This window comes from Labeo rohita, chromosome 18 (genome assembly GCF_022985175.1).
Source record: "Labeo rohita strain BAU-BD-2019 chromosome 18, IGBB_LRoh.1.0, whole genome shotgun sequence".
In the NCBI taxonomy this organism is placed as follows: Eukaryota; Metazoa; Chordata; class Actinopteri; order Cypriniformes; family Cyprinidae; genus Labeo; species Labeo rohita.
In genome coordinates, this window is record NC_066886.1 from 22,880,205 (window position 1) to 23,023,792 (window position 143,588).

Sequence of the window (143,588 nt, forward strand, 5' to 3'; positions counted from 1 at the left end):
CATTGTGTATATAATTTGTTTTTTTTGATAATATTTAACTTGAGTATTCAACGAGAAATGAAGCTTTACTTGTGAATGTCTTTGGAATAATATTTTTGAAACATGTAACTTAATCTATCTTTATTCTTTCTTTATTGTAGACCACACACACACACCCAAACAAATACCTATTTGATCACCTGCAATGCCCGTGTACAGCTGTGTTGTGTGCATATTGTTTGCAAATTACTGTTATGCTAAGAAAAATTAAACTTTTTGGACGAAGTTGATCAGACCCTGTGTTTTGGCTGACACCCCTTGAGAAAAGCTAGATATCACACCTCACCTAATGCTGTCCTCTCAGTCTGACTCCAAAACAGCGACAGTGGAAAAATGGCAATAGTGTATATCAGGTTGTTGTTCCCATGGGTTACTGTTCCCAAATATTAAATCTTGTTCATTACCATGTCCTTTCTGGCCATTTGGGAATTCAGAAAACATATGATCGTGTGCTGTGATTTTTTTTTTTTTGGCCTGGTCTGAAGTCTGATGTTGTTGCTCACTGCTGGTCGTGCCATGTTTGTCAGCCGGCCGGTAAGCCAAATCAAAACATTCCTCTCACTCCTCTACATCCGAATCCCGAAATAGGTGAACCTTTTGAGCACATCATCATTGATTGTGTGGGACCACTGCCAAAGTCTAAATCAGGTTATCAATACATACTCACTTTGATGTGTGCCGCCACACATTTCCCAGGGGCCATCCCAATGCGTAGTATAAAGGCTAAAGCAGTGGTAAAAGAAATAATTAAACTCTACTCTACATTTGGTCTTCCAAAAATTATTCAAACCGACCAAGGTTCTAATTTTACCTTCACACTGTTCTCCCAGGTTCTCTGTGAACTGGCAGTTAAGCATCAACTTTCGAATGCCTATCACCCCCGAGTCTCAGGACGCACTTGAAAGATTCCACCAGACTCTTAAGTCCATGCTGCATGCTGGAAAGGACTGGGATGAAGGTCTGCCGATGTTGATGTTTGCTGTCTGTGAGACAGTGCCCGCTGAATTAGTTTTCAGGCATACCGTGTGTAACACCTCAATAACGGGGCAGTTCTCCCTCTGATGGACCAGGCAGTTAACCTCAGAAGAACTAGGCACTTCACGGGAGGCGGCGGGGGGTGCTGAGTAAATATCAGAGGCAATAGGTGAGTTAATCACAACTTCGGTTTTTACTGTGAATTGTTTGTGATTTTGTTTCTGTTTTTCCTTCAACAGGTACTCTTTTTCTTCAAAACATACAACAACAATAACAATAAAACAGGGAAAACAATAACTATACCCTTGGGTGCACCCACTAATTAACTATACAGTACACAATAAATCACTCTCACAATCAATCAAATTAAATGACCACAGTGAGTGGTAATAAACAGATAACTGGAGTATGCAAATTAATCTTTCAGAGTCAATTGTCAATCTGTTTGTGCAGTTTGTGCAGTGGAAATGATGATCCTCAGATTCTCGGTTCCCAAAGAGAAAAAATAGTTTCAGTCACTGGAAACAACACTCTCTTACTTGGTTGAAGAAAACTATAGTGAAAACTGTCTTTTGTTCCAGGTCGTGATCCTTTCAATCAAGGTGGGAGGCTCGCCATCAATTACAGGAATCTCCAATGAAGTTTATCTTCACAAGGAAAAAAAAAAAACCGGCCTGTACGTTCACAGACCAGTACACACTTAATTTTGTGCATCAAGAATGAGTTTCAATGAAATACATAACACATGAATGAAATAATACATACATGCATATTATTTATGCAGCTTATGTCATAATAACGAATTACCTTGTCCATTCTCGTCTGTTTTCACAGGCACACGAAATCAAAATGGCGTCAGCGAACCGCAGTGATGCACTGAATATGCAGCCTGACACAATCACACAACAAACGAACAATCACTCTATATAACATCACAGTTTAACACAATTTAGTCTTATATGTATAAAACAAATAAAACTATTATATACGATCTGTTGTTATTCATTTTTAACATTGATCTTATCAGTTTTACAACTCACCAACTGCACACTCAAGTTTTGTGGTGCAGGAGTAACACAACACGCTGAATCATCCAATGTCTTATGCTTACGAGCTGTTTTGCTCAATTAATTCGAAGCTTGAAAGAAATGAAGATCTTTTTTTTTCTGTTTTTGTAACTCGCTCATCCGATCAGGTTTCTCTGACCCTCTGTATCAATCTAGCTTGTACAACGCTAGCTGCACGCAAGTGGGCGGACCCAACAACCGAATGCTCCGATTGGCTGCTTTTAATTTCTTAGTTCAATCTAAAACACTTATATAGACACGTGCGTGGCCCTCTGAAACTGTTAATAGAACAGTTGTTATTGGAAAAATAATTGCCTGTGACCGTATGTGACTATCAGTTAATTCTCAGCACATAGAGACCCTTACACCTAGATATCATGCTATAGAGACTGTGTCTGTTCCCCGAGCTAGACAATACAAAAGACGTCCAAACCAATTTAAGAGTAACAATCTAATCAACGTTCAACAAATAAAAAACTTACATAATACAGAGAAACAAATGATAAAACTTGGCCTTTTGAATATCAGGTCCCTCTCTACAAAAGCGCTTTTTGTAAATGATATGATCATTGATCATAATCTAGATGTGCTATGTTTGACAGAAACCTGGCTAAAATCAGATGATTACATTATCTTAAACGAGTCTACTCCTCATGATTACTGTTATAAACATGAGCCACGTCTAAAAGGTAAAGGGGGAGGTGTTTCTACAATTTATAGCAATATTTTTAGTGTTTCACAGAGAGCGGATTTCAAGTATAACTCATTTGAAGTAATGGTGCTTCATATAACATTATCCAGAGAAACAATTGTTAATGATAAATCCCCTATGACGTTTGTACTTGCTACTGTATACAGGCCACCAGGGCACCATACAGATTTTCTTCAAGAATTTGCTGATTTTATATCTGAGCTGGTGTTGGCTACAGATAAGGTCTTAATAGTAGGTGACTTTAACATCCATGTTGATATTGAAAATGATGCGCTGGCAGCTGCATTTACAGACATTCTAAATTCTATTGGAGTTAGACAACACGTGTCAGGTCCCACTCATTGTCGAAATCATACTCTAGACTTAATACTGTCACATGGAATTGATGTCAATGCCGTTGAGATTCTGCAGCAAAGTGATGATATCTCTGATCATTATCTAGTCTCGTGTATACTTCAGATAACTAAAACTGTAAATTCAACTCCTTATTACAAGTATGGTAGAACCATCACTTCTACTACAAAAGATTGCTTTCTAAGTAATCTTCCTGACTTATCTGAATTCTTCAGCATGTCCAATAGCTCAGAAAAACTTGATGAAGTAACAGAAACTATTGACTCTCTCTTTTCCAGGACTCTAGATACGGTCGCTCCTCTGCGCCTAAGGAAGATTAAGGAAAATAGTCCGACCCCGTGGTATAACGAGCACACTCGCGCCCTAAAGAGAGCAGCCCGGAAAATGGAGCGCAGCTGGAGGAAAACAAAATTAGAGGTTTTTCGTACTGCTTGGCGGGAATGTACCCTATCGTACAGAAAAGCGTTAAAATCGGCCAGATCTGACTACTTTTCAACTCTTTTAGAAGAAAACAAACATAACCCTAGGTATTTATTCAATACAGTGGCTAAGTTAACAAAAAATAAAGAACCAACAGGCACTGACTATGCCCATCAGCATAGCAGTAATGACTTTATGAACTACTTTACTTCTAAGATCAATACAATTAGAGACAAAATTGTCACTATGCAGCCGTCAATTACAGTGTTGCATCAGATAGTTCAACAATTCAACTCATTCTCTACTATAGGTCAGGAAGAATTGTATAAACTTGTTAAATCATCTAAACCAACAACTTGTATGCTAGACCCTATTCCATCTAGGCTACTAAAAGAGATGCTTCCAGATCTCATAGATCCTCTGCTAAATATTATTAATTCATCACTGTCATTAGGATATGTCCCCAAAACCTTCAAACTGGCTGCTATTAAGCCTCTAATTAAAAAACCACAACTTGACCCCAACGAATTAACTAATTACAGACCTATCTCGAATCTCCCATTTCTGTCAAAGATATTAGAAAAGGTTGTATCCTCACAGTTATCTTCCTTCCTACAGAAATATGATATCTGTGAGGATTTTCAGTCAGGTTTTAGACCGTACTATAGTACTGAGACTGCTCTTATTAGAGTTACAAATGATCTACTCTTATCATCCGATCGTGGTTGTATCTCTCTGTTAGTGCTACTGGATCTTAGTGCTGCGTTTGATACTGTTGACCACAACATTCTCTTGAATAGACTTGAGAATTATGTTGGCATTAGTGGTAGTGCATTGGCATGGTTCAAATCGTATCTATCTGACCGCCATCAATTCGTGGCAGTAAATGATGAGGTATCATATCGATCTCAAGTGCAGTATGGAGTACCACAAGGCTCAGTACTAGGGCTGTTACTCTTTACGCTTTACATGTTACCCTTGGGTGATATCATCAGGAAATATGGTGTTAGCTTTCACTGCTATGCTGATGATAACTAGCTCTATATTTCTTCGCGGCCTGGCGAAACGTACCAATTTGAAAAACTAATGGATTGTGTAGTTGAGTTAAAAAATTGGATGACAAGTAATTTCTTACTGCTAAATTCTGAAAAAACAGAGGTGTTAGTTATTGGGCCTAAAACCTCAGCGTGTAATAACCTAAAACACTGTCTAATACTTGATGGCTGTTCTGTCAATTCTTCGTCATCAGTTAGGAACCTAGGTGTGCTATTTGATGGTAATCTTTCCTTTGAAAACCACATCTCTAGTATTTGCAAAACTGCATTTTTCCATCTCAAAAATATATCTAAACTACGACCTATGCTATCAATGTCAAATGCTGAAACATTAATTCATGCGTTTATGACCTCACGGTTAGATTATTGTAATGCTTTATTGGGTGGTTGTTCTGCTCGCTTAATAAACAAACTCCAGCTGGTCCAAAATGCAGCAGCTAGAGTTCTTACTAGAACCAAAAAGTATGATCATATTAGCCCGGTTCTGTCTACACTGCACTGGCTCCCTATTAAACATCGTATAGATTTTAAAATCTTGCTAATTACTTATAAAGCCCTGAATGGTTTAGCTCCCCAGTACCTGAGTGAGCTCTTATCGCATTATAGTCCCTCACGTCCGCTGCGTTCTCAAAACTCTGGCAATTTGATAATATCGAGAATATCAAAATCAACCGCGGGCGGCAGATCTTTTTCTTATTTAGCACCCAAACTCTGGAACAATCTACCCTACAATGTTCGGGACGCAGACACACTCTGTCAGTTTAAATCTAGATTAAAGACCCATCTCTTTAACCTTGCTTACACATAACAAATCCACATTCTTATAATTCAAATCCGTTAAAGGATTGTTAGGCTGCACTAATTAGGTCAACCGGAACCGGGAACACTTCCCATAACACCCGATGTACTCGGTGCATCGTCAGAAGAATGGCATCTACGCTAATATTAGTCTGTTTCTCTCTTATTCCGAGGTCACATTAACCACCAGATCCAGTCCGTATCCAGATCAGATGGTCACTGCAGTCCCCCGGATCCAGTCCGAACCCAGCCCAGACGGTGGATCAGCACCTAGAGACGACCTCTACAGCCCTGAATGTCAGCGGAGTCCACATCAACTAGATGAGCCCCAGAGACGGATCCACATTAAAGACCACATCACCTAGACGGCTGTCGGCACAAGACCACGGGAACTTTGGCCAGAGGAGAACTGGCCCCCCGACTGAGCCTGGTTTCTCCCAAGGTTTTTTTCTCCATTTGTCACCGATGGAGTTTTGGTTCCTTGCCGCTGTCGCCTCTGGCTTGCTTAGTTGGGGACACTTTCTCTTAACACAATATTGCATTTTATTTTATTGTTTTTGATTAACTACCTTTACCTATAATGTGAGTGTTTAATGTTGCCTTTGGTTTGCCTTGATGTACTGTTTCCTATTTAATACTGTACAGCCGCCTTGTCACAATTCTGTATTGTTAAAGGCGGTATATAAATAAAGGTGACTTGACTTGACTTGACTATGTGGCTCAAATGCGTCAGCGCTTACATCAGGTATGGGAAATCACAAAATCAAATTTGGCTTTAAAACAAGTTCACATGAAAGAATGTTTTGACAAGAACTATGTTGCACGAACATTTCAGCCAGGTTCTGCACTGCAGGCAAGGTTTTCAGGGCCCTATGTGGTGGAAAAGAAATTGAGTAAGACAGATTATCTGATTCATACTCCTGAGCACAGGAAAAAAAATCATGTCTTACGTCATTGTCATGTCTTACGTAAATAGAACGTCTGTTAAACCTGTGAATGTAGCACCTGTAATCACAGTTACTCCTCTGTCCTCTGCTGTCGAGTGGACTGATGGACTGGTTGTGTGGCAAACTGCGAAGCACATCTTGATGATGTGGTAATTTATTCTAGTTCATGGAGTGACCACATGAAATCTCTGCATTAAGTGTTTGACAATATGTGTAGGACATAACATCTGAGGTGAAGGGTATTCTGGCACTACAAAACCCAAACCTGGTGATCAGCACAGCCTTCAAAATGTGTATTACACAGAGTGACTAGAAATGTACTATAACTGTAATTACTATTATTCATACAGTTTTTTTTATATAATGCATTAGATATAAGGGCTTTAAATAAAGTGTTACCCAAAACATCAATAGGTGTGTACTACTTAAAGGATTAGTTCACCGCCTTGTCATCCAAGATGTTCATGTATTTCTTTCTTCAGTCGTAAAGAAATTGTTTTTTGAAGAAAACATTTCAGGAATTTTCCCTGTATAGTTTGAACTTCCAAAATGCAATTTAAATGCAGCTTCAAATGCAGGCTCTAAATGATCCCAGTCGAGGAAGAAGGGTCTTATCTAGCGAAACAATCGGTTATTTTCAAAACACATGTACAGTTTATACACTAATTAACCACAAATTCTCGTCTCGTCTAGCTCTGCAATACATATGCATATTCTGTGCACTCTGGTTCAATGAATGTTGAAAAACTCCCATCTCATTTTCTCCTCCAACTTCAAAGTCATCCTACAACGCTGTTTAACCTTTTTTTTGTAAAAGGCGTTTGATCTTTTTTGCATGTTCACTTTGTAAACACTGGGTCGGTACTTCTGCAGTGACATAGGATGATTTTGAAGTTGGAGGAGAAAATGAGATGGGATGGCACTAATGCTGGCTGTCACCAATGTCTCATGCATTCCCAGTAATGAGTATTTTTTTTCCTCTTCTCTTTTAGAAATTATCAACTTCTATTTGTCCTTGCTGATAAAGAGAAACAGTGATCAGGTGGGAAGCCTTAAAGTCATCTCTTTCAGCATTTTCTTTTACCCAAAGCTTCAGAGTGGTGAGGGCCATGCCGCAGTGAAGAACTGGACAAAAGCTGCGGATCTCTTCCTCTTTGATTTGTTTTTGTTCCTTTGCGCCTAGGCATGCACTGGGCACAGAAAGTTTAAAAACTGCATTCACAGCCATAACAGAGGCATCAGAAGACACAGAAAGCTCAGAAACAAAGTCCACAGCCGCTGCAGAAGCAACAAGGAACACAGAGTTCAGAGGAGGGAGCTGCCACTGTCTCAAGAGAAACTTCCATCAGCATAACATCATCCGATGGGGCAAAATGGCAATAAGCCAAAAACTCCTCCACACAGACCTCTATGGGTCAGCCACCTTGATAAATGGAGCAGAGAACAGTCACAGGGTCACGGAAATTTCCTGCTGCTGTAACCATTGTTGGTCAGTCGTTCTGTAACATAGTGAGGCACGCAAGGCAGAGGATCCATGTGCAGCAGGTATATTAAAGCAGATAATCTGACACAGGACAAAAACACAAGTAGCAGAAACCAAGGAACGCAAACATAGGATAATCCAAACACGCTTAACGACTGACAAACAAAGACTGAAACACTGGAGTATTTATACACTGTGTGAAGCCAAAGAACTAATGAGTAACTATGGAAACTAACAAGGGAATGGGTGTGGTTAAATTAGTATCCATGGTAGTAAACAAGGGTGCAGAGCAACAGGGAACATGAGGGGAACAAGGCAACAACAAAGACACAATACTACATAATAAAAGTCCTCAAACACAGATTGACATTGTAACATATATAATATAAAGGTATCTGACATGAAACCCCAGCGATCGCAGACAGGTATCTGAAGTTCCTGTACATAAAATAAAAAATATTTGACGCGAAACTCCTGCAATCGTAAACACAGATTTGAAGTTACTGTAATATAAAAGGTATTTGACACGAAACCCCTGCGATTGCGGACATTATATGTAGTTCCAAACGTAGGTTTGGGAGGAGCCTAAACATTCAGTCCTGTCATTCCCGCCCCCCACTCTTCTCGGGTAAGCCTTGCAGCCGCGGCCCCAAGCCCTCCGGTCTGTCAAGACAGTTCAGCTCATCAAATGCACAATTCCCAAGCATCCACGTCTGCCTGTGCTCACACTGTTGTTCCTCCTGTCCAGCCTCACCTTTTACCCACCTCAGGCTTGCTCAGTCTCGCTCTTCCCGCTCCAATCTCCGTTCCTTTTCATCTCCCTTCTGCCTCTTTTCCAGTTATCCCCGGAGTGCCCCCCAGCGTGAGGCTGCCTCCGCAAACGGGTCCCGCTCCGGCACTTTCTCTTAATCCTCCCCTCTCCCCCTCATCTGCTCCCCTTTTTCCTTCCACGAGCACAGATCCCAGTGTGAGGCTGCCTCCGCAAACGCTCCCTGCCTCGTCTTACATTCCTGTAAGCTATGCTTCCTCTACATCAGCTCGTCCACCATTCTATACCCTTCTCACGTCTATCCCAGCTTCGTGATAGCTTTCGGAAAATACCGATCGCTCCGTCCCTGTGAATGAAAAAGGACGATCTTCATCTTTTTCAAGTCGCCAAATCTGTAACAATTTTAACGATTTTCATTGTCTCAGGCTAAGGTGTTGTTTTTTGCATGTCTGTAATTTTTGCGGCGGCGCTCATGCCCGCCCCGTTTGCCCTGTGTACAAATCCTCAGCAAAAAACAATAAAGATCTTAAAAAATACCTTTCTTCTCCTGTCAATGTCTCGCTCCTAACTGCCAAACTTGAAAATCACCCTGATAAGCGCTTCACACACTATCTGCTCTCCAGCTTAAAACAAGGCTTTGATCCTGGCTTAGAAAGCCTTCCGGATCCAACTTTTGTTTGTAATAACTTACAGTCTGCCTTGTCTGAACCGGACATAGTAGATTCTCTACTCGCAAAAGAAGTGGATTCAAAATTTCTGATCGACCCATTCGATTCCCCCCGTTCGACTTGTATCGCATTAACCCCATTGGCATAGCCACCAGAAAATTCACAGGAAAAAAGCGCATCATTATCGACCTCTCTGCTCCCCCACAAGTGCTTCGTCCCTAGCATTAACAGCCTAATTCCACTCTCAGAATTCTCCCTGAACTATCACGATGTAGATCAAGCAATTCAACTAATTAAATCCACTAATAGCGGAGCATGGCTAGCCAAAATCAACATTACGTCAGCCTTTAAAGTCATGCCAATAAACCCTGATTTCTGGCATCTTTTCGGGGTTCACTGGCGCGACAACTACTATTTTGCCATCCGCTTGACTTTCGGATACAAAAGCAGTCCAAAAATTTTTGACACACTTTCCGAAGCCCTTTGCTGGATCCTAGCCAATAATTACAGCATCCCTTACCTTATCCACTTGCTCAATGATTTCCTCATTGTATCTCCAAGCCTTTCTCTCCCAGCCGCCCACCTTAGCACTGTCCAAAAAGTTTTCTCCGAACTAGGTATTCCTATTGCTTCTGAGAAAACCGAGGGCCCTGCCACCTCTCTTGAATTTCTCGGAATTTGCCTCGACTCAGTCAAGTTTCAGGCTTCGCTCCCTAAAGAAAAAAATTGACAGAATCATCAGCGTAATCAATAATCATATCTCGGCCTCGCAAATTTCCAAACGCAACCTTCTTTCCCTGCTCGGGCACCTTAATTTCATGATGAGAATCGTACCCCAAGGTCGCCCCTTTATTTCCCACCTCCTCTCTCTAGCATCCTCGGTCCCTGGCTTAAACGACTTAGTCTCTCTTAACAACTCATGCTTAGCAGATCTCAACCTCTGGCTCTCATTTCTTAGTCAATGGAACGATCTTACCTTTTTCTACGACACTGACGTCTCCCCTGCTGCGGACATGCACCTGTTGACTGACGCAGCCCCCTCAGTTGGTTTCGGGGGGTATTTCCAAGGTCGCTGGTTCGCTTCCACCTGGCCCCCCCGAACTCGTAAATCTCAAACCGTCCGTCTCGTCTGCACTTTTCGAGCTCTACCCAATTGTCGTCGCCTCCTCCTTGTGGGGGAAAGAATGGGCCTCCAAAAGCATCCTCTTCCATTGCAACAACACTGCAACTGTGCACTGCATTAATAAAGGCAGATCTAATTCCACCAAAATAATGCCTTTTCTCAGACGTCTCATTTGGTCTTCCTCTTGCAATCTGTTTATAATTAAAGCAGCTCATATACCAGGTTTCAACAATCAAATCGCTGACTCTCTCTCCCTTTTGCCTTTCAGAAATTCAGAACATTAGCCCCCCCATGCGGACCCGCTACCCACTCCAGTGCCTTCTTATTCAGATTTGACATTCCAGTAAACCACCCTCTTCACCATCTTCACAAACTATCAGTTCATTTCATCATCCAAGCTGTATCCCAAAGAACGCTCAGCTCTTACTGGATGGCTTGGAATTGTTTCAAAGCCTTCCACTTTCATCATAAACTTCAATTTCCCGACTTTTCTCTCACCACCCTTTCTTCTTTCGCAACCTTTCTCCACTACTTTAAACAGATCCAACCTGGTTCCATTAAAGCTTATCTTAGCAGCGTTCATTTTTTCTACAAACTTATTTACGGTCATCAGTGCCCGGCCATCATTAACCCTCAAATCTCCCTCCTTATCAAAGGCATCAAAAAATCTCAACCCCGCCATTTAGATTCTCGCCTGCCCATCACCCGCGAAATATTAAGCAAATGCTTACTCACCCTTTGTTCAGGTTACCACTCAGAAAACACAGCCAGATTACTCGATGCTCTATTCATCCCGGCCTTCTTCGGATTCCTTAGATGCCCCGAGTTTACTTGCAAATCCAAATTTGATGCCAAAATCCATCCTGCATTTTCAGACCACCAAATTCTGGACAGCGACACCATTCGCTTCAATATCAAACGTAGCAAAACAGATCAATTAATGCATGGCCACACAACGTTCATATTTAATCTACCCACTCCCCTCCAGCCTTATCAGTCCGTTTTCTTAGCTCACAGAAGCTCTCAGTTTCCTTCTCCCACCGACCCTCTTTTTTTAGATGATAATAATAGTCCAATCTCCAGACACTGGTTTCAAAGACACCTCAAGTCTGTCCTGACCAAATCAGGCATTCCAGCAAACCATTACTCCAGTCATTCCTTTCGCATAGGTGCCGCAACTTCAGCTGCTCAAAACGGTCTCCCAGAAATCCAAATCAAAACTTTAGGCCATTGGTCCTCAAATACCTTCCACTCATACATCAGATCAAACCATTGTCATATTCGGCAAACGCACCAGTCCCTCATCTAATAATCTAGCCACCACGCACCTGTTCTATGCTAGTCAATAAGCTCCTCCCTCTCTCCATTTGCGGAAATAGCAGGGATTCCCCCTCCCCACCCTCTAGCTCTCAGCGCCACATAGCTCAGTTTTTCCGAGCAAGGATTTCCTCTACTCTTCCGCCAGTCACTCAGCCTATTCAGCCACTAAACCCAGAGCCGCCGCAGCAGCGAACTCTTTTCCTTCAAGTCTTAATCGCCTTACTGCCGCAGCAGTAAATTCTTCCTCCTCGGTTTAACGTAATATTTCCACTGCTGCAGCAGTGACTTTTGTTTTTTTTCACCCAAAAGTCTTCTATTCGCAGCTCACTGCCGCAGCAGTGATTCGTCCTACCACCCTCACAAGCAAGCCGTAAAACCTTTGTCACTGCCACAGCAGTGACAAATCTTTTTAGCTATTCACCTCAGCAATAGCTATTTCGCTCCTTGGTTAAACATTTATTCTTTTCACCTCCGCAGCAGTGATTTTTCCATTTCACCCCCACTGTTATCCTTCTTTTAAATTCTCCCCTTTTTCTCTTCTGCCGCAGCAGACCCCCTTTTATTCAGCTCCCGCAGGAGCAGTTCACCGTGCTGGACAAAGTCTTTTGGGGGGAGGAATCCTTCTCCTTTTCTCCCGAATTATTCGCAATCAGCCAGCTCGTTGTCCTTTACGCCTTTTTGGGGGGTTTCTTACTCAGAGCTCGAGCCGAGCTTCGGGTTCGAGCCTCTTCCGAGGACAACAAGCCAAGTTTGTTTACCATTTTCTAGCAGGACTGATTGGGCACGCGGACTCGTGAAATGTAGTTCCAAATGTAGGTTCGGGAGGAGCCTAAACATTCAGTCCTGTCAATCACCGCTACGAGCGTATATAAGCAGCAGTCGCTGCTCCATCCCAGCGACAGTTCTTCCAGCATCCCACCGCCCCCCCTTCTGCTCCTTCCCTTTCCTTTCTCGTCTCCTGTCCTTTTTTTTTTTTTAGCGTTCAACCATAGGGGGTTTCTGACTCAGAGCTCGAGCCGAGCTTCGGGTTCGAGCCTCTTCCGAGGACAACAAGCCAAGTTCGTTTACCATTTTCTAGCAGGAATGATTGGGCAGGCGACAAAGACAAAGAGCTGTTCAGAACGTCTGAAAGCCTGAGTATGTTCAACATAAATGCAGGGCATGGACTGGGCATAACAAGGACAGACAGGTATCTGAAGTTATATTATTTAAAAGGTATTTGACACAAAACCCCTGCAATCACAGACAGGTATTTGAAGTTACTGTAATATAAAAGTTGTTCGACATGAAACCCCTGTGGTTATGGACAGGTATCTAAAGTTATGTTATTTAAAAGATATTTGACATGAAACCCCTGCATTTGCAGTCAGGTATCTGGAGTTATTGTAATATAAAATGTATTTGATATGAAAGCCCTGCAATTGCGGACAGGCATTTGAATTTACTGTAATATAAAAGTTATTTGACATGAAACCTCTGCGATCGCAGTGTAGTGGACAGCACATTCCAGGGCCCAGTTTATTGCAATGGGCCCTCCCTGACCACAATAATGGACAGAGGTTTGCTACATTTTGATTGGATCTTGGTGAACTAACATAAACAACTGTCAAACACCATCAGATAGAGATGCCAGGACAACAGCCAGACATCTCTTAGAGGGCAAGAAGAAGACCTTTGGTACAAAGCCCGGAAGGACAGAACTTCCTATTGGTCAAAACGCAGTTTGTGCCCTCCACCCACCTTGAGACTGATTCCTAAGCTTTTGGCCTGTGACCGACCATAAAAATTCCTTAGGACCTCCAGATGCAGCAGCAGTGGGTGAAACAAAGAGAGATCATGGAGATCCATCCAAATCCATTCATAACTAGGTTTTCAAACCTTAAGACTGATGCACACTAACTACAACACATACATCTTATACTTATTCAGAGAAATAGGTATTCTTAGTGACAGCAATGTGTGGTGCAACATCTTACACAAACTCAGCTGTAAATGGACAAATGAATGCATGCATGACAGTTCAATCTTTCCCCATCATGTTTGGTCTTCATGTGTTCGTAACAGTGCCTAATGTATTCTGGTTAAAGTTTGGACAGTGAGAAATGCACCAGTAAAACTTTAGTGACACTTTTCTAACTGTGTGTTTGGACTATGCAAATAAATTCCACGGGAGGAAAGAAGGGTGGGAAACCACATGTCCCCCCACTCTGATGGAACCAGCCAATCACAGCACGGAAATGGTGAAGCGCCAAATTGCAATCTCCTCCTCATCGGAAAAGGATGAAGGTACCCTTCCAAAAGACACTCCTTGTTCTGAGTCTCCAGCATGTCTAAGAGACACAAACAGAGCACCAGGGTCTCTGGCCTGCAAAGGTGAGACAATAGCAGAAACCCCAGTTCTGAGTCTGAGTTCCGAAAGGGAAGGGACTGCAACAGATCACCCCCATTCTGAGTCTGCTACTCATCATGGAAAAGACACAAACAGAGCAACAAAGTTCTGAGTCTCCCATCCGGTGAGACGATAGCAGATCAACCTCAGTTCTGAGTCTGAATCCCTGTGAGGGGAGGGACAATAACAGATACCAAGTCCGAGTCTCCAGCTTTTGAGGCAGCAACAGATACGACCACGTTCTGAGCCTCCAGCCTGCGAGGAAAGGGATAATCTATATTCAGAGTCTTCGTCCAGTGAGACAACAACAGCGTCCTGAGTCTCCATCCTAGGGAGACAAAGCGGATTGACCAAGTTCTGAGTCTCCAGCCCAGAGAGGCAGAAGACAGACAGACATTTGCAACAAGGTTAAGCTCCAACGAGCAAACCTTCACTTCAAGGTACTTTTGCTTGCGTGTTCCAAGCTAAGGACCTTCAGTACCTACTCCAGGGCCACATCTGTGTGCCCCAGATCTTAGGACCCTTGGTGCTCCAGGAGATCAGCATCCTACAGCGCTTCATCGAAACAGATTCCTGCTCCTTTCCCCACTGTACTGCCACCAGTGCAACCAGTGGAAGAAGACTGCTCACTCAACCACAGTGAATGTAAATATCATTTCCAAACCTCTTCCAGAGACCTTGGCATTGTTGTGTATTATCAGTATATATTCTAATTTACATTAGATACAATTGCTGATTGCAGTTGATAACAAATCTTACACATATTTGTTTGATGCATAATAAGGTTCTTCACCTTATTTGTTTCAGGGTAGCAACAGTTTACCTTTCCAGATAACGTAGCTCTGACATAGCAACACCCAACATAATCACTTGCCCTTTATGCATCTTATGCACTTTATTCCTTTTCCATTAATGGTATTCATTTAGTAGTTGTTGATTACTCGTGTCTATCTTTTGTTAATAAAATGTATTTTATTACAAATTGTGTCTTGGGTTGATAATACAGTAAGAGGTTCTACAAGTTAGAGATCCCACCCATCTTTCTTATGTGATCTACTCATAATCACACATTAACTGACATGTGATCCAAGAATCATAAAGTCAGCTGTGACATGAGTACCCATCACTACCCTCTTTCACCTCCCTAGGTTGGCGAAAGTGAAATTCACTACATTAATTGGCGTCCCTGGATGGGCTAATTTTGAGTGAAATTTACTACAACAGACAATTATTTGAAGTTACTGTAATATAAAAGGTTTTGACACAAAAGCCCTGCGATCGCAGACAGCTATGTGAAGTTCCTGTAATATAAAAGTTATTTGACACAAAATACCTGCGGTTGTGGATAGGTATCTGAAGTTATATTATTTAAAAGGCATTTGACATGAAACCCCTGCATTCGCAGTCAGGTATCTGGAGTTGTTGTAATATAAAATCTATTTGATACGCAAGCCCTGCAATTGCAGAAAGACATTTGAAGTTACTGTAATATAATATAAAAGGTATTTGACAAGAAACCCCTGCGATCACAGACAGGTATTTAAATTTACTGTAATATAAAAGGTATTTGACACGAAACCCCCTGCGGTTGCAGATAGGTATCTGAAGTTATATTATTTAAAAGGCATTTGACATAAAACCTCTACTTCCCTATCTGTCGTACACTCCGCGTTGTGTCGAGTGTACGACACTAGGGGTCGCTCTTGGGAGCCCAAACACCTCTGACAGTTTTGACAAAAGGATCCATGGTGCAAGCAGTGGTCTCTCCCTTCTCAAACACAGATAAGTGTTGTGAGAGTTCCCCTGGGTGCTTCGACGGCGATCTTGAAGAGCAATCTTCCTCCTAAAAAAATAATTTCTCTAAAAGAGCTGGTGCGGTTAGGATTGTGTGTTGGTAAACATGCCTTTCCCTCCTTGTCCTTCTGGTTGCGGCTTACCTCCCCAAACGATCAACACAACCGTTGTGTTCAGTGTTGAGATATTCTCACGCTGATGCAGCGCTTGTTGTTGATTCATGTTTTGCTTGCGAAAACATGATCATGGACGCGCTTTGTTCATGAGCCGTGTGCTTTTACGTGAAGCCGTGGCTCACCTTGACTGCTTCCTGTTCCGGTCCTTCCACTTCCGGGTATGAGGCCGTCGATGGGGAGCATTAGGAAGCGAAGAAGATTCCGCCGGGTGAAAACCCTGCAAACCTCTCGCTCCTCGCGTCCCTCGATCGAGCTTCCAGATGAGTTTGTTAGTCTGTCTCAGTACGGCTGACTTTTTTATTCGGAGCTCCTAAACTGGCGAAAATGATCAGCGGAAGTATCGCTAGGAGGGCGTAAGCTGTTTGAAGCTGAAGCTTCAGTTGAGCAAGCCTCTGCGGGGGGCTGATTCTCAGTTTGAGACGGATGCTAAAATGGCGGCCGTGCCTAAAACGGGCAGCCAAGGAGGGACTGATTAATAGACATCTGGGTAACGACCTGTATGCCCGTTTCCAGTGCCTGTTTCCCGGAAGTGCACGAGAAGTTGATGAAATCGCGGAAAGCCCGTTTTTAAAAAATCGGTCAGAACGCGATATACCAAGTCCTCTTCTTTCACTACCCTCGATGGGGGTACAGCGAGGGGGTTTCAGAGGTTCCCCAGGCAGAAAGGGCGACTGCGGTGTACTCCCCGCAAAAAGCCGCCGGTTGACGGGTTCCTCCCATGGCTCCCGTCCAGGGACTGTAAGTTCTCTCTGGGCAAGGCTTACACGGCTTCTGGACAAGCTGCATCTACCATGCACGCCACGGCCATCCTGTGGGCGTTCAGGCCAAGGCGTTATGAGATCTGTACGAGGGTGGTTCCAACCTAGAGCTACAGGAACTGCGTGTAATGACAGATTACGCTCTCTGAGCTATGAAAGTTGCGGCGCAGGCCTTGGGAAGGGCGATGTCCACATTGTTGGTCCAGGAGCGCCACCTGTGGCTTAACCTGTCAGAAATGCGGGAAATTAGAAGTTTCTTGAACCCCCATTTCCCAGTTCAATCCTTCCGGCGACACCGTAATAGAATTTACATGCCAGTTCTTCACGGTAGTAAAAAAAAAAAAAAAAAAAGCAGACAGAGACCATCATATATCCGGACTCAGCCGTGGGTCAGGTTCCGGCCCTGTAACCCCGACTACCCCTGCCTGCTCGTCGCCACGGACGGCCCCCTGCAGAACTCCTGGGCCCCGCAAACATCCGCCAAGATCTATGGAATTCTCTTACAAATCGGCTCAGGGCGAGAATGCTGTGGTTCTTCAAGCGGAAATCACAGCCCTCCTGGGAGAGGGTGCGATAGAACCTATCCCCTCAGCCAAAATGAAGAAAGGGGTTTGTCAGCCCCTACTTCATTGTACCCAGGAAGAGTGGAGGACATCTTAAAACTGAGATTTTTTGAATCTGGCCCTTTTCAAGCTCCCATTCAAATGTTAACCCTTGAACACACATTCCTTTGTGTGTCAGGGTTCAAGATTGGTTTGCGGCGTTCGACCTGAAGGACACGTACTGTCATGTCTTGATCCTTCCAAGACTTCGAGATCGGGCTCATCAGTACAAGGTTCCCCCTGCGGCCTATCCCTGTCGCCCCGCACCTTCACAAAGGTCACAGAGGCTGCCCTTTCCCCCTCGGGGAAGTGGGCATATGCATTCTCAGTTATCTTGGTGACTGGCTGGTCCTAGCACACTCACGAGATTCGGTTTGCACTCTCAGGGATGTGGTTCTCAACCACCTGGCTCGATTGGGACTTCAGGTCATCTGGGAAAAGAGTAAACGCTTCTCAGTACAGGGTTTCTCTTTTCTATGTGTGGACTCGGTCACTGTTCTTCACGTCTTGTCCAAGACTGTGCATAGTCAGTGCTGTAGTGCGTGAGAGCACTCAGATTCAGTACAGCGGCCCCCTTTTCATGTACCAGGGCTTCTGGGACATATGGCATCCTCAGCCACGGTCACGCTGCTGGACCCGATGCATATGGAACCACTGTAGCACTGACTTCATACCGAGTCCCGAGATGGGCGTGGCGCCCAGGCACACATCGTGTGTACATCACACTTTGTGTTGCAAACCTTCAGCCCTTGGGGACACATTGGTTCTGTGGGCAAGGGTGCCCCTGGGAAAAGTGTCTAGACGCACTGTGTCTCAACAGTTGTACAAGTACAGACTCAAGCTTCTGTGTGCCACTCACTTTCCGGGCGACAGGTTCACGAGGTGAGTGGAGGCTCCACCCTCTGATGGTGTGGCTGTTTTGGAGTCGATTCGGCCAGGCACAGGTAGATCTGTTGCCTCACCAGAATCCACTCATTGCCAGTGGTGGTACGGCCTGACCGAGGATTCCCTCGAGATCCACTGGCACTCAGCTGACCGAGCGGCTTATTCCCCAGTGAGCCTTATTGCACAGACGTGTCGGGAAGGACTCAGAACAGATTCTCCTGGTAGCCCTATTCGGCCCAATGGAACTTGGTTCTCAGAGCTTGTGCTCCTACCATCGTTTCCTTCCTGATACATCCCCCTGAGAAAGAACCTCCTTCCTCAGGAGAAGGGCACAATCTGGCACCCACGCCCAGGTCTCTGGAACTTCCTTCTATGGTCCCTGGACACGACCAGGAAGCCTCCAGAAACCTTCCACCCACAGTGGTAAGCACCTTATACAGGACTGAGCCCCCTCCACCAGGCGGTTGCATGTCCTGGAAATGGCGCAGGTGTTCTTCCTAAGGGTAGAACCCACGGAGTTGCGGCATCAAGTCTGTGCTATCCCTCCTTCAAGGAGGCCTGGATAGGCACCTTTCTGCTTCTACACCAAGGTCCATGTACAGCTACCGTGACTTGGTAGAAGGCAGATCGGTGGGGCATGATTTGTTATCAGATTCCTTAGAGGTGCCCGGAAGCTGAACCCTCCCTGGTTGCACCACATCCCCTCTTGATCTGTCTGTGGTCCTTCTGGCCTACAGTAAGATCCGTTGAGCCCCTTCAGTCGGTTGGTTCTTTGCCCTCTCCATGGAGACAGCTTCCCTGACTGTGCTCACCTCTGTTAAGAGCGGGAAATCTTCAAGCCCTCTCCGTCAACATTCGTGCCTTGAATTCGGGCCGGTAAACTCTCATGTTGTTCTGAGAACCCGGCCTGAATACGTGCCCACAGTAATCACCACTCCCTTCAGAGATCAGGTCGTGACCCTGCAAGCTATTCCTTCCCAGGAAGATGACCCCAACCTGACCTTATTATGCCCGGTCCGTGTCCTACGCATTTACTTGGAACGTTCTCAGCACTTCAGATGTTCCAGTCAGCTCTTTGTCTGTTATGGAGGACAGCAGAAGGGGAAGGCTGTCTCCAAACAAAGGATCTCCCACTGGCTTGTGGATGCGATCCGTACGGCCTACCAGGCCAGAGGCTTACCCTGCCCGCTGGGAGTGAGAGCCCACTCGACCAGGGGCGTCGCTGCCTCGACAGCTCTTGCGAATGGGGCCTCGTTACCAGACATCTACAGAGCTGCAGGTTGGGCTACACCTAATACACTCGCCAGATTTTACAACGTGCACATTGAACCAGTATCTGCTAAGAGTCTTGAATGCAAGCTCTTTGACTCAGCACTCTGGTTTGGTGTAGTGCTTGCTTAGGTGCTTCCCCTCACGGTGATTACGCTTCTCTAGTTTCAGTAGGTTTCCTGGCGTGAACCCTGAACATCCTCTCCATCACTTGCCACTTCTGGACGTAGCTGGGTTTAGCGGAGGAACTCGCTACAAGAATCCTACAAGAATCCTTGCTAACTCTTCTTTCAATGATATTCACTTTTTTACCCCCCCTCTGGGCAGGTTGTGATCTCCGTAGTGCCTTTTTCCTACGGGAAACAGTCACTTTCCCAACGTTCTCAAGACACCCAGCCGCTCCACTGAGGAAAGGCCCGGCTGCAGGACACTGCCTGTGACAGGTCAGTTCTTGGACGTTGGAAGGTTACGAAGAGGTGAGCTGCACTTATGTTAACACTTTGGCTTGTTACTGTCTGCGCCCGAGCACTCCTCGTGACGTGGTCTGAGTTGTGGCGTGCTTATATAGGGACCCCTAGTGTCCTCCATGCCACAACTCCGGACTGCCTCTGAGTGAGTTGAGACGCTTCGACTCCTCAGAACAGAACTAGTGAGCAGAGCATGCACTGCCCTATTTATACCCGGATGTCCGGGGTGTGGCCAGCTATGCAAATCTGCACACCCAATTTTGGCCTTTTCTCAAAACTGTCAGAAGTGTTTGGGCTCCCAAGAGTGACCCCTAGTGTTGTAAACTTGACACAATGTCTCCGTTCCCTCCATCAGGTAACAAGGGTTACCATACGTAACCGAGACGATTTGCAGTCAGGTATCTGGAGTTATTGTAATATAAAATGTATTTGATACGAAAGCCCTGCAATTGCGGAAAGACATTTGAAGTTACTGTAATATAAAAGATATTTGATACGAAGCCCTTGCAATTCCGGAGAGACATTTGAAGTTACTGTATATAATATAAAAGTTATTTGACATGAAACCCCTGCGATCGCGGAGAGGTATCTGGAGTTATATTATATAAAAGTTATTTGACATGAAACACCTGCGTTCGCAGTCAGGTATCTGGAGTTATTGTAATATAAAAGGTATCTGATACGAAAACCCTGCAGTTGTGGACAGGCATTTGAAGTTACTGTAATATAAAAGAAGTTTACTGTAATATAAAAGTTATTTGACACGAAACCCCTGAGATCGCAGACAGATATTTGACGTTCCTGTAACATAAAAGTTATTTGACACAAAACCCCTTTGGTTGCGGACAGGTATCTGAAGTTATATTATTTAAAAGGTATTTGACACAAAATCCCTGCGATTGTGGACGGGTATCTGGAGTTATTGTAATATAAGAGGTATTTGACACGAAACCCCTGCGATCACAGACAGGTATTTAAAAAATTAATGTGGCAATGCTGAGGGAGGGGGGGACAACGTTGGAAGTACGTTTGAACACACCCAAATACAATCCGACTACGCCACCCCGTAAGGAAACGGGGAAATAACCAAAATAAAGGACACAGGTTCGTAGGCTGAAGTGATCCGAGAGAGACGTGTGAACAATGTACAAAAGACTTTATTCAAATCACCATAAATAGTTAAAATGTTCAATGATAATCAATGTCAAATGTCAGGTCACAATCAAACACTGTCACAATCAAAAGCTCTGTGTACTGGACAAACTAAAGATGTCAATTTGAAAATACTCACAACAAAAAAATAAAAAAAAAAAAAAAAAAGAAATAATAAAAGACACAGGCTTTCCAGCGGCAGGGGCAGGCTAGATGGAGTGAAGACCCTATCTGTGAATTCGTGTAACACACACACACACACACACACCGTGAGAGGTGAATCCAAGCGGCACTGCACTCCACACAATTGCACCACCACCCGTACTCCAAGCTAGCTAGCTAGCCTCCCAGCCTCAGGCCGGCAGTGCCTAAAATACACCAAAACAAACAAAACAAATTAAATTCAACAATACAGTGGAAATATTTCCATCAAAGTAAACAAAAACATTTATAAAGAAACACTATTACAATATCAAACTTAAACTATTGAAAATATACAAAACAAAATACTAGTAAACAATGATATAAACAACACAACACAAAATGAAATGAATGCAACAGTCCGAATGCTCACTGTAGCAGGTCCTAGAGTCAGAGTTCCCCTACAATAGCGTGGAAACACTTATCAGGGCACAAGCGATGACATTAATGATGCCCCAGATGTAAACCAGCCCTTTAATAGTAGTAGAGCAACTCGGAGCCGTTAGTGTATTTGGCAATTAAGCAGCAAACAGAAGCACAACTGAAGTTCGACTGGACACCAGTTGACATTCAACTACAAAAACAAAAAGAAAACGAAACACAGTACAAAAAAACAGCAGGAAAAACAGCAGCGCGTCCTCCTTTAACGACGGGTATAAACACTTCCGCCTTCAAGAAACGCGACGAGAGAGACAGCTCAGCGCACTAAGAAAGAAGAATTATTAATTAAATACTTGTCTTGTGAAAAAGAGGAAGCAGATTGATTACGCTTACCCAAAGCAATTCCTCGTGCCACACGAAGTGTATAGTTGCTCACAGCTCATAACGAATTAACATGCAGGAAGACTTTTCACTGATTTCACGGCTAAGAGTTAAACAGATAATTAATCACCCGACGCCGAAACAACAGTAGGTAAAACGACTCGCACACATACCTGACATGCAGTGGACAGTCTGTGACCCAACCAAGCATAAAACGCACTGAGAAAAGAGAAAGTCTACATTTAAAATCCACATGCTCACATCTATTAGCCAAACAGCTACAGACCAAAAGAAACCACGCACCGTCTACACCAGCGCACTCAGTATGGGCGGTCCTAGTCGTGACGCACACCAGGTGATCTAACTCCAGCCTTAAAATACCATCAGAGCCACTTCCAATAGGCTATGGTGGGTGACAATCATACACCAATGAGCCAATGAAACTGAATTACGTCATCCACCTTGCCACATTAATGTAATTTTACAGGTAAATGTCTGTATTATTTTTTTTATTTATTTTATTTTTTTTTTTTACATAATTGTACCTTTTTTTCATTATAAAATGAAACACCTGTTGTTTTACAAATATTTTTTTGTATTTTAAAGTCCCACCATTAAATTTACAGATAATTGCTTGTATTTTGGTATTACATACATTTTCTGTTTTTACATTCGCCATTTCATGCTGGCCCTGGGCCATCGGGCACTCCTTATTGTCGAGCCCTGTTTATTATATATTATTTGTATATTTTCTATAATTAATAAGTGTATTTTAATGTATAATTTAAAGGTTTATGAAATATGTTCCAATTGTATTAAAAGTGGTAACAAAATACATTTTTAAAATATTGCTAAGAGAGTATGTTAAAAGCACATTTTAGTTCATCTTCATGGTGTCTCAAAATAGCACAGTTGAGTACACTTAGATGATTTTAAGTTTATCTTAAGTACTAAAGAACAACGTTTACTATATCAAGTACAAAATTAGTGCGTGAAAATAGAGCACTTTAAGTACATTAGGGAAGTGCACTAAGTGTACTTAAATAAAATATATTTTAGTGCACTTTTTTTCACCTGGGTGTTCATGCTAAGTCTGTTTCATGTTAAGTTTGGTCAAGTCAAGTCAAGTCAAGTCAAGTCATTGTTTGGATTAAACGTTTGTTTCAATAAACTGCACTTGGGTTTACATCACAACTCTCCTCCGGTGGATCAAATCGTTACAGCTGCATCATCATAAAGTATCACGCATTTGCTGGCTCTGAGACACTTGCATGGTATTTCACCTGCTCTTTTTCTAGCAAAAATTCACTCATCACTAAATGGAACGCCTTGTCACAAGTCCATTGTTTTTGAATGTCGGTGTTACTTCTGCTATATTTCCACACTTAAATGACCATTTGTATTCCTGTCCTCTTTTATGCTAAGAAATAAATCACTTGGCAGTTCTCTCCCAAGTGGTTCCATTGTTGATAGCATTAAGTCTGAGTATGATTCAGTTTTAACTGTCAGGAAATTACTTGTCTTTAAAAGTTTTGATTCAATATACTTTAGTTTTATTTAGTAACTTTCAGGAGAGTGTACTCATTTTTGCAACACAATATTTTATCACTTTGATAAGAAAATCTTATTTTCCTGAATATATTTTTTTGTTGTTGTTGAAACATTGTCTTCAAAGTAAAGAGTAATTGCTGAGTTTAAGTTTTAGAGAGGGTGTACTCATTTGTGCTATTGTTACGGAGTGAACAGAGGAAGCATGCAGATCCATATGCAAGCTTTTATTCACAGACATAGTCATACACAGGCAGGGTCAAATCAATAGCAAACAGGTATATTGAGAGAAAGACACACAAGCAGTCCAGTAAATAGGTGAGGGTCGATCAATTGCGAGCGTAATCCAGGGGGAAAGGCAAACAGTAATCCACAAAACAGGCAGTAATCCAGACAAGAAGCAGACGGAGTCCAAACAACAAGATGAGAGATAAATCCAAGACAGGCAGGAGATCAGCAAACAGGCAATCAGGCAACACGACATGACTAGACAGGAATAGAGCTAGGAACTAGGCAAAACTACGACACGGATATAGGCTCCGGAAAGTGCTATCGCTAGGAGAGAAATAAACGCAACAAAACTCAGTGATCTGAGTGGGTGTTAAATAGTGTGTGTGACTGACTACACACTCTAAATTTACTTGAATTTACTTAAATTTGAGGAAACTGGTTGCCCTAAAAAAAAAAAAAAAAAAAAAAAAAAAAAAAAAAGTGTATGTAATGTAATGTAAACTTAAAAAGTTTAACTTTAAATGTTTTGTAATATTTCATTTGCAATTATTATATCTATTATATTTAAGCTAAATATACTAATTTCCAAGTTTAATCTATATCAGTTGTTTTATTTGTCCTATTTGTTAACCTAGAAAATTAAGAAAAAAAAAGCAAACAAATAAAGGAACAATCATGCATTTTAATTCAATTCATTTCCAGATGTTAATTTGAAAATACAACAAAACATACATTTTTCATATCCTCAAAACATTTCCCCATAAAACATTTAAAAAAAAAAAAAAAATAAATAAATAAATAATAATAATAAATATAATAATAATAATAAAAATAGTTCAACAAATTAGCTTATTGTTAAGCACACAAACAAGTCTCTCTCAGAATCGCAACAAACAGCATCAAAACTGTATGTTTTTCCCACCCTCTGAGCTCACAATATTGGCAATACTGAATTTTAGGTGTCAGCTCACTTTTTCCTGAATAAAATATAAAATGCTTTTCATACACTTTAGGATAGTCCAGGTGCAGGCAGGGAAATCAGTCTGAAAACAATGGATATAGAAGGCCTGAGATTGGTCAGTTCATCCATTACCAAGCTTTCTTCCAAGATGATTCCCACTCTAGATGAGGTGAGCTGTGGACTGTCTTGATCAATGCTGAGGATTCTTACTGGAGTCTGTCTTGTCAGCTGCATCCTAACGGAGGAAGAAACAGAATGACAAATTATCAAGTCAGTTAGACAATGCTGTTGTTAAATACTCAAAGTTGTAGCGGTGGCGGGCGCTAAGAAAATTATCAATATATTAACAAAATGACTTGACTATATATACAAAAATTAGGCAAATTAACAATAGTTCGGGCACCAGACAAGGTAAATCTTGTCAAATGTGATTTTTTTTTTCTTTCTTACCCAGGATAGCTCTTTAAGCCACCGGTACAAAAAAAAAAAATAATTGGAATGAAATTCCCACACAAAAATACGTGCAGTTTCAAAGATGTATATATATATATAAAAAAAAAAAAAAAAAAAAAAAAAAAAAAAAAAAAGAACAACAAGAGAAAACTTTACATTCTGTGTCTTTAGGTTTAAATGCAACTTCTCGCAACTTCTCACAATTTCACAGTGATATTTTCAACAATTAGTATGGAGTTAAACAAAAAACGTTCTTTTGTTCACATTCACATTTTCAACAAAGTTCAAAAAACAAATAAACAAAAATAGTCTTTTTTTTGTAGTCCAGAAAACAATGAAACTTGAAAAATGAAAGACGGTGTCTCTGAGGTGGTAGAATCACGGGTGCGTGAAAAACCTCAGCCGATTCAACACTCCCTTACGATCAACAACAGTGGTAGAAAGTAGTAACAAAAGAAACAAAGAAAACACACATTAAATAGAGGATTCTTAATACATTTTTTATCCAATCACTTCAAATTGTATTCGTAGAAAATACAAATAAACAAAAAGAATTACGTGCTTCGTGAAAGTATGGGGTTCCATTTGTGCCAAAAAAGAGGCGACTGCTTTGTGCTTTGTACTACACATTTGTCTTTGTCTACAGTTATTGCCTAATTATTCAGGTAAATCAGTATATGTTGACGTGCATGTTGTCTGTTGACGTCGTCTTAATCTGTCGTCCTGTCGTCTTTTTCTCTGTTTTTTTACTGTTGTCCTAACTGTCATTTTGTTCTGTCGACCTGTTCTGTCATCCTTACTGTCGTCTTATTCTGTCATCCTAACTGTCGTCTTGTTCTGTCATCCTTACTGTCGTCTTGTTCTGTCGTCCTTACTGTCTTATTCTGTCATTCTTACTGTCATCCTGTTCACGGCGGTCAAGTGAGCCGCCATCTGGATTTGCTGCACGTCTATTAGTGGAATTACGGTAAGGAGACAAGAAGCGGCCAAAAAGCTGAGGAACATCTATATTTCAGCGGTTAAAATTTAAATGTGCTAGAAAACAGGGAAAAAGTATTTACAAAACGTATATTATATATATAAATGTATCTTCTATAATGAACTATATATATATATATATATATATATATATATATATATATATATATATATATATATATATATATATATATATAGTTCATTATAGAAGATACAATTATATTACTTTTGAATACATTATACTGTAAAGTTTTCTAAGACAGTAATAAGAAACTTTTAATAAGAAATTTTAATAATGCATGTAGAAAAAAAGGAGCAAACATTCAGTGTTAGAATGTATTTTAACAAACTTTATTTTTTCAGAAAACTTTACAGTATAATGTATTCGAAAGTATATCTCGAAAGTATTCGAAATATTGTATCTTCTATAATGAACAATATATATATACGTTTTGTAAATGCCTTTTCCCTAGCTGTGTCCGAAACCGCTCCCTATCCACTATATAGTGCACTATATCGGGTGTCAGCCATTTTGTAGTGCTGTCCGAATTCTGAGTGAACGACTTCATTCCCTACATTCGTTCACTACTTTTTACCCACAATACATTCTGATTTCGAGTGTACAACCGATGTACACTCGTTCAAGCGCTATTTCCCAAAATTCAACGTGAGACGGCGATAGAGCGTTGAAGAAAAAGAAATATGGCGGACGGCAACATTGGAGGTGGCAACTTTTACAAATGTAAGTAACTTTTTATTGTTTAAAGTAGTCTTTATAAAGATGTTGTGATGCGAAATGATAGGGGGCAATTTGTTGGCACAGTAATTACTTTCTAGTGTGGGAACTTTTACATTTACAACATTGTCGGATGATAATTTGGTCTATTGTTCAGTTATGTTAGTGAACACATGTAACGTTACAGTATTCATCTATGTCTTACAAAATTATTAACAAATATTAACGAATTTGTATTTGCTTTATTTAAAAACTGACTGTTTACTGTTGCCCTTTTTCATTGTTGATACGCTATTTTCCTATTTAATACTGTAAAGATACTGTAAAGACGCAATCTGTATTGTTATAAGCGCTAACGGTATATAAATACTTTGACTTGATTTGACTTTAGGGACGGATGAGGATGTTAGGCGTCTTATCTTAAAAAGAACAGCCTATGGTCATCTCTTTTCTGGCCGGAGAAACGCTGCTCAGCATGGATGGGAGTGAGTTTCAAAGATTTTTTTTTTCTTGTAAATAATACAGTTGAGGTTTAATTCATGTGTGTTTGTTAATGTGTATATCATTACGTTATTTGTACTACAGAACAGTGTTGAAGGACATCGGCTTGGAGGGGGTGGTATCCCCTGCCAGAGCGGCCAAAAAATGGGAAAATTTAAAAAAAACATACAAGGTAATATAATAATTATATACAGATTTACTTTTGACTATACACCCTTTGCAGAATCTGATAGTTTTTATTGTTTGTTTATTTTTTTAAATAATTTTTAAATTAGTAAAATTGTACATTTAGGTTGCAGATTATTTTATGTAGTGCTAGCTATTTGACATATTCCTCTAGTTAAGATAACTGAATTTATCAATTTCATAATTTTATATGGCCTTGGTTCTATCATGTACTTGACCATTTTAAGCCCTTTGCCGTGGTTGTGCATGAGTCTCTATTTTGCTGAAAATCCTTCAGGTCTTTTGAGTTCTTTTTCTTTTGAGTTCCTTGGTTTTGTTTCATGCTTTGTGCATTTGAATTCTTAAGTACGGTGGCTGATGTTGAGATCATGCTTAGCCACCCAGGACAGTTGAGGGACTTGTACACTGCTATCAAAAAAAGGCAACAGTCTTTAATATTCAATATTAATTACCAGGAGTGTGTGAACTGTAAGGTCATTTTTTGTATTAGCGAGACTAATGTATGGATTTTCGGTCTATAATTATAATAAAACTCTTAATTAATAAAAATTATTCTTAGGAGCTGAGGAAGCCACCGACTGGTATTGGGACTGAATCGGGAGAATCCACTGCAGGAACATGGAAATGGTACAACCTGATGGATGAGGCAATAGGTGGGAGGCCATCCATCCAGCCCCCCATCCTAATTGCCTCATCAGAGGAAGAATCCATTGTTCCTGCAGTGAGTTCTCCTGATTCAGTCCCTGAAGAGGCAGAGCAGGAGGACAGGAGAGAAAGTGGAGAGCCAGGGCCAGCAAAGAGGCAGAGAAAGGATAAGGATCCAGTGCTGGAATTTTTAGAGAGGGAAGCTGAAAGAGCAGAAGAGAGAATAAGAAGAGAAGAGAGGAGAGACTTCTGTCAATTCTTGAAAACATAGTTGAAAAAAATGTGAAGATTTTATTTAAAATAAATAATTTGAATTGACACATTTGCTCTTCTTTTTTTCAACAGGATTACTTATACTAAGAGAATATACAGTGTTTTAACAATTAACAATATCATGTACATCCAAATATACTAACAAATTATATTACAGTAAAATGACGTGGTACTTATTCCGAACTACAATACATGTTTTATGTTAACTGTAACTTAACTTAGATTTGTCGGCATTATTTACCTTCATGTCATTCAAATATGTATGACTTTTTCTGCAGAACACAAAAGCTAGAGTTTTGAGGACTGACAGCTTTAGTCACCATTCACTTTTGATGTATGGGAAATAGTCATACAGGTTTGAATGAGATGAAGGTGAGTAACTGAGGACAAAATGTCATGTACAACCTAAAATAATTACACTATTTAATTTTAGTTTAATTACATACTAACCATATATTGGTAAAATATATCAAACTATAGCATATAATGTAAGTGGTTGTGTTTTTGTAACAGATTTTATAAATAATCATGGTGTCTTAGGGCTGGAGGAAGATTGTCATCATTTGGAGCAGAAAGGGCAGCAGCCAAGCGTTCTCTGGTGTGCTCTCCACTCTGCGGATCTCTCACTTGCAGGTCATCAAAATCGTCACCATCCAGTTGTCCTTCTTCTGGCTCAATGATGTCACCGTTTGTGATGCAGATGTTATGCAGTATAGTACAACAAGTGATGACCTCTGGAGCAAATTCTGGCTTCACTTCAAGGGCCTTGAAGAAAAGTGACCGCCGTTGTGTTTTCAAACAGCCGAAAGATCTCTCAATGATGGACCGAGCTTTTGCATGGTGGAAGTTGAAACGCCGTTGACTTGCATTTTGTAGCGGCTCTCTATATGGAGTGATGAGAGAGATTGGGTGGCTAAGACAGGGGAAACCTCCATCTCCTAAAATGTGGTATCCTTCTGGTGGGTACAGTGCCTTCAGGTATATTGGGCTGTTCCTGAGCACTCTGGAGTCATGGACTGATCCGGGATAACCCACAAAAATGTCCAGGTATTTTCCTCGGTGGTCACAGAGTGCTTGAAGCTGGATAGAATAAAATAACTTCCTGTTCAGGTAGCACATGGAATCAGCAGATGGAGGCTTGATTCTGATGTGACAGCCATCAATGCTACCAGCAACTGAACCAAAGACAGGACTACCAGCCAGGTTTGCAAAGCCTGTGCTGATTTCCTCAAGCTCTTCAAAAGATGGGAAGTGGATCACTTTGTGTTTGATGTGGAGGAGCATTTTGGACACTTTGTGCACAATCATATGTACTGTTGAACGGGGCATGTCAAATGCTCTGCACACAACCCGGTAGGAGGTTGCACTTGCCAGCCAGAAGATGAAGACAAGAATTTCAAGATCCTGACCCCAACCATGGTCACGATCTTCACGGAGGGTGTTAATGAGGTAGGTCAGTGTTTGCCTGTTAAGCCGAAAGTCTGGCCTCAGGTCACTTCTCCCATCCAGGTACAACCTGAGGACAGGCACTTGTTGGTTCAGCAGGCAGTATGGAGCTCGATTGCCGAACTGAAAAAAATAAATATACTATAAAGTAAAATGTGTCATATTGTGTAATAAATAAACACATTGTGCAAATTATATGTACAGTCAAACCAAAATTTATTTAGACACCTTCATCATTTCCCACATTATCACTGTAGTTTAGAAAATGGTAATAAAATATGAAGAGTTAAACTATGCCAGAACAAATTCATCTTGATAATGTCAGGTAACTTTGATAGAAAGATCTGGTGTCTGAACATTTTTTTGGTTTTGACTGTATGTCAACATAAGTTAATGTGTAAAAAAAAAAAAAGCTATATAAATTATTAATATATATATATATATATATATATATATATATATATATATATATATATATATAAAACATACGTCATATATTGACAAAATAGCTAACAATTAAAAAAAAAAAAAAAAAAGATTTGTTCTCCCAATTCAATGGTAACTGGATTGGTAAAAACAAAACAAAACAAAACAAAAAGAAGTTTCTTACAGGAATTGGAAGCTTATCATAAGTTATTTAAAGAGGTTAGTAGCTGAATGTGTGTTGTGTAACATCTTACCGATAGGTGGCATCTTCGAGCTAACAAAGCACGCCTTAAAGTTGTTGCTCTTCTTGAAAAATGCCGTTTTCTTCTCCTCAGGAAAAGAAGGTTCACCAGGACGAAAATTAACAAGACAGAGTACATTTTGGTTTACCTCAGGAGTCAACTCGAGGATACTGACTAGAAACCCGCCAAAAAATGTTTTAAAATAACGTATGTTTATACACTTGTGTAGGTTCGAATTGTTCGTTATTTTATGCTTAATTTATTTATTTTTCTAATTCTATTAGTATTACTGTTATATGTACATAATTCTGAGATAAATAAATGACAAATAAATCTGAGAGACATTTGTTTTTATTCTCTTTTATTTTTCAATATAATAATAGAAAAAATAATAAACATGAGTGGGTTTTTTTTTTCCCCTTTTTAATATCAAATAATACAATAAACATGACAAGTGAACAGTTACACACAATCCATGAACACAAACAACCCAATATTACCGATGGGTAGGCGTATGTTAATAACGAAATTGTCCGCGGACTCTGGCGCATGCTATTTACGTCAGCGTCCGAATTCGCTCACTTGTTTTCGTTCACTCTTTGCTAATATAGTGCACTCAACGGCCATTTACTATATAGGGATTAGTGAATGAGTGAACGAGTGAACGAGTGAGCGGTTTCGGACACAGCTCCTGTTTTCTAGCACATTTAAATTTTAACCGCTGAAATATAGATGTTCGTCAGCTTTTTGGCCGCTTCTTGTCTCCGTACCGTAATTCCACTAATAGACGTGCAGCAAATCAAGATGGCGGCTCACTTGACCGCGGTGAACAGGACGACAGTAAGAATGACAGAACAAGACGACAGAACAAGACGACAGTAAGGATGACAGAACAAGACGACAAAACAAGACGACAGTAAGGATGACAGAACAGGTCGACAGAACAAAATGACAGTTAGGACCAACAGTAAAAAAAAAAACAGAGAAAAAGACGACAGGACGACAGATTAAGAGGACGTCAACAGACAACATGCACGTCAACATATACTGATTTACCTGAATAATTAGGCAATAACTGTAGACAAAGACAAACGTGTAGTACAAAGCACAAAGCAGTCGCCTCTTTTTTGGCACAAATGGAACCCCATATGAAAGTGCGTGCGTCAATGTTTGTGTATGTTTGCGATGTTTGTGTGAGGCAGAAAGTGTGTGTGTATGTTTGTAGTACGTGCGGATTGCTGGCCGCTAATGGCAGGGGAGGAAATTTTTCTTAACATATAACTTTTAAGTGATGTGGAACAGGAATTCACCTTACGATCCCGCTTTCCTTCGTCAGTATCAGAGACTCGTTTCGCTCTGCAGCCGGTGTTCAGGGGTGCAGCACGCACACCAAAATGATCGCTCAGCAACCCGGGATTAAAACGATCCACTCGACCCAAACACAGCGAGGTCTCCACCATGCGGCAATGGCGTTTGTTGTCGATTCAGGTGACCTGCATCGCTTTGCTCAATCCTGCCGCTCTCTCATGCAGCTCCACCTTAAATACACCTATCCACTTCCGGATAATTTACTACTCCTTCCGCTCGGCCGTAATGCATAAAAAAAATCCTTGTTTTTTTCCAATCACACACATTTATTTATTTATTTATTTATTTATTATTATTATTATTATTATTATTATTTTCATTCTGCCACAAAGTCATATGCTGCATTCACACCATGTCATAATTACTTTAATTCTGAGAGGACAAAATTGGACTGGGAGTTGTGCTTTTCTATGGCAACACTATCAATGCCTAAATTAATCTGGAGCAGTCAGATACAGTGGTCAAGTTGTACAGCTCTCAGAAAATTTCCAGTTTACAGATGGTAATTTTATTTATTTATTTATTTATTGTTTTACCTTTATTTATATAGTGCTTTTAACAATACAGATTGTGACAAAGCAGCTTTACAGTATTAAATAGGAAATAAGTGTGTCAATAATGCAAAAGGACAATAGTAAACACTCAATTTTCAGTTAAAGGCAGTTCATCATTGAATTCAGTGATGTCATCATCCAGCTCAGTTCGAAGAAAATGGCACTGACATATTTTAAAATATGTCATTACAAGGTATTTTCAGTTAAGACTGCTTGTCATGTTATTAAACATGTTATTTTATTCTGAGACTGGCCTTAAGCCTTTTCTATGAAACTTACGCTTTCAAACAATAGCCATGTCTAAATTAAACGTGGTAAATTAATGTATTGCACTCACCATATTAGCTCCACCATCGTCTCTCCTCCGCTGGAGTCGCGGTTACTATATGAGTAAAACTAAATTTACACTCCTCACAAACAACAGCTCCTCGAGTGAAAAAGAAATCATCGAAAGAAAAAGGCAAAAAATGTTAGTCGAACTCGTATGGCGTTATTTTAATGACAAATGTCGAGTGCGCATTATTGTAGCGGGAAAGTAGATTAATACAATGCGCGAGCGCGAATCTCTCAGCTCGCACGCGGTTTTCCTTTGCTCTGGCACAAAACCGGACGCGCGCTCTCAGATTCACGCTGCTCTCGCCCAGAGAAATTGCGCGCACTTAAAACGTGTCTCTCCTCTCTCTGAAAGTGTGCGTGTGCGCGTTCAAACTGTGTCCTGTGCACTCGCAAATCTCTTCGTGCTCATCTGCTAGAAAATAATTATTTTAAACATTGTCAAAAGTTATCAACCAATCAGATTTTTCTACGACTGAGAGATTCAAATTCTATATGAAATCTTATTGGCTATAAGGAAATGAACCTGGAATTCCAAAGATGGATCTGTAATTTCTTCACAGTTTAATAATATATAGTCATGTTAATCAAATATATATAAGAAATAACTAAGAATCGGGTGCTAGCATGATTTGTAAATAAACGCATTTGTTTGGTCAAACCCCTCTGAACGATTTATCGAAACAAACAAAAAAGTATGATTCTTGAAGTTCATGCGGTACTTCGGTTTATATATAACATCACTACATTATATTTTATAGCTTTGATGCATTTGCAGACAAAGCAATTACCTTTAACTGTCATATAACTGTATATTCACTGTTTTAGAGAAGAGTTTAGTGGGTTTTCATGAAACAAATAAATCAGAACACTGGATTAAAAAAAAAAATTCAATAAATGTCCAAAGAGTGATTCTATCAGAGCATTTATTGTGCTATGATGATATTTTTCATCATTTACATCTTATTTTTGCATTTGATGTTGATTTGATATAAATTGTTACTTATTATTGCCAACATACCAACTGAGAATTTATTGCAATTATTTTCATAAATCTGACATATGACATAACAGTGATCTTTTATATTAAGTCTTTAGAGCCACAGGCTATGATATGTTGCTTTTAGATAAATCGCTCAGAGGGTTTTGACCAACCAGTTGGACAGAGGTTATTTATATATAAACATCAAAGCACCCAATTTCTAATGGTCATTCGATTAACATTGCTAAATATTATTAAACTAGAAATGAATTAAAGATCCATCTTTGATTGTACATACATAAAAGAGTAAAACGAAGTACAATAACCAGTGTATGTTAAAACAAAAATACAACAATAAAAGAATAAAGGAAAGGCACTAAAATCTGGTTTGAGATGTGTTTTTTTTTTTTTTTTTTTTTTTTTTTTTTTTTTAAGTGCATAATGATAACTATTGGAAAAACGTTTAATCCAGGTGCGAAAAGAATTATTTTCTAGCGAATGAGCACGGAGAGATTTGCAAGTGCATAGGACACAGTTTGAGCGCGCATACGCACACTTTCAGAGAGAGGAGAGACACGTTTTAAGTGCGCGCAATCTCTCTGGGCGAGAGCAGCGTGAATCTGAGAGCGCGCGTCCGGTTTTGTGCAAGAGCAAAGGAAATCCGCGTGCGAGCGGAGAGATTCGCGCTCACGACATTTGTCATTCGCCGGTCAGGGGTTCAAGCGTAGGCGAGTGAGAACATTAGCTAGCAACGGAGAGAAATGCCCCGTCGTTTAGACAAACAACAATTTTTGCCGATCACAAACAGTTTCTCGAGGGACGTGATAAAAGAAAAATGGCGGAACACAACGTCAATATAACTATCTAAATCCAAATTTCCACCTTCATCCACAGCTTGAATTCATACACAATTACACTAGCAAAATAGCGTTGTTACTCGTTGTTACCCGGTGTGGAGGAGGCGTGGTCAGGAGATAAATTTCATAATACGAGTTAATTAAACTTAAGTTTATTCACAGGTTCAAATATGTCTATAAATTATATCTACTTATATTTTATAAGCAATGCAGTCAAACTTAAATATTGTATTAAATTGTAATTAAATTGTTTAATTAGATACAAAATCCGGGTTTAAAATGCAGGTGAATCCCTAATTAGTGAAATGGAACATGGGAAATGTACTCCGGGGTGGAATGTAACAGTCCGTGTAGTGCAGTGGTTCCCAAACTTTTTCTGCCGGCCCCCCTTTTGCAGAATAAAAAAAAAAAAAAAAAAAATCAGGCCCCACCCCACATTTACACATAAGCATAAACACAACTTCAGAAGGATTTATTTGAAAGGTAATAATTAAAATTCAGTGTGTGATATCAATTGCACCATCTAGTGGTCTGTTATTTTACGACAAAAACCGCTACAACTGATAACAGACAGCTGCCCCTGGTGAAAAAACCAGCATATGCTGGTAGGTATGTTTTGATGCTGGAATGCTGGTTAGGTAGGTTTTGATGCTGGTTTATGCTGGTCCTTTGCTGGTTCATGCTGGTCCTTGACCAGCAACATGACCAGCATAAACCAGCAAAGGACCAGCTTAAACCAGCTAAAGACCAGCATAAACCAGCAAAGGACCATCTTAAACCAGCATCAAAACCTATCTAACCAGCATTCCAGCATCAAAACATACCAGCATATGCTGGTTTTTTCACCAGGGGCAGTGGGTACTGTGAGTCGTCTTGAGGTAATAAAATATGATGAAATTTATATTTTGTGTTTAATTATTTACATGTGGCAAGTAGCCGTATAATAAGCATGTATGTATAGTCCTACAAAGCTATTATTATCAGAGCATGTGAGCAGAGCATACTGTCACAAGAGGGTAGCGCCATTTTACCAGCGTTGTCCAGTACAGCAGTACTATAGCATGGTACAGCACAGTATGCGATGCTATTGCAAACAGGTATACATAGAAATTTTCTGTCGGTGCGTTATTTGAGCGGTCTTTGTATTTCCATTGAGCGTAAGCGGTACACGAGTGGAGCATTCATATGGGCAGTGACCAACTCAACGAAACGCACATTCATAGAGCGGAATATTGAGCGGAGCGTCACACATTGAGTGGTGCGTGCTAAATATTCTGCCGGACTGCGCGGCAGATATTTTCGGCCGTTTATCTCTTTCGAATTTCTATAAAAATCAGCTGTACACTAGCCTTGCCATGCCCCTCTTATCGTAACTCCGTGCTCCCCAGTTTGGGAACCACTGGTGTAGTGTGAGAATCAATGTAATGCAAAGGCGACCCCTGGTGGCGAGCAGACGAAAGACCACGGAAAGGATTCTCCATTTGAGTTTTCTTCAAAAATGGACACATCCCTTTGCATCTATGCAAGTCTACCTTCATTCCATCATTCATGATCTCATCTTTAGAAATGTGTATGGCTAAATATTTAACACTTGACTTGTATGGTAATAATTTCACATTTGCCAATATTAAATTTTAAACATGAAAATTTGGAAAAAGAACTATTCCAACTATACCGACATCTCTGTAGCCAGAATAAACAGTGAAGGCTAGATGGGACAGCCATGTTTAAAGGGTTTAAGAGTGTCCCACAAATTTTGTACATTTTAAAGTTCTTCTATAATGTATATATATATATATATACATATATGTTGTGACAAGTGTCTCCGGGCTCATCAGCGTCGCCCTGGCAACCAACAAGCTACAGCTGCACGCCGTCATCACAGCTGATCGGTCACGGCTGCTTCCTCATCAGCACACGGCTTTAAAAGCCGCCAACCCGCTCTGCCAGACAGACCTCTGTCTTACGCTGAATGTGCTGGACGCTAACCTCTGTTCTCTCTTTTGGCAGAAAGCAGCGAGTGACCGACAGCCCACGAAGGAGCACGCCTGGACACCCACTTTCACCTACACGAGAGCAACACCGAGCACCAGCCACGCCAGCACAACCTTATTTCTGCACTTTATTCAAAAGTATTGTCAATAAAATCCACCCTCCGGGGTTGTTCACTCAGCTCACCTTGTCGTGTGATTCTTCACCCGTGACACTGGTGGAGAATGCAGGCGTGATTGCATGAGGAATCACCGACAAGCGTTTGCCCAACACCCCACTAAAATATTTTTTTTTTCTGTTCACCTGTTACAGCGGAAATCGGCGCGCTCTCTCCCCGAAGATGGAAGACCTTCTGCAGCGCCTTACTGAAGTAAGCATCCGCCAGCAACAAATTGTGGAACATCTGGCCACTCGGCAGGGCAGAGCCGAAGAAGAACTCGCCGCCATCCGCGCCCAGCCTGCCCAGCCTGTTCCACCACCGGATCCCCGAGGGCAGGCTACCCATCTCCTGCCCAAAATGACAGCTTATGATGACGTTGAAGCATTTCTACGAGTCTTTGAAACTACGGCCAACCGCGAGGGCTGGGCGGAGGAAGACTGGGCGTCGGCGCTGGCACCCCTCCTCACCGGAGAAGCGCAGCATGCTTATTTCTCGCTTCCAACTGCGGCAGTGGAGGATTACACCGAAGTAAAGCGAGAAATCCTAGCGAGGCTTGGTCTCTCCTCAATCTGTGCCGCTCAACAGTTCCACGAGTGGGAGTATAAAACCCGCGTGCCAGCCCGTGCCCAGGCAGCCGAATTATCCCGCATCGCCCAGCATTGGTTACTCGAGGGAGGACCCACTGCAGCGCAGGTGGTGGAACGAGTGGTCATCGATCGCCTCCTCCGTGTTCTTCCGCGGTCCCATCGTCAGGCGGTAGGAATGAAGAACCCCACCACCATCCTCGAGCTTGTGGAGGCGATCGAGCTGGTGGATGCTATGCACCATCGGGAGGCTGGGGAAAGAGCGCCGCCATTTCCCTGGAGGGTGGTCCAGGAGCGACACATGCTGGAGGGCACCTCGCTCACAGTCGGCAGACCGCCGGTTCCCTCACCCCAGGACGAGTCCATGCCCACTGTCGAGTCCACCACACCACCGCGGACCTGGCTGGTGGGCTGCATCGTGCATTAAAGCCTACCACCTGCAGCCCCAGAAGCGGATATCATGGTTAACGGGAAACCTATGCGGGCGCTTCTGGACTCCGGCAGTGCGGTCACCCTCATCCAGTCTCGGCTGTGTCCGCCCCAACCCGGCCAGAAGAGCTTCTTACCCATCACATGTGTACACGGGGACACCCAACAAGTTCCGGCTCGCCGAGTGACCATCTCCGCCGCCCATGGCGCCTGGTCCGTCGAGGCTGGATTACTGAAAGATCTTCCAGTGGCGTACTGCTGGGGAGGGATTGGCCCGGCTTTGACCGCTTACTCGCCGCCACCACTTAGCCCGCCAGCCCGAGAGGGAACCGTCGTCGTAGCAGGCGGCCACAAGGACCCCGCCGCCGGCCGGCCCTGCTAGCTTCGGACAGCGGGAGAGATGGTGAGTCCCCCTCCCAAAATACTAACCTTTTCTATGATGTGTTCCAGCAGGTCACCGGAGGGGGCTCATTTGCCAAGGAACAACGGGAGGACGACCGTCTTAAGCACTGCTGGGCTCAAGTGCAAGCCATCGACAACAAGGACATCCTCCCTCGGCCCCATCCTCTCCTGCACTTCATAGTCCGCAAAGGTCTGCTGTACTGTGTCGCCCAGCGGAGGGGGGAGGAGAAGGAGCTTCTAGTCGTTCCAAGGACGAAGACGGAAGCCATCCTGGAGTTGGCTTATTCCCATCCCATGGCAGGTCACTTGGGAGCAGCGAACACTATCCAGCGAATCCGTGACCGTTTCCACTGGCCTGGCATGGAGGCCGATGTCAAGGGATTCTGCCGAGCCTGCCCGACCTGCCAGATCACAGCACCCAAGACTCCTCCCCCCAGCCCGCTCATTCCTTTGCCCGTCATCGAGGTGCCCTTCGAGCGCATCGGATTGGATCTGGTAGGGCCGTTGCCTAAGTCTGCCCGAGGACATGAACACATCCTAGTCATCGTGGATTACGCCACCCGGTATCCGGAAGCGGTTCCCCTGAGGAAAGCCACAGCGAAAGCCATCGCCCAGGAACTGTTTCTGTTGGCTAGCCGGGTTGGCATCCCTGCCGAAATCCTGACCGACCAGGGTACACCATCCATGTCCCGGCTAATGGCTGATCTCTGCAGGCTGCTGCGGGTGAAACAGTTGAGGACGACAGTCTACCACCCGCAAACCGACGGCCTCATGGAACGCTTTAATCAGACCCTCAAGCAGATGCTTAGGCGAGTCGCACCCGAAGACAAACGGGATTGGGACCTTATGATCCCCTATGTCCTTTTTGGCATCTGCGAGGTCCCCCAGGCCTCAACTGGTTTCACCCCCTTTGAGCTCCTGTTTGGCCGTCAACCTCGGGGGCTCCTGGACGCCGCCCGGGAAGCTTGGGAGCAGCAGCCTGCCCCCCACCGCACGGTCGTGGAGCATGTCAAGCAGATGAGGGAGCGGATCGACCGGATCATGCCATTAGTCTGGGAGCACCTCAGTAAAGCTCGGCAGGCCCAACAACGCCACTACAGTCGGGGAGCCCAACCACGGGAGTTTCAACCGGGAGACCGCGTCATGGTCCTGGTCCCCACCTTCGCCTGTAAGTTTCTGGTGTCATGGCAGGGCCCCTACACAGTAATCGAAAAGGTTGTCACATACCGTATAAGGCAACCTGGTGGACGACAAGCCGAACAATTGTACCACATCAACCTGCTGAAGAAGTGGACCGGGACCCGGGACCAGCTCGCCGCCCTCCACCGACCCCACGGTTGTCGACGTCAACCCCCACCTGTCGGCTGCCCAGAAAGTTGAGCTGCAACACCTGGTCGGTCAGTTCTCGGATGTGTTCTCCTCCCGGCCTGGGCAGACCAACGTCATCCAACGTCATCCAACATGACATCAGGACGCCCCCTGGAGTGATCGTCAGGCAACGGCCCTACCGAGTCCCGGGAAGCTCGGCGGCAGGCTATAGAGGAGGAAGTTCAAGAAATGCTGAAGTTGGGAATAATCAAACCATCTCGCAGCCCTTGGTCCAGCCCCATCGTGATGGTACCAAAGCCGGATGGCACCCTCCGCTTCTGCAACGACTTCCGACGGCTAAATGAAGTCTCAGAGTTCGACAGCTACCCCATGCCTCGAGTCGACGAGCTGTTGGACCGCCTGGGGAGGGCCCGGTATATCTCCACCTTAGACCTCACAAAAGGATATTGGCAGGTACCTCTGACTCCTTCTGCTAAATTAAAAACCGCCTTCTCCACCCCTAGTGGCCACTGGCAGTACCGGACCCTCCATTTCGGCCTCCACGGAGCCCCCGCGACGTTCCAGCGTATCATGGACATCATTTTGCGGCCCCACCAAGCCTACGCTGCTGCCTACCTGGACGACATGGTGGTCCATTCCGAGGCATGGGAGGACCACCTGGACCGTCTGCGGAGGGTGCTCTCGGAGCTCCGGCGGGCTGGACTAACCGCCAACCCCCGCAAATGCCACCTAGCGCTCTCTGAGGCCAAGTACCTGGGCTTCCAAGTCGGACGGGGCCTCATCCGGCCGCAAGAGAAGAAGGTGGAAGCTGTCCTCAACGCTCCCAAGCCCCAGACAAAGACCCAGGTACGAGCCTTTTTGGGGTTGGCGGGATATTATCGCTGTTTTATTCCCAACTTCTCCTCCTTAGCCGCCCCTCTGACAGACCTGACCAGGAAGGGGCAGCCCGAGAAGTTACGTTGGACCGCAGCCGCTGAGGTAGCCTTCACCCAGATCAAGACGGCACTTACCTCTTTTCCCGTCTTTCAGCTGCCCCTTCCTGCTGCAGACGGATGCCTCCGACACGGGACTGGGAGCCGTCCTGTCCCAAATCCAAGAAGGTGAGGAGCATCCTGTCATTTACATCAGCAGGAAGCTGTCCCCCGCCGAGAGAAATTACGCCACTGTCGAGAGGGAGGCCCTGGCCATCAAGTGGGCAGTCTTGGAGTTGCGGTTCTACCTCCTGGGCCGCAAGTTCACCCTGGTGACCGATCACACTCCCCTTCAGTGGATGGCCCGGGCCAAGGATACCAACGCCAGGGTGACTCGCTGGTTCCTCGCGCTCCAAGACTTCCACTTCGAAGTTCGCCATCGTGCCAGGACCACCAACGCGGACGGACTCTCTCGGATCTGGACAGCTTATGCAGGTCTGTCAGGGGTCATTCCCCACCCACCCCTCATTTCACCCCTACTATCTCCGTTCGTTTCCAGGGCCAGAACGACGCTTGGGGAGGGGGGCGGGAATGTGACGAGTGTCTCCGGGCTCATCAGCGTCGCCCTGGCAACCAACAAGCTACAGCTGCACGCCGTCGTCACAGCTGATCGGTCACGGCTGCTTCCTCATCAGCACACGGCTTTAAAAGCCGCCAACCCGCTCTGCCAGACAGACCTCTGTCTCACGCTGAATGTGCTGGACGCTAACCTCTGTTCTCTCTTTTGGCAGAAAGCAGCGAGTGACCGACAGCCCACGAAGGAGCACGCCTGGACACCCACTTTCACCTACAGGAGAGCAACACCGAGCACCAGCCACGCCAGCACCACCTTATTTCTGCACTTTCAAAAGTATTCAAAAGTATTGTCAATAAAATCCACCCTCCGGGGTTGTTCACTCAGCTCACCTTGTCGTGTGATTCTTCACCCATGACAATATATATGTATATATATATATATATATATATATATATGTAACGATATAAAAACTACAGTGCTATGGTTCTTTAAATAAATCCTGCGTTAATGGGATTGTGCTTCCTATTGGTTGCGCAGGTGGCGCTTTTGTCATAAGTTTAAGAAGAAAGGAAAAAAACAGAAGGAAAAGAATATTGAATTGTTGAAGTCTGTTTAATTGTCATAGAGAAATTACCATATTTCAGATTCCTGTTTTGTTTTTGTTTTGTTTATAATACCATAGTGTTTACTGTTAGCAGCAGAGCTATGGAGAACTGCTGTGGGTGGAACTACAAAATCGCTGAACTGCCATTTTGTCTCCTACTGCTCTGTGTGCAGGCATCAAATAAATTCTAACGTCATCCAAGTCCAGAGTCCGTGTGTTGATGAAGGGTGGGACCAACCGGGTCCGATAAAGACAAGAAAAGTCACATATATATATGAAGAGTTCATATGCAAAACCAGCTAAAAGCCGTCTCGGTCAAAAATGAGATAATGATACTGAGTGAATGCTCCTGACACATACTATACGTTCGTCAAATACTTTTACTTCAAATTTGCTAAATTCCAGCCTCAGCCCAATCAGAAGCACCAGTACTTACATAGAAACCTATACAAAGTAGCCAGAAAGAAATGCTCATTTTACAGAAATACGTCAGGATTTAGGGGCTTTTGCATCTGAACTTTTCATATAGTTGTGGTATACTGTTTCTAAAGTACATTCACACTTGTGTTTTAGGAAGCCAAACAAATTACAATATAATAAACAATAACAGCACTCAAAGTTCATTGCAAAGAGAGAAATTGTCTACAGCTGGTAGTGACTACAACAAGCTTCTTCCTAGTACTTCCTACTGACATCACAAACCCTGAAATTTACATAAACCTTCCCCCTTGGAACATGCGGCTACCCATAATGGTAAGAGGCGTGATGTTTCTGGACAACGTGCATTAGGTGGTTAGTGAATCACAACACAATGGGCAAACAAACAATTCTGATTCCACTGCGAATTTCTGAGGGAGGAACCAGGAAGTCAACAGGCCGTTTTTTTAAGAGAACAGAAAAGCAGTGTAGAATTAAAGCTGCAAGCAGCAATGAAAGGGCCCTTGCACCCGGGCTCACCGCTGACCGGTGGCTTTAGGAAAACAGAGAACGGTGGGCAGTATGCTTTTAATATAGTAAATATAGGAAGAATGTGTCAGTCATTAATGTAAATGTATAACATGTAAACAAGTTAAATGTAGAACAAGTTACATCCTTTTGCCAGCAGTTGGCACTATGATTGAAACTGAATATAAGCCTTAAGACATGTTTAGGCCAGTACTCTTATCAAACATGAAGTTTGGGGCAGACCGGACATTGCATGTTTAAGTTAGTGTAAAACAAGTCATTTCCTGTTGCCAGCAGGTGGCACTATGATTGTAACAGAACATTGACCTTTATGTGTGTTCAGGTCAGGACTCTTATCGAACAAGTGAAGTTTGGGGCAGATTGGACACTGCATGCATGAGTTACAACAAATTCCTCTTTCATGGCATTAATAGCATGCATTAGCACTTAGTAATTTCTTCTAGCATGTTTAGCACAAAATGGCATATTTTGCTGTGCTTTAATAGTCCATCACAGTGTTAAACATGTCACTTCCAGTTGCCAGCAGGTGGTGCTATGACTATAACCGAATATGGGCATGTAGATATCTTCAGGCCAGGACTTTTATCAAACATATGAAGTTTGGGCCAGATTGGACATTGTTTGCATGAATTACAACAACTTGCTTAGTTCCTTAGGACTTAGTTAAGTGATGCTAACATGTTTAGCATGTTTCTAGCATGTTGCTACTCTATTTAACACATGTTTGATACTTTTTAATATGTTGCTAGGCATCCATAACATTATTAAATATGCCACTTCCTGTTGCCAGCAGGAGGAGCTATGACTATAACTGAATATGGGCATGTGTTCAGGCCAGGACTCTTATCAAACATGTTAAGTTTGGGGCAGATTGGACATTGCATGCCTGAGTTACAGTAATTTTCTGTTTCATAGTATTATTAACATGCTTTAGCAAATTAGCTAAGCATTGCTAGCATGCTTTACTATGTTTGTAGCATGTTGAATATTAAGTTTGGGGCAGATTGGACACTGTATGCATGAGTTACAGCAATTTCCTTTTTCTTTTTATTAATAGCATGCTTTAGCTCTTAGCTAAGTGTTGCTAGCATGTTTTAGCATTTAAAACTTGCTAACGCTTTTTAATGTGTTGCTAGGTGTCCATAACAGTATTAAACATGTCACTTCCTGTTGTCAGCAGGTGGCGCTATGACTGTAACTGAATATGGGCACTGACATGTGTTCAGGACCGGACTCTTATCAAACGTGTGAAGTTTGAGGCAGATCGGACATTGTTTGCCTGAGTTATAGCAACTTCCTTTTTCATGGCGAAACATCAAAGTTTGTCGGGCCACTAGGGACACGCCCCTCGACAAAAACAAGATCTTCACAATTTAGCATCGCAAAGGCCTTTTAATAACATTTAATAAAAATTTAATAAATATTTGAGATGCTAAAGAGATCTCAGTTTTTGATTTCTTTCCTTCTTTCCTCCCACCATGGTTTCTGCCAGAGCCTATATCATTAAAAATGAAATTGGGCAGATTATGTACAGATATATACTGATGCTATGTCAAAAGTAATACCCAGTCAAAAGAAAAGTGGCAAAACGAATAAGTATTCCACAATTATATATATATATATATATATATATATATATATATATATATGGAAAAAGCGTATCAGATAACATGCTAGTCTTTACAACAGAGCTTGTGGCAGTTTTGTGGGCTCTTGGTTGGGTGGAGAAAAAAAGACCTAGGAAAAGAGTGAGGACAGGAAAAGAGACAGTAAGAGTAAGGCAAGGTCAAATTTAATAGTAGAAAAGGCATTAAATCGAGTTAATTAAAATGGGATTTCCAGCACATATAGAGATACAAGAGAATGAAGAGGCTCATATTGAAAAAAAAAACAAATAAAAATGTATGCAAAATTTTGTATGCAAAAATGAAGCTGAATTGGTGCCAAGTAATTGAGCAAGTAACAGCAAATTTATGGTACAATTATGTTAGAACACACATCAAATAAATTATTGGGAAGGAGTGACAGTATGGTAATAACTAGACATATTAAATTAGGGGCTGAGAATGGTTGGAAAGCATCCGGATGGCAGATGCATGTGTGGGGATGCAGAAACTGTGTATGTTTATGTGTCTTTATGGAATGCATCAACTATTGTACAGTGAGAAATCTCATGTATTCAGAGCTGTTGAAATCTGGAGAAATCGATTCTAAGTACTATGGACTATAAAACAACAAAAGCTGTAGTAACTTTCTACACCAGGGGTGCTCAATCCTGGTCCTGGAGATCGACTTTCCTGCAGAGTTCAGCTCCAACCCTGACCAAACACACCTGAACTAGCTAATTAGGATCTCAAGGAGCGCTTGATAATTACAGACAGGTGGGTTTGATTAGGGTCGGAACTAAACTCTGCAGGAAAGTCGATCTCCAGGAAAAGAGTTGGGCACCCCTGTTCTATGGCAAGCCGTTCAGGAAATAATTCATGTGTATTGTGTGAATATGGATTGGTTCATTGGTTGAATGAATGGTTTAATGACAAACACATTTGTTTATAATACATCGGTATAATCAGACATATATTAATTTAGATGCATCGGTCTGATCACATACACATGGGTTTGCTCCTGTATACGTTGGTTTGTTCAAGTAAACATTGGGCTCCTCAAATATGCAATGGTTTCCTCAAATATGTTTTGGTCTGTATATATTGGTTTCTTCAAGAATATATTGGCTTGTGTATATATATTGGTTTATTCAAGTATATATTGGTTTAGATATATCGGTTTCTTGAACTATGTATTGGTTAGTGTATATTTTGGTTTGTTCAAGTATATATTGGTTTAGATATATCGGTTTCCTCAACTATCTATTGGTTAGTATATATTGGTTTATTCAAGTATATATATTGGTTTCGATACATTGGTTTCCTCAACTATGTATTGGTTAGTATGTATTGGTTTATTCTAGTATATATTGGTTTAGATACATTGGTTTCTTCAACTATGCATTGGTTAGTATATATTGGTTTATTCAAGTATATATTGGTATAGATATATATCGATTTGCACGAATATGTATTGGTCCCCACGCCTGGATGTTACTGCACGTCTGTTAGCGGGATTACGGTACAGGTACCTGGAGCGGCCAAAAAGCTCACAAAGATGTCTATTTAGGCAGTTACTATTTATGTTACTAAAAAAAAAAAAAATATTTTAAAAATATTAATTTTGCACAATATAAAAGGTATAGTTATATTACAGTGAAATATATTTTACTGTTGATTTTTTTTTTTAATCTAGCACTCTCTATTCTTATTCTATTGTATCTTATTCTATTTGTTTTATTTTTTTTATTTAATAAGAAAAGAACCTCCAACAACACTAGCATTCTCTATTCTTTTGCTCTTCTATGAACTTATTTTATTTTAATTTATTAGAAACAACGACCCTTTTATGCATTGTAACACATTAATCATTTTCTGCTTTTTCTACAGGCACTATTAAAATTCCTTCATAGGTGAAATGAAGTTTGCAATAAAATCTTATTCAGGGTGACCGTGACTCTGTCTGTGTCAGGTTTAAAAGTAATTGGCAGAGAGATGTTAAAAATTTCACAGTAAACAAGAAAGCAAGATTGAAACCAAACTTTTTTTGTTACTGTAAACATTTGTGGTTGTGAATACAGTATTTTACAGTATGAAAGAAAGGAAATACATGACTCCAAGCTTTTGAAGAGTATAGTGTATAATGTTACAAAAGCTTTTTATTTCAGATAAGTGCTGATCTTTATATCTTTTGATTCATCAAAGAATCCTGAAACATTTACTCAACTATTTTAGATATTTATAATAATAATAAATGTTTCTTGAACAGCATATTATGTAGAATGATTTCTGAAGGTTCATGTGACACTAAAGACTGGAGTAATGATGATGTAAATTTAGCATTTCGTATATGTTACAATATATTGCATTTTAAAATATATTCAACTAGAAAGCAGTTATTTTAAATAGTAAAAATATTTCACAGTATTACTGCTTTTGCTGTATTTTGGATCACATAAATGCAGGCTTGGTGAGCAGAAGATTATTTAATTAAAAAAACAAAAATTAAAAAAAATTCTGTTCAAAAACTTTTGACTGGTAGTGTATATTGATCATGTGTAGTTGGACAGAAACCAAAGAAAATTTAGAAAAAGGTGATTATTCCAAAGCATATTTCAAGGCCTATTCTAAAGCCATGATTGGTTGGTGTTAAGTAAAGCAATGAGCGTTTGCACAAGTGAGGTGTTAGTGTGAGGCACTGATGAATTAGTGTGCCATTTTGATTGGCTGTGTTTGAAAAAAGAAATCAAGATACTTCCTGTTAGATTTTTGTGTGTTATATAGAGAATTGGGTATATGTCGAACATAACCTGACCAAACCTGGAAAACAGGTCTCATCGCTTCTACTTAAAAGCAGTATTAAATAATGGCGATATCAATGGACTTTTAAGGTAATCAGTTAAATTAGCTGGCTGTTTTTATTGTTGACGTTTTATTCGACTTTTATATATAAATGTTAGTGAAAAGAATTGAAAAAAAAAAAACTTTTATATATCAATCCACATATGTGATGGACATTGGTTATGATTATCTTTAGTGTCTATTTTGAAGGCATCTTGAGTAAAACAGCTTCATATTTAACAAGGTGAATGTAAAAAACCTGTGAACCAGAAGAAACAAGACCTTAGCAGAATACGGAAGTCTGTTGCGCATAACCCCTAGAGTGTGTTGTGTTTTAAATTTATTTATTTATTTATTTTATTTATTTTAATTCATTATTTGACAGGGACCGTAGACAGTAAAAAAAAACTGCCCCAGAATTAGCTACATAACTAAATTTCATCTGCTGTCCCTGGGCAGGAGAGTACCAAAACAAATTATAAAGTAAAAACACTGATATAATACCATGTACAGTAAAACAGCTCTTACAGAAAGAGCTGAGTGACCGAAATCAGTAACTCTAAAATTCGCTGCACAATCACCTCTTGATGAGGCTTTAGTATGCTGTATATTTTCAGCACAGGAGAAAACAATTTTTTCAAGGGTGAAGGTGCAAGATTATTAACATTTTTGTACATTAAACAACAATTAGTATATAGTTTTGCAGATTTGGTGTATGGTTCTGGTGTTTGAGTGTCAGGTTTCAGAAAATGCGTGACAAGTAAAGACTTTGTGTGTAAGCAGTTGAAAAAAAACCTGTAATAACTTGATTAAAAACTTTGATTAATAATTATTCAAGAAGAAGCAAATATATATTTTATGAAGGTCGTGATGGCAAAAAATTAAAAATAATTTCTTACTCCAAACACTGAGTTTTGATTTTAAAGTGAACAAATGATGTAAAACTGTTTTCACACATGATCACTTTGTGTGTAGGTCATCTGTAAATGTGTGGCATTTAAATGGCAATGTTTCCCCAATTAAACAAAAGAGCTGTCAATTTTGAATGATGTGTGTAACATAGACAATTTCGCAATAGCAAAAAACTTTGCAATAGCACATTTTTTTTTCATTTTAAGACAGTTTTATTTTATTTTTCCCCCTTTGTTTTGGTTTGTATTTGTTATATTTCTGTTGTGATAATTCTGGAATCCACTTCCACTTCAATATATATCTTTATATAAGTGGTTTATTAAGTTGTTATTTAATATTATTGTATGAAACATTACATGATTTAAATGAGGCCCACATGTGAAACTTGAATAGAATAGAATGACATGTCTTCTTACTGAAATGTGCTCTCTCCTTGTTTTGAGAAAAGCAACCAAGACATTAAAACACACAATTACTTTTCTGACTTGCTATGACAGCTTAGGTCACAAAGGTCATTTATAGGGCCTTTTATCTACATGACCAATTTACAGTTAAATCATTTACTTTGTTTTTCATATATAAACATAGAAAATAATGAAGAATATTGTCTGAAACCTTTAGCTGAGAATAAGTTCTGTTTGGGGAAGTTCCTAATAATGTAACAGAATCTGTTTTTCATTTTCTCCCAAACTGTAAAATAAAACTCAATAAAACCTGACACAGACAGAGTCACGGTCTCCCTGAATAAGATTTTTTTTTTTTTTTTTTTAAATGTATTTGACCTCTGAAGGAATTGTAATAATGCCTGGTTAAAAATCAAGAAATGGTCAGTGTTATAATACAGTGGTTCCCAACCACATTCCTGGAGACCCCCCAACATTGCATGTTTTCATGTCTCCTTAATTAAACACACCGATTCAGATCATCAGCTCATTAATAGAGACTCCAAGACCTGAAATGGGTGTGTCAGACAAAGGAGAGATACAAAATGTGCAGTGTAGAGGGGTCTCCAGGAACGTGGTTAGGAACCACTGTTATATAATGTATTTTGACAGAATTTGCCCTTAATTTTCTCCCAAACTGTAAAAGAAAACATAATAAAACCTGACACAGACAGAGCCACTGTCACCCTGAATAAGATTTTATTGCAAACTTCAATTCACCTCTGGAGGAATTTTAATAGTGCCTGTAGAAAAAGCAGGAAATTATTAATGTGTTACAATGCATAAAAGGGTCATTATTTATAATAAATAAAAACAAAATAAATACATAGAATAGACAAAGAATAGAGAATGCTGCAATTCAACAATGTGTTGTTGGAGGCTCTTTTTCTTTTTTAAGTAAAACAATAAAACAAATAGATAAAATAGAATAAGAATATAGAGTGCTAGATAGAAACTCCACAGTAAAATATATTCAATTGAAATATAACTGTACCTTTTATATTGTGTAATATTAATATTTTTGTGATAGTTTTTTCTTGGTTTTGGGCACATTTAATTAATAACCACGGAAATATACATCTTATAAATATAAATATAAGTGAGTGTTTTGGCCACTCCAAGTATCCGTCCCGTAATTCCGCTAACAGATGTGCAGTAAAATCTAGGTGGCGGCTGACTTGACCGTGGGGACCAATACATAGTTGAGCAAACCGATATATATCTAAACCAATATATACTTGAACAAACCAATATATACTAACCAATGCATAGTTGAAGAAACCAATGTATCTAAACCAATATATACTAGAATAAACCAATATATACCAACCAATATATAGTTGAGGAAACCAATGTATCTAAACCAATATATACTTGAATAAACCAATATACACTAACCAATATATAGTTGAGGAAACCGATGTATCTAAACCAATATATACTTGAATAAACCAATATATACCAACCAATATATAGTTGAGGAAACCGATGTATCTAAACCAATATATACTTGAATAAACCAATATATACTAACCAATACATAGTTGAGGAAACCGATATATATTCGAGGAAATCATTGCATATTTGAGGAGCCCAATGTTTACTTGAACAAACCAACGTATACAGGAGCAAACCCATGGTCATGTGATCAGACCCGATGTATCTAAACTAATATATGTCTGATTATACCGATGTATTATAAACAAATGCGTCTGTCATTAAACCATTCATTCAACCAATGAACCAATCCATATTCACACAATACACATGAATTATTTCCTGAACGGCTTGCCATACTGTTCTACACAGATTTAGAATTTATATAAGGATATCATTAAGGAATCCATTAGTTGGAGTTCATCAGATTAACTGAGGAGGGCAGCAATACTCCTTGTATGCATCTGCAGCCTGTCGTAAATGTCGAAAGAAGAAGAACCTTACAAGTAGAAGATTTTGTTTCGTCATTTATTAAATGTGATTCGTGGAAGCAGGAACTTTGAACTATTCCGCATAATGGAGTCAGTCATAAAAATTAATCAAGGTTTTTCTTTTCTTTTTTTTTTTAAATTTTTTTTGGCTGTGTTATTTACTTAAGGTTTGTTTTTAACTGGTGATTTGTTATGTTTTAACATTTAGGGGATACTAAATGGGACATACGCCATAAAGTATGGAACTACATCGAAGCAAAAAACCTAGCCAGTTTCCCACGACCTGTGCACAACAGAATTCCCAATTTCAAGGTATTCTTAATGTCAACAAAGGCTCCCTATAAAGCAGACCGGGGCTAGTTGTCTTTTTTTTTTTCTTTACAACCAAAAGTCATTATTTATCAGCGAGCGAAAAGGTGCTATTTGTATTTGTTGTTTTAGAAACAAGCTTGGCTATTGAAAAGTATTACCCTTATTACCGTTATTACTTGAAAGTTAGCAATGCAACCAGTGTTGTCAACTTAGCCATGTTGTTGCTAAATTTAGCAACTTTTCAGACTATAGCAACTTTTACTTACAAAATCACTTAGTAACAAATTTAGCTATTTTTAAAATTTATTTGGCAATGTTTAGCAACTTGATAAGTGACTCAAACGATAATAAACATACATTTTTCATCTAAATTAAGTGTTTACACTTATATTGCGTTTTTGTATTTACATAGCTATACTTAATAATTTTAAAACTGCCTATCTGCTTTACAACTGTGCTTTCAATTTTTCATCTATGCTAGATAATTTTTATTCACTATTTTCCCTCTGCTGTCTGTTCATTTTTCTTGGTGCTGTAGATAACAGGTTTTGTCTTTGTGTGTGTTTCATGACTGTGTTTCAGTTTCATCACTATTGGGAATAAATATACTGCCAGACAGGGAGTGAGCAGAAGATTAGGATGGTAGTGTAGAGTGATGGTTTTAATTCTGATGGTTACGAACTACAGCTTAGGAAAATTACAAGTTCAATATCTCAAAAAATTAGAATATTCGCTTTTGAGACCAAAACAACTTCAAAAACAATAAAGGACAAAATACAATAAATAAATAAATAAATAAATAAATAAATAAATAAATAAATAAATAAATAAAATAACACAAGATAGAAAGTAATATAAACAAACAAACAAACAAATAGATAGATAACATAACATAACATATAACATAACATAAACCAGAGGGGGGAAATTATACAAGGTTAAACACTGAAAGCAATTTTTGACTTATGAATTATTATTTTTTATGCCCATCAAAGGCAAAATGCATGAATTATAGTCAGCCAGAAAAAAAATTACCCCACAATTTACACTTGTGAATAAAAAATTTGCCAAGTATAATAAAAAAGATTAACAATATATTGAATGCAGGAGTTAGAGTTAAAATAAAAGAAAATAATATCAAAAGTGTTAGTACACATTTTTTTGTTTGTTTTGTTTTTTTTCTGAGAGATAGGTATTTAACTCATTCCAGAAAAAAAATGACAAAAACACATTCACAAAAATATGTACAATGGCTATATCACAGAAATATTTTCCAATATTTTGCATATACTTCTTGAGTACACTATTACAAGGGTAGCATCTATGTAATATTTTAAATGTGACTTCTTTTATTTTGTTTGTTAATAAATATTTGTATGGAAGAGACCAAACAACATTTGAATTAACATTGTACAATGCCATCAATTTAACAGAAGATCCTGGAACAGACTTTCTGTTGATTATTATTTCGAACAAAGCGGTTATTGAATTTGTCCTCAACAATCAAAATCCCTTCTATTGAGATGGAATTGTTAAATGTAGAAACAGGATTAAAGGTTTGCTCTCCTTTCAATAGAGTTTTTATACCACTAGGAATGGCATTAAATACAGTGTTATATTCTTTTAATGAAGCCCTGAAAATTCTGAAAAGGAATATAGCTGGCCATTGTCATCTGTCAACTGGTTAACAAAGTATATGTTATTTAAGTACTATCTCTGTAAACAACATTCTGATTATTCCAAATAAAACAATGATGAGGTGAAAAATTATGTTTGTAAACTAGTAACCACAATAATAAAGTCTCTTGGTGAAATTTTGCTAATTTAATGGGTAATTTATGAAGTGAGAAGGGGCACTGTAACACAAATTCAACAACTCCAATTTTTCTAAAAATAAAATTGCACCAATTATTAACTAAAAGAGTATATTTTATAACACCCTCTCTCATTGATGATGGAAGGCATCCACTGACAAATGATTCTTCATAAACTGCCAATAAAAAGTGGTCACGAAAGGTTTTATATAGTTCTGAACTCAACCCATCACTCCCCGGTGATTTATTATTTTTTAAGTTAATAATGGCCTCTTTAACTTCCTCCAATAATATTTTTAGAACATAGAACATAGTCATTACTAACAGTTCTCTTTAAAGTAATAGAATTTAGTATAGGAAAAGGGTCTATAACATAGGAGTCACTTTTATATAATTTACTAAAAAAGTCTGTAGTTTGGAATGAGATAAGGTTTTTATCCTCACAAACAGCACCCTCAATTTTAATTTTCCTAATTGCATTGACCCACTTTTTTTTTTTTTTTTTTTTTTTTTTTTTTAAAGATTTTTCAAGAAGTATTTACTATTTTTTTCCTCCCATTTCTAACCACTGTTACCCTTGAGTTGTACTTTACGACGTTACATCATAACTGACGTATTTGGGGTCCTACTTGGAAGCCCAGTCACCTCTCAGCTTAAGAAGAAAAGGGCCAATGAACATTGGTGAGTGAAATTTGAATGCCAAGCCACTCCCCCGTACGATGCGTCTCGTTTAGTGCTCATGAGGAAGTTAAGATGTCTATCGCACTCTGTCATCTTCTGACACCGGAGATTCTGCTGAGCGGCTGCCCTTTGTGGGAGGAGTGTGGGATCGCAAGACGCCACCAACTGGTGGGGCTGTCCGTGTTTCCCTCCTAAGCTTATAAGCGTTGCCAGCCCGCTACTGGCAGCTGTGCTCTTAGGCCAGGTGGCAAGGCATCAGGCAGTCATCTCGGAAGCCTCCAACACAAGCTGGGGTGCCGTTTTCAACGGCAGGCAGCCTCGGGCCCCTGGAAAGGACCTCGACTGCAGCGATATTAGTTGCTTCGAGTTGCTAGCAGTGCTTTTGCCTCCACCGGTTCCTACCGATGCTGCAGGACAAGTACACACTATCCACGGTAGCGTACGGCTACCCCTGTGGTGGTCTACGCTCCTGTTACAACTCGCCCGCCATCTCCTCCTCTGGAGTTTTGTGGCTCAAATTTCTACATGCTATTAACTTTTTTTGGAGAGTTGAGTTGCGACCAAAAAAAAAACAACAACAACAAAAAAGCACTCTTCTGAGAATGGCGACTCCAACCCCGATGTCCAGCTTGTCTGGAGTCAACTCGGCAAAGCTCAGTTACCCCTGTTTTGCTTCTCTGAGTCCTCCCACTGCCAGCTTCTTCCTGACCGATGGCTTGGCAGGCGTGTGCTGGCACACAGCTGGATCTGGGGTCTACAAATACTCCTTACTGCACAGACCCTGTGCTAGATCGAGGGGAACGAGGAGCAGGTTTTGCTGGTGCGTCTTGTGGCCCACCCGAACCTGGGTTGCTCATGCACCTCACGACAGCCCCTCCCTGGAAGATTCCCCTGAAGAAGAACTTTCTTCTCAGGAATGGGCACAGTCTGGCACCCGATCTGTGGACCTGTGCGTCTGACTTCTGGATGGGATGCGGCAGACCTCACTGGCCTTTCCCAGGCCGTGGTAGACATTATCACTCAGGCTAGAGCCCCCTCTATGAGTGTGCTGTGTCCCATTCGTGCCATGCACGTTTACCATGGACAACACCCAGAACTTAGACGCTCCAAGCAGGTCTTGTTTGCTTATGGGTCAGCAGATGGGTATTGTTGTCCTTGAGCAGAGGTGGGCCCGTTGGGTGGTAGGTGCCTCACCTTAGCTTCTTGGTGCCAAGGTGAGCTGTGTCCACTCTACAAAGAGTTACTCCTGGTACATGGTACACAGCACCTCACTAGCAGACATGCGTAGGAGCTGTGGGCCGGGTAACACCCATCACTGCGCAAGATTCAATTCTTCCGCTGAGCTGTGTACTCCCATGTGTTGCGGGTAACTTCAGGTAATTGGCAGGAGGACGGCTCGGTGTCGGCTTGCTGCACCATTGCTTACGGCTCCGTGCACTTTCTCCCAGTTGTTCCCCACAGTGAACTCTGGGTCCTCCATTGCCCCGCAGTCCGGATTACGGTGGAGCAGTCCATGACTGTGCTCCAACAGGGGGTCTCCTTCACCCCCTGAAGGTTGTGGCATAATGTCTCAGCATTTTCTCCACTGTTTATTCCACTGTGTTTGCCCTAGTATCTTATCAGATTTTTTATTTTACCAGTTCCCACGCTTAAATTTTGTCATTGTGCTCCGCCCCCCAATGGCTGCTTCAGATACCTGGCACCCCTGGTGGGCCCGTTATCTGGCTTACAGGGCGTTGGGAAGGTTAAGTGTTGAGCTTCATTTGCCTGTCAGCATCTGTTCCTCAACTACGTAACGCGGTTCAGAATTGTGGCGTTTTCCAGAGGAGACTCCAAATGCGTCAGTTATGACGTAACGTCGTAGAGTACAACTGAAGGGGAAAGTCTCGGGTAATATCTGTAACCCTCATTCCCTGAAGGAGGGAACGGAGAAGTTACGTCCTCCTGCCACAATCCTGAACTGCGCTGAATGTCGGGATGCATCTCGGCTCCTCAGCATAAACTTGAATGAGTGGATGCATGCCACCATCTTATATACCCGTATGTACAGAGGAGTGGCTTGGCATGCAAATTTCACTTGCCCAATGTTCATTGGCCTTTTCTTCTTAAGCTCAGACATGCTTGGGCCCACAAGTAGGACCCCAAATATGTCAGTTATGACATAACGTCTCCGTTCTCTTCTCAGGGAACGAGGGTTACAGATGTAACCGAGACGTTTTATTGATCTAATAAAAGCTCCCTTGGCTTTTTCTTCATATATTTTAAGTTTGTTTTGGAATTTATTCAAAGAGACCTGATCTTCAAGCGAAAGTGCCTTTATCTACTAAATTATTCATTTCAGCTGAAATTTCAAGTAAATCTGCCTTCCTTTTGATAGCTAATCTTTTACCATAGGTCCTAACAGCACATCCTATTTCAAATTTTACCAAAAGTTACCATTGTTTACCAAACATACCACTATTAATTGCAGAGTTCCAATGCTTGTGAATAAGTTTTCTATAAGTAACGAGAAGAAGAAACCAACCAAAGGTCAATGTGGGATTGTAATGAGAAATTTTTGTTGTTCCAAGTAAACTGCTTAGTTGAAGGGTGTTTTACCCCCCAAATATCAATTAAGTCAAGACTGTAACTTAAATGTAAGAGGTCTCTATACTCACTGTTTGCTCTAGGAGTGAATCTATCCATGGAACCATTCATGACCAAATTAAAGTCACCACCAATAATTAATTTTGCATTAGGGTTGCTTCTCATGGTAGAGTTAATTTTTTAAGACATAATTTTCAGTTTCACCTAATAACAAAGTGTTTGCATCTTTTGAAGAGTCAAATTTGCAGTCATCCATATCATTCAGTAATATTATCCAGTGACCTTTAGAGTCCCCTTTGCTCCACACACATTTTCCATGGAAAGTATGAGCCAAAATTGCCATTCCACCTGAGTAATTGGAACCATGAGTTAACCACATCTCACCTCCCCATTGTTTTTTTTTTTTTTTTCTTTTCTTTTTTTTTTCAAAAAATAAAATTCTCAGGGTAAGAATTAGTCTCTTGAATGAAAATTAAATCCTGTTTGAATTCTTTGCAAAAATGGGAACAAGCTTTTCTTTTGACCAAGTTCCTTAAACCTCTGCCACTAATAGAACATAACTTTAAAAACTGCAAAATTGTACAAATAAAAAAGTACCAATTAAGAGAAAGTAAAAAAGTTAAAGTATGAACTCTTTAAGTAGAGTCCCGGGGTCATGCTCACTCAGAAGGTTTATTTATTTGTTTGTTTGCTTATATATTTATTTAATCAGTTCATCAGGCTCTTAATGATTTAATCTAGGGCTGCACAATAAATTGCATGCAATTATCATGCGCGTTTAGTCAGTAGTAAATCTCCATCACGTGTGCTCAGCTGGAGTGGCAATTAATACACAGAGCTATAAATCACTGACAAGCTACGCAAAATCGTGTTCATAATTGCAGATGAATCGCATTCGATTATGAGTGCGATTTGCGTAGCTTGTCAGGAGCCCTAATTTAATCTATGCCATCTTTTGCGATATTTAAAAGCCATGTACCATATTTCTTAACTGTAACATTTGTTATAATAAGACTAGCCTATTAATCATTACCACATATATACATATATATGTATATATATATATATATATATATATATATATATATATATATATATATATATATATATATATATATATATATATATATATATATTATTTTTTTTTTTTTTTTTTTTTTTTAAATGAATCATCATAGCATTTGTTATGAAAAAAGAATTGGCTGCACATTTAGAACCAATAGCTACAACATGCCACAATTTTAATATACATCTATAGGCAAAAATCTAATCCCATAACAGAAAATTTAATATAAATTCTACAACACGTTAGACTACATTTTAGAATAAAATACAATAAATAAGCCTACAATAAAACATGATAAATTCTTGTAAAGGAATTCATGAGTAGGCTAGTTTAAAAAAGATTTTAATATATATTAATGCTGGTCCAAGATTCAGTTTGCCATGTTTTAGATACTGTTTTAACTTTCTCCAAAGCATTTTAAAGTGTCTGTTTCTCTGAATAATTCAAACAGATCACATAGGCTTTTTGACCATCAGCTCCGCGATAGGAATGGCTTGTGTAAATCTTATCACACTTCTCAAGCGCACTAACGAACCCGTACAGAGTATACGGTGACTTGCGCAACGCTCAAGAACAGCGCTTCAGACATATTGTGCTGATAACTTCCTTGTTCGGTTTCTACATTAAGTTAGCACCTATAAAAGCATCGAAGGTGTGGTTTAATAGTTAATTACTAGCCTGATTCAAGGTTTCCATTAACCATAAATATTGGGGGGTAAAAGGAATGATAATGATAATGGCCCTCACTCGATCCGACACAGGCCTGCCCAATCTGTGGGCTACATCCACCGCCTCACTCATCTTTGCTGCGAGCTCAGGTGCCACTCTTGCATATCTCCGTCACCTTGACCTTGACATTTTCTTTTTCCACTTCTGGAACTCTGTATCGTTGTAGACACCACCTCCATTTGTGGGCTCCCGCACCTCCTGTTCCGCCCTGGGGGCTCCCGCGCCGCCTCCTGCGCCTGTCCTGTCTGCTTTGCCCCGGTGGGCTCCTGGTCCGCCTGCACCGCCCTGGAGGGCTCCTGGTCCATCTGTCCTGTTGCGGTGGTACTCAGCCCTGTCTCTCCCGCCAGCTCTGCCTGGGTTCTCTGCTCCGCCGGTCCTGCCTGAGTCCCCTGGACCACCACATGGTCCTGGTCCTCCTTCTCTCGCCTTGTCCCGCCCCCGCTCCACCGCCCACTTGGATGGTTTTGTGTTTGGAGCGTCTGGAAGCCGCTCCTTGTGGGGGGGCTCTGTCACGAACCCACTCCTGTACATCTGTCTGCTTGCCACCAGAGGTCGCTTTGACACTCACATTTCACTGACTGTTTACTACACCCCGGACTACGTTTCCCATCTGCCATTGTCGCTGTCACCTGTATCCAATCAGAGACACTACTTAAACCCCGGACTTCCTGTCAGTTGTTGCCGAGTATTGGTTTGCATTTAACACTTGTAGTGTGTGTTAGCAACGGTACGGAGCCAGTTAGTTCAATCGTGTTTTCTAGTTTAGTCTTGTCTTGTTCCTTGTCATCCAAGCCTTGAACCTTCGCATTGTTATATCGTCTTGTCTGTCTCGCTGCCTGCCTATCGGAACTCTCGCCTGTTTGGATTATTCTATTGTCTCGCCCTTCGGATAACGTTTGCCATGGATTGACCCTCGCCTGTGTTACGGATTACTCTTTGTCTTGTTGTCTAAATACCTGTTTGCCACTGTTTGACCCTGCCTGCCTTGACCATGTCTTTGTCTCGTCCTTTAAATAAAAGTATGCAATTGGATCCGCCCGCTTCACGCTTCATGTCTGCGCACTCCGTAACACAGTTGCAACCCATGTTATTAAAATCTAACTCCAGTCAGATGTGGGGTACATTGTCATAATGGCGACATATTGTTTATTGATATTTATTTCAGAAGAGTTAAAAAAAAAGTAATTAAAACCATATACATGTGCATCTCAAAAATTCAATATCATAGAAAAAGCAAAGAGCCAGCAAAGGACCAGCATAAACCAGCTAAGGACTAGCTAAAATCAGCATCCCAGCATCAAAACCTACCTAACCAGCATATGCTGTTTGTTTGTTTTTGTTTTTTTTCCAACAGGGATTGCACACAAACTGAAATATTTCAAGTGTTTCTTTGTTTTAATGCTGATGGTTATGACTTACAGTTTAGGAAAATTGCAGTATGTCAAAAAATTAGAATATTTTCTCAAAGATCAATACAAAACAGAAATGTTCAAGATCTCCAAAGTAGGTTTAATTATGAACTCAATACATGGTTAGGGCTCCTTTAGCACAAATTATTGCTTCAATGTGGCGTGGCATGGAGAAGATCAGCCTGTGGCACTGCTGGGGCATTATTGAAGCCCAGGTTGCTTTGATAGTGGCCTTAAGCTCATCTGCATTGTTTGGTTGGATGTTACTTGTCTTCCTTTAGACAATAACCAAATGGTTGCAGCACGGACCGTTTATCAGCTTATCACCCCAACACAAACAAGCTTGTCCGAGCTCAGAACAGCTTTAACAGACAACGTTCCTTCACTTCTTTTAATTGTGATGATTTTGGCTCACATTTAACAAAAACCCACCAATTCACTCTCAACAAATTAGAATATGGTGACCTGCCAGTCAACTAATCAACTCAAAACACCTGCAAAGGTTTCCTGAGCCTTCAAAATGGTCTCTCAGTTTGGTTCACTAGGCTACACAATCATGGGGAAGACCGCTGATCTGACAGTTGTCCAGAAGACAATCATTGACACCCTTCACAAGGAGGGTAAGCCACAAACATTCATTGCCAGAGAAGCTGGCTGTTCACAGAGTGCTGTATCCAAGCATGTTAACAGAAAGTTGAGTGAAAGGAAAAAGTGTGGAAGAAAAAGATGCACAACCAACCGAGAGAACCGCAGCCTTGAGAGGCTTGTCAAGCAAAATCGTTTCAAGAATTTGGGTGAACTTCACAAGGAATGAACTGAGGTTGGGGTCAAGGCATCAAGAGCCACTACACACAGATGTCTCAAGGAATTTGACAACAGACAACGTCAGAGGCGTCTTACCTGGGCTAAGGAGAAGAAGAAATGGACTGTTGCCCAGTGGTCCAAAGTCCTCTTTTCAGATGAGAGCAAGTTTTGCATTTCATTTGGAAACCAAGGTCCTTGGTCCTTGAGTCTGGAGGAAGGGTGGAGAAGCTCATAGCCCAAGTTGCTTGAAGTCCAGTGTGAAGTTTCCACAGTCTGTGATGATTTGGGGTGCAATGTCATCTGCTGGTGTTGGTCCACTCTGTTTTTTTGAAAACCAAAGTCACTGCAGCCATTTACCAAGCAATTTTAGAACACGTCATGCTTCCTTCTGTTGACCAGCTTTTTAAAGATGCTGATTTCATTTTCCAGCAGGATTTGGCACCTGCCCACACTGCCAAAAGCACCAAAAATTGGTTAAATGACCATAGTGTTGGTGTGCTTGACTGGCCAACAAACTCACCAGACCTGAACCCAATAGAGAATCTATGGGGTATTGACCAAAAAATGCAGATGAGCTGAAGGCCACTGTCAAAGAAACCTGGGCTTCCATACCACCTCAGCAGTGCCACAGACTGATCACTTGCATGCCACGCTGAAATGAGACAGTAATTGAGTACATATACAGTAAATGAACATTCTGGCATAAAATTCTGAGAATACTTGAAGAGTGGTTGGACTTTAATTTATTTGTAGAACCACAATTATGCCTTCTTGGAGATAAATCAGTTGTACCTAATGTAGCAAAAAATGCATTTACCCTTATTAAGATGGGTTGTATCACAGCTGCCAGGATGAGTTTACGCATTTTTGAAAATGCCCCAAAACCTCTGATTTGTAAGACTGGATTGATGGGATGATTAAAATTGCATCATATGAGTGCATGTTGCAAAAGCTACTAAGGTTTCTTAAAACACTAATATGTTGCATGGGTATCAACACCTAATTTACACCATCTTTTAGATCATCAAAATACGAATTCAAAGAGACCAAACATGGCATAGGTGGGTTATACGACTAGTCATCTATCATAACGCATGCATAAAACAGTAGAAATACAAATACAACAGACAAAATTAAAATACAATGCAGTAATACTGTACACAATGACCTGGGCTATGTGTGATAGAAAGGTCAAAGAAAGGTTTGTCTGTGAATGAATAGGAAAGAGTCTATTTCTATAGGCATTGTGTCTTTCCTATGGGCAAATGTAGCATGGGCAAATGTGCATTCCTCTGGGCAATATAACCTCTTATCAGATCGTCATCCTGGCAACTGAGCCCTTTTGGGGTGTTAGTTGCTTTGGGGGGTTGTCTCCAGAGCTCCAGCCTATAGCTGGCTTGTTGGGTTTAAAGACTATTTGTTAAATGTAACAATTAATGTATGTCTGATTGGTCCAGATGCTACAACCATGTTTAAGTAAGCGACTGTGTCCAGTATTAACCGTGACTGTGAAGCAAACTGCAGCGACTACAGCTTTGAGGGAGTTAGATTACAACGTTCATGGCTAAACTAACTTGCGGTTTCATTTCACACTAAAAACCATGTACGATATATAATAAAAACATGATAATCAAATGAACTTACCAAACTTGCAGAAGTTTGCCGTTCTGCTTCTCTCTCCAGTCAGCAGCATTTGTGTTCTGTCTGTGTGATGTGACGATATTACAGTCAGGCTACAGCGAGGTTACAGCAACACTAAAAAATACTGTAAAATATTCCCGCCAAATCAAAATGACCCAGAATGCAATAAAAGTTACAGTATTTTACTGTGATGTATAAATGTGGTATTGTACTGTAGGTTTTTACAGTACTGTGCTGCTAAATCTACAGCGATTTCTAACCATGTACGTAATAAAACAACTTGAATGTTATATTATATTACACAAATCTGTAATATAAGGATTATGTCGACTGTTGGTTTAGGTAGCAGCTCATGCTTGTAAAAGACTCCCAGATCTGCAGAAGTTCAGATCCAGCAGAGTGATCAAAGTGAATCCGGACAGACCTCAGGAACATGCACGCTTCATTATTTTAGAAGTAAGTTCCACTTAAGTAATATCTAATCCAGTGCTATCCCCAATTTCAGGGTGCACTGGAGGCATGTGCTAAGGTGTCACTCTTTGAGATCTTCATCAAAGCTGCTGTGGTCAAGGTAGATCCTGATAAACCGCTAGAAGGGGTTCGACTAGCTTCTCTGCAGGTATATTGTTTGGAATGCTATCAACTGCAGGCCACATTTTTAAATGTACATCGTCAACCTGTGTGGTATTCTGTATTGTATGTATAACAAAATGAATTTAATACCATTACATAATTCATATCCCGTTTTATGTTTGAATACAGGCAAGAAAAACATTGCTTGTTCCAACTCCTCGGCTAAAAACTGGATTATTTAACAGGATAATTCCACCAAAAGGTGCAACCAAAGAAGAACTGCGTGTTTGTTCTACGTCTCAGGTAAAGTCATGTATATTCATGTGTTATGTGTTACGTTTTGTAGGGATGCACCGAATTTTCGGCCACTGAGAATTATTATCGGGCGAAAGTGGTATTTTTCGGTTTTCGGCCGAAAAATATATAATAATATATGTATGGTGCAGTGCGCTGTGTTGCACCACCCAGCAGTGTTTAGCTTCACTATCCTAGCTGCTGTCCGTGCGGTGTGAGATATATATATATATATATATATATATATATATCTTATCGGGGTGCATAGAACAAAATAATTATATATATATATATATATATATATATATAAAAATAAATAAAATTGTCTGTCCAATTTTATTGTGTTATATTCAGTAAAAGTGTGGTTATTTTATTAGATGGTGTTTTTTAAACTTAGTGTCATTAAACTTGAGTTAAATAATAATAATAAAAAAGTAATAAAATAGTAAATAATTACAAAGCAGTTTCGGTTTCGGTTTTCGCCCAAGTGCATCCAGAATTTTTGGTTTCGGTTTCAGCCCAGAATTTCCATTTCGGTCCATCCCTAATGTTTTGTGTGTCTGCAGTCTCTTACATATGTTACAATTAACAAACTCTTTGTGCTTAAGGGTATTAAAGAGTTCAGTGTTCCAGTTGGTTTGGATGACAAAGTTTATGTGGATCTTGTCGTAGTTGGATCAGTGGCTGTATCTGAAAAAGGTAACTCTGCATCTTAGGACTAGAGGTCTGCTGCCTGACCCGAGCCCAGCGGGTCCCAAAATACTCTCGGGTTTTGGGTCGGGTTCGGGTTTGGGTTAATGTTTAATGAATAGCTTCGGGTTCGGTTTGTTCTCGGTTTGTAGCTATAATAAAACTATATGCAGTAGGCTACGCTTTCACTGACGCACACACACACACACACACACATATATTACTTGAGCACAGATATCAGAGAATGGGCAGCGCAAACAAAGAAACACTGGCACAGAGAAAGTTTTATTAATAGCATCGATACAGACTCGCTACGTTATATTTCTCAGCAACGAGTGGGTAAATCGCTGTAGCTAAACTCGGCTTTATTGTTTGTAGCAAGAGAGATGCACAGAAGCAGGTAATCACACACGCAACTTTCATTTCCCTCTCTCTGGCTAATTAATTCAAATAAATGTTATAATTAATTCATTCAAATAAGTGTGATCTTACTGCACTTCATCTCTGTGTCTGATTTAAAGCAGATACAATGCTAGAATGAGCAATAGCTGACGAAAATGACCATAATTTTTACCCTTTTCCTCCAAGTCGTGCATTAAAATCTTTTAAGGCTTATGCTAACTGGATTATTTCTTATGTATAAGGTGTGCATCGCCTTTGTTGTATAGGCTATGTTTAAAAGGAAATATGTTTTATTCTTGTGCCTGATCTAGCGGTCTCTCTGTCACAACACGGCAAATGGCATACGCACAATTTCGGGTTCGGGTGGGGTTCGAGCTCTACATTTAACAGTGCCGCTCTGGTCGGGTCAGACGATCTCAGGTACAGGCCGGGTTCGGGCTTCAGTTTAAAGCCCATGCAGACCTCTACTTAGGACAACTTGAGAATTGTATCTTCTTATAATGCAGTGATGCTATCTAATGTCAATAGGCTACAGAATTGGAAAAGGTGAAGGCTTTGCAGACATGGAATATGCTATGATGGCATGCATGGGAGCCATGTGTGAATCCACTGTGGTCATCACCATTGTTCATGATTGCCAGGTTAGTAATATGTTATGTAGTAACTCCCTGGTTTTACTCATTGTGGTGAATGCAGTGAAAAATGCCTAAAATTAAAGACTGAAATAGAAGCTGAAAGAATTTGTATAACTCCCTTTCACACTGGTTACAAATGATGGACTCATACACAGCTATTACAAATGGTGAAATCATTCACTGGCATTCAAAATCAGGGGCTGTAAACATTTGCACATGTAACACGGGGCAACAAAATAAGTATTCTGGGTATTACACTTCATAAATTTTAAAATAAGCCTAGGTACGACTCTAAGAGGATTTAATAATGACTCATTGGGCCAATTATAGTAACGGAATTAACAGCCGGCACTTTTTAATACAACACAAGAAAAAAAAGATATTTTGAACAATTTTCACAATGTGAAGGAATATCAATATTCTGGTTTCCACTCAACCTCAGAAAAATGAAGTGAAAAGATGGTTTGCAATTTAGTCCAATGTTCAGGAAGTGCAAGAATCCAAAAGAAATAAAAGAAAGTCTCACTGGTCCTTCAATTCCTTTGTATGTACATAAAATCCTCAAATGTCAGTGTGTGTGTAAAGGCCTTTTTATGATATTTACTACCTGGGTAGTGTGTATGCGTGTAATGATGTCTCAGCTTAGCTGTAAACTTCAACGGATCTGTGCAGAATCACAATGAATCAAAGATAAGGGCTCTGTCTCGCCGTTTGAACAATCTCACAAGCAGAATCAGCGTTCAAAAAAACCAATCTGCACAAAACAGTGCATTAAACATCTCTGAATTTCATCAGCTTCAACAACGATATTTTCTATACGTTGCACAAAATGTCCTTGAGTACGTTAATCATGCTCGTAACATTTGTCAACGTAAACAAGCTTAAACTGACATAGAAATGCGACATTACTCTGTGTAGTGTATTGCTTTTCTCTCATTGGCATTTACATATTTGTGAATGATGAGATCATTTAACCGAAACTGATTAACAAGCGTCGTACACCAATTAATTAACTCAGTATGAGTACAAACCCTCTTTAAACATACAAAAATAGATTCTTAACTTCATATATGACTCTGATTGTTTTTTTTTTTTTTATAACATAGATAAAGAAAGATGAATGTCTATAAATTCAAAGTAATGCATAAACAAGCAAAACTCACCAGAGTTCTCACTAAAGAAAAGTCGTAAACAAAACGGTTTTTATCCCTCAGTGACAGGATGAGATTGAACCTTGTGCAATTGTTAACAATCTTAAAGGAAGAGGATACACATTAAAATTGAGAAATACAACAAAATTGCTTAATCTTCTAGGACCGCATGCTAACCTCATGCGTTTTCAGCAGGCTTCTTCATCTGAACTAAACAAAATTTATTCAACATGCATACTAAAGCGTTACTCCACGGAATTCCCGCGTGGGTGTTAAGGAGTGTTCCTAGTCTTCTTTATACCCAGGAGTAGACAAAGGTCTTTGATTACAGCAGACTCAAAGTCTTGCCCCTGATCACTGTGCAGGCATTCTGGTATGCCATAGTGAATGAAGAAGTTATCCCAAAGTGCCTTAGCAACTGTCCTTGCCTTCTGATCAGATGTGGGAATTGCTACAGCGTACTTTGTAAAATGATCAGTGATGACTAAAATGTTCTTAGTACCTCTGCCATCTGGCTCGAGAGAGGTAATCCATGCAGACTAATTCTAAAGGTCGGCTGGTCTCAATGTTAACAAGGGAAAATGCTTTTTCTGCTTTTGCCTTCCTTCTGATACACCTCTCACAGGTACTAATCTTGTTTTTGAAATGCAAGGACATCCTGGGCCAGTAGAAATGTGTACGAACTAAATCCAAAGTCTGTTTCACTCCCATGTGGCCTACTGAGTCATGCAAAGCTTCTAGGGCAACTTCTCTAAATTTACGAGGTAGGACTAGCTGACAGAGGGGCTCTCCTGTATTCATACGCTTCCGGTACAGGACCCCATCCATAACTACAAGTTTGTCCATCAGACGAATCTTGATTTGGACTTCTCGGGGTTCTTACTGCGTTAATTTTCCAGCATTCAAGAGGTGATTCACTCTACTAATGACAGAATCATTTGCTTGCTCTGCAGCCCAGTCCTGCTGCGACATCCTGGGAAGTGTGCTTGAACTCAGCTTGGGAGAATTCAATGGGGATAGCACTGGCATCGATGGCTAGAGGTATATCGGAATCTTTGCTTTCTACTGTGGGTCCATGCAGTTGATGCTTTTGACAAAACGCTTTTACTACTTCCTGAGGAAAGGAGGTCCCTGGAATCAGTGTCTACCTGATCATGAGGTCGTCTCGAGAGACCGTCAGCATCTTGGTTTTTCTTTCCAGCTCTATATTGAATGCTGAAGTTAAGAGTATGTCCTGCAGCGTCAGGCTTGGCGGATGTAAATATATATGTGAGAGGGTTATTATCAGCCACGATGGTAAACTCGGCCCCGTACAGATAATCGTAAAACTTGTCTGTCACAGCCCATTTTAAGGCTAAGAATTCTAGCTTATGGGTGGGATAACGCTTCTCACAGTTTAACAACCCTCTGCTGGCAAAGGAAATCACCCTCATTTGCCCATCTTGTTCCTGGTACAAGGTGGGTCCCAGACCCTGGAGACTAGCATCCGTATGTAAGCTATACGGCAGTTTTGGATTTGCAAACCCCAACACTGGGGCTGTGGTCAACTTCTCTATTATTGTCTTGAATGCATCGTCACATTCAGGGGTCCATCTACAGGGTACCATCTACCATCCGAAACGTTTCTTAAAATCAGGATTTGAGATGGGCCTAACCCCTTTTGCATTTTTTTTTGTGGTGGACCATAACCTGCGGTCAGTGCATTCAACGGTTGGACAATTTTGGAGTAAACTCTCACGAACCTTTGATAATATCCAGTGAAGCCTAAAAAGGATTTTAGCTCACTGATGTTTGTTGGTTTCGGCCAGCTGAAACAATATGCCCAAGATATTTGACAGATTTCATAAAAAAGTGGCATTTGATTGGAGAGAGTTTTAGACCAAACTCTTTCAGTCGGTTCAGAACTTTCATGAGGTGTTCTTCATGTTCCTCCAGGCTTTTTGAGAAGACAATGAGATCATCGAGGAAGACAAGGACTTCTTTGGGGTGTAAGGTGCCCATACACTTTTCCATGACACGCTGGAATGTACTAGGTGCATTTGTAACCCCCTGTGGCATCCTATTAAATTCCTATTATATTTCTTGGATTTATCTTCCTCCTCAGCCTCCACCTGATAGTAACCTGACTTTGAATCCATGACAGAAAACCATCTGGATCCTGTCAATGCAGAAAATGTCTCCTCAATATTAGGCAGTGCATAGGCATCTTTGATCGTCTGATTATTTAGTTTCCTGTAGTCTATGCACAGTCGGATAGAACCGTTCTTCTTTTTCACTACGACTATTGGTGAAGCGTAGGGGCTATCCGACTCACAAATGATGTTTGCATCTTTAAGCTACTGGAGATGAAGCCTGACAGCTTCAAAATCTGCGGGATGAATGGGCCTCACCCTTTGCTTAAAAGGTGTCAGATCTGAGAGACGAATTCTGTGTTTGACAGCTGTAGTGTGCCCATAGTCAAGGTTACCGGTGGCAAATACTTCTGGAATGGAGTTGAGCTTTGCTGTGATTCTGTCTTTCCATTCTTCTGAGAGAGGTGAGTCAGAGAAGTCAAAAGTGATCTTATTTTTATGATTGGTGGCACATACCTCATTACGGCCAACTTTAGTAGCGGAGGACGTAACATTTGGCTCTCTCTCTTTAGCTGACTTCCTCTCTAGTGAAGATAGAGCTGATGAAACAAAAAGCTAAGCAGCAGTTAGCTGGAAGAGTGATTGCATGTGCTGCGTGTGTTTTTCTGCTGTAAAGTTGGGCATTTTAACATGGGGAGTCTATGGGATTGACTCCCTTTTGCAGCTAGTATCTAGCGGCCAGTCGATGAATTGCAGTTTTAGTCACTTCCGTGTTGGCTTCAACTTCAGAATTGGAACTTCAGTCATTCAGTCTTTGCTTTGGATTCCAGCTGAAGAGTAAGTATTAATGATTGATCCCAGCAGCCAAGCTGAAATAGTTTCAGCAACTGACGATCTGCAGATGACTGCTTTACACCGTTTCTCCTAACAGCAGTGCTAAGCAGTGCTTGTAATCTTTGTAAGTAATCAGATGCTTTCTCACCAGGATCTTGGTTAGTGTTCAGGAAACGGGCAAAGATTTCATCACCGTCTTTGACTAAGCCATGTGCAGAGTCTAAGAGCTTCACATAGTCCCTAGGAGGAGCTGTGGATCCAAGCTGCTTAACCACATCAGAAGCTGGCTGTAGGAGGCTTTCTAGGTTTTTTCTTCGCTGGACATCTACAGGAAGAGAATCCTGCAACAGAAGGTTGACATGAAGACACCAGGTATCAAAGTCAGCTTCACCTGGGAAAACATCATTCTTGATGACATGCTCAACCACTATATGCTGTATCTCAGGTGGGTTTAGGTCATCATTTGTAAGTGTGTTAGCTACAGGCTTTGGCACTTTTTGCCTCACAGTAGGATTAGGCTTGTTGTCTGAGCCCGGGGTATGTGACTTTGATTTTGGCTTCTTAAAGGGTTGTCTTTTTTTTATACCTCTTTGGAATAAAGGCACTCTTGTCAGAAGAGACTTCTTCGGGCTCAGCATCATAACTGTCATCACTTGACTCAATAGATGAACTTGGTACTGGGCATGGGGCTGTGCTAGCACTTTGATGCTATCTGCATGCCATGTAACTGCTGGGTTTCGCACATTCTTAACTTCTAGGGTGAGTTTAGGCTCAAGAAGACTGACAGGAGTGTGTGCATCAAACTCAACTATAATGGTGGACTGTCCTGACTGCCCAGTAGAAGGAGGTACTCGGATGCTAAGTTCACTTTTACATGTTGTTTGAACATTAATGTGTGTTGGCAGTGTATGTACAAATCTACCCTATAATGATAAAAAAATCCATGCAGTGGTTTTTAATTAATCTGTAAAAATAATATCCCCTTTTTCAAATCGAGCCATTCTCAGATGCCTGTCATTGTGGTGTCACACCGACAGAGGCTGCTCCCATGATAGCTGATTGACATGAGCGTTTTACCTCAGATCAGCTGTCACAGTCCACCCTCTTTGTTTCGATGACGGAGCAGGGATGTAAGTTACACAAGAATATCTCCGACTGAGCGATTGAGGTGTTGTGTTGCTGGATGTAATAATGAATGTAGTGGGCGTCATTTACTCCCGACATGCTGAAGATGCAGTAGATTACATTTGTTTGTGAAGGGAATGCGTCTCCCAATCTACATAAATGTGTCTATGTTCGTGCAAATCATTCATGATCCAGCTTCACTTACAGCAGGAGTATAAGGGTTTTTTATAAATCTTTGTGATCGCCTTTCCTAATAATGTGCTAGTTAGCAATTTTAGCGGCTAAATGCGGCTAAAGTAAACGGGCTCATCTCTCCACAGAGAGAAGAGAGGGGCGGGGCGAGCAGAGCTCATTTGCATTTAAAGCAGCCTCGACCAGAATGAGATGATTTTTGCAGAGCTCATATTGACAAGGTAAAAAGGGTGTTGTTTTGCACAACCATTGAAAATTTTTAACCAAAGTATATTATAGACTTTTCATAAGACCCCAAAGAATCATATCAACTTGTGGAAAATGGGCATCCAATGACCCCTTTAACACCTGTTTCTCTGGATAATGTTACATGAAGCACCATTACTTCAAACAAATTATACTTGAAATCCGACCTCTGAGAAATACTAAAATTATTGCTATAAACTGCAGCAACACCACCCCCTTTACCTTTTGATCTCTATGATTTACAGTTAGTTTATTATTATGTCTCTCTCTATGATTTACTATTATGTGGGTTGTTTCTTGCACATTTTAGCATGTCACTAATATGTTTTACACTAACCACATTGATAGTAACAACCAAAAATAATGCCAAGTGTAAGATTTTCAGTCATCTTTTAATAAGGGCCTGGGTAGCAATAATTGATGGAAACATGAATTATCCTGTCTGCAAGAACATCTTGAACAAGAATTCCCTGTCTTCAGTCTTTAAGCTAAAGCTGAAGTTTTTCACATTCAACCTGATTTATGTGTTTAGGTTGTGGACATTCCAGAGGAACTCATTGAAAGTCATGACCTCACAGTTGACTTTATTCTAACTCCAACAAGAATCATCAGAACTGAATGCTTATACCCCAAACCACAAGGCATCATTTGGTCAAAGGTATGTGTATCTGCATTGCCTTAAAACAATGTGACCATTTAACTTTTTTATATTTTTCGCTTAAAGTCCTCAGTGTGTATGTATGTTAATTGATTAGGACTCATCACTAACACAACGCCAATGCGATTATATGTTTGAAATGGTATCATGAAAATGTAAAGTCAGTGTCCCTGCAACTTTGTGCAAGTTGTGCAAGTTTACTGCAACAATTGCATGAGTCTGTGCCATAAACTTCATGTACTTTTGAAAATCCAGCATTTAGTTATCATGATACTGATACATGGTGACCATTATAGAATGAGACACATCTTCCTAAATTCCTTGAAAAGTCAGATGATGACTATGAAACTCCCAAAGTGTTTCCCATTTTGTGTGCCTTATGCATCAGATGTTCTACAAGCGGTCCGTGGGTGTTAGTGAAGAATTGACTACACTGTAAAAAACAATTTGTTGGGTCAACTTAAAATAATTTGTAACCTGGCTGCCTTAAAATTTTAAGTTCAGTCAACTCAAAAAAAGTTTATTCAACTTGAAGTGTTAAATTATACTAAGTGACAACTTAGATATTTGAGTTGAATCAACTTAAAATTTTAAGGCAGCTGGGTTACTTACCCATCTGTTAAGTTTAACAGACACAAATATTTGTGAAACTTGAAATGTTACTTAGTACAACTTAACATTTCAAGTTGACTAAACTTATTTTAGTTGACCAAACTTTAAATTTTAAGGCAGCAGGGTAACAAATTATTTTAAGCTGACTCAACAAATTGTGTTTTTTATTTTTTACAGTGTAGTTGAAAAATGGCAGACTGGGAGCAGAAAAGGTGTTTGGGGAATGTCTTTGGATAGAGTTATTTTTTCAATTCTCTTTTGACCTTGTGTTCCCATGACCCCCTAGCCTTGTGCTGTTCCCTGTGTTGCCTTTTGGGGTAGTTTTATATTTTGGTGACATGCTCTGCATTTTTCATTTATGTAGTGTAAAATCAGATTCAGGAATCAGAATTGATGTCTTCCCTTTTATTGATTCACTTGATGCTGCGTTGCTATCTAACTCTTTGGGGACACCGCCCTGGTATAACGAATATCTGAAGCCCATTTAGAAACGCACCAAATTGTTCACTGTTGCCGCTGATGCCACCCTCCCTGAGACACACCATAACCAGAAAGGTTGTCACGATTCCATAAAAATATCTTATAATACTATACCAGCTTAAGTATCACAATACCAAGTAGTGTCCAGACACAATGCAGTATTGAGTTAATTCATAGTTCAAATATACAAAATGAACCAACTGCAAGTGTTTCATTTTCACGAATGCACAGTGACTGTCAAATGTTTAAATGGAAAAGCAAAGTCTATTTGCAACTGTATTTCTTCTTCTGTCTTATGAGTTATGAGCCTGTCATATTTAAATAGCAAAATTACTTACCACGTCTGCTTTTTCAGTCTCTTTGCGTTGTGCATGTAACCTGTCAAAACTCAACTGAAAATGCAATTTATTTAATATTTGAATTTCTGATGTCTCTGTCAGTCAGTCTCAGGGATGTGACTATACTATGTGGCTTGTTTGTATTTGGAAGTGATGTCACTCACAGACAACTGCATTAAAACCAATCGCACTCCATTCTGTTTAGCTTATGAATGCAGTGACCAGTCAGAAGGGTTCAGATGAGTTATCACTGAAATGCCATTGTTTTGTTCAGTGTGCACACTCGCTGACTGAATTCTGCTCTCTGGCGAATTCTCTCATCATAAACAACAAAGTGCAGATGTGCGTACCATGTAAGGAAGATATTAATTTCACAGTGTAAATAGCTTCAGTGATTTTAATGAAGTTTTTGAGAGTGCTTGAACTCTACACTGAAGTCAGTAAAAATGTTCTTTGATAATGTAAATGTTCTTTGTATTTGAACATTTACATTATTTAATAAGTTGGTCCCCACTGACATTCAGGGATGTAGAGGTTGTCTCAAGATACTGATCCACCATCTGGGCCGGGTACGGACTAGATCTGGGGGACTGCAGTGACCAGTGTTGGGGGTAATGCATTACAAGTAACGTGAGTTACGTAATAATATTACTTTGTTCCAGTAACTAGTAAAGTAACGCATTACTTTTTAATTTCTAAGGAAATGTCTGAGTTATTTTTTCAAATAAGTAATGCCAGTTACTTTTTCCCCATTTATTGATTGACATTCTCCTGTTGGGAAATTGGAAATAAACGTGATGTTACTGTATTCTAGACTAAATGCGAACATGCATTAATTCATCTCACTCACAAAAAACTGATTCATTATTCCTCAAAATGAATAAAAACAGTGAAATGCAAACTCAGAATATGATGCAACCCTGCAATAATTAAATATGTTAAATAAAACAAATATCCTTTATGTATTTAATCCCATTTTATTAACCAGTGTCTTTGCCGCTGACCTTTGATGATGCAATTCAACCATATTAATAAGCAAAAATTACTTTAGATAAACTAACATTTGTGCCTCATTTTTTTTATAGCTGAAGAGTGATCTCTTGCATAAATGTACTTTTCTTTCAGCCTGAGGTGAATTCATTTCACTTTTGGTATAAAAGGGCTTTTACGTTTGAATTGTTTTATATTAAAAACAAAGAAGCAAGCTCTGTCCAGATTTAAAAAGTAACGCAAAAGTAACGTAACACATTACTTTCTATGAAAAGTAACTAAGTAACGTAATTAGTTACTTTTCCAGGGAGTAACACAAAATTGTAATGCATTACTTTTAAAAGTAACTTTCCACAACACTGGCAGTGACCATCTGATCTGGATACAGACTGGATCTGGTGACTACGGTGACCTCGGAATAAGAAAGAAACAGACTAATAATAATTAGCGTAGATGCTATTCTTTTTTTACAATACAACGAGTACATCAGTTGTTATGGGAAGTGTTCCCGGTTCTGGTTGACCTAATTACTGCAGCCTAACAATCCTTACAGATTTGGATTATAGAAATTAGTTACGTGTAGGCCAAGTTAAAGAGATGGGTCTTTAATCTAGATTTAAACTGACAGAATGTGTAGCCTTCCAAACAGTTTTAGGTAGAATGTTCCAGAGTTTGGGTGCTAAATAAGAAAATAGCTGGTGCTTAAGTAAAAAGGTGTTTTTTGTTTTTTGTTTTGTTTTGTTTTGTTTGTTTGTTTGTTTTTCCATAGTTAATAGAATACACTATTAGGCTACTTTGCCCATCACCCATTATAGATCAACTAACATAATCTCTAAAAGTGCAAAATGCATTTACTTACACATATTTGAGAATCGAGATATTTCATGATATAGTTAACATGTTATGGGAATATTTGGAATAAAAAGGTACAAATAAATAAAATAAGCCTATATCAATTATACAGTGCTATTGTGACTACTTTTTGTCACATGACAAACATAAAATTCATAAATGCTGCCGCATGTGTCAATCTGACTAGAAACAACAGAGTTGGGTAAGGTAAAGCATCGTTCCGGTATGAGTTGAATGAAACATCCATGTTCAGGAGAAGGTGGATAAACTTACCATTACACCTGTTTCAGGTAAACAAATGAGCAATGGACAAACTGAGAAAATACAATCTTATATAAAAAATATTATGATATTAATGTTTGAGCTGTTAATTTTTCAAAATCTTTTCAGTGCCTTTCTGCAGCACAGACAACAAGGTCCAACTCACTGTAAAATGAAGTGAAGTGTCGAGAAACACTCAATACTATATATGGCATAAATTCCACACAGCATTTACTACACAAAGTGTAGCACAAAGACTTCTGCAATCAAAGACTCTTTGTAATGTTATTGCAGACATGCATGTTAAAATGAACACTTTAAATTGTGTACAACGTTATGTAGTACGGTTTTGACCATACTACTGTTTAATAAACAGTGGCATCACCAGCATTTTGAAGCTTTAGCATTAAAGGGTTACTCCACCCCAAAATGAAAATTTTGTCATTAATCACTTACCCCCATGTTGTTCCAAACTCATAAAAGCTTTGTTCGTCTTCGGAACACAATTTAAGATATTTTGGATGAAAACAGGAGGATTTTGACCATCCCATTGACTGCCAGGTAAATACCACTGTCAAGACCCAAAAAAGTAAAAAAGGCATTGTCATCAGTGGTTCAATCTGAATTTTATGAAGCGACGAGAATACTTTTTGTATGCAAGGAAAATAAAAATAACGACTTTTTTTCAACCATTAGTCTCATCTGCATCACCGTAGTGCCATTTTGGATAACATCATCTGTACGCAAACAGCTTACCCTCTTCTCTGTCAGCTGCGTCATGCGGGTACGCTGTTTTCGTTCGAATCAAAATGTAAATAAACGGAGAAAACGTTTTTGTGGTGGAGACGGCTTTGGGGTGGAGTAACCCTTTAAGATACTTCCATACCGTGCAACCAAGTGCTCACAACAGAGCACCTGCACCATCTTTCCACAGGTTTTTATTTAATTAATCATTTTTTTCATCAGGAAGTGATTTGTCTTAGCCTGTAGACAGCCTGTAGTGAGACAGCTCTATGTCGACTGTGGTTCACCCTATTGCCTCCAGTTTTTAGACTGGATGCTCTATAGTTCATACATGGCTGTGGACATGCTTGTATTACTTTTCCACAAGTCAAACTGATTCCATCAGTCCTGGCTAGAGTATGAGAAGACTAAATAAGTCTGTTCAGTGATGGAGTTTTTGTGAGAGTGTTTTTCTGGAGATACAGCCCTCTACATGCTTACAAGTGTTTGTGGCATTGTTTTCTGTTAAGCACATATTGGTTGGAGTTTCTTTGAGATAACATTCACTTGTCTCCCATTTTTTTTTTTTTTTTTTTTTTTGCGTGGGATGAGGCAGCTCAAGGTATTTTCATCCTATTTCCATTTTTGCTAGGGATGTTTGTGGCATGTCACAGTTCGATAAGGTTCCCAACGCATCAGCTACCAACGCAGCATTAAGTGAACCTATCAAGAGGAAAAACTTCCATACATATCTTTGGTTACCTGAATAGGGAATAAGACTTTCCCTTATGAGGAACAGCTACTGACACAGCATTTTATTCCCTATTCAGGGAACCAAAGTTACATACTTAAGGGACATTTTGTGTTTGGTTTAACAATGTGGTCTGAGATAATTAAATTCCAAAGTAATGCCTTAACCTTAACAGGAAAAATAAATCTCTATTCAGATGATCTCTTCAGATTAACTTAATCATAGTAACTTACTAATGCTTTCAGTTACACACAGAAATACTGAAGAAAATACCCATTCTGAAGAAACTAAGAACACTGGAGCAGGCTGCTGGGGAAGATGTTACTTTAAAGACAATGCCTGCTGAAGAGGATGAAACTAAGATATCCAGCAAGCTAAAATGGCAGCCTAATTGTCATCATAAAGCTGAGCTGCAATGTGAAGATTTATCTTCTGAAGATAACAAGTGTGCTGGATTTGACCACAAATTTCCTAAAAGTTCTGTCACCACTATATGCCTGAGTAACGTTCCAGCTGGTTTACGTGTGAGTGAGTTGAAAAGCTTGCTCAGAGAACAAGAAGCTGTTCCTCTGAGAATCAGCTGGCAGGGGACAAAGCACAGAGCATTCCTGCTGTACCCTGATTACACTAGTGCAGAGCACGCTCTCACTGCTTTTGAAAAGCTCTCCATTAATGGCCGCACCCTACATGCTGAATGTGCCAGGAGTCAGAGGCCAAAGACCCAGAGAGGATACCAGATGGGGTGGTAAAAGGTTCCATGCTTCTATAGAGGATAGTGTATTTAATCCAGCATTCTGATCTGTATACCTTTCTAAACAAGAATTTACATTTCTATTTTTTTTTATCTATAACTCTCTTGTATGCTTGCAAATGGTTAACTCTCACACAATAAATATAAGAATCTTTAAAAAGCATGTCATGAAAACGTCATGAAAGTTCTGCTAAAAGTGTCTGAAAGTGTTTATTATGCTGCTGCTTTTTTTTTTTAAGTGTCTATTCTTATACATTTCTTGTTAAAAATAAACAGTGTTTATAAATGGGCATATTTTATGATACCAGCTCTTCTATAAGGGTATTTCTTAAGTGTATACTTAATTGTATTGATAGAGTTCATAAAGTAACATGAAACTCTTTTCTTTTCTTTGCTAGAAGGTTTAAAACTTTTGTAAAAAAAATAAAAAATAAAATAAAAAAAAAACTACCAGTGCCGACCAGTTCTACAGAATATTATTATTATTATTAATATTATTATTATTGTTGTTGTTGTTGTTATTTATTAATATCATACTCATGGTAAATGTAATGTTTTTCCCCTATAATTCATAAACGCTGCAGCATGTTTTATGTGTTTTAGTAATTTGTATAAACTTTAAGAATCCATTAAGTAAGCAAAGCCGCGTTTTCCGATAACCACGGGTCACTTAATAAATAAATAAATAAATAAATAAATACACACACGCATATATATATAATTTTTAGTTATTTAATATTTTGTAATTTCATCTGAATATCAACATTAGTGAGATTTAGCCAGCTGAAACAGTTTTGATCTGATTAATCTAATTTTGTCACTGGTTAGGCTATTCATTCAGGTGAACTTCAACTAAAAATACTATTTTAAATAGATTGGTTGATTAGTATTTTGCATTAATGACACTTAAATATTTAAATCTCTCTCTCTCTCTTTCTCTCTCTAGTAGTTTGTAATTTATTCACGCTTTCACGGCTTGTCTATGGAATAATGTTGGTAAATATAGTAAATAATTAGTCAACCTGATATTGTTGTTAATTTTTTTGGATCACACAAAAAAAAAAAGAAAGAAAGAAAGAAAGAAAAAAATTGTGTTTGCACTTGTCCGTTTAATGGCAGTGAATTGTATCCTTCGATCTATAAAAAGAATACCTTTTCCTTCAAACATTTCCCATGCAACTACAGTTCTGTATTCCAAGTGTTCAAAAATGTAAATTCTTGCAAATGCACAGCAGTTCGCTCCGGCTCGCCCAGGAAAAGCACACAATATTATAATTTTGAGAAATCAAGACGAATAAAACTATGACACGAAACACAAGGCTAATAAACCTCAAAAGTATATGTATACTTTCTTCTTCTAGCTGAATATCTCTGGTGTGAAACATTCAGACAGTTATCACGTATACGAATAATGCATGATAAGGTATACCTAGTTATGACCGTTCTTTTTTGGGGAATTATTTAATTTACAGCCAATTAAGTTATTTAAACTTCTAAATGTAATCATTTTGTTAATTATATTGAATTCTTTGGCATATAGCAGGCCTGATTCAAGAATCAAAACACTGAGGGTGCTTCAGAGACTAAGTGAGTGGGCCTTAGTACAACACGCATGTAGTTTGACATCGTATTTTTGTTGCAATTTCGAGTGACTCCCGCATTTACACGGATGTCATTCCTGACACCCTGCAGTCTGTATGTGGCCGCTGGTTCTCTTAGCAGCATGAAAAACAAGCTTTTTATTCCAATTCTGAATGCATTATATAATCTATAAAACGCACAAACAGTGCTTCTTTTATAACTATTAAAAGGTTGTCATTCACTTAAGTTCATAGTGATCTCAAGAAGTTCCGTTATAATCAATGTGTCTCTCTGCCCAATTAATCTCTTACATGAGAGGATTGGCCAGCGCACAGAACTCTGCAATAAACAAAAACTCCTGGGACTATGATACCAGCCATTGCGTTCAAGAAATCATCAGATTTGTCTGTGATTGTCTACATTGCTCTACGCTGCAAAACACGATGTAAATAGAAACCTTTGCAAACACAAACACACTGAAGCCTTTGACAAATATGATTCGCCAATATCAGATGGGGCCACCTGATTCCCCAGACCCCTGTTTGTAGACTTAAAATGCTAAATGAACAAACCTGTAAGAATAAGTAATAACAACATTATATTTTTGTAGTAATTAGTTTGATTTGTATATTATATAAAATACAAATAACAAACCCTTTCTCTAAGTAAATTAATATTATAATTAATTTGCTGTATTATAATTAATATTATACAGGTAACGTTGTAGACCAATATGGACTTTAAGCAGCAACTGCTGAAAGAATGGCAACGGCTGCAGGAAATAAAGTGTTGACTGCAGTAGCCAAATCACTAAGCAACAAATAAAGATGATAATGGATCATTTAATGATTTGACAAGTACAAAAAAATGTCATTTAAAAAAGCAAGAGAAGGGTTGATTTTGGCATTAAATGATATACAGATACAATTACAATGCCAAATACCATTAAACTTAACATTTACTTACTACGGCACATCAGCTATTCTGTAGAATACGCTTACATTACAACATCATGAAGTTACAGTTGAAGTCGCGCACGCGCAGTAGAATGCCAGAACGCCGTTGCCGTTCCATAGCAGCTATTGCTTCAAGTCCCTATTTTTTACATTTTAGCAGAAAGCTCGTGCTCGCACGTTCATGTTAAGTGCATTTTGGGGAATCTTAAAAATAATAATAATGATAATAATAATAATAATAATAATAATAATAATAATAATAATAAGGGAATTTTGCAAGTAGAGAACTAGATCCGACTTAGACCAATCGTTACGGCAAAATACAGCCTACAGCGCAAGAAAATTATGGAGTTTCCCAAAACCACGCATGATTTCGATACATGATTTGTATGGTTGCACTACAAAAATGGTAATAATTAAATTAATTGTTTTTACAGATAATAAACAATGTGTTATCTATATCGCTGGATCAACCAAAATACAATAATTTATACCAACAAAGCATTTTATTTGTCAAATCAGATAGCATAGCGCTTTAAGGTAATTACCAGTTTTTACAGTGTTTATACGATTTACTTAGGCTTACAATGATATGGCGAAACTTAACTCAGACTGTTTGATGGTAGGTTCTGTCCAGCGTGACAACATACAGGAAAGGAAGTGTGTTATACAGATATTTAATAGTCAATAACCAATTAATTAATAAGAGAATTGGTAATTTGTTAATGTTTTTTGTAGTCATTAATTTAAATTGTGTGTCAGTGATACACTTGCCCTGAGAAACATTGACTGAGTAAGAGTGTGATAACTTTGCTCTGCTCATGTGTAGCCCCTGAGATCATGTAAACATCCACGGGAATCTTTGCGAGTTCAGCTCATGGTCACGGCCACGCACTAATAGCAGAGTGTGTGCGCTCGTGCAGGGGTCAACACTGTGTCCGCTTGAGGGCCCCTGTAAGATTTCCAGACGCTCTGCCAATATTGATTTGTTTTAACCGTTTGTTTCCTCATTTTAGCCGGATATAACTCATAAAAATAAAACCTCAAACCATATATATATATATATATATATATATATATATATATATATATATATATATATATATATATATATACACATATGCACACACACACACACACACACACAGAGACTTTGAGACGTTTTAAAGTCTGATGTCCTGGGGCAACCTTTTTCAAAAATATTTTTTATTCTCTAGTTCTCATAGAACCCAGAAACAAAATGTTCTGATATATTTATGGCAAGAAAATTGTTTTTGCTTAACCTAAATAAAAAGAGTTACTATGTGTTATCCATATATTATTAGCTATTCAAACAATTTCATGATGATTTTAATATTGATTGTTTAAATATTTAGTATTATACTGAACGGATCGACTGTCCCAGCGAGATCTGTTGTATTTTCACCAAAATCTTCTATAACAAAAGATTCATATAGCAAATTTAAAAATAATTGTTTCGTTACTAATTCAGTAAAATTGTTGCTTAATTGTAAATTTATTACACTGGCTTCGAGGTCATATTTCTGGAAATCTAATTTCATATTTAAAGTTGAGTAAAGCAAACATTATTTTATTGCTTGTGACTGTTATCATATCAATATTTCCTTATAAATGGTTATTATTCTGTATTTATTCTGTATTTTAAAAAAAAAGAAAAAAAAAGAGTAATTGTAGTTATTTATTTATTTATTTTTTCAAACTAGTTTTCCCTGTAGAATAGGAATGTTACTTATAGAATATCTTCAGCCTTTTCAGTTCCACCAAGACAACATTTATTAGTAAATCCGCGTCTTGGCTTTTTGTATTAGATAATTATATTAAACTGGATATACTGAAATAAATTTGTTCACAGTATTCCGTTTTATGATATACTAGTGAACGCCCTCGAATTATAAAATAGCTTGGTTTTGTAGGTATAATTTAATTTAATTTTTTTTTTTTTAGTCAGCTTCTCTCCTGGATTAAAATCAGTCATGAAGAATATGCTAAAACTTAATATTATTGAAGTTCGCACTATCTTCATTCGGCATTATGGGTCATGGATTATGGCCTATGTCTTTAAATTCTACAATCATAAGCCTAATATCATAAGAATACTGCAGAGATTTAATTCACAAATCTATAGGATTCTATAAAAAATAAATCCACAAAACATAAACAATATATATTGTTTAGAAAAGTCATAATTTGAACAGGTATTGCAAACTTCAATCTTTTTTTTTTTTTTTTTTTTTTTTTTTTTTTTAATTTTCAGTAGAACTGAAGTATTACATCAACTAATGTTTAAAGTAATTGAAACAGGGAAAAATCATACTAATAGATATTTCCTACATCATGTACAGTTTATACAGTGCTTGAGGAATAAGACGTGTCAATATATATATGTACAACTAAATAAAAAAAAATCGAAATAACTAACAGTGCTTATATTTAACCTTCATGATACATTGGGCAAATATTGCCAATAAAGCGGTCAATACTGTGGCTGTAACTGTAGCCTAACATTAAACATTTGACAAGAATAAATAAATTGCGCTTTAGGGTTTAAAAGTGCCTTCATTTCGCGTTCTTACGTTTTCACCATTTAAAGCGAAATGAAAATTATTGTGGAAAAACGTTCATACAAACTCGACTTTAAGAACAATATATCAACATTTGAGCGTTTCACTCATCTTTGCATCTCCGAGTGTGGTAGTCATCCGCCAGCAGAGTTAGTACCGAGCTGTTGGAAAGGAGATGCTCTTGCTTTTTATTTTGTCCCCGGCCTTATTTGCAGAGACCATTTCCATTTTGAAATCTCTAGAAAGAGCGAATCGGCCTTTATGAAGTGCTCCTCAGCTGAGTTTGTAATTTTCTAACAATGTTTTTCCATTGCCAAGTTCTGATTAGTAATAAACGACAATTCTTAATTCCGTTTTCCATGTCCCTTTCCAAAAGAGCCATTTACAGACTTCTCCATTGTTCATATGGGTCTATTTACGCTGTTGCTCGTCGTTGCATAGAGTAGTTGCATGTAACAGTGCTGTCACATCACACAGGGTTTGATGTCCTGATAGGAGACCTGCTGATGGTGGTAGTACGAGCTACTCCCTGGCGAATGCATCGATGAAGAGGTCATGGCGTTAAAAGAGAAGACAAACTCTTTCCTGTCACACATGCTGGGAGATTGGGAATGATAGCGCGGTATACCTGCGGACACAGAAAATAAAGCACTGCGTTGTTACAAACCTGCATAGAATTCACCTTTAGTTTAACATGTTGGGTTAGTTTGTTGATCATTTAAGCTCTTTATGAATACATTTAATGTTTGGATTAACCTGCTAAACGTTGAATAATGTTATTTTAGTGGTTATATAGGGTTCATCATAATCGTCATTATTATTATTATTATTATTATTATTATTATTACTATTATTATTGTTGTTGTTGTTGTTGTTAAAGTAATGATAAATAAATTGTTTCGGAGATAAACATTGTGATATTCAGTCGTGCATTCAGCGGAAAATATTTCTGCATCTCCTAAAATGTTCTGATGGTAAAGTATTGTCTATCAAACTAAAATCCACAGTTTTGTTTGCAGATTCAGTGACTATTGAATGAAAACAAATGCGGGGTATAATTTTTTGACCTTCGCTTTTCTAGAGGATCGAGCGGTGATAAATATTTTCTTAAGTTTTGTTAATAACTTAAAACAAATGAATAGGCATACTATATCGCAACTTAATACACCGTAAATATATATATATATATATAACATGAAGTTGGAATTATATATATATATATATATATATATATATATATATATATATATATATATATATATAGTCTGGTAATATATGGAAGTCTGGTTGGAATCATTTTAATGAAAGTTCTGGCACGCATTGCTCACTCCAGTGGTTGTTAATGAAAATCACTTCGGAATTTGTGTGTATTATTACAGAATGGTATTATTATGTGAACTAACTTGTACATGCTTACTATGCTGTAAAAGCTCCCGTGAAATCCATAGTTGAAGTATTTATTTTATTTTATTTTATTTCATTTTATTTTGTCTTTTATCTATCTTTTATCACACTTCGCATTATTGTGCCAGTGTTAGGTGTATTAAGTGCAGTGATTCTGTATTCACCAGTTTCTCTACAAAATAATAAACATTGGTGAAAATGTGGTACATACTAACTTAAGAGGAAGATATAATTGCACACGTTATGTCGTTATGCAGCATAATTTTAGCTCGTCTGTTGTTAGCTTCAGATGTGTTATTAAAAATATAATCCATGAATGCCTTATAAAGCAAATAAAGAGATAAAATATTTCTGTTACACATGTCTGTCGGGGTCAAATTATCTTTAAAACATTTACCTTGAAGGTCGGTGGTTCCGTGGCCATTCTGGTGCAGATAGGACTGTTCCAGAGAATGTGTGGGTAAACTTGGCTGCAACGGATTGGCTCCAGGGTTGCACGGAGAGAGCGGCTGCTGTTTGATGTAAGACGCCCCGTTGTTTAGAGAGGCCGGGGGCGCTGGAGGCCAGGCCGAGGCTGTGCTAGAATACACGGCATGCGGCTCCATCACTCCCCCGCTGGCAAGAAGCGGCGATGCAGAGTTGTCGTGGTGGGGGTACTCACTCCCCGAGGATCCCGTGCAACTGCCCATGTAGGAATGTCCACTATTCGTTGATAGATGAGACATGGAGTGTCCTGCCAAGCCCATTCCTTCCATATTGCTGGCCAAATGTCCATTCATCATCCCAATCCCACTCTCCAAAGGTAAACTGTTTGGAGGACAAGACAGGCCCCCGCCGCCCCCCTGAAAGTTATAGGATTCGGGTATGTGATTGAATCCCAGCCCGTTCATCATGCTGTACATGGAAGGTTTGAGCGCCTGACATTTGCGCCTGAATCCCCGCGGCCTCCTGCGGAAAGATCCCTCCTCGAACATGAACTCACTGGCCGGGTCTATTGTCCAGTAGTGACCCTTCCCAGGTCTACCCAAACCCTTGGGCAGCTTAATAAAGCATTCGTTTAGAGACAGATTGTGACGCACTGAGTTTTTCCAGCCCTGATACGAGCCTCTAAAAAACGGGAAGCGGCTCTGGAGGAACTGGTAAATTTCACTCAGAGTCAGTCGTTTGGTCGGAGAGCTCTGGATGGCCATGACAATGAGAGCGATATAAGAGTACGGAGGCTTTTCAGGACGACGGATTCCAGCGTTCGTCTTTTTTGTTTTGGTGCTGGATGAGGAAGAGGAGGTCTCCATCACAGGCGTCTGTCCGTGCGGTTTCTCCGACATGGGGCTACTGTGAGCAGGGGTCTGCACAGAGGGCTGCTGGACTTCAGCAGTCATTCTTCAAGCACCCGCGCAAGTCAAAATCCACGATCAAAAATACTGCGATTTTACGCTGCTTATATTAATAACCAATGTAATGACCCCTCTCTCTCTGGTTATGCGTAATTGCGCACTACCCTGTGATAGTAATACGCACCATAAAACTGAATACTGCAGGGAAAAAGAGATTCTTTCGGCTTCAGATCCTGTCCTCTTGTTCTTCCTTTAAGAGTTGAGCTTTTACTTATCTGTTTCCATCAGCTCCTCTCAGGCTCTTGAGCATGAGCACGTCAGAGTACTCATGGACCGCCCAGTGTCCCTCCCACTGTCAGCTCCGCTGAGGTGGGTTTCACCGACATCCGCACAACTACATCACTATTAAATAAGGCGCGTTTATAATCTTATTTATTGTTAATTAAATAGCATATTCTGTGCACATTGGCACCGAGACTTAAAATACAATACAAAATGATTTTAAACTAACAAAAAATCAACTTTTAGTATCGCAACACCGCTGGATGATCACGGCGTTTCGTTTCGTTTTTTTTTTTTTTTTAATAATATTAACGCAATATAAATGATTCATTTATTAATGTAATGTGTAATTTAAATTCTTTGTACTTTAAAGCATTCTCATATTGACAAAATTAGTTGGTCTGGGGGAAGTTTAGAAGCTGCAAAATCGCGTTATGTATTGTAAGAATTTATTTATTATTTTTTTAAGAAATAACACCATTTAGAAAAAGCCCATAATCGGTTGAAAATTGTTTCTCCCCCCACCTAAAGTAGACAGGAACATAGACAGGATGTTTATACTGCAGCCTGTAAACACTTTCTCTAAGCTTTTCAAATCAAAAAATCAAGTTGAAAAGCCTCGGTAGTGCAGCTAATTCACATAGAAAGTCACGTCCGCATTCTGAGTTTTACATGTAAATTGTAAGATTCCTAAACTGTGTAGGAGTGGAAGAATTGAAGTTTTGGGTGACATCGCGTTAATGGAAGGTCGTTTGAAGACTGCAACATTCAGCTGTATCGCTTCATCAAGGCAAGTTTACACGACACCTCTCTAACATCTGCACCTAAATTTTTGCTTTGCTGAAGTCAAATCAAATGACTGACACTGATTTGCCTAATTGTGAACGTTAAGGACAAGACAGCAAAATATATGCGTCATGGGCTAGGTAAATGTGGATCAGCATGCTGCAGAAATTTTCCTTTGGTTTTTTCTTTCTTTCTTTCTTTCTTTCTTTCTTTCTTTCTTTCTTTCTTTCTTTCTTTCTTTCTTTTTCTTAAATCTTCATTATTTGCTGTCTATCGGATGTAATATCTGTATCGAAGTTTCAGTCTAATTTAGTCACTGGGGACGTATAGTCTATATGTTTTTATCTCTATGCAGCACTAATGCTTTGAGAGTGTTTTTTTTTTTTTTTTTTAAGATACGATATACATTAATAACGAACTCACGTATGCAGCCTACACAGAAGTTTAAGTTGTTATTGGCAAACTGAAAAAGACTAATCTAGAATAAAGTCTTTACTGACTTTCATATAATTTCATTATTGGCATAAATCTTGGCGTCGTGGCACAAGAAATGTCCACATTCAGGAGTAAATCTCCGTTATCAGTTAGTACCCTGAAGGTTTGGATCATGGTTCTGCTAAGTGCAGGAATGCATATTGATAGAGGTATTGTTTTTAATGCTTGCAAAGCGCCCCGTACATTTATCAGCACTATGGACCACCCAGTATGCGCTCGCCCTCTGCCTTTAATTAAGGTTGATGAGTTCATTTGTTAAGGCCTTTAGTTTTAACACTCCTTTACTGCTGTCTCCTGATCACTCTCACATTAACTCCACAGATAATGCATCCTCAAATGTATACGGAATACGACTCTAGTTGTTTAATCGATTTGCGACCTAAAGCATGGCAACATTCTTCACCTGGGGATGTGCACACAAACAACACGATTTTCTGCTTGCTAAGTTCAAACAACCGAGTGGATTAAAAACATTGCTAAAACCTGGTTTAAGAAAATAATAATAATAATAATAATAATAATAATAATAATAATAATAATAATAATAATAATAATGATGATAATAATAATAGACTGATTCGTCCTCCTGTCCCAGTCAATGTTCACATTTTCCATGACGTCTTGCAATAAAATATATGACACATTGCGCCCCCGGCCACTTAGAAAGAGGAAAGCCACATTGTTCGACTACGCTAGCATGACATAACTCAGTTTTGCTAAATTCATTATTAGAACACCGGCGTCACTAGCTGTTTGTGTACTGTTAGTGTTAGATAATAGCCTACTACGTGTACAATTAAAAGTAACAAAAGCACATATAATAAACGAATGAATTCGTCACTGATTTGCTTCTTTAAGATTTTAGTAGTCACGTTATTGTAACTTAATTTCATTAATGGCTAAAATGTCCCAATTGTGATATACAATATGAATTATCAATATGAATTATGTCCACAGAAAAGTTAATGGATTCAACCGCCGTTACGCATCTGTAAACACTGAAATGTGGTATTATTTATTCAGCTTATATTAATGAGGAAACTACTTAAGGGGCTAAATGGCGGGGGCTAAATGGCGAACATAAATTATTTCTGATAGTATGGCACATGCTTAGGTTGTTATAGATCAGTACAGACCCAAAACATCTCTTGAACTGACTGCCAGTATATGACGGCTATATTTTTGGTGTGGAAACAGAGAGCTAATTCTGGAGCATGGTGAACTCCGAAGGTTCACTTAAAGGCTGGACGTGAATTGTTTGAAAAGAAGCGTGACAGACGGATCAGTCAAGGGTTGACCGCTTCTAGGTCCACAAGTTCACTGCCGCGTGACACCTCCCTAATTGCACTTATGCCGCTATAGTTATTGAAAGTGAAATTGTAGTAATCACTGTAGCTGTATATTGCAGTGATATTGTAGTGCACTTGTTTTTGCAGTTTAAAAAAAAAGAAAGAAAGAAAGAAAGAAAGAAACAGACAGACAGACAGACAAACAGTCGGCTTGCTGAGATTTCTGACAAAATACCTGTCTGAAAGTCTTTAATTACAATTTTAATGTTAAATGAGTCCAGTCAAATCTCGAATAAAATGACATGTTTGTATAGTTTGCGATTCTTCTTCTTTTTCTTCTTCTTCGTTTGCCAGAGCAGTAAATAAACATCGTCGAGCTTTTGTATATATATATATATATATATATATATATATATATATATATATATATATATATATATATATATATGTATATGTATGTATATACATACATATATATATATATATATATATATATATATATATATATATATATACACACACAAAAAAATATATATATAGCTATTGCATGCACTTTAGATGAGTCTAAGAGTTTGTTTCACGCGTGGCTTCGGTCATACAGCATGTCATGCAATAAAAACCGTCTAGATTTGGAGAGGGTGCCCAGTCCCCATCACTTTCACTCTCTCTGTAGGTGGGCGCGTATATTTTTGTTGAAGTGCTGTTTATGTGAATAAGAAACGATGGGATTACACACACAACTTACTTCGATTGTGTTCATTGATTTGAGGCACAGATTTGCGGCTGTAATCAACACAGTCATTGCGGATGGCTTTTTAATTTACTTGGCGAGAATTTGTCAGTGGCCTTCTAGAACAGAACAAGAGAAGCTGATTGGAACTTTAGAGGCAAAGATAGCATTCTACCGAAGCGTGTTTTAAGTGTTTTCTTTGGTTTGCTGGAATAATTGAATAGTAATGGAACTATTCTGATATGTAAAAAAGATACCAAGGCAAATAGCTGAAGTAGGAAAAACTGTTTGATGCTGTGATATCTCATGGTCCGCTTGTATCAGGCCTAATTATAGCAATTCAAGATGGTAGTAATCATTGATTTGGACTCTTGGACTTTTTTTTTTTTTTTTTTTCCCAATCTACCGGAAATTTAGTTTGATATAAAAATAGGATGTAGAGTCGGACATTCTTTTTTAACGGTGACAAGTGTGTAACGGGGCTTAAAATGTTAAAAATGTTTAAAAGATTGGGAGATTGAGAAGAAGAAATAACCGGCTTTCACACACGCGCGAATGTCTTTTTTTTCCCTTATATTTTTTCATATATATATATATATATATATATATATATATATATATATATATATATATATATAGAGAGAGAGAGAGAGAGAGAGAGAGAGAGAGAGAGAGATAGATAGATAGATAGATAGATAGATATAAAAAAAATAATATCATTTTAATGAGCCACATAAATTAGTCGGTAGTTTGTCCTGTTTGGGGTTTGACAGACGTGATTGACAGCTATGATTATGTGACAACTGCACATAAAAACCTCAAATAAAATACAAATAAACATTTATATATATAAACAGTGGCATATTGCCTTGCTATGTATTTGTCAGAATAAGCATACAAAAGCACCAAAAAAAAAAAAAAAAACCTTTATTGGCAGTAAATTTAAATTAATAAATAATATGAATGTAAAGTTTGATAATACAATTTGAATTTGTGCAATAATGACAACTCTAAGTTACCTTTATTTACTGTTGCAACCTTTAAGTCTTTAATGAATGTGTTTACATTTTTTTTCCTCACATATATTAAAAACAGAAGAATAAAACCAGTTTCTCTGTCTCTGAGAGTCATGAGGGACAATGCTTTTATGATGGCATTACCTTCAGCAGGACTCTCTGTGACTGGTTGTTGTCAAACTTTTTTTTTATACACTAAAAATTATTGAGTGGCATGGAGTAATAAAAGAAGTATCGCTGCAATTTATCCCCTGGCTAGAATACTAGAGAAGTCACTATAAAACTGGCATTTTATATCGCACGCACTGCTGAGGGCCAGTGGTGGGCAGAGCTAGGCTGCTGTGGACCAGGCATCTGTGGAGCTGCACACATGGCAGCCGGCATAGTCTCGCGACTTACTTTGGCGTTTGTTCTCTCAAAGGCTCCTGGAATAAAACACAGCCCTATCCTTGGCTGCACAATGCACATCATTTAGGAAACATCACAGACATGTGTCTGACCAGACAGAAAAAACTTTAAAGTGAGGAGAGAGAGAGGCCCACCCAGCATTCTGGTGCAGGTTGGACTTGTTTGTACTGGACTGATTTGAGTTTGATGAGAGCATATGGTGAAACCAGTTCGCATGCGTTCTGTATTTGTAAAATGTGGTGGCTTTACTCTCTTCCTCTTTGTCTCTGTTGAGGGGGATTTTCTTGTGTTAGAGTGTGTGTGTGAGGACCAGTTCCAAATGAGCAATTAAAAATTCCTAAACAACAAAGGAAACTGTTGTTATGCAAGCCAGTTGTGAACTGTTCTTTGACAAACTTTAATGCAGCTATTTAGAGAACCAAAACATTAAAGTCCAACCAACAAACTGAACATGATGCTGTTATTAGAGAGGCTGGAAAATGTTTAGTTTTGGTTGTGCTGTAATTTTCTATTATTCTATCATTTCTGTTGTGTTGTGGATTTTCCTTTCTTATTTCTTTCTTTTTTTTCATTTTTTATTTCTTTCATTTTTGCTACTAGTACATTTGGCATCTCACAACATGATAGCCAAGTAGACTCCACGCAAGTAATTTTTAGCCCGAGGGCACATCATCATGCTCTGTGGGAAATAAGGTTCGGAATGAGGAGTTGTGGAATTATTTGGAAGGGTAACGCAACCCAGCCTGTAACTCAGCCATGCTCTGGGGTGAAAGACCACAGTGGGAAAAATAACTTATAGCATTTCCTGCTTAGAGGGGGTCCCAGCGATGCATCTTTGAAAATAGGTATCATGTGACACATTGCTTGCCAAGAGTGAGACATTGAGGACAAAGCCCGGCACATGTATGATTGGCCTGGTTAATGCAGTATACCTTAAATGCAGTGTATGTCACTTTGGATAAAAGAGCCTGCCAAATGCATAAATATAAACGTAAATATAAGAACTGCCATGGCCTTCAAATTTTATAAGACTTTTAGAATGCAGCCTCGACGTGTATGTCAGATTAAATCAGAATATGAACGTAAGCGCAAAACTGTACGTTAAACATATTTTCCATAAAGAAGACACCTAACGTGGTTTATAGCCTCAAGCAGTGTTCGAATTTGTCAGTCCCCCCCAACACACACACATAAAAAAAACAACAACCCTAAATATGAAATATGATAAATAAAATCATTACTAACAAAATGTATCTTTTCAATATAGAGAAACAAATGCTGCATTTGAAATGGCATTTAGATGTATTTACCCACTGTTTAATGCAGGACATGAATGCATTTAACCTGCAGTTACAAATGCATGAAAAATGTTTGCATATTTTAATCCTAAAAGGTTAAAGGTTACTTTAAATGTGAAATTACAACTGCCAGTAGGTGTCAGTAAGTCACAGTTAATAAGTGAGTCATTGCGATTGAACCGAATCATTTAAACGGTTGATTTATTCAGGAACGAACACCTTCATGTTGTTAAGAGACGCAAGACAGTGTAGTGGCTGTGTTTGTAATGAAAAAATAGGCAATATGGTGTTTATAACGTAAGCCTCTTAATAATGTCTTCTGGTTTATTAAACGGTTGTATAAAATCAATATTTGAGAACATTTGTGATTTTTGCAAAAAAACAAAAACAAACAAAAAAGGCACTCTTCGTGTGATATTGATTTACTATATGAAATGATATAAATATACATTTTCTGCCCCCATATCCTGAATTTTGGGAAAATGCATTTTAATAGACTGAATTGCGCAGTGAAAGAACGCACTCTAAATGAGCACAGTTAGTCTAGCGAGTTTTAAAGCACTCTTAACTCCTCTTATAATCAATGAAGCTGTCCATACACTGTATGATAAATAAATATCTTACTTACATAGTTCGTATATCTGCACTTTGTTGCTTATGATGAGGGAATTCGCGACTTTAATCTGAATAAAACTCCGGGTTTCATCAATGATCATTCTGAACGCCTCTGATTGGCCACTGCATTCTAAACTCAACAGAGTCGTGTGTGATTGGTTGTAATGCGCAACACTGTAAAACCGCATAGAAATAAAATATGATTTAACGTGAGCAGGTCTAAATTTAATACAGCAATCGAATCTTTCCAAATTTCAAATGCAAATTTCATTTCCATTTTCACTAGTTTTATGTTTTAAGTATTATATTTTTATTGAAAAACCAGGGGACCCCCCAGGTATATTTTTTTGGGTGCTATGGGGGGTCCCTTAATGCCTCAATTCGAACACTGGCCTCAAGACAGTCATAACAAATGATCAAATTCACCATAAAATGAATAAAATATACTATTTGCAGTTTAGCAGATGAGCCTACAACCCACATTTTACTACAGAAAACCAAGCGCTTTAAAGTTAGTTTTAGGTTTGATTTTGGCTGCATATTTGCAGATGCTGCTTTAAGGGACATCTGCTAATTTACAGTTCGCCAAAATTAGTTTTTTCGTGTAGTATGTTCCCAGTGGCCAGACTGATTTACTACAGTTGAAATTTTGCTAATATCTTTCTTACTGTACATACAGTATGTAGATATTCTTTAGTAATTACTGTAATTCACCTAAAGCAGGGGTGCTCAGCCCTGTTCCTGGAGATCTACTTTCCTGCAGAGTTCAGCTCCAACCCTGATCAAAGACACCTGAACCAACTAATTAGGATCTGAGAGAACACTTGGTAATTACAGACAGGTGTGTTTGATCAGGGTTGGAACTAAACTCTGCAGGAAGGTAGATCTCCAGGAACAGGGTTGGGCACCCCTGACCTAAAGATTTTTTTTTTATTAATGTTCCAAAGGTTGTAGTACATAGTGACTCGACTGACTTACTAGGTGAAAGATTGCTAATATCTTTCTTACTTTTTTTTTTTTTTTTTTTTGTAAATGGTACATACAGTAAGGAAGATATTGGCAAAAGTTCACATGTAGTAAGTCAGTCTTGTGACTAGCAACATACTACCACCTTTGGAACATGAAGAAAAAATAAATAAAAATAAAAGATATTTGTGTAATGTGCACACCGTAAGGAGGATATTGGCAAAATCGAACCTGTAGTAAGTCCTGGATCATGGAAAAAAAAATCTTTTAATGGATCTTTTTTTAAAGTGCCCCTATTATGCCATTTTAAAGGTTGCTAATATTGTTTCATGAGACTCCTAAAACAGGTTTACATGTATGCAAGGTCAAAAAACACTTCAGTTTTCTTCAAAAATAGATTTAATTTTACCCCATTTCTAAATGATTCCTAAAGGACTCGTACGAAGCAGTTCAAAGAATCAGTCTCTCTAAACCCCTCCTTTCCGTGAGCTCTCACTGCTGTGATTGGTCAGATGGCGCAGTCCTTTATGATTGGTTTACCGAGTACAGCGTGTCGGAGAACAAAACGCCCATTGCCATAACTGACTGACAGCCCTGCATACTTGTCAATACATAGAAAAGATGGCATCGATTTTACCATAACAATTCCAGCCAGAGTCTGACGATGAAACGGCTGAAGTGGCTGATCGACAAGTTAGCACGGGCTACCGTGGAAAGTGCTCGCAATTTGCTTTTGTAACCGAACCAGGCACACCTCTATGTTGTAAACTTCAACATTGTATAATGCATTAAGCGGCTTTCACACCGAACGCGCAGCCGCAAAAGGTCATTTGAACAACCCATTTGAACTTTGTCGGCGGCGTGCGTGCTCCACTGCGCGTCGGCTTTGGTCGAGACGTCCTCGCAGGGCGGAAGCAATTGACTCTATGCACGATCACTTCCGCGTTTGGTCTCAGCCCGCTCAGTTACATCCGGTGCAGCACCGGAAGCCGTTTTCGCTATTGGCGATAACTGTGTGAAAATGCCGCAGGAGAGGATGACGTACTTCACTCGCTGTTTACAAGAGATTCCCTGGATAACTGTGAATGACGTTAATCGTATCGTGAGGCAATCAGCTCAACACTAAGAAAGAGAAGGGCTTCAAATTATATATTTAGAATTACATCGACAATTTTGAGAGTGAGTATTCTCATGCTAAAATGCATTATTTGTATTTATCTATCTATCTATCTATCTATCTATCTATCTATCTATCTATCTATCTATCTGTCTATCTGTCTAGTTACATTTTATGTACATTGTTTGCATCTTATATGTGATTTTTTTTCTTTTTTTATTAATACACATTTTTGATTTTACTTTATGAACGTTACTAACTATAAGTAATATCTCAGTTTCTAGTAAGGATCGGGTGACAGGAGAGATCTGCGTGAGGGCGACATGTTTCAGGTCGATGACGAAGTCAGAGAAGCCGCATAGTTTGGGAGTAGGAGGATTTCAGTCAAGACAATCAAGACTTTGGCCACATTTACACATAGCCGGGTATTTAGAGAAACGAATATTTCCTCCCCTCCGTTTTCAATAATAACATTGTGCACACAACATCGTTTTCAAAAAACTTGTCATTTATGGCCCCGTTTACACGAAGGGAAGAAGCAGATATTTCCCTGCGGTTTGGCCTCTCATTTACACGAAAACCCCGTTTTTATCACAGAAAACAGGGGCGTCGCTAGGGCTAATCATTCGGGGCTGGAGCCCCGAAAGTTTTTTTGTATGCCCCTATGATTTGCACGGAATTTGACAAAGTTTGAATGATTTAATCAAAAGTTGGTCATTAAACTTAAATCAAGTCGCGATATGGACTAGTATCTGTGAATATAATGCCGCAAAAGACTATTTAAACATGAATCCTGCATGATCTGCGTGTCTTTTTATGAATGAATGGCGCGGATGCGCGGTTTAGTTTTCTATACTGACGCGCAGTGATTTCAGCGTCTGCCATTTCACTAAATGAGGACATAAATACATTAACAACAGCATCTCCAGAACTGCTCTGAGAGTTACTGCATGAGCATTTCACTGTTTCATTTGAGTAAAACAAGCGTCAACAATATACACAGAAATTTAAAGGTATTCACGGCAAGTCGGCAACCCGTCAAAGTAAAAGTTCGGTTTAACTTTATTAATCATTCAGTATAATGTACGTGCCTACTACTACGGCGACTACTACTATTAATTAATAAAAATGTATACATTTTTTTTTCACACAGTATTTCTTCCATGTTTTTACATTTTAATAGTAAATCCCCCTTATTTGCCAAAAATAAAATATAATTTTCATTAAAAGATCAATAAAATCAATATTGTATACCTTCATCTGATAACCAGAAAAATGCACAACACAGAAGCTATTGTAAAAAATAAATAAAAATTGTTTTTATGCATTCAATAAACAGAGATGCTAAAACATATTTGGTAACAATAAAACGTAAAGTGAGAAGAAAAAAAATAAAATTCATAGCGTCCTAAACATGTAATTTTTCTTAACTTTTGATAAATTGACAGTAAATTGTATAAGATTCATGGTTTTAATTAATTACACATGATTAAATACATTTTGATTAATAAAATTAAATTTAACCATTAAAAAGAAGACCAGAAAAATGAAAACAGAAAACAGAATTTGAAAATAATAATAATAATAATAATAAAATAAAATAAAACGGAATTTGGGGGGAAAAAAAATAGGGCCCTATTTTTGCATGCAACTATATATTTGTTACAGTTATAAATACATTTTCAAATGTATTATTTTATTTGTCTAACATATTTTTGTAATGTTATAATTTTGTTATAATACTTTGATATGTTTGCTATTTGCAGTGATTACTATTTACTATTGTTAATAGTGTGACAAGGTCTTTAACACCCAGTTTAATGCCCCCGGACCCACCTAGTGTTATGAAGCGGACGGGACACAGATGGTAAGTAAACGCAATAACAGTTTATTGTAATGAGTTCAACAGACAGGGTGAGAAGAAGAGGTAAGTAGACAATCTTGATAGAGTTTGAGAGCGCAGAATGAGATTGTAACCAGTCTTATTTCCGTTGTACACACAGATGATCGGATGGAGACGAAGCCAATGACGAACACCACAACCACACACCACAACTCACAGGACGCCACGAGGAAGACGATCGATGGGAATCTGGAGGAGAACGAGGATCTGACAAGGAGAGCACAGGTAAGTTCACAACAGGTAAGTATAACAGGTAATATGCTGAGAATAGCGAGTCCACTTCGAATAGTCGAGCTTGGACAGTGAATGCAGAGTGGTGTGTGCTTTTATGTGGTGCTTGATTGATGAGATGATAGCTGTCAGGTGCTGGTGATCAGAACTCGGGTGATTGTGAGCGTTGTGTTGTAGTGAGGGTGGAGCCTGGTGCGGATGTAACATTACCCCCTCCTCCAGGGCCCCCTCCCGGGCCCTCTCCCGAGGCCAGGCCCCTTCGACGTCGTGGTGGTCTACCTCTGTTCCGAGGTGCTGGACGATCTGGGTGATTCTGATGAAAATCTGTCAACAGCGTTGGGTCTAAGATATCCTCACGAGACACCCAGGACCTCTCTTCTGGACCGTAACCCTCCCAGTCCACGAAATATTGTAGCCTACCACCTCGACGCCGGGAATTCAGGATTTCTTTGACCGTGTATATGGTTCCTTCTTCAGTGATCATTGGAGGAGGGGGTTCTTCACGGCCAGGCTCTGTGGGAAGAAGAGAGTCATAGTGAGGTTTCAACAGTGACACATGGAAGGTAGGGTGGATTCTGTAGTGTGCAGGTAGTTGTAAACGGTACGTGACTGGGTTGATCTGCTCCGTGATGGTGAAGGGACCAACAAACCTAGGACTCAACTTCTTACAGGGCAGGCGTAGACGAATGTCTCTTGTAGATAACCATACCTTTTGTCCGACTTGAAAGGTAGGAGCATCGGAACGGCGACGATCAGCTGTCGCTACCTGCCTACGCACTGCCCTTTGGAGATGTTGGTGTGCCTCGTCCCAGACCCTCTCACTCTCCCGGAACCAGTGATCTACTGACGGAACATCCGAGGGTTCTCCTGTCCAAGGGAAGAGTGGGGGCTGGAATCCGAGTATGCACTGGAATGGAGTGAGTCCGGTGGTGGCTTGACGAAGAGAGTTCTGTGCATACTCGGCCCAGCCCAGGAACTGGTTCCAGGTGACTTGGTGGCTTGTGCAGAAGGTACGGAGGAACCGCCCCACCTCTTGGATCTTTCGTTCCGTTTGTCCATTGGTCTGTGGGTGGTAGCCTGAGGAGAGGCTGACGGTCACACCTAGGAGACGGAAGAAAGCTTTCCACACTCTGGAGATAAATTGCGGTCCTCTATCTGAAACAATATCTTCAGGTAAACCATATGAACGGAATACCTGATCAAACAGAAGTTTTGCTGTGTTCCATGCTGTAGGTAAACCTTGGAGTGGAATTAATCGACAGAACTTAGAAAATCTATCCACTATGACCAGGATGCAGGTATTACCTTCTGATGGAGGGAGATCCGTTATGAAATCGACCCCTAGGTGTGACCAGGGGCGGTTAGGCACGGGAAGTGGTACCAATTTTCCTGAGGGAAGATGACGAGGAGACTTTGACATTGCACATTCCCGACACCCTCTCACGTACCTCTGCACGTCCTGTTCCATCCTAGGCCACCAAAACCGATCTTGCAGGAGTGAGAGGGTTCTGTTGGTCCCAGGATGCCCTGTGCCCAGTGAGGTATGAGAGGAGTGGATTAATGGTATGCGTTCATCAGGTGGAACAAACCTTCGGTGTGGAGGACAGTCCGGCGGAGCTTCAGGGGCTGGATCTGAGGCGACTGGAGGGGTCTTCCATTGGATGGGATTCACAAAGATTTTCTCCGACAGAATGGGTTCAATGGGTTCTTGTGTCTCTTCCGTGGAATGAATGCGTGACAGTGCATCGGCTCTGACATTCTTGGCTCCGGGTCTGTAGGAAATGGAAAACTGGAATCTAGTGAAGAACAGTGCCCAACGGGCTTGTCGAGGGGTTAGACGTTTGGCATCACGTAAATACTGTAGGTTTTTATGATCTGTTAATACCTGAAATGGATGTATGGACCCCTCCAGCCAGTGGCGCCATTCCTCCAGTGCCAGCTTGATGGCCAACAGTTCTCTGTTCCCGATGTCATAGTTACGCTCCGCCGGACTGAGCTTCTTAGAATAGCAGGCACATGGATGGAGTTCGGTTGACTTCCCCTGCTGCTGCTGTTGTGAAAGTACGGCTCCTACCCCCGTGGTAGAAGCATCTACTTCGACAATGAAAGGGAGTTGTGGATCCGGATGAGCGAGAATGGGGGCTGATATAAAGGAGTGTTTGAGCTGTTGAAAAGCTTGAGTTGCTTCGGGTGTCCAGGTCAGAGTTTTGGGCTTACCTTTCAGCATAGAGGTTAATGGACTGGCTATGGTACTGTAATTATCAATGAAACGTCGATAGAAATTTGAAAACCCCAGGAATTTCTGGAGTGTCTTAACTGTAGTGGGAGTTGGCCAGTTGACGATGGCTTCGACCTTGCTCTCATCCATCTTGACGCCAGTGTGATCAATGTGGTATCCCAGAAACTGTACAGAGGATTGATGAAAAGTGCATTTCTCGGCTTTTAGGTACAGATGATGCTCTCGGAGACGTTGGAGTACTTTAGTGACCTGTTGGTGATGCTCAGATAGGTTAGTGGAGTAAATCAGGAGGTCATCTATGTAGATGATCATGAACTGGTGAAGGTAATCTCGGAAAATCTCATGCATAAAGTTCTGGAACACAGATGGTGCGTTGACGAGTCCATACGGCATCACCCTGTACTCATAATGACCAGTAGGGGTGATAAAAGCAGTTTTCCACTCGTCCCCTTTGCGTATACGAATCAAATTATATGCACTTCTTAGATCAAATTTGGTGAATACTTTGGCTCCTCTGAGTTTTTCAATAGCAGTGGGGACGAGTGGAAGTGGATATTTGAATTTGACTGTACCTTCATTGAGAGCTCGGTAATCTATACAAGGATGTAGGCCACCATCCTTTTTGCGATGAAGAAGAAGCTGGATGCAGCAGGGGAAGTTGAAGGATGGATATATCCTTGTTGTAAGGCTTCCTGAATGTACTCCTCCATAGCCTTTGTTTCGGGAATAGAGAGTGGAAAGATTCGTCCTTGGGGCACAGGGGCATCCGGGAGCAGATCTATGGCGCAGTCCCATGGTCGATGTGGTGGCAGGCTGGCAGCTCTCTTGGGGCAAAACACATCCTGGAATGAAGAATAACAAGGAGGAATATTAACAGATTGTTTTTCAACAGGGCTTTCGATGGTCGTGGAACACATGGTGATAGAAACAGTGGAACGAAGTGGAAGTTTTGGGAAACATTCAGGCCAACAGGTATCGCCCCACTTCAATATTTCTCCTTAGCCCCAAGATAGGATGGGATTGTGCCTCGCCAGCCACGGACGCCCTAGGACCACGTCGATGGTGGAACCCTCCAGAACCAACAGCCAGATCTCTTCCTCATGACATTGCCCTATTTGTAGATGAATCGGTCCAGCGCGATGTTTAACATCCTTCTTGGAGAGTGACTGTCCAGTTACGGATTGAACATGGTATCTTACTTCAGTAGGCGTGGTTTGAAGACCAAGGCGTTGCGCAAGGGCACCGGAGATGAAGTTCCCCGCGGACCCGGAATCGATGAGGGCTGCCACAGTGAAGGAGACATCATTTGCAGTAAGAATGACATTGGAAGTGAATGGATTCAACTTCTCGTACATAGGGAGGATGGTACTCATCAATGGACGTTCAGGACGTGTGGGGCAGTCCCGAATCTGATGACTAGATTGCCCACAATACAGACATAGACCCATTGATAAGCGTCGTTGACGTTCTTGAGGGGTTAAGCGGCGAGAATCCACTTGCATGGGTTCGAAGGGCTGTTCTGGAGGGCTGTGGTCCGCTGGTGGGCTGGGAGATGCGCCTCCAATGCTCATTGATGAATTTGAATATGATGAGATGCGGGTGGCGCAACGTATGGTCATTTGAATGAAGCGTTCGAGTCCCATGGAGTCATCGTGAGGCGCCAACATCATTCGGAGGTTCAGTTCGAGTCCTTGACGATATGTAGTCAGCAATGCCCTTTCATTCCAGCCGCTGGATGCTGCTAAAGTACAGAATCTCACAGAATATTCTTGAATACTGAGTGTGCCTTGACGAAAATGGTATAATTCCTCACCTGCAGATGTTTCCTGATCTACTCGTCCAAATACCTCCAGGAAATGGTGGGTAAATGCAGTATACGATCTTACGGGAGGTCCCGCTTGATTCCAGATCGATTCCGCCCACCTTAGTGCTGTGCCTGTGAGACAAGAGATCAGATATCCGATTTTTGAGGAATCAGAATTAAACACATGAGGATATGTGGCGAACGTGATGGAGCACTGGAGAAGAAATCCCTTGCAATCTCCCGCCGCACCAGAGAAGGGCGTCGTGCGCACCATGGGACATACGACACAGAGAGGCGAAGAAGCATTGTTGACAGTCGGTGAGGGTGCTGGTGATGGTGGTGGATTAGGTGCCGTTGGTGATGGTGATGTGGCGAGAATTGCTTGGCGAACTGAATCCACAAGTTCCTGGAAAGGATCAGATGAACTCATTATACGGTTTGGTCCAAGCTTCTGTTATGAAGCGGACGGGACACAGATGGTAAGTAAACGCAATAACAGTTTATTGTAATGAGTTCAACAGACAGGGTGAGAAGAAGAGGTAAGTAGACAATCTTGATAGAGTTTGAGAGCGCAGAATGAGATTGTAACCAGTCTTATTTCCGTTGTACACACAGATGATCGGATGGAGACGAAGCCAATGACGAACACCACAACCACACACCACAACTCACAGGACGCCACGAGGAAGACGATCGATGGGAATCTGGAGGAGAACGAGGATCTGACAAGGAGAGCACAGGTAAGTTCACAACAGGTAAGTATAACAGGTAATATGCTGAGAATAGCGAGTCCACTTCGAATAGTCGAGCTTGGACAGTGAATGCAGAGTGGTGTGTGCTTTTATGTGGTGCTTGATTGATGAGATGATAGCTGTCAGGTGCTGGTGATCAGAACTCGGGTGATTGTGAGCGTTGTGTTGTAGTGAGGGTGGAGCCTGGCGCGGATGTAACACCTAGAAGGATCCAGGTTCAACCACTTGTGTCTAACAAAATCTTATGTGAGCATGATGTGAGCTCCCACCCACCACCACTAGCCCCTGATGTTTTGGCACCAGCCCCGGATGTTTTAAAATCCTAGAAACGCCCCTGACAGAAAACGACTATTTCTAAAAACTCCGGCCAAAGTGGAGATTTCTGATAACGCCGGTTATGTTGCCGTCAACCCGTTTCTCCCAGTTGACACGGCAACACATAACCGGCGTTATTAGAAATCTCCACTTTGGCCGGAGTTTTTAGAAATAATCGTTTTCTGTGATAAAAACAGGGTTTTCGTGTAAATTAGAGGCCAAACCGCAGGGAAATTTCTGCGTCTTTCCTTCGTGTAAACGGGGCCTTTAGCTAAGCACAGTTAACGTTTTAAATAGAGATGCACCGATCGACCTGTTTCGTGTCTGCGTGCAACACAGCGGTGTTTCGTTACTGAATAAATCCACGCATTTTAACGAATCAATTGAGTCAGTGATTCAGTTATCCATTAATAAAGACAGTTGCTTGCCTCGTTTCTGAATGAATCAGCTGTTTGAACGAATCTGTTGAACTCAAACAGCCATTTGCTGCCACCTACTGGTTTGGTTTCAATTTATTTTCATTTTATTGCCTACAGGTGTAGAAAACACACAAACAGACTAACAAAAACAGAAGACAAATAATAATTTATATATTGTATTTACACAACATCACTGTACAGGAAATGTTTAACACTGTATCAAAGTTATTTATATTTACATATTTACATTTCTGCATTATAAATGTTCAGTTATGTTTACTGCAGTACAAATGTTTAAAGTTATTTATATATTTACATGTTTACAGTACTGCAGTGCAAAAGTTCAATGTTATGTATATTTACATATTTACAGGAAACATTGTATAAAATATACATGTTTATATTATTTATTACAAAAATAAATATAAAATCATCAATCTCCAACAAATGTAATCTTGTCTTTAATCCTTGGCCCAAGCTTTTACTAACGGGCCATTCTGGTAATTACTATAATGTATAAGTACATAATACTATATTGTAATACTTAAATTATGAATCGCTGTCAAATTAATCTTATGAAAGAGTTTTGCCGCTAGCATAATTCGCTATAGAATGCGCTATGCGGAAGTAAATAGGCTGACCAAGATTCTACCGGAAATACGTCAGCAGCGTTCGTGCATAGAGTATATTGAAACGAATGGGTTTCATAGCACAGCGCTTTCCGCATTCAGTGTGAAAGCCGCTTCAAGCGGCATCCTTTATCATTACTCCAACTAATGAGACAGACAGACAGTCAAGCTGCATCAATCACAAATTGTCAGACTACAGTGGGTCCACAGCTGAACAACAGAACTACACAAGCCTGATTTAGCCGGTTAGCAAGACGTGCAGGGTTAACATAACATACACAACTACGTATTTTGAACAATCGCCAGAAAATACAATCTTTGTAGATTCATCATCTTTTGAATATAAAACATCTTTACTCACATGTATGATACAGCGTCTTCCGTATAATGTACGTGTAAATTTCCATGTGACCTAAACCCCATGGAAATGTATGGGCCAGCAAGTTGTTCGCGACGTAGAACGTGGGCGGACATTATGCAAATCTGTTACCTCGTGACGTGTGGCCGTAACAGAAAGAGATTCGAAATCCTGACGACTCCTTAGGCAAATGTGAGCCGACTCTTTTTTTTGATAGACAATAACTTTATGTATCGTGCACTGTCGGCTTCACAACTTTGCAGATAGTTTATGTTCACATACAGCTACATGACACACTACATGAAAGATCATATTTGAAAACGCATAATAGGGGCACTTTAAGAAAATAAGTGTGTACTGTACATATATGGAAGGGAGTTCTTGGCAAAATCTCACCTGTAGTAAATCATTATGAATAATAAAAGATTTACAGTTTGACAGTGTGTTATTTTAAATGTTAAAAGTCATTTAAGGAAAATACACCGGGCGTTTTAACTCAGTTGGTGGAATTGACAGATGGTCCCTTGGGTGAGAGCACCTCAAAGCTTTCTCCGGTTTAAATTTGTTGCTACAATACACATAGCCTACACATTTGCTTGTCTGTATTTGGTTCGCATCACCAATAATGTGTACTGGAGGTCTTATATTACTGCATTAGCACTGAGGCGCTTTCTGCGTCGTTGGGGAATCCCGGAGTGTGACGTATGAGGGAAACCCCAATAGTTACAGCACAGCGTCACACAAGCCATGATACAAAGTTAAGGAAACTAAGTAACCGAAAGCAATATGTCTTCATCAGATGTAATGTTCAGTTGTGTACATCAGCGTCGGGTAAAACAACATTATAATCTCCTTTCGTTAGAGAAAGCTGCTTACACAGCAAAATTTCCAGTGTTGTATAGAGTTGTTTTTATGGTGTTAATTTTCCAGTGTTGAAAAGTGTTGATTCTGGTGTTGATTTGAACGACATGAACACTTGCAGTGTGAGTCAGTGTTCAGAGTCAGTGTTATTACAACGAGTTAATATAATTGACACTATAGTGATGAGTTAATCCTATTTCCGGTCCTTGCACATTGTTTCCGTTTTGATTAATGGTGGATGACCGCGAGGAGCGGAGATGGTCAAACACAGGTATAATATATTTTTAACCATTTAATTCTATCAGTTTTTATACTAAGTTTACAGTTTTCAACATTTAGTATAATATTGCAAATTCTATAACATCGGAGTGCTAACATTATTTGTGTTTAGACAGCGCGGCGGCAGACCACCGTCACGAGCCAGAGGCCAGCTTGCAAAAAGAGGTAAGTTAAGAGGAGTTAATGGTGATTAGTTTGCACATGCGACACTATTTTAGACTTGGGGTTAAAATTACACGATCATTTCTGTGATTCATTTAATGTTCTGTTCATGTTCTGTTAACTTGAGCGAGCAGCAAACGGTTAGGCGCGAATTTTTTTTTCATATCCACACCGCCGCAGTTACACTCTTCTCCAAAGCACAGTGCGAAGAACAAACATGCAATCCAGCGTTTTGCTGAACGATATTTTTTGCCGCGTATGAAAAGAATCGTTGTGCCTGACGTGACGTGCGCGATTCATATTCAAACGTTTGTGTAAGTTAGATTATATAACGTTGGAGAGATGACAAATGGATCTTCTGATAGTAAGTTAGCTGCTTGCTGGACATTATTTAATATTAACGACTATTTGCGTTTTTCCTGACCAACAGCTGTCGTCATGCTGGTAAAAGTTCAGTATCAGTGAGTGAAGAAATTTGTGGAACTGCTTAACGATTGTGCATTCCAAGTTTTTCTCACTGAAGGTAAGTACTACTGCTTAGAAACTGATCAATTAAAACCAGACATATGGCAACCATGTTTAAGATGATACTAAAACGTCCACAGGGCTTGTTTCCAGGTTTCAAAATAAATGATGTCTGTATTTGTTAAAATAACTTTTCAGTTAAAAGACCCAGATACCAGTGTTGAATAGGACACAAATTGAAGGCATCTACATTTAAGTTGCCCAGAAGAAATTGTTTCTGCTGGCATACCTGATGGTAAATATATTAATACTTAAATGTGTGATGTGTTTATACATTTTTTTTTTTTTTTTTTTTTTTTTTTTTTTTTTTTTAAGACTTTCATAATATGATAGTGTAAAAGATTTATCTGTAGGTCTGTATGAATTAAGCCTTGACAGACATGAATCATGAAATTGTTTTGCTTTTCTCTCTTAGTCACCCACAAGATTCTCAAACCTCAGCACAAGTGCTCATTCTTTCATTCTCTTCAGCTGACCATGAAGAGGCAAAATCAATAAGCATCGGCCAGCAAAATCTGTAGCATAGATGCTAGGGCAAATGGGTATGTATGCATGTTTTTGTCAACATTTAATTTGTCTGTGTAATAATTCCCTTCCATCATTTTACTAGTCTTATGTTGTCACCTGTCTTGTCATGTTTAATCAGATTGTCCGACATACCCTGGAAAAACAGTCCAGTGATGATGAAGAAAATTAGGATGAGACAGACTTGTGCACTTCCATATGGTAAAACTCGATACTGTTGCAAAAGTTAGTGTTTTTTTTTTTTTTTTTTTTTTTTTTTTTTTTTTTGATGATAAGGTTAATTTACTGAAATCAAAGTAGTCATGTACTCACCCTCATGTCATTCCTAACACTTAAGACTTTTGTTCATCTTCAAAACATCAATGTAATTATTTTTATGAAATCAGAGAGATTTGTCTCTTTATTGGCAAATACCATTATGATGCTTCAGAAAGTTCATAAAGAGATTGTAAAACTAATCCATGTGAATTGAGTGGTTTATTCTATATTTTCTGAAGAGACTTGATCACTTTCTATGATAGACAGATTGAATTTAGGCTTTTTATTCATATATATAAACATTTATCAACTGAAACATCAGCTATGGTAAATGGAAGCTCAAGCATGATGTTATGCGGTATCGTTTGCGCTTTCACAGGAACCGTTTGTTTGCTGATCGCCGTTTGTGAATAAAAGCCTAATTTCAATCTGCTCATTATATAAGGTGACTGTCTCGTCAAAAAAATTGGACTAAACTGCTTAATTCATGTAAATTAATTTTGCAGTCTCTTTAAGAACATTTTAAGCATCAAGGTCGTAGATGTGGACTCGATGCATGGACAAAAATCTCTCAGTTTTCATTAAAGTATATTCACTTGTGTTTCAAAGATGAACAAAAGACCTTTGAGTGTGAAACAACATGAGGGTCAGTAAATATCAGAATTTTGTTCATCAAAGCACATAGTATTTATCTTTTTTCCCTCTCTTTTTTTGTTTAATCTAATTTTTGTTTTTGCTGTTTACAGTCCTGGACCTGCACCAGTATTATATGCCATCCCAGTCAGATGGAGGACCACCAGCCATACCTACTGGTATTGAGAAGGATCAAGGGCATGATCAGCTTATTCTATGTGGCCGGACAAGCACCTCATCCCTTCTGACGGAACCACCACCCTGAGTGCTATCGAACTCTAAGTCCACTTTGTGCTCAACCTGTTGTTTCAGTAGGTCCTTGTCAATGTCTTTATCCTGCTACGCTCTACAAACATTGATGTTGGTCATACCAGTGAGTTACCAAGAGTAAAGGAATTGCAACATTTTTCAATGCATCATGTATTTAGTTGAGAGTTAAGAGTATATCTAACAGCCAGCATTTGAAGTCCTACGTGTCTTTTCATCTGTAGAGTTTGCATGGGTGTTATGATGGTGAATTTTTATCTTTCTTTTAAGTGTTTTGTTTAGACGTGTCATTGTTGAAAATAAAGCATCAAACCAATACAACGTGTTTGCTGTTATTGAATGCACACATTATGTATTTTTAGTTAAACTGAATGCAGATTACATTGAATGACAAATCAGGGTTTGTATGAACACTATATAAAGTGCAGAAATAACTCCCTTGGTGTTAAAACTATTGACACTCCTAGTGTAATTTCAACATTAACAGTGTAAATGAGGGGTAAAAACACAATAATAGTGTTATTAATTAACACTTACAGTGTTGTTTTAACTCTATAAAAGTGTTAAAGAAGTAACACTATTTAAAGTGTTAGTTTAACTCGGTGTAGTGTGGACCTATATAAACAGAAAAAATGTTAATTTTAACACAGAGTTCCAGAATTTAACACTTCCAATTTTGCTGTGTACATGTATTCTACACAGGTAAACTAGTAGCAGTGAAGATGTTAAATTAAACGTAAACACAATCATCTTTACCGCATATACATACTGGCCCTGGTAATCATAAATTCTTGCTTAATTAATTTTCGCTTGCTTTATTTCTGGAAATCGGTTTTTGTGAATGAATAACTTGCGTTACTACTGGTCGCTTTGGCCTTCATTAACAGCCGCTTGCGACACCTGCTGGTGAGCGACTGACAGCAGCTGGAGATCGTGCATCGGTGCTCTACTGCTATTCCTGCAGCTCCCGGATGTGAAATGCCGACTTTTCTGCCGAATTTGAACCACTGAATTTGCTGAAGCGAATTTGTAAAGTGAAATAAAATGGACTGAAATTTGCCTGTGGAATATTGCACATCGTATTTTTAAACAGATTGAATATTTGGGAAGTGAATTCTGGAAGGTGAATATGAATTTTTGAATTTTTAGTTATGAAAATGTGTGAAATATTTTGAATTGAAATATTCACAGCTTAAATAAACAACTATGTTAAATTTCAGAACCTAAAAATGCAAGCCCTGAAAATACAAGGCATTAAAATGCAAGCACTGTTAATTCAAAGCATTATTTTTTCAGTTAGTGCAATTCAACATGCTTTTTTTGTTTCAAAGACATTTGTCATTAATTTTCTTCCATATGCAACTTTCTAGTAATCCTGAAGACCGTAATTAGGCTGTTGAGGTGTGTTTGATTAGGGTTGGAGCTAAACTCTGCATGAAAATGGCGCAACCTTGTTTCATTTGAGAACTAGAAAACAGATGGGCTCCCTGTGTGGGTCCTAGTTGGGTCTCAAATGGGAAATGAGTGCTTGGGCTCGAAATGGGCAACATTTTGGAATTTGTTAAAATGTGCTGGAAGAGTACTAAAACACTGAATTTAACCAAGTTTTATATTGAAAACCAGCCTATTTTAACACTATCCACTTTTTGTTTGTATAAACATTGAAATAAAATGTAAAAACGATGGCTGGATTTGAAACGATGGATAATATTCAAAACATATTATCTACTAACATATACTAATTTGCTCCATAAATCTGTTCCACATAAGTTAATATGCTTTCCAAAAATCTCAACATTTCAGATAAGAATGTAGTCTATTTTTGGCTGTTTTGGATTGTTTGAAAAAAACTATTTTTGCGAACTAGTCCTAGCTTTTTTACCCAATCGGAACCAAACCAGCAAAAGAAAAAAATATTTTTCGTATAAGCATCAAAACAATGCCCTACCGTATTGCCACGGACCAGAGCAGTCAATACAGCACAGTAAACCTAAAAGAGGTTGCCAACGTTTATTAAACTGTGGACGAACTTTTGACTCTTGCTGGTTTGAATCTGGCGATGCTTCCCGTTTTAAGTGTCAGTTGATGGCTTTTCATTTTTAACCAGAAATGTGCACGCTATTTTTCTGATTTTCCATGTCTTTTTCCCGTGTCACTTGAAATGTATCCGTTTTGATTCGTTGTTACTAAAGGTGAAACACGTGAGGAAAAAATGAACGATCATTAGTGGGACTATTCTGTCATAAATCACATACCATTCATTCCTGAACTTTACCGTCCGTTACTGGCAATGAAATCAGGTTACTGGTTGATATGTCCCGGTAGAGCCCTGCATTTCAGTTCGAGCCCGACGGGCCTTGACTTTTTACGCCCCTATAGGGCCGGGCCTCGGGCCAATTTTCACATCATAGTTAATACGCGGGCTGGGCTTCGGGCCTGTTTTAGTCTTCTCCTTAGTTTTATATTTTAGATATCCACCAATTATGGTGATAAAAAAAAACTTTTACTTTCAAGACCGGCTCGGACGGCGTTTAGTGTTTCCGTCAGCAGCAGCAGCGAGCGCAGCGCAGGTGGAACAGTTCCGCGTTCAAGTGCACGCAATGGCGATGACTAACCATCTTGCCCCCCCTAATGTCGCCTATGTGTGTGTGTATGTGTGTGTGTGTGTGTGTGTGTGTGTGTGTGTGTGTGTATATATATATATATATATATATATATATATATATCGGGGTCTCCAAACTTTTTTTTTATTTTGAGAGCTACTTTTTAAAAATTAAAGTGGCTCAGAGATACCCATGTTATACGATACATAAATCTCTTCAATATGCCTAATGTATATTTCAAACCGTTATGCATAATATAACATGGTATAATACATGTTAAAATGTGCTGGGAATGTTCAAAAATTAGTTTTATGTTGAAAACCAACAAGCAGCACTATGCACTTTTACTGTCCACACTGTATTTTCTATCCCCTTACCCTAACCCTACCCCTAACCCTACCCCTTACAGAAAACTTTTTGCATTTTTACTTTCTCAACAAATCTCATTCTGTATGATTTATACGCTTTTGTACCCATGGGGACCTCAAGCCAGTCCCCACAATGTCAAAAATTTCAGGTTTTACTATCCTTGTGGGGACATTTGGTCCCCACAATGTAGCAAAAACAAGTACACACACACACACACACACACACACACACTTTTATGTGCTCCAAACAGTTCTACAACTAAAACACGAAACACTTTGGATAATATAACTTTGTAAATCCACTGTTTGACAGAAGGTGGCGCATATGGAACAAAGGGAACAAGCTGTCAGCAAATGATTTCAACTCAGTTATTTTGCGTAATTTGGGCTTTAACTAATGCTAAAGTAGTTACTTTGCATAATTGCATAATTTGGGCTAATGGTTTGCACTAAAAAGCCATTGGGGGATTCTTATTTGAAATCATGGATAAACAACAATGAACAAAGGTGAACAAAAGCCTGCCTGATCAACACTAGCAATACATTATCAAATTGTTATTTAGTATGCCAATCGCCCACCAAAACTTCATGCTTTCTGCAAAATATGTTTTATGTAGCTAAAATTGAACGTGATCGCATTTGTAAGAGTGCATGGTCTGCGCTGCTCAAAAAGCGTCTACTCTATATAACGTGCACGTTGCAGCAGGATCATTATTCACTGGTCACGTAAGGCACAATCAGTGCGATTCGGATGTAGAGCCTGGTTTATACCACTAGCCGCGTCACAACCGCGCAGCTCGCGGCAAAAATGACGCGAATTTTGAGGAAACGATGGCGGACTGAGGGATTTGGTTTTCACGCCTAATTGGGAAAAAAAAAAATAAATAAATAAATAAAAAACTGCTTCTTAAACAGAGAAGGTGAACATGTTGGTATTCTTGTGGAAAAATAAATATGCAAGCCATATTAGTTTCACTTTTGTTTTGTTTTCAATTTGAAAAGCTGTCATTTACCATTTTTTTTTGTCTTTTTTAAATTAATTAATTAATTAATTAATTAATTAATTAATTAATTGTTATTATTATTATTATTTTTTTTTATTTTTTTTTTTTGATTTCTCAGTGTTTGCTAAACGTTCTATAATTTATTAGTCGGTGTAGGCTAATATCCCAGCCAACATGTATATGTGGGCCCCACATGGTTTCTGCTGGGTGTACATGGGTACCAAGTGGGCATGGTCCTAAAATGGGTATCTTATCTGGCCCACTTGGGTCAGCTAAGTAGGTCCCACATGGGCAAAAACAAATGGGCTCCCTATGTGCGTCCTAGTTGGGTCTCAAATGGGAAATGAGTGCTTGGGCTCGAAATGGGCAACACAAATGGGGCCCATATGGGTTTAACAAATGGGTTAGACATGGGTAAACACAATTAATCCCATATAGGCTGCCTACACTGGCCCAAAGTAGGACCCACATAGGTTACCTCTATATGGGTTCTGAATGGGGAAACACATATGGGACTCTTTTGGTCAAACCATATGGGTCAGACATGGACAAATACAATCAATCCCATATAGGCTGCCTACATGGGCCTGAGGTAGTACCCACATAGGCATCCTCTATATGGGTTCAGAATGGGGAAATAGATATGGGGCTCTCTTGGTCAAACCATATAGGTAAAATATGGGCAAACACATTCAGTCCCATATAGGCTGCCTACATGGGCCCAAGGTAGGACCCACATAGGCTACCTCTATATGGGTTCAGAATGGGGAAACACATATGGGACCCTTTTGGTCAAACCATATGGGTTAGACATGGACAAATACAATCAATCCCATACAGGCTGCCTACATGGGCCCAAGGTAGTACCCACATAAGCTACCTCTATATGGGTTCTGAATGGGGAAACACATATGGGGCCCTCTTGGTCAAACCATATGGGTAAAACATGGGCAAACACAATCAGTCCCATATAGGCTGCCGACATGAGCCCAAGGTAGGGGCCACATAGGCTACTTCTATATGGGTTCTGAATGGGGAAACACATATGGGACCCTTTTGGTCAAACCATATGGGTTAGACATTGACAAATACAACCAATCCCATATAGGCTGCCTACATGGGCCCAGGGTAGGACTCACATAGGTAATCTTTGTATGGGTTCTGAACAGAGAAAGACGTGTGGGGCCATCTTGGCCAGACGATATGGGTCAGACATGGGCATACACAATCAGTGCTTTATAGGTTGGCTACATGGGCTTAAGGTAGTACCCACATGGGTAATCATGTAGGCAGCCTATAACAGCCTATAAGCCTATAACAACCATGCAGGTAGCCTATAACACATATGGGGCCCTCTTGGTCAAACCATACGGGTAAAACATGGGCAACCACAATCAGTCCCATATAGGCTACCTACACTAGCCCAAGGTAGGAACCACATAGGCGACCTCTATTTGGGTTCAGAATGGGGAAACACATATGGTGCCCTCTTGGTCAAACCATATGGGTAAAACATGGACAACCACAATCAGTCCCATATAGGCTACCTACACTGGCCCAAGGTAGGACCCACATAGGCTACCTCTATATGGGTTTAGAATGGGGAAACACATATTGGACCCTCTTGGTCAAACCATATGGGTTAGACATGGACAAATACAACCAATACCATATAGGCTGCCTACACTGGCCCAAGGTAGGACCCACAAAGGCAACCTCTATATTGGTTCAGAATGGGGAAACACATATGGGGCCCTCTTGGTCAAACCATATGGGTAGAACATGGGCAAACACAATCAATCCCATATGGGCTGCCTAGATGGGCCCAAGGTAGGACTCACATAGGTAATCTTTGTATGGGTTCTGAATAGAGAAAAACGTGTGGGGCCCTCTTGGCCAAACGATATGGGTCAGACATGGGCATACACAATCAGTGCTTTATAGGTTGGCTACATGGGCTCAAGGTAGTACCCACATGGGTAATCACTGTATGGGTTGTAAATGGGGAAATACATATGGGGTAGTGATGGGTCATTCGTGAATGATCTGTTTATTGTGTCTGTTATGTGACAAATGAATGAAAGACTCTGAAGGTAAAGCAATTATTTATGTTCCCTACAAATTATCTTTGGGTGCATTATAATGATTTCCTAATTTAGAATATAATCAAGATTGAATAGGTAGATGTTTTCGGGGAATTTGGTTGGTAAAAGTATAATATTTAACGCCAATTAAATGATTGAAATGACTTCAATAAAGATTCATTAATTTTGATGAATGAGATCAAATCAGAGAGTCAGTAAAATGACCCCAACTTCCCATCACTAATATGGGGTAGGGTGACCAAAGGTGCCGCTTTCTGGGGACACGTTCAGCACAGGATTTCTATATTGCTTAAATTAACCAGGTCGTTTATTTGTGCTGCTGCAATGAATCACTGCATGATAACAAAGTACCGCGAGAATGATTCGAAAGCATGGAGCGTCTGCTCTTTTGTCTATAGCTCTCGTGGTACTTGCGGTGATGTCATACAATAATCAATCAGTGCAGCGAAAACAACCAAACCTGGTTATTTTAGGCAATTTAGAAATCATGTGCTGAATGTGTCCCCAGGTAGTGCCATGTCTGGTCATCCAAATAGGGGACCCTCTTGGGTAAGACATAAGCATTCTGGGTAAGACATGAGCAAACATAATCAGTCCCATATAGGCTGACTGCATGGGCCCTAGGTAGTACACATATAGGTACTAGGTGCAGAGTGGGCAGTGGGTTTGGGATCTATGTGGGTACAGTATTGACCTTATTCACCATCTTTAAAATATTGTCTTTGAACTTCCATTTGTGCAGTAGCTCTGTATATTTCTATGGCATTTCTAAGTAATTTAGCTGGTAAAGTGGATTTATGTATTGTAGAGTTAACAAAAGTTATTGTAAACACTGTAATGTTTAAAGCAAATGTCTTAACAAATGTCAGTAGACCAGGAAGATTTTAAAATGAGAGGTTTATTCATAAATCTGTTAGAACACTGTGGAAATACAACCAGAAGACAGCAAATGTAGGACTAAAAAGGGATGCAGCTACATAAGGTCAATAGGCTATTGGTCCTCAACTCCAGTCCTGGAGGGCCAGTGTACAGCAGACTTTAGTTTCAACACTAATTAAACACACCTGACTCTAATTCACAAATCATTTTGAACACTGTGACTAGATTGTTTGGTGTGTTTGGTTAGAGATAGAACTAAACTCAGCAGTACATTCACTTTTCAGGGCTGTTAAACAGTTCATGAGTCAGGAGTTAAAGAGCCCTGGGATATACAAATTAAGTTAAACCCAATGTGCCATCAGCATTGCCCTGCAAAGCACATGCTTATCTAACTATATAGTTATTTCAAAATCTATAAAAATGGTTCAAAATATCCAAAATGGTCACTGTGCAATATGAAGAATGGGTTACAGAAGGCTAATTATCTATCAAAATAATGGGATTATAGTGGCTTTGAGATTGGCAGAAGAGCTCAAACCCCTAGCAGCAGTTGCTGCCTGATTCCACAGAAGTACTCCAGAGTTTTATAATCAGTTGGTTGGTAACAGATAATGAAATAGCCCAATTGAGGAAAGACTGAATGTACATTTATGTTTCTGATGGGAAAAATTCAATGTATATCCAGAAATCATATTTGCAGCATATGATACAGGGGTTCAGAATAAAGTGCTGTTTCATTCAGTTAGCATATTGTGTTTTGTGTTCAGTTTTCTTTTTGGACCAACAGTACAGACTTTTCTTTTCAGTCTAGTCGGCACATGATACATAATTGAAATATGATTGAAATAATGTCAGCTGCTGTTTTAACGTTGACACAAATTAATACTGTATAATGCTAAATCATTAAAATCTTTAAAAAAATCTTAAAAAAAAGACAATTAACAGATCTGTATGTTGAATAAATGGCATGTCTTTAACAAGAAATATCTGCCTTTTTAATGATTATGATTACTAATATTTTATTTATTAGCATTTTATGATATTTTGATCAAAACACCTCTTCAAAATCCAAATGTATATGTACAATTTTAATTATTATCATTATTAACAATAATTATAATGGATACAGTTTTAATCTCAAAAGTGCAGTGAGATTCTGTGTGGACTTTTACATATTACAAATACATTTTTATTCATACACTGTCATGAAAACACTATTGGATCAATTAATCAAATAATACAGTCAAAAAAACGTTTCTAAAAAAAACAAACAAACAAAAAAAAAAAAAAACAAAAACAAAAACAAAAAACTCTTTATTTTCCATTACCACTCTGAAACAATTTCTATTGGTTGTTTCACTTGGTTGCTTTCATCAAGATTGGTTAATCTGACTGTCATCCACGAAACTGGCCAATGACAGCTGTGCGCGCCTTTTTTCTAGTGCAGTTTGAAAATATACTAATCAGTTTGGTGATGTGCGTGCTGCTGATCGGCAAGATTACTCGCTCAGTTCCTGATTATGTGCCTGTTAAATTCTTATTGTGAACTAATTTGAACTGCGACATGTCAACGGAGAACAGAAGCTGGAATGTGAACACAGAAGAAGGGGCAGACTGGATGTGTGAGATTCTGAAAACATATGGCGATGTCAGGTAACAAAACATTTTTTCAGTCAAACCGTCGTAAAGTTATGATTTGTGCCCATAATTAAATAATGTGAGGAAATCAAAGGGAGAGGCTAATCGCAAGTATCGTATTAGCGCGCTGGCAATATTAGCACGTATTTCGATGTAAATTAATGTTTGAAGTTGCTGTGTGTTTGTGTGTTTTGATGTTTAGTTTAAAACTCAAACTCATGAGAAGTAAAGGAACACTGGAATAAGTGAAGTGAGTGATTTAACTGATTTACACTCGGAAACACTGGAATATATAGGAGAGTTGAGAATGTCATGTGTTATGTTTGTGTAGATGACCGTTTACTTCACCTCTTCAAATACTGATAACTTCTAATGGTAAGATATTGGTTCACATTTTTAGATCAAGCACACATTTTTCAGGGATAACAGGCATCCAATACAGAGACTACAGTAAAATGTTAGTTAAATGTTAGTCAGTTTTAACCACATTTTTCAGACCTCACATTGGGTTTAAAATATCCGTAGTATTATATGATTATGATTATAATCATTAAAAGTACATTTGTAAGACATTTCCTCCACTGGTGATAGAAAATCTGAGTAACTTTTTTTTTTCCTGTTGTCTTTCTTTTTCTGTGGTGGCACAAAGAAAGGGAAATAGAACTTGTCATCATCATCAGTCCTTTATTTAATTCACTGGAGAACATCAAACCCTTTAGATAGTGTCATAAGATAAATGCAACTGCTTTTGGCTTTTTTATGATTCAATTGTATTTACCTTGCTATGATATCTATGGAAAGAGTCCATTTTTTTGTGAATCCTCTTTGTGTTTCTTTTGGGGTTTCACATTTTTCGAAAGTTTTGGAGAGAGTTGTTTTCAAACAACTTAAATCATTTTTAGATGAATTTAGTATTTTTTCAGTCTGGTTTTAAGCCCCGACACAGTACGGAAACTGCTCTTTTAAGAGTTTTTAATGATCTTCTTCTAGCTGTGGACTAATTCTGCTGTTTTAGTCCTTTTGGATTTGACTGCGGCCTTCGATGCGGTCAACCACTCGATTCTTTTATCTAGACTTGAACAGTGTGTTGGCATTAAAGGCATAGCTCTCAAATGGTTTCAGTCGTATTTGACAGATAGAAGTTTTTCTGTTCATCTCGGCGAATTCTCCTCATCTGATTCCCCTCTCTCTTGTGGTGTCCCCCAAGGGTCAATATTGGGTCCTATGTTGTTTTCTTTGTATTTGTTGCCCTTGGGGTATATTTTTAGAAAACACAATATCTCCTTCCATTGTTATGCGGATGATGTACAAATTTATTTGCCTGTTAAAACAAATGACAAAGCTTCTTTTCTGTCATTATTTAATTGCTTAAGAGATTTAAAAATATGGTTGGATCAGAATTTTCTTTGTCTTAATGAGAATAAGACTGAGATCGTTGTGTTTGGTCGTCCTGGGGATTTAAGTGGTTGTGTAGATGGACTTGGTAATTTAGGTTGGTATGTTCGTCCTTTTATCAGGAATCTTGGTGTGATTTTTGATAGTGGTTTTAAATTTGAAAAACAGATTAGTTCTGTTGTAAAAGCCAGTTTCTTCCAACTGAGACTGCTCGCTAAAGTCAAGCCTTACCTGCCACGTAAGGAATTTGAAAGTGTAATTCATGCTTTTATAACGACTAGACTAGACTACTGTAACTCTTTATATGTTGGTTTGGATGTGTCATGTCTTCAACGTTTACAGTTAGTCCAGAATGCAGCAGCTCGTCTTCTAACTGGGACTAAAAAGTATGAGCACATTACCCCAGTCTTAGCTTCACTTCACTGGCTTCCTGTCCGCTTCAGGATTGATTTCAAGGTTTTATTGTTTGTTTATAAGATTTTAAATGGGTTGGCACCTGCTTATTTATCAGAGCTTTTACATGTTCATACTCCTGCTAGAGCACTGAGGTCATCCAATCAGATGCTCCTTGATGTTCCAAGAGCAAGGTTAAAAAATAAAGGTGACCAAGCTTTTTCAGTGGTGGCACCAAATTTGTGGAATAGTTTACCTGTACACATAAGAACTGCTCAGACTGTTGGAACTTTTAAGTCGTTGCTTAAGACGCATCTGTATTCTTTAGCTTTTATTTCGAGTTGAGTTGAGACATCGTGACTTTTTATAATTGTATTTGGCTAGTTTATGTGTGAGTGCCAGACATTGTTAAGCACTTTGGTCAACCACGGTTGTTGTTAAATGTGCTATATAAATAAAATTGAACTGAACTGAACTGAACATTTTTCTGATGGGATTGTTATGTATTAGGTTTATGTTTCGATCATAACTAACAGTTTCAAAGCTGACAATTTGTTTATGTTGCCTAAATGGCTTATAATGGCAAATTTCAGTACAATGTAAATAAATATTGTTTAAGATTGTTTAAAGGAATGGTAAAAAAGAAATTATTCTTTTTAAGGACTCGTCGGGCCTACCCCACTACAGATTCACCAAGTATCCGGCTGATCACTGCCAATTTGAAGGAGGATTGTCCTTTATGTGCTACATTGCACATGTCACTTCTGGTATGAATTCACTGACTTTTTGTGAGAAGTGAGATGTTTTGATTTTATTAAATGTAGTGATTTTGCTTAATTTGATTTTACATAATTTTCTTAAAGGGAACATTCACCCCAAAATGGAAGTTCTGGCTTCATTTACCCTTCATCACCCTTATGTTTTTCCAAACCTGTATGAATTTCTTTCTTCTGTTGAACACAAAAAGATTTTTTTGAAGAATGTTGATAACCGAACAGTTCATAGTAGCCATAGTAGGAAAAAAAAAAAAATACTATGGAAATCATTGGGGCCCGTCAACTGTCTAGTTACCAACATTTGGAACAACATAAGGGTGAATAAATGACAGAATTTTCATTTTTGAGTGAACTATACCTTTAACACAATGTATAGTTATGATTCTAAATTAAAAGTGTAATGTTTCTCTTCAAATATTATCATAAATAGATGGAGACACATATATTATCAGAAATTAGAGCTGCACGATTAATCATTTAAAGATCATAATCTTGATCCAAACCCCACTTAATCTTATTCGTAAATTACTAACCGTGTCTACACCAGACGTGACAGCTGTCATGACGTGACAGCTAAAGTCTGTCTACACTAGACGCGACCAAGCAACCATTAAAAAATTCATTTAAAGGGGTCGTCGGATGCAAAACTCACTTTTACAAGTAGGGCTGGGTATCGTTCAAACATTTTCGATATTGTGCCGATACTGATACCTTGTCTTCGATACTGGTTCCTAACGATACTTTTTCCGATACCAATTTTATTAACTCAATTTGAACAAGATTACATTATCTCTCAGGGCTCGACAATAAGGAGTGCCCGATGGCCCAGGGCTAGTGTGAAAGACGCTTGGGACAGATGACGAATCTGTCACTGGTCCGATCAGGCCACTGCCGCGTCGTCACGAAAGTTTATCACTTGCATGTGTTTTTTTAACCTTGTTAATTTAAAATTTTAAGCGATCACAGAGAGACGCGTCTCCGACGGACAAATAGCCTACAAAAGTATGTCAAAATACTCGTCTGGATGATTAGCTTTGTAGCTTTAACAATGATCAATCCATACTTCATTTATCCACAAGTTTCCTACACCCCATGAGGCCTTGCGTCAAAAGTGGGAGCGCCTTCCGGTTCAAAGTAAACAAGTGGGACGTGACACTCATTCATTCAGCGGTTGACAGGAGTGACGGGCAAATGAAGCCTTTTTTCAGCTTATTGACGTTTCAGATTCAAAGACTCCTGAGTCATTGCACAAAGGAACAAAATATATCCAACACAATAAATCAATGAAGATAATTTTAATAAAGGTCAAAAAAATTTCAGTCTACACATCCGTTAGGCTACATTCAGACTTCTGCATGTTCGTTTTAAAACTGCATACCTCAGAATCATAATTTCTATTACTTTTCCACTAATTTACTGACAAGCACTACCACATTCCAGCGCTGTCTGCCGGTGTGTATAACATTATATGCCTTTTCTCTTCTGCAATCGCTGTTCTGACTCAGAGGACATAACATATTTCAACAACATTAAACGGAAGCTATTGCAAACACTCGCTCGTGGTTTAAAATGAGTTTTGAGTAAAAGCGAAATATAAATCTTATTTATTGTCTTATGTAGCATCACGCACACTTTCGGTCGTGTAGTGTGGACAGATATCTTTTCTGAAATGCCAGTATAGATGAGGATTGTTTTAATTTTTTAAACAAAAACGCACCAGTGTAAACGTTGCCTTACATCTAAGGGGGCTGTAATGCTTTCACGCTACAGCCTCACATGTGAGCCACATCTGTAACAGGTGTAAACTAGCAGGTGTGTCTACTTTGTCGCGGCTCTGTGCAGGATCAAGAGAGCTATAGAGCTTTCGGTTCGGTCTATCTAAGATTAACCCCTTAGGTATCGAAGTTTGGTACCGAACGACAAGAGGGTTTTCGATACTCGATGGTATCAAGACATTTCGGTCGGTGCCTAAAAAGTATTAAACTCGATACCCAGCCCTACTTACAAGTTGTTTGAACATAAATGTGTGTTGACAGTGTGTGTACACAACCACCCTATAATGATAAAAAAATCACTGTGGTATTTTTTAAATCTTTATAAGTAATATGCCTTTTTTCAAATCAGGTCATTTTCAGCGTCTTGTCGGTGTGATGTCACACCGACCAAGGCCGCTCCCACGATAGTTGATTGACATGACAGTCTTACCTTAAACCCGCCCTAAATGAGCCAAGTGAGCGCTGAGAACAGTCTGACCACCATTATTGTTTTGACTCCGGTGCAGGGGAAGACAAGAATGTCTCTGATTGAGCGACTGAGGTGTTCTGTTGTTGGATGCAGTAATGCATATAGCACTCATCATTTACTCCCGACATCTGAGATGCTGAAGATGCAGAGGATTAACATTTCTTTTGTTTTTGAAGGAAATGCGCCCGGAAACCTACATAAATGCGTCTGTTCATGCGAATCATTCGCAATCTAGTTTCACCTACAGCAGAAGTGAGTATGTGGGTGTTTTTTATGCATCTTTGCAAGTCGCCTTTCTTAATAATTTGCTAGTTAGCAAGTTTTGCGGCTAAAGTAAACATTACTGATCGTCACCCCACAGAAGAGAGGGGCGAGGTGGTAGAGCTTATTAGCATTTAAAGGAACATGCAACAGAATGGCTCACTCTAAAAAGGGCTGATTTTGACATGGTGAAATGGGTGGTTTTTTTACACTACCACTGAGAAATTTTAACCAAAGTATGTTATAGACTTCTCATTAAGACCCTAAAGAATCATATCAACTTGTGACCCCTAATGACCCCTTTAAACTTTCTGTCAGTATGTCGAGGATAACGAGGCATCAGTTTGCCGTCGGGATTTGTTGTGTCGTGCCACGCCACATCAAGTGTAGACAGAGTAACTGGGTGCATTTCTATTACGGATTTGCACAAAACTTTTGCGATGTTTTATAAATGTCGTTAAAACACTGTTGCAAAATTACAGCGTTTCCATTAACCAATGTTATGAGACTAAAACGTAACTTGTTTCCTCTAGCAGTAAGTCATGGCGATGGATGTTGGTATGTCGCAGCCACTGCACTAGCCATTAATTTTAATCATAGGAGACGTAGGCAACTATCTTAACAGATGCAGCATGGAGAGCTGGTGTAAACACAAGCTTTGACTAGAGTGGCCGCGATTAGTTCCACAGACTTGTGCATTGTAAATAAAAGGTTATCCAAGCTTTAATGGCAAGGAAAGCCCCTTATTCAAGCATTGTGTAGTCAATGTTTGTATAAGCAGCTACATATGAGTTTTTTGTTTTTTTTTTAGGTTATAGTACATTAAAAATGTACGCAAGGTGGCCTGTAAATGTGAAAAAGCTGTTTCCATTGCAGTTTTGCAAAATATTCCTTTTTTAAATTGCCTGTAAAACCACCTCATGTGAGCGTAAAAAAACATTTTTGCAATATGTGGGACTTTTTGCGAAATAGATGTTCCATTAGGCATTATCGCAATTTCAGTTGGTAGGGTAATGGAAACACAGCTGCTGATTATAATGGGTTCTATTGTATTTAGTCACGCTGTGCCGTGCTGCGTCACACCACGCTGCTTGCGTCTGGTGTTGACATGGTGTAACCATCCATTTATTTTAAAAAGCAAACTTAACATCTTATCTTTTTCAAATTCTATGAGACAATACTAATCAAGCAATAAAAACACCCTTTCTCGTGCTTAAAACAAGGTGTCTGGGAATCAGAGTCCGAAACAGTCACTTGGACAACGGTGTCCTACACTCAGTTGATAAAGGAGAACTCCACTTCCAGAACAACAATTTACAAATAATTTACTCACCCCTTGTCATCCACGATGTTCATGTCTTTCTTTCTTCAGTCATAAAGAAATGATGTTTTTGAGGAAAACATTTCAGCATTTTTCCCCATATAATGGACTGATATGGTGCCCCGATTTTGAACTTCCAAAATGCAGTTTAAATGCGATCCCAAATGCGGTTGTAAACTATCCCAGCCGAGGAAGAAGGGTCTTATTTTATTATCTTATTTTACGATCGGTTATTTTAATAAAAATAATACAGATTGTATACTTTTTAATGCCAAATGCTCGTCTTGTCTTACTCTGCCTGGACTGTTTTTGTTCCTGTTCATGACAGTTAGGGTATGTTGAAAAACTCCCATCTCATGTTTTCCCTCAACTTCAAAATCTTAGTATATCACTGTTTTACCTTTTTTGTTAAAGTGCTCCTATTATGCCATTTAAAGGTTGCTACTTTTGTTTTAATAGACTCCCAAAACAGGTTTACATCTATGCAAGGTCCAAAAACACTTTAGTTTTCTCCAAAAATAGATTTAATTTTACCCCATTTGATTCGTAAACGACTCGTGCGAAGCAGTTCAAAGAATCAGTCTCTCTAAACCCCGCCTTTCCATGAGCCCTCACTGCTGTGATTGGTCAGATGGCGCAGTCCTTTATGATTGGTTTACCGCGTACAGCGTGTCGGAGAACGAAACGCCCATTGCCATAACTGATTGACAGCCCTGGATACTTTCCAATACATAGAAAAGATGGCATTGATTTTACCATACCAATTCGAGCCAGACTGTGTTGTAAACTTCAACATTATATAATGCATTAAAGCGGCTTTCACACCAAACGCGGAAAGTGCTGTACTGGCCGCTGGGTTCAGTGCAGCCCTTCAGAGCACTGTGGCAAAAGTTCATTTGAACAACTCATTTGAACTTTGTCCACGGCGTGTGCGCTCCGCAGCGGAAGCAGTTGAAACGAATGAGTTTCATAGCACAGCGCTTTCCGCATTCGGTGTGAAAGCCGCTTCAAGCGGCATCCTTTATCATTACTCCAACTAATGATACAGACAGTCAAGCTGCATCAATCACAAATTGTCAGACTACAGTGGGTCCACAGGTGAACAACAGAACTACAGAAGCGTGATTTAGCTGGTTAGCAAGACATGTGCAGGGTTGTTACACAACATAACATACGCAACTACGTATTTTGAATGATCGCTAGAAAATAGTTCTTTGTAGATTCATCTTTTGGAAGTGAATATAAAACAATTTTACTCACAGCATAGGATACAGCGTCTTCTGTATAATGTACGTGTAAATTTCTATGTGGTGTAAACCACATGGAAATTTTACTGTTTGTGGTCGGGCAAGTTGTTCACGACGTAGAACGTGGGGGGGACATTATGCAAATGTGTTACTTCGTGAAGTATGGCCGCAACAGAAAAAGATTCGAATTTCTGATGACTCCTTTCAGGCAAATGTGAGCCGACTCTTTTTTTTTTTGATAGACAATAACTTTATTTATCGTGCACTGTTGGCTTCACAACTTTGCAGATAGTTTATGTTCACATACAGCTACATGATACATGGTGCTTGGTTTTTTCAGGTGCATCTGCGCCGCATCCAGTTGAAAACATCTCAACTTTTCAGAATGCCGCAAGCGCACCGCGGGTCATGTGACAAGATTCAACCAATTAGCTTCATCCTTTCCCATAACAACATTGACAGCTCAGCCAAGATCGAGAAACAGCTGATCATAGCTGTACATTTTTAAATAAAATTTGTAGCAGAGCTACAGCAAGTGATTTTTAGTGCTGGAAATCCGTTTGTCCTTTGAAACTTCCGCGTCTTCATTGAGAGTGCAGGTCATGGTTGCTTAGCAACGGCAGACGCCACTGGAGTGCAAGCTACAGAGCGCTTTGGAAAGGAGGAAAATCGGCGCGCCTAGCGTTTTCCACGCGTTTTTAGGGGCAATATGTGAACGGCCCCTAAGAGTGATATTACGTTTCTATGGTTACCGCTGTAAACAAAGCAGCGCCGTGTTTATGAACACTACTTTAAATACATCATGCATGGGCAAATGGAAAGAAAACGCCATGAAAACTTTATTATTATTATTTTTTAAAACAGTCAGTTCCCCAACAGATACATTCACACAAACTACAGTTTCGATATTTAGGATAATATTTTCCAGTATTTCATGCATTGTGCACCGTGATCTTGCTCTGCCTGCTACAGTATTTTTTTCTCTTTGCGTTCGTCTTTAGCGTTTCTTGCCTCTGTTAACGGATGTCTAAAGAGTTCGTCATATTTCCACACACATGACATTTTGAAAGAAGATTGCATGCAGTTCGTGTGCAAGCCCAGAACAAGAGATAGGCTGAAATATGCCCGGTCGATAGCTGCATCTTTCTCCACTGTATGAATTATGTATTGATCATTGTTAAAGCTACAAAGCTAATACTTTTGTAGGCTATCTGTCCGTCAGAGACTTGTCTCCCTGTGATCGCTTAAAATTTGAAATTATCAAGGTTAAAAAACACGTCAAAATGATAACTTTCGTGACGACGCGGCAGTGGCCCGATCGGGTCTTTCATGCTGGCCCCGGGCCATCGGGCACTCCTTATTGTCGAGCCTTGTTTAGAATACAGTGCTTCACGTCAGTGTACCTACTGATCCAGAAAGAGGGCAGTTGTCACGTGTAGGAATAAAACAGGGTCACAAAGTTTTTCAACAGCACTTATAGTTTTTTCTGTGTTAGAATTATTCAAATTATCAAAGAAGGACTGGGATAAAAGTTTAGTTTGGATATAAACACTGATGTCTACAGTAGCTATCAAAATAGAGCAAATCATTTGAAACAAAGTTGACAATTCAGATAAAGATTATATCAGTGATGTTACACCAGTAGGTGCCGACAAGTGACTGTTAAACACATGCATTTGTCATTGAATCATTCAAGAGATTCATGAAAAAAACACAGATTCATCCAGTAATGAAACAACATATATTAATGAGTCATTCAATCATTAATTCAGACCATTCTTTTAAAAAAAAAAATCATTCAAGGTTAAACATTTTAAATAGACTGCAGTTATTAGTATTTTGTCAGAACTTCTAGTAAGTTACACTTTATTTTTAGTTTGATGTTCAGAATCTTGATGTCTGTTTGAAACTAAAAAAAATTGGGATTCTCTATATATCCAGAATCATGCAGCTCTAATTTAAGCTATTAAAACTAAGCCTCTTAAAGGAATAGTTGATAAAAAACAAAAAATCTGTCGTCGTTTACTCGCCCTTGAGTTGCTCCAAGTAAAAATTATTATTTTGTAGTATATATATGTACAAATGTAAGTAACATAATATTTCACGCTTACTAATCAAATCGTAGAAACGTTGTCTATTGGAATGGCATGTAAAAAAACACCTTTGCTTTTTACTTTGTTGTTTTCCTTACTGTAGGGGAGGGCAGCATCTTCATACCTGATCTTCCTGACAAATTTTTAAATGCCATATTTAAAAAACAAAATCATTTTTAGTATCACCATGATTCAGCCAAGCACAAAAGTGCTATTTTTGCCCTAGTGCCATCTGCGTGCCTGCAAGATCTGTCACTCGTATAGTTTTAATGAGTATGGCCACAATGGCCGTGCATCCGGGTAATTGACCAAAATGTGACGTCGGTGCAAACCCTCTGTTGTCAATGAACGGCAATGTGCAAAAGTCTTTATTTTTACTGACACTCTACTATGTATGTCATCCTTCATTTTAATGTGTAACTTTATCTGATCAGCGCGATTGTCAGCGCTGCCACTGTTGCCCGTCATGACATTAAATGAATAGCAGCACCCTGCTCAAATTACTCCCAGAGGAATAATCAGAGTGATTCACGTTTATTTTTAATATTATTTTGTTTATTCTTGCATTATATTTATTATGATTTACCTCCCGTTTTTGTATAAAGTATAATGCTATTCAGTAAATGCACTTTATCACAGAGGATATGGCTCATTTATGATGATCAGTATGGTTTTGGAATAATCGTTTATGCCTGGAAATTTGTTTATTTGAACAACTCTAATTTGATGTAATTATTAAGGATTGCATCGTAAGTGCATAAAAAATGTGAGCATTATTGTTGAATACGTTTCCTACTAAACATTTAATTAAGTAATTCAAAACAGTCTTTAGTCGGTATTGATATTTTAAGCTTTAGAAAATTTACATGCTTTTTAAAGGGGTCATCCGTAAGATGCCCATTTTCCACGAGTTGATATGATTCTTTAGGGTCTTAATAAAAAAGTGTATAATATACTTTGGTTAAAAATTCTCAATGGTTGTGTAAAACAACACCCTTTTTACCTTGACAAAATCAGCTCTTCAAAAATCATCTCATTCTGGTCAAGGCTGCTTTAAATGCAGATGAGCTCTGCTTGCCCCGCCCCTCTCTTCTCTCTGTGGAGCATCGAGCTCTGTGGAGTAACAAGCTGCTCTAAGAGATTGTTTACTTTAGCTGCGTTTAGCCGCTAAACTTGCTAACTAACAAATTATTAGGAAAGAAACACTTCATGTGCATTTGCGGTCTTACAGACTTACAATGGCCAGCGCATGTCCGTTAAGTCCACAAGACCATATGGGTGTCCCATTCATCATTTTAGTGTTCACAAGGGTGCTCGTGAGCGCCCCCTTTGCGGCCGTTATGCGCCGTCGATGCGCACTTCTGTTAAGCGTGCACTGGTGCCAGCTCTGCAGCAGAATTCTACCCGACAGTCAAAGTGGTATTATGTCACGAAAGTGCGGCCGTTTTTTTTTTTTTTTTTTTTTTTTTTTTTTTTTTAATGCTACTATTTGAAACAGTAGCGTAGCCAGAAACGAGACTCTGGGTATGCATCAGAAAAATGGGTGTGCCACATTTATTGTCAGATTAATGTGCAAAAAAATTAGACTCTGCATATTACTAATGTTACAGAACAGACTGGGCTGATATAACATACTCATAACTCAGACTTGCTACTTGTGCCCCTCCAAATTCTTCTTGTGCTCCTCGATCATCCACATACTTATTTTATTTTTATTTTTTTGTGATCGCACACAATCGAGAAAAACAACAACAACATTAAATTAGTTATATATTATTTATATATTAAAATGATCATTTTAACATGCCACATGAATCTTTCTCGCTCCTCAAGACGGCCAAAAAATTTTATGCTGGAATAGACACTTGACTTTTTATTTAATTTTCACTTTATTCGCGACACACGCTCCGTAAGTCGTAAGTTTGCACACAACTTGCACAATCTGCAAGATATTAATAACCGACAAAAAAAAAAAAATTAATATGCTACGCTTGATATTTAAATGGTAAAATATGTTGTATTAAGAACTGTATTTAATGAAATAAAGGCAATTATCCTGTAAACATGTGGCTGTGTGTAATTGTAAGGATTTATTATCTGTAAGTAGCATACTTGTTCATGTATGAAGTAAAAAAAAACAAAAAAAAACTAGTATTTTGTAAACAATCAAACAAGAAAGGAAAGAAGAAAGAAAAAGAAAAAAATAAAGAGAGAGAACTCGCCATTGTTCCACTTTCCCGGCCACTGCTGCTGTTTCGGGCATTGCCACAGCTGCTTCTTAAAGGGGTCATCAGATGCCCATTTTCCAGAAGTTGATATGATTCTTTAGGGTCTTAATGAAAAGTCTATAATATACTTTGGTTAAAAACTCTCAACGGTAGTGTAAAACAACACCCTTTTTACCTTGTCAAAATGAGCTCTGCAAAAATCAACCCATTCTGATGGATTGTTCCTTTAAATGCAAATGAGCTCTGCTCGCCCCGCCCTGCCCCACCCCTCTCTTCTCTCTGTGGAATGAGGAGCTGTGCTCTGAGAGATTGTTTACTGTAGCCGCATCTTATAACGGTAAGCAGTAGTAGCCTATTTACTGCAAGTTTATTAAACTGCAATAATCAAATACGGCTTTAATGATAATAAAAAAATATAAATAAATTATATATATATATATATATATATATATATATATACAGAGTACACCCCCTCTAAAACGTAACAAACTGAGCAATTACTCTTTACTTGCAAGACATATTAGGGTTCTTTGGAGAAAGAATGTCTCAACAAGCCAGACTGATCAATTACCAAAGAAGAATGTCACAGTTATTTAGCAAAATAAGATCTTCTTATCAAAGTGATGAAATGTTGTGTTGCAAAAATGAGTACACCTGTAACGGAGCGAGAGAGACATGAAATGGGTGGATCCAAGTGCGAGCTTTTATTATGATGTGACAGAGACATAGTGATAAACAGACAGGGTCGAAACAGTGGCAAACAGGTATATGAGGAGCAAGACCGAGAAGCAGGTGAGGGTCGATCAGCAGCGAACGTAATACAAGGGACGAGGCAAACAGGTAATCTAATGAGACAGTCGAGATATCCACAAGGCAGGCGGCGAGACAGACAAGACGAGATGACCAGTCGAGAAAGCTAAACTCAGGGAACTAGGAAACTCGAGAACTAGGGAAAAACTACGTAAAGGCTGCTAGCACTAGGAGAGCGCTAAACGCAACGAATACACGAATACACAAACTCCACAATACAACTGCAGTATTTGGCGAGATACGAGGGAAGTCCAGGGCTTAAATAGTCTCTGATTGGACACAGGTGATCAGTGCAATGGCTGATGGGGAATGTAGTCCGGGGTGTGGTGCAACAGTCCGTGTAGTGTGAATGTGCAAGGGCGACATCTGGTGGTGAGCGGACTGAAGGTCACCGGCCAGATTCATGACATAGCCCCCCGGAAAGAGCAGCTTCCAGACGCTCCAAACGACATACAATCCAGGGGAGCGGTGGGGCAGGGGCAAGACTGGGCGAGGGTTGGAGGGCCAGGTCCATATGCATGTGGGGACCTGGGGACTGAGGCAGGACCGGCAGAGCAGGGTGAGCTAGGAACCAGCATAGCAGAGCTGACGAGACCAAAGATCCCCACGGCGGAGTAGACAGAGCAAGAGCCCTCTGGGGCAGAGCAGGCAGAGTAGATGCCCACCAGGGCGGAGCAGAAGCCCACCAGTGTGGTACAGACACCCACGGCATAGACTGGGACCTGGGAAAAAAGGGACAGAGAAGGTAGACAGAGCAAGAAGGAGAGAGACAGGGAAAACAGTGGGCTTCACAGCAGTCTCTATGGGGGGTGAGCAGGTAGAGAGTTTATGGTTGGGGTTTTTGACTGAGACGGACGGGGCAGAGAGTTCTATGATGGCCTCAATAGCCATGACAGGGGGAGCAGAGAGTTCATACATGGCCTCCATGGCTAGAACAGGACTGAGAGAGAGTTCAGTGATGGCCTCCATAGCCGTGACAGGGGGAGTTCAAACATGGCCAGTACAGGACAGGCAGAGAGTTCATAAACGGCCCTCATAGCCGTGACAGGAGGAGCTGAGAGTTTATACAAGGCCTCCATGGCCGGAACAGGACAGGGTGAGAGCTCATAAACGGCCTCTGTGGCCGGTTCAGGACCAGGCATGAGTACACAGGCTAGGTGAGGGTCATTGTGCGCTACCACCGTGCAGGGAGCTAGGATAGACATCCCCGTTTTGTGAGGTTCCGCAGCCACAGCCGCCACCTCTGGGGAAACTGCGGTGGGCATCACAGCCGTTGAGGAGGCTGCAGTTGACGCTGCCACCTCCAGAGGCTCTGCAGCGGAAACCGACACCTCTGGAGTCTCGATGGTGGTATACATGACCCCTTTAGAAGGTTCTGCAGCCGGAGCTGCCACCTCCAGGGGCACTGGCGCGAACTCATGGACAGACAAAGCCTCTGGAGCAGACTTGTGGACAGACGAGACCTCTGGAGCAGATTCGTGGAAAGACGAGGCCTCTGGAGTTTAGTGTGCGGCCCACACACTCAGAATAGTGACCACCATCACACTGGCAGACATTACGTGAGCGCGCTCCGGAAACGATCATTAAAGCAGAATGTCCCGGGGTTTGCGGTTGTTTACACTTTGCAGCCGCCATCACTGTGATGTCGCGTTCCTCCTCCTCCGTGGCGCCCACAGCCCAAGACGAGCCCACCCACAGCAAAGCATAATCCATAAATTGGGCAAGTGATGAATGCGGACCCTCACTTCTGAGCTTTGACTTTATAGGTTCATTGATGCCATCGCAAAAAATCTCTATTAAAATACAGTCCGGGAGATCTGAATGATTTGCGATGGCTAGAAACTCGCAAACATGTTGCTCAAGTGCTCGGGCCTTGTTTAAGTCGGAATAATGTCTTTGTGATGTCCATACCTGTGCAGAGTTTGTGCAAAAAGCTGCTGGATCCTCTTGTGGCTGAGTATTCTGTAACAGAGCGAGGGAGTGAAATGGGCGGATCCAAGTGCGAGCTTTTATTATGACGAGACAGAGACATAGTGATAAACAGACAGGGTCGAAACAGTGGCAAACAGGTATACGAGGAGCAAGACACAAGAGAAGTCCAAGAAGCAGGCGAGGGTCGATCAGCGGCGATCGTAATCAAAGGGACGAGGCAAACGGGTAATACAATAAGACAGGCAAGATATCCACAAGGCAGGATCTGAACTCTTCATATACTAAACAGGATCATTAAAATTACCTCATGGCCAATATGTCAAAACAAATAATTTATTTGAATTAGGGAAACCAGTCTATATTACCTCACTCTGATTGGATTGGCGAGCTACCTCAATGACTGAAATTTAGTTTATTGCTTTATTTCTACTAAAGAATCAGTATTTTCACTTATGCCACATTATGATTACAGTGAAATCTGAAAATAGTATTAAGCCAAGTCAAGTCACCTTTATACAAGACTGATTGTGTCAAAGAAGCATTAGAGTGTCAACAGGAAAATAGAGAATAATAACAAAGAGTCATTTTCCAGCTAGAGTCAGTTCATTGATGATTCAGTGATGTCATCATCCAGTTCAGTATCTCTTCCAATAGTGTCTGTGCAATCAGTTAAGCGTCCCCAATTTGCAAAGAGAACACTTTCAGTAAGCATTTTACTACCTTCATTTCAAATATATCTGTCTACAACAAAATATGTGTGCAAGTGTGTGCATCATTTTGATTGTGTAGTCACAAACCTTAGTCACTAAATAAACTTTTTTTTTTTTTTAAATCATCACCCATTATATAAGGCTAATGTACTTTCCTTTATAATTTCCTAGTATTCCCAGTTTACATGGGTCTTCTTATTTAATACTGTCTGTCAGTATGTAAACCACTTTATAAAAGTACCATTTCTGTCTGCTGTTTAAACTCATATGTCACTCTACAGTGGTTTTGAACAGTGATTGTTTCTTTTACTACAGTATATCAGTTGTTTTCAAGGTCACCTTGGAATTATAAGGTTCTATCTGCATTCTGAGCAGTTTTGAGCTTCAAAGTTTTTGGGTTCCATAGACGTCTATAGGTAGAACCCGTTTTGTACACAGCATACAAAATAAACATCACATAATGTAAATAAATTGTCACAAAATAAGAATATGTGAATAACTCAATTTTGACAGAAACGTCAGATAACACCTTGTAATTCCCAAGGCGACGATATGTAACAGATGATTTTCTTCAGCAACTAAAAGCAGTCAGTCAGACTGGTATAGCTCTGTGATTAAAATGCAATGACCTTGCATCAATGCAAAAGTATTAAATTAGCCTTTGAGCCTTTGTTAGTGTTACTGTATCGATGAAGGGATTTACAATTTATGTTCACTTTTATTTCATGTGGAAGAGCCATAAGTCATCAGTTCACACTCTTTCCTCATACATGCTTCTGCAGTGCTTTATTTTGACTGTATTCCTGCATTGTGTGCTCTGTCAGCATGTTTGATTAATCACCCTGTTTATGACTGTTATCAGTCATCAGTAATCAGTATGCACCTCAGTAGCTTTCATGAATTCTGTTCTGAAATGTAACTGAAATTAAAGACTTTCAAAAATGTATGTTCTGAAAGCTTTTTTTTTTTTTTTTTTTTTTTTGTATTGCAAGTGTGACCCATCGAATCTATGAACATTATTTGTATGTTACCATCCAACAGACTCTTAGCTATGGATAAGGCAATTTATTTTTAACAGTTTGCATTTGTTTAAAGCATTTTGTTTAAACATTTGCACTAGAGCACTGAATTGATATTATATATATATATATATATATATATTATATACAGTATTATATATATTGTATATATATGCAGTTTTCCAAAACTATAGTTCCAACAAATTTCACAAACAATGCCATGTTTGTGAGAGCACAATTAACATTGAGAAGTAACATTGTGAAAGACACTGATTGAATAAATTACATATAAAATTATCAGTGAATTAACATGCAAGGGCACTCAATCTCTGAAGTGTACAGGGTGCATTTCCCAAAAACATCATTAGATAACTATGGTTGCAAGCTCCATTGTTATTAACAATTTTTTCTTTACAATTTGGTATCACAAACCAAATCATATGGTATCACACACAGTGTCTGCAAGTTGTATACATGCAGAAATATGTGCCCGTAGATATATATATATATATATATATATACATATTTCAAAATAGAAATAGTAGTGATGACGATTTGTATGTTATGCCTGAAAATAAATAAATAAACAATAAATAAATAAATAAATCCATATATTTTTGTGACATGCAAGCTTTACCAGCAGGTATTAACAAATTTCACATGAAATGATAAATGTGCATTATAAATAACTAAGTATTTTCAATATTTTAATATAAAATTTTGTACGTTTTCATTGTTATTAATAACTAAATTACTGATTAGAAAATGTTTATAAAAATCTACTGCACTTCTAAAAAGGTTTATTTTATAAAAAAGATATATATAGATAGATAAATAATAATAATAATAATAATAATAATAATAATAATAATAAAGACAGAAAGAAAGTCTTGCTTATTATTGTTCTCTTCTTGCCTACTTAGATCCACATGGTCCGCTGGTTCTTCCCCAGCCCACAAACACTGAACATCAAGACGAGCCACGTTTACCCACGCCAGAGCCCTATGCTGGTGAGCCCAAACTTTGTAGAGTGTTTTTAACTAAATGCTCAATGTTCTTTTCTCTGCATCCAAGAAGTTAACGTTAACGTTGTTATCTGGATGTGTGGCGCTTTGGAGAATGGCGGTGTGGGAGAATCAACATCCTTGTTGTTCCTCATTCCAGGCACTCTCTGAAGAGATAAAACTGGTCTTTGTTCATGCAGTTGTGGGCTGCAAGGCCGCACGTATGCTGGCCAATCTTTGACAAGGAAGTAGGACCATTTCGGATTGATCCATCGAGTTCCGAACATTGGCAGCAGAGTGCAAATGAAATGGGTTGGCTGACCGTATTCAGAACGAAATGCTCACCCTGGAGTTACCCGCTGATCTGGACAGACTCAATGATTTGGCTCTTCGAGTTGACGCACGGTTACAGCAGCGTGATCAGCTTGCCCACCACGCTCTGGTGTCAGAGTTTCCTGCACATCCGGTCACCGACTCCTCGAATACGGTAAGCCCCGCATCCGATCCAGAACCCATGCAGGTGGGTAGAGCTCGGCTTTCCCGGGAGGAGAGAGAGCGTGGGAGGCAGAAGGGACTATGCCTGTATTGTGGAGGTGCCGGCCATTTTTTGGTGGACTGTCCAGTAAAAGGGCAAGCCCGACTGTAGGATCGAAGTTACTGTCGGGCATGTTATCGCTGGAAGAATCCTCGTCCACAACTCTCCTCCCGGTTAGACTGCAATGGGCAGCTAAGTTCCACAACTGCCTGGCCCTGGTGGACTCTGGAGCGGAAGGTAATTATATGGACTTAAATCTGGCTCTTCACCTTCACATCCCCATTGTTCCTCTCACTCACAAGATTTCGGTCAGTGCACTCAACGGACAGACCCTTCCCGACATCACACACACCACGGGCCAGGTTACCCTCATTACCCTCTGAAAAAATTCTGAAAAGATTACACTCCTTCTCACCACATCTCCACTGGCCCCTATTATCTTTGGACATCCCTGGCTGGTCCACCAAAACCCCAGAGTGGACTGGGGCCACAATTCGGTCTCTGCGTGGAGTGACTCCTGTTATGCCTCTTGTCTTGTGTCTGCTTGTTTGTCTGTGTCTTGTTCTTTGTTGCAGAATGAGCCGGTGAACCTGTCTAACGTGCCCAAGGAGTACCTTGACCTGAAGGAAGTGTACATGGCTGCTTCTCCTTCTCTGCATCGTCCCTATGACTGTGCTATAGGTCTGTTGCCAAGTACGTCTCCATCTAAGGGAAAGTTATATTCACTTTCAGCTCCTGAAAGGGAGGCCATGGAGAAATATATTTCTGATTCTCTAGCAGCCGGGTTCATTCTTCCTTCCTCCTCCCCCACCGGGGCAGGGTTTTTTGTGGGTAAGAAAGATGGATCCCTGCAACGCTGTGTTGATTACTGAGGGTTGAACAACACAGTAAAGAATACCTATCCTTTGCCGCTGATGTCTTCAGCCTTTGAGCAGTCGCAGGGAGCTTCCATTTTCACCAAATTGGATTTAGGCAATGCTTATCAAGAAAGGGAGATGAATGGAAGTCCGCGTTTAATACCCCCAGGGGGCACTTTGAATACCAGGTTATGCCCTTCGGCTGTCCAACTTCCCCGTGGTTTTTCAGGCACTCATTAATGACGTACTGAGAGATATGGTCGTTCAGTTCATATATGTCTACCTGGATGACATATTGATATTTTCTTCTTCTCTCCAGGAACATGTTCAGCACAGACGGTTCCGTTCTTAGGGTACATTGTCTCGTCCGAGGGGGTGCGCATGGATCCCGACAAGGTTAAGGCTGTGGTGGCTTGGCCAACCCCAGATTCCCGCAAGACCCTGCAGAGATTTCTGGGGTTCAATTTCTACCGGCGTTTTATTCGCAATTTCAGCCAACTAGCCTTGCCTTGACCTCCACCAAAAACAACGTTCAGGTGGTCCAGTGCAGCTGAGTCTGCATTCACAAACCTCAAGAGTTGCTTCGTTTCAGCTCCCATTCTCTTAGCCCCTGATCCTATACGTCAGTTTGTGGTGGAGGTCGACATGTCAGAGGTGGGGGTAGGTGCAGTCCTTTCCCAGCGCTCTGTCTCTGACGACAAGATGCACCCCTGCGCATTTTTCTCTCGTCATTTGTCACCCGCCAAACTCAATTATGATACTGGTACTAAACGATACTAAAGTTGGCGTTAGAGGAGTGGCGTCACTGGCTAGAGGGCTCGGAGGTACCCTTTATTGTCTGGACCGATCACAAGAACCTAGAGTACATTAGATCCGTCAAACGACTCAATTCCAGGCAGGCTTGGTGGGCACTTTCTTTTCAGTTGCTTTGATTTTTCCATTTCCTACCGTTTCCAAGAACATCAAACCCAATGCGTTATCCCATTTTTTTGACCATTCTGAACGTCGGTCCCCTCCTGAGAGCATTATACCTGGGAGACTCGTTGTCTCTACACTCTCTTGAGAGGTCGAGTCTAAGGTCCGCACGGCCTTAGAAGGGGTAACGCCCCCGCCCGGGTGCCCACCGGGTCGATTGTTTGTAAAGGGAGAGATTATGGTCCGATGTTATTCGGTGGGGTCACTGTTCCAACGTAGCTTTGCCACCCAGGAGTAAATTGTACTAGCTTTCTGGTTAAACAGCGATTCTGGTGGCGTTCTATGGCTCGTGACATCTGAGATTTTGTTTTGGCCTGCTCGGCTTACGCTTGTGGTAAGATCTCCAGTCAACCCCCAGAGGGGTTACTTCAACCGCTGTCAGTCCCTTTGCGACCCTGGTCCCACATCGCACTTGATTTTGTTACTGCCCTTCCACCCTCCCTGGGTAATACGGTTGTTCTGACCGTAGTGAACCGGTTCTCAAAGGTGGCCCATTTCATTCCCTTGCCCAAATTACCATCTGCCAAGGAGACAGCGGTTACTGTGGTTGATCACGTCTTTCGCATTCATGGCCTCCCGAATTACGTGGTCTCCGACAGGGGACCCCAATTTATTTCTAAATTCTGGAAAGAGTTTTGTCAGTTAGTGGGGGTGAGTGTCAGTCTATCCTCTGGTTTTCACCCACAGAGCAATGGCCAAACTGAGCGGGCCAATCAGGACCTTGAGAGAGTGTTGCGATATATGCTGAAGTTCAGTTAATTTTTGTGACACGTTTAATAACAGAAAGGAAAATCAAATGACAGAAAGCGACATCCTATTTGTTTCTTTATTTTACAAAATCACAATGTTTTGTTTTCATTGTGAGTGTACATAATAAATAATAAATAAGGGTGTACTCACACTAGGCATGGTTGCCGTGAACCGGGCCCGAGTACGATTGTCCCCCCTCCCCACTCCCCCTCTGGCCTGCACTCACATAGGATTTTAGCATTCATGCCAGAGCACGCTTACGTCATTATGGTGCAGCAGTTTCAGGATAAACAGGAAGAGTGGCGCTTTCGCTGAACGCAATGTAGTCCATCACTCTGGTTACTTTGTGGATAGTAATTTTGAGTCGTTTGGTCCGCGGTTGTCCACAGCCCTCTCACAGCCTGTTGCTAAACAGGTCTATCGCTTTTGTGGCACGACAATTTTCATGCAATCGTGCTGCTTGTATGAGGAGGTTTGCAAGGTACCAGCTGAAGTGCAGCATGGACTTTGCAGCTTTGATTACCGACTACAGTTCCCGTACATTGGAAAAAAAACGTGACGTCACGTGTCCTGTTCCATGCTCCGCGCCCGAGTCCAACTGAACCGTGCTCTGGCACACCTCTTCCAAGCGGGCCAGGGATGGCTAAACGAACTGCGCCCGGGCACGGTTCGAAGCACTCACACTAGTCAAATGAACCGCGCTTTGGTGGTGAAACGCCCTCGGGCACGGTTCAAACTGCCTAGTGTGAGTAAACCCCTAAAATAAAATGAGAATAATAAATAAAAGTAGACCTTTTACAGTTTTGCATTATTAGTAAGACAATGAATGGAGTGTTTTAATTTGATTCTGCAGGTATAAGGAAACAGCAACCGGCGCACACACATACACATACACACAAAACATATGAGTTCCAGCACTGCTAACTTGATAGAGCAGTTGGTACTTTATCAAAATAAAATATAGTGAACCAAACATAAGCGCATACTCCTCTGTGTCACTGTTGAAATGCGACTGAAGCCTATAATTACCTAATAGTTCAGCATTCAGATACATCGTAAATATGGAAATATTATGGAATATTTGGATTGCCGAAACACTCCCCTCCCTCCAAACACAGCTCTCATAGACACATAAACGAGCCAAAATGCTTTACATTTCTTTAAATGATAATTTCTGAACATTAAACATCGATTGTCAGTCTTTATTTACATGTTTCTTGTGGTTTCTTATTAAAATCCATAAAAGTAAATAGTGAAAGTTACATCGCTAATGTCATAGAATAGCATAGTTTTGTCACAAATCTGGTTGGTGACCTGCGGTCAGCTCACCACCAGATGTCGCTCTCGTTCCATTATCACACTCAGACTGTTGCACTACACCCCGGACTGCATCTCCCACTATCCACCACGCTAATTGCGCCATACAGCAACCCTATAAAAGCCCCAGACTTTCTCTCGTTAAGCACCGTGTATTGTGGAGTGTTATGTGGAGATTAGTTTCAGTTGCATTTAGCGCTCTCCAAGTGCTAGCACTGTTTCCCTAGTTTTCTAAGTTTCCGAGTTCCTAGTTTCCTGTGTTCCCTTTGTATCCCGAGTTCCTAGTTTCCTTGTATTCTGAGTTCCTGGTTCCCTGAGTTTAGTATTCTCGCCTGGCTATCTCGTTTCGTTTGTCTCGCTGCCTGCCTTTCTGGACTATTGATCGTTATAAGGATTATTCTTCTGTCGCACGTCATGGATTATGCTCGCCGTTGATCGACCTACGCCAGCCTCACGGACTTCTATTGTGCCTAGCCCCAACATACCTGTTTGCTGTGATTTTGACCCTGCCTGTCTGACCATGTCTTTGCCTCATCCATTAAATAAAAGCTCACATTTGGATCCCCTCGCCTCTCGTCTCCCTCTCCACGTGACAGAATACACGGTCAAACAAGGATCCAGCAGCTTTTACCACGGACAGCATTCAACAGGTATGGACACAACAAGGACTTTATTCAGATTAAAACAAGGACCGCGTTCATTAGAACAATACATCTGTAAATTTCTGGCAATTGCAAATCATTCTACCCTCCCGGACTGTATAATCATTGAGATTTTCTGCGATGGCATAAATCAGCCGTTAAGGGGGAGATTGAGACACGAGGGTCCGCGCTCATCACTTGCGGCTTTTATGGACTACGCTCTGTTGTGTGTGGGCTCATCGTTTACTGTGGGTGTCGCGGAGGAGCAACGCAACATCGCGGTAACGCCAGCCGTGCAACCCACCCATGTAATGGCGGCTACAACAGACCCCGTTCACAAAATGGCGGCCGTGCCGGAGCGCACTCATGCAAGGGCGGCGACAGCGGTGCCCGTTCACAAGATGGCGGCCACGCAGGTGCGTGCTCACATAATGGCGGCGACAGCGGCGTCCGTGCACAAGATGGCGGGCGCGCCGGGGCACGCTCACAAAATGGCGGCGACAGTGGAGCCCGTCTACAAAATGGTGGCGATGACGGAGCTATGTCACGTCACAGCTGCCATGCCAGAGTCCAGTCAAATTGCAGCTGCGTTTCCTGAGTCAAGTCAAGTTTCCGAGTCAAGTCAAGTTGCAGCTGCGTTTCCTGAGTCAAGTCAAGTTTCTGAGTCAAGTCAAGTCGCAGCTGTGTTTCCTGAGTCAAGTCAAGTTTCCGAGTCCAGTCAAGTTGCAGCTGTGTTTCCTAAGTCAAGTCAAGTTTCCGAGTCAAGTCAAGTTGCAGCTGTGTTTCCTGAGTCAAGTCAAGTTTCTGAGTCAAGTCAAGTTGCAGCTGTGTTTCCTGAGTCAAGTCAAGTTTCTGAGTCCAGTCAAGTTACAGCTGCTGTTTCTGAGTCTAGTCAAGATATGGCTGCCACTCCAGAGTCAAGCAAGATTACAGCACTTGTTCCTGTGTCAAGTCAAGTTAGAGCTGTGTTTCCTGCGTCAAGTCAAGTCAGAGCTGCTTTTCCTAAGTCAAGTCAAGCTACAGCTGTCTTTCCTCTGTCAAGTCGAGTCACCATTGTATTTCCAGTGCCAAGTCAAGCTACAACTGTTTCCAGGGTCAAGTCGAGTTCAAGCTGTATTTCCTCGCCTCTCGTCTCCCTCTCCACGTGACAAGTTTAATAATAGCGGGGCAAACTGTAACACAGTTTTACAACTTTCCCCATCAGTGCGACTGGAATTTAAAACTGGTTTGTGTCTTCTGCTGGTTTGCCAAGCATTAATAAACTATCTAAACTGATAAATAACAGATTGGAGATTAAAATAATAGCAGATTTGTCTCGTTTTAAATGAATACTAAAAACTGAGATGAAAAATTTACTTATTTAACCAGAAATGTACTTTTCCTATGGTAAAATAAACATTCAGCGAGATCTTCAAAAGGCTTTTGAATTCTGGCGCACTTTTTTCTCTGAACAGTGTTGCTATGGCAACTAGTAAATACCATAAATTTAGCTAAGCTAGCATGTGTGGAAATATTTAAACCACGTGTTTTACAACTAACCCACGTTAGTTTGTTGCCCCGCGCTCCCCTACTCATTTGTCAGTGAGAGGTGCATTTAGAAATCAGCACATGATCACTGTCTAGTGGACTTTGTTTTCAAGTGCACAACTCACGGCATTCGCAAGTTCAGTATGGCTGCATTGCATGCAAGCATTGCTAGTGTTTTCTATTACCCGCATTCATTACAGTGATTAACCTTAGGAGGGCCACTCACTGAGCTACACAAGTTTGTATGTTAACATCAATTTGTTAATGTATTAACTAACATGAACAAACAATGAACAATATATTAATTACATTATTTATTAATATTTGTTAATGTGTTAATAAAAATGCAGTCATTTATTATTAGTTCATTATTTAATTTTAATAATGCATTAGTAAATGTTGAAATTAACATTAACTAAGATTAATAAATGCTGTAGAAGTATGTATTTTTGATGAAATCCGAGAGCTTTCTGACCCCGCATAGACAGCAATGCAACTACCATGTTCAAGGCCCAGAAAGATAGTAAGGACATCATTTAAAACTGTCTATGTAACATCAGTGGTTCAATCGTAATGTTATGATATGTAATGTTATGCCGCCATTCACGAGAGTACCACAACACATGTGTGGTGCTGTTGACGCAAGAGCTGAAGCTCGGATGTAGAACATCAATCTCTCTTAATCTCTTAATCTCTCAAGTCTGTATTTTAAGGTTCAAATAAATAAGGCTGGGCAAAAAAATTGCAAATCATCCTCCCTGTCAAAATCTTCAGACATGTTTACGAAGACTGTTTTAAGTACATCATGCGGCTTCCTCTGCTTGTGAACAAGGTGCAGTGCAGCAGCACCACACGCATGTGTTGTGGTACTCTCGCAAACCTGTCATGGAGACTGACATGGAAAAGAAGAAATTGTTACATAGAGTTGTTATTTTTGTTCTCTTTGGGCTCAAAAAGTATTCTTGTAAATTCATAAAATTAAGATTTAACCACTGATATCATATGGACTATTTTAACAATGTCCTTACTATCTTTCTGGGCTTTAAACATAGTAGTTGCATTGCTGTCTATGCAGGGTCAGAAAGTTCTCGGATTTTATTAAAAATATCTTAATTTGTGTTCTGAAGATAAACAAAGGTTTTTGGGGTTTGGAATAACATGAAGGTGTGTAATTAATGACAGAATTTTAATTTTTGGGTGAACTAACCCTTTAATAATACAACAGTTTCCTGAGGATAAGGGTTAGAAAGTTAGATCTTATCATAACTATCATTGGTTTGATGTGGGAGCACTGTTGTTGTATCTGTGAGTTTTTCGATTTTTTTATGTGGTGAATATTTTGTCTAATTTTCCGAACTCTCTTTATGCAGTTGTAAATCAAATGGAAATCATGTTCTGGTTCACATCTGCATTCGTTTGCAAGCCAGAACACCCTCATTAGAAGGACAACGTCAGATATTTGCTTTTCTAGCTTTCTCTGCCTTCACAGATTTCCTGAGGTTATAACTTTCTCACTTGCACTTGTGTATATGTGATTGTGTAGGGTAGCAGTCCACAACAAAACGTTCTAATCAAACTGAACACACTCACCAAATATTATCACTATGGGCCATTCATGACCATCATATCACTGTAATTTAATAGTTGTCTAAATGTGCTGTAGATTCCTACTGTATGTATACGTGTTAAAGGATTTTTTGCTTTGCCAGTTTCTCAGTCCTTGTGCTACTCATGTGAGAAAGACAAGGGTCATGAAACAGAAGATGGAAACAGTCAAGTGGTGCTAACAACGGAGTTAAATGAGTCATATGGGTGGAGCTTGACTTAGCCAAGCTCAACCTTTGTGGACCTAATGAGTGAGCAGCCTCTTGAAACCATTGGCATGAGCTGTAAAAATTTGACTATATTCTTGCTTTATGCTTTAAAATCATGTGGGACGATTGACTTCCAAGGAACCTGAGTTGCTTACACTATTCATACTAACGTAGAAAGGAAGGTAACACTTTAGATAAACACTATTCAATGTTAACTTGCTTATTAGGATTCATATTACTAGCATACAGGCTGTTCATAAATATAAAGCACATGCCTTATTCTGCATGACCATATTCTAGATCCCTTAATCCTTTCCCATACCTAAACATGACTACTACAACAACCACCATACTTACTATCAGTAAGCAGTAAATTAGGAGTTTATTGAGGGAAACCCTTAGCTAACAGTGAATATGTGTTTCTTAATCAAAATTACCGAAAGGAATTATTTGTGTGTGTGTGTGTGTGAGTGAGTAAGTGAGAGAGAGAAATGAGAAATAGCTCTATAATGACTCATCTTCTGCTTGTTCTAACTGCTATAATGTTCTTTGTTTACTTTGATGACTTTACTTGATTTCTCCATAATATCTGTCACCAGATGGGGGTTTGGTTCCTTTCCACTGTCACTTGCTCAGTGCACAGTTTGGATTTATAAGACAATTAATATTCAGTAATGTTATTGATTTGATTGTCCTGTCAGATCAGAGCAAAACTTGAGCTGAAATGAGCTGAATAAAAATACCATTGTCTTCTGTAGAGCTGCTTTATAGTTGAATAGTTTGTTTCATAACTGATGAACTTTGCAATACAGACACTGTTACTGAGATATATTAAATGAACATTAACAACTTATTTGATTTCATATTTGATTAATTTTGTAACATTAAGACTGTTATTTTCCTGTTATTACTGTGAAACTGCTTTGGCAAAATCTATATTGTATAAAGCGCTAAAAAACAAACAAACAATATATATATATATATAGAGAGAGAGAGAACTGTGCTTATAGATTGTCTTAGTGCTGGACCCTATTACAGTCATCCCAGAGTTTGCTTCCACAGCCTTCCCTATGCTTCCTGTTCCTAATCTTGTCACAAAGTCTTATCCTGTTTCTAGTCTTGTTACAGCTGCAGTCTTGGGTCCCTTTCATGGCTGATCCCAAACCAGTTCCAAGTCCTATTAAGATTAGATGGCACAAACATGCAACAAATGGTGCTGAATTAAAAAAAAAAACCCTGTTATCTCTGCATGAAATTTCAGATGCTCAGACAGTGTTTATACCAAAATATTGGTGTCTGGGACATAGTGTACAATGTAATGTACCCCGTGAGTTTTTAAGCTTAGCTTAAATGTGTGATATAAATAAACAGTTCTCATAAACAGCTGTTGAATAGTGCTCATAAACAGTTTAGTAGTATTCTAGGCCCAGAAGCCACATCTGTCCCAGAGCACACGTTGAGAGCAAAGCCACAGAACCAGAATCGTTTACCTCTAAGTCAGAGCCAACATCAGTGTCACAGGCTTCAGTCACTGTGTTCAAGTCTAAGTGCTTCTGAGCAAAAGGCACTGTCAGTCAAACAACTTCTATGTCAGCACCTGTTTCATGTTAGGTTATTTGTTTTCTGTGTGTCCTCTACCATGGGGCTGTTAAATGCTTGATTCTGTTCTAAAGTGTGTAATTTTCCGTAAGCTTACAGCTATTAAGTAGTTCCAGGTCTGTTGACTGCATTATAGTTCCATATCACTTCCTCAAATTATTTGTTATATGAAAGGTCCTTACAGCTTACAACAGCAAATAAACGAAAACCCACTAAGACACTGATCAAGCAAACAAATATGACTAACAAAAGGATCAAAAGTTTGAAAAAAAAAAAAAAAATAATAATAATGTTTTGAATTAATTAAGATGTATTTATGTATGTATGTATGTATGTATGTATTTATTTTGCTGCAGCCTTACGAATGTCAGTATAAGTTTCCAATATCACTTGTGCCACCTTTCCATCATGGAAGTTTAGGTCTATTAAATTATATTATATTATATTATATTATATTATATTAATATTTTAATAATTTATTAGTAAATGTTTAAATTAATCATTTGGAAGCACTTTTCTTTGTTAGCTAATGTTACTTAATGTAGTTAACTAATGTGAACAAATGGAACATTATTGTAAAGAGTTACAGAGAAGATTATTCTCTGTACAGAGAATCTAAGGCATTGCATTTTTCTGGTCTGCAGTTATTGCATTTTCCAACTTTGTTGAAACAGTTTTATGCATGTCTTGCTGCACAGTCACCAATAATGTTAATAGTGTGGCAATGTTGTGTTTACTGGTGAGTTCAGAGGTTCACTTCATTCACACATGCAATATGTTAGGGTATGCATTTTCAGGAACTATTCATATTCGCACAACTACTATTTGTGCTTTTATCATGCAGTATAAAACTACATCAAAATTTGCTGTCAGAATTAACATTGCAACACTTATACTACTTACATTACTTACATTTGTTTAACAAGTTCCTCAGAATATGTTGTATGCAACTTCCCAGTTGTAAAACGTTTGCATCAGCAGTTTTTTAGTGAATCAATAGGCTAAAGTTTTCTGAAGTTCTTCAGGTTCCTTAGGGCTGGAAAAGTGTGTTGATTGTAAAGATGTCATAGTGAGGCTTCACTCAGCTGGCATGTGAAAGAGATCACATAGCACTGCTTATAGAAACAATGAAACAAAAAAAAGTAAAAACAATTTCTTTATGCTTTTGGGCTCTTGAAAGAAATGGCACTATTATTATTATTAGGGCCCGAGCACCGGTGGTGCGAGGACCCTCTTGGAATTGCTCTGTTTATTAGGGCCCGAGCACCGGTGGTGCGAGGACCCTGTTGGAATTGCTCCGTTTATTATTATTATTAGGGCCCGAGCACTGCAGTGCGAGGACCCTATTGGAATTGCTCTGTTTATTATTAGGGCCCGAGCACTGCAGTGCGAGGACCCTATTGGAATTGCTCCGTTTATTAGGGCCCGAGCACTGCAGTGCGAGGACCCTATTGGAATTGCTCTGTTTATTATTATTAGGGCCCGAGCACTGCAGTGCGAGGACCCTATTGGAATTGCTCTGTTTATTCTTCTTCTTCTTCTTCTTCTTCTTCTTCTTCTTCTTCTTCTTCTTCTTCTCCAAAGTAAAAAGTCTTTTTGAGGGCCTAAACATGCTCGAAAACTCATGAAACTTTGCACACGCATCAGTCCTGGTGAAAATTTACATCTGATATGGTTTTCAGAAGTGGGTGTGGCAAAATGGCTCGATAGCGCCACCTATAAAATTTCAACGGAGTGCGCCTCGAGCTGCGTTTCACGTACATGTACGAAACTCGGTACACAGGTGTAGCACACCAATACCTACAAAAAAGTCTCCTGGTACAACATCCTAAACCCAACAGGAAGTCCGTTATATCGAATTTCCTGTACAATTTTTGTGCAGTTTTTGCCATTTTCAGGCCTCGTACTTTAACGAACTCCTCCTACAGTTTTTATCCGATCATCTTCAAATTTGCTGAGTGTTATCATAAGGCCCTTGCGATGTTAAATTGCGAAGCTTTTGAGTTTTCGCCGAGGGGCGTGTCCGTGGCGGCCTGACAAAATTTGACGTGTCGCCATGAAAAAGGAAGTGGCTGTAACTCAGGCAAACAATGTCCGATCTGCCTCAAACTTCACAGGTGTGATAAGAGTCTGGTCCTGAACACATGTCAGTGCCCATATTCAGTTATAGTCATAGCGCCACCTGACAACAGGAAGTGACATGTTTAACACTGTTACGGACTCCTAGCAACATATTAAAAAGCATTAGCAAGTTTTAAATAGGCT

General features: G+C 39.8%; 2 protein-coding genes and 3 long non-coding RNA genes across 8 annotated transcripts; 3 read left to right on the plus strand and 2 right to left on the minus strand.

Annotated features, from left to right (window-relative positions):
* Positions 1–21,207: 21,207 nt before the first annotated feature.
* Positions 21,208–22,623, minus strand: LOC127181004 (uncharacterized). Its single transcript, XR_007829719.1, has 2 exons — positions 22,198–22,623; positions 21,208–21,590 (listed from the first exon to the last, which is right to left on the minus strand). It is a non-coding gene; the product is annotated as an uncharacterized LOC127181004 (long non-coding RNA).
* A 4,407-nt stretch (positions 22,624–27,030) lies between these two features.
* On the plus strand, positions 27,031–27,757 carry LOC127181027 (uncharacterized). The gene is made up of 3 exons (XR_007829721.1): positions 27,031–27,098; positions 27,484–27,577; positions 27,678–27,757. It is a non-coding gene; the product is annotated as an uncharacterized LOC127181027 (long non-coding RNA).
* A 22,798-nt stretch (positions 27,758–50,555) lies between these two features.
* Positions 50,556–76,549, plus strand: mthfsd (methenyltetrahydrofolate synthetase domain containing). Of its 3 annotated transcripts, XM_051135572.1 has the most exons (9): positions 50,556–50,700; positions 50,796–50,899; positions 61,972–62,037; positions 62,117–62,248; positions 62,392–62,505; positions 63,105–63,195; positions 64,117–64,229; positions 70,376–70,501; positions 75,754–76,549. In XM_051135572.1, the coding sequence occupies exons 1-9, from the start codon at positions 50,673–50,675 to the stop codon at positions 76,255–76,257; spliced, it is 1,278 nt and encodes a 425-aa protein (XP_050991529.1). In that variant the 5' UTR covers positions 50,556–50,672; the 3' UTR covers positions 76,258–76,549. The 3 variants fall into 3 exon arrangements, with proteins under 3 accessions (XP_050991529.1, XP_050991531.1, XP_050991530.1); XM_051135574.1 differs by lacking the exon at positions 62,117–62,248 and having other exon boundaries at positions 61,972–62,085; XM_051135573.1 differs by lacking the exon at positions 61,972–62,037 and having other exon boundaries at positions 62,135–62,248.
* A 1,964-nt stretch (positions 76,550–78,513) lies between these two features.
* foxf1 (forkhead box F1) lies at positions 78,514–84,374 on the minus strand. The gene is made up of 2 exons (XM_051135575.1): positions 83,180–84,374; positions 78,514–82,006 (listed from the first exon to the last, which is right to left on the minus strand). Exons 1-2 carry the CDS (start codon positions 84,159–84,161, stop codon positions 81,843–81,845), a joined length of 1,146 nt encoding a protein of 381 aa, XP_050991532.1. The 5' UTR covers positions 84,162–84,374; the 3' UTR covers positions 78,514–81,842.
* A 16,123-nt stretch (positions 84,375–100,497) lies between these two features.
* LOC127181073 (uncharacterized) lies at positions 100,498–105,745 on the plus strand. Of its 2 annotated transcripts, none has more exons than XR_007829728.1 (6): positions 100,498–103,073; positions 103,501–103,593; positions 103,734–103,830; positions 104,011–104,137; positions 104,242–104,345; positions 105,125–105,745. It is a non-coding gene; the product is annotated as an uncharacterized LOC127181073 (long non-coding RNA). The 2 variants fall into 2 exon arrangements; XR_007829729.1 differs by having other exon boundaries at positions 104,242–104,321.
* Positions 105,746–143,588: the final 37,843 nt, after the last annotated feature.

What these genes read in the sequence shown, in the direction of transcription:
- mthfsd (XM_051135572.1), top strand. Translation starts at nt 50,673, where the DNA reads ATGGAGTCAGTCATAAAAATTAATCAAG. An exon ending in CCATTGTTCATGATTGCCAG is followed by an intron (nt 64,230 to 70,375) that starts GTTAGTAATATG and finishes TTATGTGTTTAG; the next exon opens with GTTGTGGACATTCCAGAGGA. An exon ending in AAGGCATCATTTGGTCAAAG is followed by an intron (nt 70,502 to 75,753) that starts GTATGTGTATCT and finishes TAATGCTTTCAG; the next exon opens with TTACACACAGAAATACTGAA.
- foxf1 (XM_051135575.1), bottom strand. Translation starts at nt 84,161, where the DNA reads ATGACTGCTGAAGTCCAGCAGCCCTCTGTGCAGACCCCTGCTCACAGT. An exon ending in CGGAACCACCGACCTTCAAG is followed by an intron (nt 82,007 to 83,179) that starts GTAAATGTTTTA and finishes CTGTGTCCGCAG; the next exon opens with GTATACCGCGCTATCATTCC.